General features: G+C 42.7%; 1 protein-coding gene across 1 annotated transcript; it reads left to right on the top strand.

The window, feature by feature from the left end:
* Nucleotides 1-35,464: 35,464 nt before the first annotated feature.
* LOC144890979 (uncharacterized) lies at nucleotides 35,465-139,287 on the top strand. Its single transcript, XM_078772873.1, has 9 exons — nucleotides 35,465-37,726; nucleotides 37,854-37,991; nucleotides 38,083-38,214; nucleotides 46,587-46,764; nucleotides 62,738-62,960; nucleotides 68,454-68,737; nucleotides 110,163-110,385; nucleotides 115,880-116,197; nucleotides 139,231-139,287. Exons 1-9 carry the CDS (start codon nucleotides 35,647-35,649, stop codon nucleotides 139,285-139,287), a joined length of 3,633 nt encoding a protein of 1,210 aa, XP_078628999.1. The 5' UTR covers nucleotides 35,465-35,646.
* The last annotated feature ends 4,892 nt before the right edge of the window (nucleotides 139,288-144,179 follow it).

The following is a 144,179-nucleotide window of genomic DNA, read 5'->3' as shown; positions in this document are numbered from 1 at the left end:
CCGCCGTGTCGGAGTTCACCACGGACATCCAGCACGTCGCCGGCAAAGACAACGCCGTGGCCGACTGCCTTTCGCGGGCCAGCGCGAACGCGGTCCACCTCGGCGTGGACTTCACGCTCATGGCGGCCGACCAGACCACCGACGCCTCGGTGCAGGCACTCCGCGTGGCGGACACGGGCCTCCGCCTGGCCGACATCCCCTTCGCGGGCACCGTCCTGCTCTGCGACGTCTCCCAGGGCCAGCCTCGCCCCATCATGCCCGTTTCCTGGCAGCGCCGCATCTTCGCCTCCATCCACGGCCTTTCTCACCCGGGCCGGAAAGCTTCTCAGAAGCTGGTGTCGGCGCGTTTCGTCTGGCACGGCCTTCGACGAAACATCCGCGACTGGGCCAACGCCTGCACGGCCTGCCAGCGAGCCAAGGTCCACCGCCACACCCAGGCCCCGCTGGCACCTTTCGCCGTGCCTGAACGGCGTTTCGACCACGTCCACGTGGACCTGGTGGGTCCCCTGCCCCCCTCGCGGGGGTTCACCCACCTGCTCACCATGGTGGACAGGACCACCAGGTGGCCGGAGGCCGTGCCCCTCACCTCCACCACCACCGCCGACGTGGCGCAGGCGTTCATCGCCACCTGGGTCGCGCGCTTCGGCGCACCAGCGGACATCTCGTCTGACCGCGGCCCACAGTTCACGTCTGAGCTTTGGGGCGCGGTCGCCCGTTCGTTGGGGCTCACGCTGCACCGCACCACGGCCTACCACCCCCAAGCCAATGGGTTGTGCGAGCGGTTTCACCGCTCCATGAAGGCCGCACTCATGGCCGGCCTTCAGGACGACGGTTGGGCCGACCGGCTGCCGTGGGTCCTTTTGGGCCTTCGCACGGCCCCCAAGGAAGACCTCCAGGCGTCCGCCGCCGAGCTCGTCTACGGCCAGCCACTCCGCGTCCCGGGCGAATTCGTGTCTGACGCTACCAGTCCCTGGTCCACCGCTCGCCAGCGCTCGGACCTCCAGGAGGCCGCCCGACGATTTGCCCCCGTGCCGACGTCTCGCCACGGTGGCCCCCAGTCCTACGTCCCCCCGGCGCTTCGCACAGCGGAGTACGTCTTTGTGCGTCATGACGCGCACCGGGGGCCACTCCGGCCGCCGTACGACGGGCCCTTCCGGGTCCTGCGACGGGGCGACAAGTCTTTCATCGTCGACTTCGGCGGGCGGCCGGACCGGATTTCTGTGGACCGCCTCAAACCGGCGCACATGGACGTCGACCAACACCACGGTTGGCCCTTCCTCCGCGGCGAGGCCGCCCCCCGTCCACAGTTCCCCCCGCTCGACCACCCACCACCACGTCAGACCCCTCCCCACGACCCTCCAGGGGTCGCTTCGGCCGGGTCATCTGGACCCCCCTTAAATTGACCCTGCCGGTGCAGGTCGATTCTGGAGGGGCGTGTGTAGCGGTTACCGCTGGATGTACATAATCGCCTTGCACCGGCCAGAACACGGCCAGACGCGCCTCTCCCGGGCATGCCCGGACTCACTGTTCCCGGGCACGCCCGAACCTCCCGGGCACGCCCGGTCTCGTCTTTCCCGGGCATGCCCGCTCTCGCCTTTCCAGGGCTTGCCCAGAGCGTCCGGGCATGCCCGCTATCGCCTTTCCAGGGCTCGCCCAGAGCGTCCGGGCATGCCCGCTATCGCCTTTCCAGGGCTCGCCCAGAGCGTCCGGGCATGCCCGCTATCGCCTTTCCAGGGCTCGCCCAGAGCGTCCGGGCATGCCCGCTATCGCCTTTCCAGTGCTCGCCCAGAGCGCCCGGGCACGCCCAGCCTCGACTTGCCAGGCCACAGCCAAACACGCCCGGGCAGGTTCAGACTCGCCTTTCCAAGGCTCGCCCTTGATACCCGGGCATGCCCGGTATAGCTTTTGCCGGGCAAACTTCCCGACATAAATGTGTATATATATTGTTGCCCGAAAAACGGGCTTGTCAGAATACCTGAGCTGTTTTGTTTCAATAAAGCAACTCGGACGAATTCCGTCTTTGGTCGCGTCAATTCTTTCGACTCGCGTTGGAGCGCAGTTCCTTCAATAACATTATTTTCATATAATTACTGATTATAGCTGTCATACTCGTCAATTTCACTGACACTTTATTTTAGAACACAAATTTGAATATTAAATTTGATAGAACGTTTATGTTATTGTTTTTTTGTATCCAGGTCACATGTTGCCAACAAAGATGGCCATGGCAAGGCATCTGGAGAAAGACGTATCTTCAGCTGAGGGAATTCGTCGGCCGTCCACCTGTATCATAGACGGCCTGAGCTTGGTACCGAAAGCACGTGGCGAGAACGTCACTTTTGGACAGCTGTCGAGCACATGACCCCCAATATATATATATATATATATTACTATATGTACATGTATATAGATTACTATATGTAGATGTATGTAGATTGCTATATGTAGCTGTATGTAGATTACTGTATGTAGATGTATGTAGATTACTGTATGTAGTTGTATGTAGATTACTGTATGTACTTATATATACAGATTACTATATGTAAATGTATGTAGATGACGATATGTAGATATATGTAGATTGCTATATGTAGATGTATGTAGATTACTATATGTAGCTGTATGTAGATTACTATATGTAGCTGTATGTAGATTACTGTATGTAGTTGTATCTAGATTACTGTATGTACTTATATACAGATTACTATATGTAAATGTATGTAGATGACGATATGTAGATATATGTAGATTGCTATATGTAGATGTTTGAAGATTACTCTATGTAGATGTTTGTAGATTACTATATGTAGATGTAGGTAGATTACTGTATTTGATGTATGTTGATTGAAGAACAAAATGTTTTGATGTATTGGTGTATTGATGTATTGAACAAATGTATTGATTGATGTATGTTGATTGAAGCTGAAGGGAAAGGTGTATGCTGCATGTGTGAGAAGTGTTATGATTTATGGGAGCGAGACATGGGTAATGAACGTAGAGCAGCAACGAAGGCTGGAAAGGGTGGAAATGCGAATGGTTCGATGGATGTGAGGAGTATCGTTGAGAGAGAGGAAGACAAATGATGAATTGCGAAAGATGATGGGAATAGAGCCTGTGACTGATGCTGTGAAGAGGAACAGGTTGAGATGGTTTGGTCATGTGTTGAGGAAGGATGAAAGTGACTGGTTGAGAAGAGAGATGGAAATGAATGTGGAAGGAAGTAGAGGACGGGGAAGACCGAGAAAGACTTGGCTAAAGATGGTGGAAGAAGAAATGCGGGCAAGGGGGTTAACAAGGAGAGATGCAGAAAATAGGGCAAAATTGAGAACATTGTCATGGGGACCGCAAGGCTAACCCCCGCTCTAGCAGGGAAAATGGCCTTAAAATGCATGTTGTTGTTGTTGTTGTTGTTGATGTATGTTGAATACTATATGTAGATATATATACAGATTACGATGTCGAGATGTACAAACATTGGAAAGCGATAGCAAGCCGCTTGGTAATGGAACACACTCCTGTTTATTTGTTTTTGTTCTGGGGTTATTTACAGATTTAATGGTTGAAAAACATCAGGAATGCAATTCGAATCAATGCACATCTGTTGCCATGGGGATGAACGGACGACGGAATGAATAATTAGCTCCATTCGTTCAATTGAAGGATATACTTTGAAAATTAAAATATTTAAATGACCGTTTATTATTAAAAGTGTTCATCTAGTAAATGTTAATTGTTTTAATTTTGAATTATCTTCTCTTAATGTTTAGTTATTTATCATTAAACTGTTCCGATTTCGTCATCCAATGACGTCATTGTCGCCGTCACAATGGTTCTCGGTGTTGTATAATTGACCCACAAACGCTGTTCCACTCATTGTTCGTGAGAAGAGAAGCATGAAGTGTGTATCTCTGATCATCGTGCTATTTTTGTTTGTACTGTCGACCATTACCATCTCTCACCCCATTTTCCACCATGGACGCGGTGACGTCATCAAAGAGGTAAGTTTTCAACTGAGTTTCTTTATGGAATTCTCCCGACATTTATCGACCGAGTTCTCTGTCTAATGTTGTAGATTAGATTAATATAGTGTTGATGTAACGTCGGCTTGCTGGGCCGAATGACTTCCTCCTCCTCCTGCGTCAAAGTTCCTGTCGTGTCCTTCATGTGTTCAAGTACCGAGAAGGTTCGCTCGTTCGACACGTTCGTGCCCCTTTTCCACAATAATGTCGACCCCGTGCGGTGGGCGTGGGCGTTGTGCGTTTCCGGGATGTTTTCTCTGTCCGCGTTTGCGACGTATCGACGTCATGCCGTACTTGGCGCCCTTCTGCGGAGGTTCGAACGGACGGTTCGTCTCCTGTTGTGGAACCTTCGAGCAGCTCGCAGTCGGACATCCCGCGTTTTCGTGTTGTGGGGACGTCGTGAGGTGAAGAACAGGTTTATTTATTTCAGTGGATCAGTTGTTCACTGACGGAGTAAACTTATAATAAAATGTTCTTTGAAAGGTTAAATTTAGTGATCCGATCTGACGTAAATTTAAATCCCTTGGTGATTATGTTTTTAATGTTTCCGCCGACAAAGTCTCCGGAGGCATTACGTGTTCGGGTTGTCCGTCCATTCGGGATAAACCGCGTTTTTCTCAGCAACCATATGTCCGATTGAGACAACTTTCAGGGTGGGAGTGACACCCATGCACAATGTCTTCATGATTGTGACGTCATAGGTTACGTTGTATGGCAACCATCTTGGATTAAAAGCAAATAATTTAAAAATTATTTATCGGAAACTGCTGAATGGAAAAATTTGAAACGGCACATTGTCACGTACTCCCAATGGAGAACAAAAGCATGACAATGATGACATCATCGGTGAAGTGGTATACCAGCCAAAAATGTTTCAATCGAATTCCTTGTCCTAAAAATCTGAAATTGCATGCCTATGATCTATGACCCATTTGTATTGAAATATTAAATTTATGACATCATAGGTCACATGGTTTGACAGCCATATTGGATTGAAGGAAAATATTAAATAATTATATCTCCGAAACCGCTCACCCTATCAATGCGGGATTTTACAAATATCACATAACAGCACTGTTGCATATAGTTTGAAAATGATGATGTTGTAGGTCACGTGCTTGGGCAGCCATCTTGGATAGAAAAACGAACCTTATCCGATCAACACGAATCCTCACAAACGTGATGGTGTGGCAGCCATATTAGCTTTAAAGCCGATATTTAAACAAAATCCCTTCTCTGAAACTGCTTCACCGATCAATGTGAAACCTGTCATGTGATACTTGAGAACAGCTGAAGGGATTGAAATCAAACCTCTATTTTTTGGACAGTGAACCAGGGCATCTACCCCTTGTGGGACTATTGGCGACAGTCGCATTCTTCGAGTTTTTTTTATGGGATATGGCCCACCACAAAGCCTATAGGGCCACTCGAGGTGGGGGCTACACAAAGAAAACAAAAGCAGAACAACCAGCCCCTTGGATTGAAACAAGACAAATGAAGAAAGTTGTCTATGCACAGAACAAAAAGGGCTGGGACGGGTAAACTAGTCTTCTTTGAGACAACAGTGCCTCTACCCCCATTTTTGGAAGACTGCCAACCAAGGCTAACGAGCTCAACCCACCCGGGTTTGGGATCAGAGTTGTCCTTCTTCTAGGCAGATTGCCGGCCAAGGCTAACGAGTTCCACCTACCCGGAGCAAGCTTGGTTTTAAGATGCCAAACACCCGCCTTTCACACCTCCACATTTAGTTAAAACAGGGGTCGGCACGAGAAGCCATGCGGTAGGAGTTTGATCAGGAGAGGCTATTTGAGACGCAGACAATATGGGATATTTTATGGATGAGGAGTTGCTCAGTTCTCCACCACCATATTCAGTGAAATATCTTTCATTAATAATCAATTATTATTTTCTTAATAACTGAAATATCGTTCCGACCTGCTGTCTGAAGGTATGATCGCACACACATCACTCCACAAACACACACACTTTGATCCCAGAGGATATAAATGATACCAGGACAGACATGCACACCCACCTGAACATATACATACTTCATAACAAGCCAGATCAACCACCTACACAACAACATAGCAATCCACAAAACCACATATGTAACCACACTCCCACCAGAACAAATCTATGACTGTTGAGGAAACGCTGATCATTTGTGGCCACTTTGGTGAAATATCTTTCGTTAATTCTCAATTTTTGTTTTCCTGTGTCCATCACACAGAAGGTTGTGTCTGTGGAGCCCCAAGACATTCCCTGGTCTTTGTGTAAAACCATCCGTAAGATCCTTCTACCCTCTTTTCTGAAGGTATGATCGCACACACACATCACTCCAGAAACACACACATGATAATCCTGGAGGACGTAAATGATACCAAGGCAGACATGCACGAGCAACAAAGTGTGTCCACACTTTCAACAGACAAGAGCAACCACATATGTGACCACACTTCCACCTGCATAAATCTATGACTGTTGAGGAAATGAAACGCTTTCAGGCTCTCCAATTCAAAGGAATCGGAGGGGTCCGTTTGAACCATTACTTCTTGACTGCACCACCAATGGCCACTTCGGTTCATTGCACGCTTCCTAAAAGTTTTCAGTGTGCGCATTTGTGACCTGTGGACGTCACGGCGTTATGATGTAACGCACTCAAACTTGGCATTCTATAAATCTCATGGTGGTTCAACAGTCAATTCATCTCCTGCGCTTTGCGTGTTGTGAGGACTCAATCTCCATCCCGAGTTTGGGTGTTGTGAGGACGTTATTTAGGCTAAGAACATATTTATATATCTCACAGGATGAGTTGTTCATTGATGAAGTAAATTTACATCCTGCCAGTCCTCACATGTGGATTATTCCAAAAGAATACCACTCGTCCAATCCTACCCAGAACACCAGGAATCTCATACCAAACGATTATCGACAAAATGCTCCTCTGAGTGCCCCCATTACCCTCAACATTTATCACCATTTCAGTGAAATATCTTTGAGTAATTATCAATTCTTCTTCTCTTGTGTCCATCACACAGGAAACTGTTCCATCTGTACCTCAACAGAATAAAGGAGTTTTCAGCTATTTGTACAATGGCATTTATAATATCGTTCCGACCTCCTTTCTGAAGGTATGATCACACACACATCACTCCAGAAACGCACACACACTTTAATCCCAGAAGATATAAATGATACCAGGGCAGACACGCACAGCCACCTGAACATGTACACACTTCATAGCAGGCCAGGACAACCACATACACAACAACGTAGCAATCCACAAAACCTCATATGCAACCACACTCCCACCAGAACAAATCTTTGACTGTTGAGGAAACAAAACACTTTCCAGGGTCTCCAGTTTAAAGGAATCGGAGGGGTCCGTTTGATCTGTCACTTCTTGACTGCACCAACAACGGCCACATTTGGCCTGTACAGTGGTCGTTGCACGCTTTCTGGAAGTTTTCATTGTGTGCTTTTGTGACCTGTGGATGTCATTGTGATATGACGTAATACACTCAAACTTGGCACCCTATGTCATGGTGGTTCAACAGTCAATTCATCTCCTGCGGTAGAACCTTCGAGCAGCTCAAGATCTGACATCCCGCGTTTGGTAGTTGTGAGGACGTTTTTAGGCTAAGAACAGGATTATTACCCTGCGCTCGTGAAGCAAAATGCGGGGTTAAGCATTCACACGCGTACGTGTGTCGTGTGCCGTGTGCTGTACGTGTGTGTGTGCCGTTTGCCATACGTGTGTGTGCCGTGTGCCGTATGTGTGTGCCGTATGTGTGTGCCGTACGTGTGCCGTATGTGTGTGTGCCGTACGTGTCTGCATTAAAAAAAATTCATTTTCTCGGCAACTGTTCCGATTGACACGAAATTTTATCACAGAAGCTCCCCCGCCTGTATAATTTTTTTATTCATGATTATGACGTCATAGGTCACGTGGTACGGACGCCATCTTCGAAAAAGGTTACACTTCGAAACCTCCCAAACCGCTCAATGGAAAAAATTTAAACATGGCTCATTGTCAAGTACTCACCATGGGGAATAAGATATGTTGATGGTGATGTCATCGGTGCCTTAATTATGACGTCGTAATTCGACAAGTACGACGCTTGATCTGATCAAGATGAATAAAACAAAAATTCCTCTGCAACTGTTAGTCCGATGGACACGAAATTTTCAGAATATGTGCGGCGGCTCCTGTAGAATTTTTAAAATGATAATTGTAACGTCATAGGTCACGTGGTACAGACGCCATCTTGGAAAAAATCGAAAAAAGTTACACCTCTATCTCCGAAACCGCTCCATGGGAAAAATTGAAACATGGCTCATTGTCAAGCACTGCCCTTGGGGAATAAGATGTGTTAATGATGATGTCATCAGTGCCTTCGATATGATGTCATAATTCGACAAGTACAACACTTATCCAATCATTGTGAATTTTTTTTCTCAGCAACTGTTGGTCTGATGGGCACCAAATTTTCACCACAGCAGCACCTCCTCCTGTAGAATATTATAATGATAATCATGACATCATAGGTCATGTGGTACAGGCGCCATCTTGGAAAAACCGAAAAATGTTGCACCTCTATATCTCCAAAACCACTGCATGGAAAAAATGGAAACATGGCTCATTGTAAAGAACTCCATATGGGAAATAGGTGTTAACGATGACGTCATTGGTACCATAATTATGACATCATAATTCGACAGGGACAACGCTTAGTCTGATCAGTTTGAAATGTATTGAGCGTGATCTATGCAACAATTATATTGGAGAATATAAACTTATGATTTAATCGCTCACATGGTCTGGCAGCCCTATTGGATCAAACCAAAAAAAATGTTCAAAAACAGAAGAGTTGGCTCGCAACAAGTTGACTGCGCAGGGTAAGTATTCTATGAATACCATCTAGTTTATTTCAGAGGATGAGTTGTTAATTTGTGAAGTAAATTTATAATAAACTGTCCCACAAAAGGATAAATTTCGTGAACTGTTGTGCCAGAAAGTAAGAGTTCATCAATGGAGATCTTGGTGAAATTCTTTTGATCCAAGACCCTACTCCTCCCTGAACCGAATTGTGATCAGCACTTGTACTCTTTTGGGTCGGACCTGCATTCTCAACCTGACAAATGCATCACAGAAGGGATGATGAGTTTACCTTTCCCGGTGTTGCTGATACATCCTGCAGTGCTCGCGTGTGGGTTATTCCAAAAGAATACCACTCGTCCAATCCTACCCAGAACACCGGGAATCTCAAACCAAACGATTATTGACAAAATGCTCCTCTGAGTGCCTCCTTACCCTAAACATTTATCACCATTTCAGTGAAATATCTTTCATGAATCAATTCTTGTTCTCTTGTGTCCATCACACAGGAAACTGTTCCATCTGTTCCTCAGAAGAATAAAGGAGTTTTCAGCTATTTGTACAATGGCATTTATAACATCGTTCCGACCTCCTTTCTGAAGGTATGATCGCACACACATCACTCCAGAAACACACACACTTTAATCCCAGAGGATAAAAATGATACCAGGGCAGACACCCACAGCCACCTGAACATGTACACACTTCATACCAGGCTAGGACAACCACATACGCATCAACATAGCAATCCAGAAAACCTCATATGCAACCACACTCCCACCAGAACAAATCTATGACTGTTGAGGAAACAAACACTTTCCAGGGTCTCCAGTTTAAAGGAATCGGAGGGGTCCGTTTGATCTGTTTCTTCTTGACTGCACCAACAACGGCCACATTTGGCCTGTACAGTGGTCGTTGCACGCTTTCTGGAAGTTTTCATTGTGCGCTTTTGTGACCTGTGGATGTCACGGTGATATGACGTAACACACTCAAACTTGGTGTGCTATGTCATGGTGTTTCAACAGACAATTCAACTCCTGCAGTAGAACCTTCGAGCAGCTCAAGGTCTGACTCAAGGTCCCCTTGACATTTGTACACAGTCTGACATCCCGCGTTTGGATGTTGTGAGGATGTTTTTCGGCAAAGAACAGATAGATTGTCATTTTCCCCAGATAGATTGTCAAATGTCAACTCGTTATTTTATCGTCCATGCGTTATTGTTTTGATTATAGTTACTTTTGGTTTGAATTTCCTGTAACTTGTAATTATTTAATCGTGTTCTGCTCCTCGTGTGCGGCCTTGTAGTTGTACCCCCGTCGGTGTTTGTTATCTTAATCGTGTTTTGCTTGGCTCTTAGTTTTTTTCCCTTCTACCCCGAACATAATACTCTGTCTAACGTTCTAAATCCCCACCTCCCCCCCCCCCCCACCCCCAAAAACCAAACAAAAAAAAAAAAAAAAAAAAACATTTATTTTCCTTTCTCCACGTGTACTGTTGACTCATCCTGTATTTTCTGTCCAGGTGTGCTGTTCGCCCCGCCCCCATTAACTCCTTGCCATCCACCGTTTGCCCTTCACGTGACTCGTGGTGGTCCCTCTCGGCTCTCCCCCCGTTGGTATTTTTGTGCACATAAGATTGTTCACGGTTCTGTTTAAATATTATTTAAATATGTATAACCTTTCCCCTTCAGTGTTTTACTCAGTGGTATTTTACAACACGCTGTTTTTCTTCCTATTTAAAAGGCTTTTCTCAATTTCCTCTCCAACTCATTCCACCTCAAAAAAAAGAAATTCAATATCTTATACGTCTCCCTCACTACATGGTCTAAATTCACATTCATTCCATCCCTCCTCCATCATTCTGAACCGGATTGCTAACTTGAAAATCACAACAAACCCAATTTGTTTTCAATGTTCGTCTTTCATTAATCATCCACTTTCTAAACTCCCCTCTTGCCCCTCCCATCCAAATCCCTCCCCTTGCACCTACACTCCTAAACTCCCCCCTTGCCCCGCCACTCTTAAACTCCCCCCCTACCCCTCCACTCCTGAACTGCCCCCTTGCCCTTCCACTCCTGAACTCCCCCCTTGCCCTTCCCCTCCTAAACTCCCCCCTCACTCCTCCCCTTCAAAACTCCCCCCCAACCCCTCCCATTCAAATCTCCCCCCATACCATTCCTCTCCAATTCTCCCTCCTCCCCCCTCCTCCTCAAAGCTGCCTCCTCCCCACTTCGTCTCCCTTCTATCTCATACCTCCACCCCCCCAACCTTCTTCTTTCCTCTGCCCCCCCTCAAACAACCCCTCACTGTGCCTCATCCCTTCACCTTCAAACCTTTCATCCTCCTCATCCTTCCCTTTCTTGGAACTCTTCTGCAATCGCTGACACACTAACAACTGCTCTCCCTACCTCCCCCTCTCATCCTTCATCTTACCCTACTCCTCCCCTCCCCTGTCCTGTACCCGATGCTCCCCCTCTCTCTTCATTAACGGTATGGACCTCAAACATCCGGGGCCTTCGCTCAAACCTGACTGATCTCTCCATACAGGTTGCTTCTGACAATCCAGACTTGATCTGCTTAACAGAGACTTTCCTCCTTCAAGATGTCTCTGATTCCTTAATATCTCTTCCTGGTTACTCCCTCCTCCGGTATGATAGACCTGAGCCTCGGCCTGGTGGTGGGGTGGCTATCTTTATCAAAAACTCTCTTCCTCACTCTCCTTGCACTGCCCTCTCTCCTCCTCACCCCCAGGAGTACCTCTGGCTACGGCTTCCTCTCCGCTCCCACCTTTTGTTCATATGTGTTCTGTACCGTCCCCCAAACAGTGATGACTCCATCTACATTTCACTGTCTGACAACATGGACCAACTTCTATCCACTCATCCCAACTCTCTCTTCCTCATATGTGGTGACTTCAATTGTCATCATGCCACCTGGTTGGGTGTGGGTTCCTCTCTCACCAGTCTAGGCCCCTCAGCAAAGGACTTCTGTGACTCACTGGGATTGACACAATCTGTCAATTTCCCGACCCGGATCTCAGCCAATGGAGTATCTTCTCTTCTAGACTTGGTTATGACTAACTTCCCTGCTAATGTCTGCTGCTCTTCTTCTGCTCCAATCGGTTCTTCTGATCATGTGCTTGTCAAAGTGGACATCTCTCTGGCCATTCTCAGAGAGCCTCCTCAGCGTCGACGAGTCTGGCATTTCACTCAGGCCGACTGGGACGGTCTTCAAGCAGCCATCAATCGTCTGGATTGGTCTCCCATCTCCACTGCCTCTGACATCAATTCTTCCTGGGAATTCTTCCAGGGCAAACTGATCTCTCTCATGCACAGATTTATCCCATCTCGCCTTCAGTTGTCTTACCCTTCCTCCCGTCCATGGTACACTGAATCTTGTGGTGAGGCAGTTGCCCTGAAACAACTTGCCTTTGCCTCTTGGAAGGCTAATCCAACTGAAGGAAATCTCAGTTCCTTCCACCAAGCTCGGAACAAGTGTGTGTCTACCCTCAGGAGTGCCAGGAAGCACTATCTCTCCTCACTCAAGAATGAACTCTCAAACCTGTCTCCTTCCTCCAAATCCTGGTGGCGTCTGGTCAAATCCGTTTCTGGTGTTTGTTCCCCCTCCATCCCCTCCCTTACCTCAAATGGCCACACAGTTGACATCGCACGTGACAAAGCCGAATGCCTCAACTCTGTGTTTGCCTCAAAATCCTTAGTCCCAAACCCATCTCTCTCTGTTCCCACCTTTCCCAGTCGAACCAAACTGCTCCTGGACTCTGTGACCTTCTCTCCTGACAAGGTGGAGGAGTTTTTGTCAAACCTCGACTCTGATTCTGCAACTGGACCAGATGGCATCAGCCCACGGGTCCTAAAATCCTGCTCTGCCGCTCTATCTCACCCTCTCTCTGTTCTTTTCACCCTATCTTTTGCTCAAGGTCATCTGCCAGCATCCTGGAAATCAGCAAACATTACCGCTTTACACAAAAAAGGTGCAAAAACAGATCCTTGCAACTACAGACCAATCAGCCTGCTCCCAATTATCAGCAAAGTCATGGAATCCATCATTGCTTCGGATATGAAATCTTTCCTCTTCTCCAATGGCTTGATCTCTGATCATCAATTTGGTTTCAGACCAGGTCACTCTACTCTGGACATGCTGCTTCTGCTGTCTCAACAATGGATGGAGGTCCTCAATGCCAAACAGGAAATCAGAGCTGTCTCCCTTGACATATCACGTGCCTTCGATACGGTCTGGCACCCAGCTCTGCTCACCAAACTCTCCTCCTATGGTATCCATGGAAATCTCCATGCATGGCTTGCGGACTTCCTCTCTGGTCGTAGTCAACGTGTGGCCCTGAATGGATTTCTCTCATCTCCCCTTCCCGTTCAGGCTGGAGTTCCCCAAGGCAGTGTGCTGGGCCCTGTGCTTTTTCTGGTCTTTGTCAATGATCTCTCCGACTCTCTGGAAAATCCTCTGTATCTCTTTGCTGATGACTCCACTCTCTGCCGCTCCATTCCTCTTCCCTCAGATCGGCAGTCTGCAGCCTCCTCACTCTCTGAAGACCTGGACAAAATCACAGACTGGTCAAACATGTGGAACATGTCTTTCAATCCTGACAAATCTCACACTCTTACTATGTCTCTCCGAAAAGATCGACTGGACAACCCTCCCATCTACTTTCTCAACAATCCTCTCCAAGAAGTTCTGTCGCTCAAGCTTTTGGGTCTCACCATCTGCCATGATCTTTCTTGGGAAAACCACATTTCCAAGCTGGCCTCCAAAGCCAGTCGCCGACTGGGCATCCTCCGTCGTGCGAAGTCCTTCCTAGGCACACCTGAGCTCCTCACCACACACAAGGCTTTCATCCGCAGCTCAATGGAATACTGTTCTCCCCTATGGGCCGGTGCTCCTGCCTCACACCTGGCTCGGCTTCACGCTGTTGAATCCAAAGCTTTCAGAATCATTGGAATCTCCCGCGATGAAGCTATCTCTGAGGGCCTTTCACTCACTCACCGCAGGCAGGTAGGTGGTCTTTCTGTCTTCTACCGACTCCTCTCCGGCCTTGCTCCCCCAGCTCTCTCTGTGCTCTGTCCCCCAAATATTCCTACAGGTCGCACAAGATCTGCCAGCCACCCTCTGATGGTTAAACTGCCGAAATCTCGGCTCTCTGCTCACCTTCACTCTTTCATTCCTCTTTTCTCCCGCCTCTGGAACAAACTCCCACACTCACTTCAATCACACTCCTCCCTCCAGGTCTTCAAAACAGCTGTTCACCACCATCTCTTATCTTCCCCCATCCAAAACCTTGATCTTTTCTACCCCCACTAATTCACCCCAGATCCACCTTGTTTGAAATTCCAACTTCTTTCCTGGAAGTCTTGGCAGGGTCCATATGTTTTATACCTCTCCCACCCCCCCCTCCCCTTCCCATGCCTTCCCCCCAAAGCCCTCTCCCTCCCACAGTTCTCTCGATGTCTCCATGTCTCTCAGTCCCTGCTCTCAAATGTTGTGTTTGTGTCCTTCCCCCTCTCTCCCCATCTTGTCTACCGCTCCCGATGTTACTTGTTTTGTGTGTCTGTTTGTCTTTCTGTGTGATTAATGTTCGCTCTTTCACGAGCCTCGATCTTGTATACAAAAAAAATAAAAATAATAATAATAATAATAATAATAATAATAACAGAATTATTTATTTCAAAGGATGAGTTGTTCATTTGTGAAGTAAATGTATCATGAAGTATTCCACGAAAGGATAAATTTCACGAACTGTTCTGCCAGAAAGTTGAAGTTCATCACTGGAGATCTTGGTGATAATCTTTCGATCCGAGACCCTACTCCTCCCTGAACCGGACTGTGATCAGCACTTGTACTCTTTTGGGTCGGACCTGCATTCTCAACCTGACAAATACATCACAGAAGGGATTATGAGTTTACCTTTCCTGGTGTTGTTGATACATCCTGCCAGTGCTCACGTGTGGACGATTCCAAAAGAATCCAACCACTCGTCCAATCCTACCAACAACACCAGGAATCTCATACCAAACGATTATCGATAAAATGTTCCTCTGAGTGACCCTTACCCTCAAATTTATCACCATTTCAGTGAAATATCTTTCACGAATCATCACTTCTTCTTCTCTTGCATCCATCACACAGGAAGCTGTTCCATCTGTTCCTCAGAAGAATGAAGGAGTTTTCAGCTATTTGTACAAAGGAATTCAGAACATCGTTTCAACCTCCTTTCTGAAGGTATGATCGCACACGCACATCACTCCACAAACACACACACGATAATCCTGGAGGACATAAATGATACCACGACCAGTTGGTCATGCATGTCTGTCCATGATACCAGGGCAGACATGCACGACCAACAAAGGGGTCCACACTTTCCAACAGACGAGGGCAACCACATATGTAACCATGCTTCCACCCGCACAAATCTATGACTGTTGAGGAAACGAAACACTTTTCAGGCTCTCCAGTTTAAAGGAACCGGTGGGGTGCATTTGATCCGTTACTTCCTTGTTGCACCACCAATGGCCACTTAGATCCTGTGCGGTGGTCGTTGCATACTTGCTGAAAGTTTTCATTGTGCGCATTTGCGACCTGTGGATGTCACTGCGTTATGACGTAACACACTCAAACTTGGCGCCCGATCTCATGGTGGTGCAACAAACAATTAATCTCCTGCAGTAGAACCTTTGAGCAGCTCAATGTCTGACATTCCGCGTATGGGTGTTATGAGGACGTTTTTAGGCTAAGAACAGGATTATTTATTTCAGAGGATGAGTTGTTCATTTGTGAAGTAAATTTAAAATAAAGTGTTCCAGGAAAGGATAAATTTAGCGAACTGATCTGCCAGAAAGTTAAAGTTCATCAATGGAGATCTTGGTGATATTCTTTCGATCCAACACCCTACTCCTCCCTGAATCAGACTGTGATCAGCACTTGCACCCTTTTGCGTCACACCTGCATTCTCAACCTGACAAATGCATCACAGAAGGGATTATGAGTTCACCTTTCCTGGTGTAGTTGATACATCCTGCCAGTCCTCATGTGTGGATGATTCCACTTGAATACCACTCGTCCGATCCTACCCAGAACACCAGGAATCTCATACCAAACGGTTATTGATAAAATGCTCCTCTGAGTGCCCCCTCACCCTCAACAACATTTATCACCATTTCAGTAAAATATCTTTCATTAATTCTCAATTCTTGTTCTCTTGTGTCCATCACACAGGAAACTGTTCCAGCTGTTCCTCAGAAGATTATATGGGATTTCAGGTATTTGTACAATGGAATTCATCACATCGTTCCAACCTCCTTTCTGAAGGTATGATCACACACACACATCATTCCAGAAACATGCACACTTTAATGCTACAGGATATAATTTATACCAGGACAGACACGCACACCCACCTGAGCATGTAGACACTTCATAAAAGGCCAGGACAACCACATACGCAACAACATAGCAACTCGCAGAATCACATATGTACTGTTGTGGCCAAAAATATTGGCACCCGTGCACTTCTTTCAAACAATGCACCATTTCTTTCAGAAAATTGTTGAAATTCCAAAAAAATTGGTTTCTACAAATGTACGTCTTTGGTTTACAATGGAACAAAACAAAAAAAAGCTGAAGATATTCCTAAATCTTAGCTTATTCCACACAAAAATCCTAAAATGGCCTGGACAATATTATTGGCACGTTTTAGAAGTTGTTAGAAATATTTGGATTTCGAGCAGGTGATTCTCCTTTACTTTGGAATTGAACTCACCTTTGGTGAGTTGCAGGTGCCTGCAATGTAAGAATCATGCATTCAACCAGTTTGAATGGAGAAAAGAAAGAAAACCAGAGAATTGTCTGAGGAGGTCAGACACAATATTGTAGCCAAGCATGGACAATCTCAAGGCTACAAGTCCATCTCCAGAGACCTTGATGTTCCTGTGTCCACCGTACGCAATGTTATCAGGAAGTTTGAGGCCCATGGCACTGCAGCCAACCTCTCTGGACGTGGCCACAAGAGAAAACTTGATCGAAGATTACAGCGAACGATTGATCGAATTATGGAGAAAGCATCTCAATCAACTGCCAAACAGATTCAAGCTGACCTTCAGACACAGAGGATATAAATTTCAACACAGTGAGTCAATTAAATCACAACACAGTATGACAATTTCAACTCGCACCATCCGTCGCCAACTTAATGAAATGGGGTTCTATGGTCGGAGACCCTTGAGGACTTCACTGCTGAGAGAGAGACAGAAGAAAGCATGACTGGAGTTTGGCAAAACACACCTGAACAAGCCAAAATCCTTCTGGGTGAATGTCCTATGGACAGATGAGACCAAATAAGAGCTTTTTGGTAAAGCACGTCATCTCTATGTTTACAGAAAACAAAATGAAGCATTCAAATAAAGGAACACCTTCCCTACAGTCAAACATGGAGGAGGTTCAGTGATGTTTTGGGGTTGCTGTGCTGCCTCTGGCACTGGGTGACTTGAATGTGTGCATGGCATCATGAAATCAAGAGATTACCAAGGCATTTTGGAGCGCAATGTTCAACCCAGTGTCAGAAATCTGGGTCTCCGTCGAAGGTCATTGGTCTTCCAGCAGGACAATGACCCCAAACACACTTCAAAAAGCACCCTGGAATGGTTCAAGACAAAATGCTGGACAGTTCTGAAGTGGCCAGCAATGAGTCCAGATCTAAATCCCATTGAACACCTGTGGGGAGATCTGAAAACAGCAGTTGGGAGAAGGCACCTTTCAAATCTGGCAAAACCGGAGCAGTTTGCACAAGAAGAGTGGGTCAAACTGCCAGTAGCGAGGTGTAGAAACTCATTAATGGCTATAGGAAGCGCTTGACTGCAGTTATTTTGTCCAAAGGCTGTGCTACCAAATATTAAGGATAGGGTGTCAATAATTTTATCAACAGCATTTCTTTTTATTTTATGACTTCAAAGGATATATTAAGTTCTGAATGAAAAACAATGGTTCTGTAAAATTAACAGTGAAATAGAGAATTGTGGAGGCCAAATACTTTTGTCCATTTGAACTTCGTTTTTGAGAAAATTGTGAGTTATTTGAAAAAGGTGCGAGGGTGCCAAAATTTTTGGCTTCGGCTGTAACCTCACACCATCCAGAACATATCCCTGATTGTTGAGGGATCACTGATCATTTGTGGCCACTTTGGTGAAATATCTTTCGTTAATTCTCATTTCTTCTTCTCTTGTGTCCATCACACAGGAAACTGTTCCATCTGTTCCTCAGAAGATTATAGGGGTTTTCAGGTATTTGTACAATGGAATTCATAACATCGTTCCAACCTCCTTTCTGAAGGTATGATCACACACACATCATTCCAGAAACATGCACACTTTAATGCCACAGGATATAATTTATACCAGGACAGACATGCACACCCACCTGAGCATGTAGACACTTCATAAAAGGCCAGGACAACCACATACGCAACAACATAGCAACTCGCAGAATCACATATGTATTGTTGTGGCCAAAAATAATTGGCACCCTTGCACTGCTTTCAAACAATGCACCATTTCTTTCAGAAAATTGTTGAAATTAAAAAAAAATTGGTTTCCACAAATGTATGTCTTTGGTTTGCAGTGGAACAAAACAAAAAAAAGCTGAAGATATTCCGAAATCTTAGCTTATTCCACACAAAAATCCTAAAATGGCCTGGACAATATTTTTGGCACGTTTTAGAAGTTGTTACAAATAATTGGATTTCAAGCAGGTGATTCTCCTTTACTTTGGAATTGAACTCACCTTTGGTGAGTTGCAGGTGCCTGCAATGTAAGAATCACGCATTCAACCAGTTTGAATGGAGAAAAGAAAGAAAACCAGAGAATTGTCTGAGGAGGTCAGACACAATATTGTAGCCAAGCATGGACAATCTCAAGGCTACAAGTCCATCTCCAGAGACCTTGATGTTCCTGTGTCCACCGTACGCAATGTTATCAGGAAGTTTGAGGCCCATGGCACTGCAGCCAACCTCTCTGGACGTGGCCACAAGAGAAAACTTGATCGAAGATTACAGCGAACGATTGATCGAATTATGGAGAAAGCATCTCAATCAACTGCCAAACAGATTCAAGCTGACCTTCAGACACAGAGGATATAAATTTCAACACAGTGAGTCAATTAAATCACAACACAGTATGACAATTTCAACTCGCACCATCCGTCGCCAACTTAATGAAATGGGGTTCTATGGTCGAAGACCCTTGAGGACTTCACTGCTGAGAGAGAGACAGAAGAAAGCATGACTGGAGTTTGGCAAAACACACCTGAACAAGCCAAAATCCTTCTGGGTGAATGTCCTATGGACAGATGAGACCAAATAAGAGCTTTTTGGTAAAGCACGTCATCTCTATGTTTACAGAAAACAAAATGAAGCATTCAAATAAAGGAACACCTTCCCTACAGTCAAACATGGAGGAGGTTCAGTGATGTTTTGGGGTTGCTGTGCTGCCTCTGGCACTGGGTGACTTGAATGTGTGCATGGCATCATGAAATCAAGAGATTACCAAGGCATTTTGGAGCGCAATGTTCAACCCAGTGTCAGAAATCTGGGTCTCCGTCGAAGGTCATTGGTCTTCCAGCAGGACAATGACCCCAAACACACTTCAAAAAGCACCCTGGAATGGTTCAAGACAAAATGCTGGACAGTTCTGAAGTGGCCAGCAATGAGTCCAGATCTAAATCCCATTGAACACCTGTGGGGAGATCTGAAAACAGCAGTTGGGAGAAGGCACCTTTCAAATCTGGCAAAACCGGAGCAGTTTGCACAAGAAGAGTGGGTCAAACTGCCAGTAGCGAGGTGTAGAAACTCATTAATGGCTATAGGAAGCGCTTGACTGCAGTTATTTTGTCCAAAGGCTGTGCTACCAAATATTAAGGATAGGGTGTCAATAATTTTATCAACAGCATTTCTTTTTATTTTATGACTTCAAAGGATATATTAAGTTCTGAATGAAAAACAATGGTTCTGTAAAATTAACAGTGAAATAGAGAATTGTGGAGGCCAAATACTTTTGTCCATTTGAACTTCGTTTTTGAGAAAATTGTGAGTTATTTGAAAAAGGTGCGAGGGTGCCAAAATTTTTGGCTTCGGCTGTAACCTCACACCATCCAGAACATATCCCTGATTGTTGAGGGATCACTGATCATTTGTGGCCACTTTGGTGAAATATCTTTCGTTAATTCTCATTTCTTCTTCTCTTGTGTCCATCACACAGGAAACTGTTCCATCTGTTCCTCAGAAGATTATAGGGGTTTTCAGGTATTTGTACAATGGAATTCATAACATCGTTCCAACCTCCTTTCTGAAGGTATGATCACACACACATCATTCCAGAAACATGCACACTTTAATGCCACAGGATATAATTTATACCAGGACAGACATGCACACCCACCTGAGCATGTAGACACTTCATAAAAGGCCAGGACAACCACATACGCAACAACATAGCAACTCGCAGAATCACATATGTACTGTTGTGGCCAAAAATAATTGGCACCCTTGCACTGCTTTCAAACAATGCACCATTTCTTTCAGAAAATTGTTGAAATTAAAAAAAAATTGGTTTCCACAAATGTATGTCTTTGGTTTGCAGTGGAACAAAACAAAAAAAAGCTGAAGATATTCGGAAATCTTAGCTTATTCCACACAAAAATCCTAAAATGGCCTGGACAATATTTTTGGCACGTTTTAGAAGTTGTTAGAAATAATTGGATTTCAAGCAGGTGATTCTCCTTTACTTTGGAATTGAACTCACCTTTGGTGAGTTGCAGGTGCCTGCAATGTAAGAATCACGCATTCAACCAGTTTGAATGGAGAAAAGAAAGAAAACCAGAGAATTGTCTGAGGAGGTCAGACACAATATTGTAGCCAAGCATGGACAATCTCAAGGCTACAAGTCCATCTCCAGAGACCTTGATGTTCCTGTGTCCACCGTACGCAATGTTATCAGGAAGTTTGAGGCCCATGGCACTGCAGCCAACCTCTCTGGACGTGGCCACAAGAGAAAACTTGATCGAAGATTACAGCGAACGATTGATCGAATTATGGAGAAAGCATCTCAATCAACTGCCAAACAGATTCAAGCTGACCTTCAGACACAGAGGATATAAATTTCAACACAGTGAGTCAATTAAATCACAACACAGTATGACAATTTCAACTCGCACCATCCGTCGCCAACTTAATGAAATGGGGTTCTATGGTCGAAGACCCTTGAGGACTTCACTGCTGAGAGAGAGACAGAAGAAAGCATGACTGGAGTTTGGCAAAACACACCTGAACAAGCCAAAATCCTTCTGGGTGAATGTCCTATGGACAGATGAGACCAAATAAGAGCTTTTTGGTAAAGCACGTCATCTCTATGTTTACAGAAAACAAAATGAAGCATTCAAATAAAGGAACACCTTCCCTACAGTCAAACATGGAGGAGGTTCAGTGATGTTTTGGGGTTGCTGTGCTGCCTCTGGCACTGGGTGACTTGAATGTGTGCATGGCATCATGAAATCAAGAGATTACCAAGGCATTTTGGAGCGCAATGTTCAACCCAGTGTCAGAAATCTGGGTCTCCGTCGAAGGTCATTGGTCTTCCAGCAGGACAATGACCCCAAACACACTTCAAAAAGCACCCTGGAATGGTTCAAGACAAAATGCTGGACTGTTCTGAAGTGGCCAGCAATGAGTCCAGATCTAAATCCCATTGAACACTTGTGGGGAGATCTGAAAACAGCAGTTGGGAGAAGGCACCTTTCAAATCTGGCAAAAGAGGAGCAGTTTGCACAAGAAGAGTGGGCCAAACTACCAGTAGAGAGGTGTAGGAAGCTCATTCAGGGATATAGGAAGTGCTTGACTGCAGTTATTTTGTCCAAAGGCTGTGCTACCAAATATTAAGTAGAGGGTGTCAATAATTTTATCAACAGCATTTCTTTTTATTTTATGATTTCAAAGGATATATTAAGTTCTGAATGAAAAACAATGGTTTTGTAAAATTAACAGTGAAATAGAGAATTGTGGAGGCCAAATACTTTTGTCCATTTGAACTTAGTTTTCGAGAAAATTGTGAGTTCTTTGAAAAAAAGTGCAAGGGTGCCAATATTTTTGGCTTCGGCTGTAACCTCACACCATCCAGAACCTATTTAAATTACCAAACTGTATTCCAAAATACTCGTTAATAATGTGTGTGAAGTTTCACATCATTCTTTTAAGCCGTACTGGAGTGTGAAAATAATTATTCTTCTTCATCATAAAGGTTTCTTCTTCTTCACATATATATAATATTCTGGCTGCCAGACCATGTGATCTATCACATTTAAATTTTGTAAAGTTTGACTTCAACAGCATAAGCCGTTTCATGGAAAGTTATTTATTTATTTTACTTTGATCCAATATGGCTGCCCAACCACATGGCCTTTGAGATAAATAAAAATGTCCGCCACCTAGCATTGGGAAGGAGTTCATGTGTGTGATGTTTTGTGTTGATCGGATAAGGTTCGTTTTTTTTATCCAATATGGCTGACAAACAATGTGACCTATGACTTGATCGTTTTCAACATATATTTCCCAAGGCTGTTAGATCATATGTGTGGCGTTTCACATCGATCTAGTGAGCCGTTTTGGAGAAAGTTTGTATTTTCAAGCCAATATGGCTGCCGAATCATGCGACCAATGACATCATCAATACGAGAACGGCACTCAGTGGAGAGCATACCTCCGCCTGGTTGGCCATATCAATCAATGGTGAAGAATCCCTTAAAAAATTCTGCAAGCTGGATCGGATCTGGATCTTCACCAAAATTGAATCGATTCTTCTTTGTCTCACACAAACAACCTGTTCAACAAGTTTCGTCCAAATCCATCCATAAACTTTTGAGATATCCTGCTATGCATCGTTTTTGGCCCTATCTCCCAATGGTGAAGAATCACTTGAAAAAAATAAATAATTATCATATCCGAATCCATATTCAGATCTTCACCAAAATCCAATTGAATCGATCTTGTCAGACACCCAACCAATCCACAAAGTTTCGTCCAAATCCGTCCATAACTTTTTGAGATATCCAACTAAGGAATTGTTTAGGGCCCTATCTCCCAAAGGTGAAGAATCACTTAAAAATTGTAATAGCCGGATCCAAATCCGGATCTTCACCAAAATCTAATCATTTCGTCCTTGTCACATACGCTACATCTCTGACATATTTCGTCCGAATCCGTCCACAACTTTTCGAGATATTTTGTTCACAGACAAAAGGACAGACAAACAGACAGGGGTGAAAACATAACCTCCATCCACCTTTGGTGGCGGGGGTAATAATTCTCCCATACAATTTTTGCCTAGATTACGCTCAATACATTTCAAACTGATTGGATTAAGCATTGTACTTATGACCGGATTAAGTGTTGTATATGAAGGCACCGATGTCATGATCAACATATATTTTACTCCTCATGGGGAGTTCTTGACGATGTGTCAATTTTCAATTTTTTTCATGGAGCGTTTTCAGAGATACAGAGGTGCAAAGTTATTTTTTTATTTTTTTTTTCCAAAATGGCACCCGCACCTCGTGACCTATTATATCATTCTTATCATTTAAAAAAAATCTACTGCATTAGGTGCTCCTTTGGTGAAAATTCCGTGGCAATCGCTCAAGCGGGTTGCAGAGAAAATGAATTTAAAAGAAAATAAACGTGCAAAAACGGGAGAATAAAAAATATTAATAAACTTAACAAAAACAATTAGGTTCCAGTGTTCTGTCATTGTGTTAATTGAAACTGTCATTCTGGTGTTTCACAGGCAGGTTGTTTCATCAATGTATGTGTCGTCCTTCGGATGTCGGTAAACCTGGTCATCCCGTTTGTCGGCATTAATTAATGGACATTAAATATCCTATGGTGTCATTCGCGAAGAGTTGGCAACCTATCACTGGCACCATGAACAAATTACAAATTTCTTATACAACTATTGCTGGGAAGGTAATGGCAAACCACCCAGTATAACCTTTACAAAAAAACTGCTTACATTTTTATTTTTATTTATATATATATTTATATATATATATATATATATATATATATATATATATATATATATATATATATATATATATATATATATATATACAGATATATATATAGATATATACAGATATATATATAGATATATATATAGATATATACAGATATATATATAGATATATACAGATATATATATATAGATATATACAGATATATATATAGATATATACAGATATATATATATATAGATATATACAGATATATATATAGATATATACAGATATATATATAGATATATACAGATATATATATAGATATATATAGATATATACAGATATATATAGATATATAGATATATAGATGTGTGTAAATGTGCATGTATTTGTATCATGTATAAGGGTAAGTGGGATCCATAGCTATAATGTATGAAGGATTTAATAATGCTTTGTCTAAATGCGTTGTGGGACTAAAACATTTTTCCTAAACTCAGTTTTCTGACTTCTTTTTTTTGTAGATCGAACCTGACACCTGCCCATGGGAGCCCTCCATATGGAGCTCCCCAAAGTGCGCTCCAACACATTGGTTGACCCCAGCAACTGAGATCCCTGGAAATGAAACCACATGTCTGGATGATATGGATGTTCACCGTAAGTTGATTTTGATGCTGAATGTAAAATATGTTGAGAGAACAAGAAAATAGTAGTGATTCGTAAGTTGGGTGGACTGTTTCATTGCATTACCTTTTGTAATAATTTCTTCATTGCAGATATAACAACAGGTTGAGAATTACTTGTATAACTGTGATTTTTGTGATTTTAAATGATATTTGGCCTCGTTTTATTTTCACACTGAAATGTTGGAATCATAATTGATTATGATTTATTGATTAGGAACGGCTGATCTGCGTTTGTTTTGCTTAATTTGATTTCAAAGTCATCCAAGTAAAATTTTCTCTTTCTTTTGCTCATTGCAAACCCAAACCCTTCAGAATGTCTGGACTTCATTTCAAGGGAAGATCAGGAAGAAGAGATGGTGGAGATGAACATCTACGAAATCATCTTTCAAGTTGTGTACAATTCTTTGGCAATTCGCTGGATTCTTTTCTGTTTTACAAAGTGGATAAAGAGGCTGAAAAAGATGTACACCAATAAAATGCACCACAAAAAGAGGAAGAGGCGATGCACTTGCAAGCTTGAAAGCAAAGGACCAACCCTATGGCCAAGTTCCTGGGGTAAGGTGCTGCAGGATATGTGGGCAAGAAGCTGACCCAATCATGGAGCGTTACCATGATGCTCCCCTACAACGAGCAATCCTATAACGACAACGACACCCACACCCTACAACAATGACATGATGCTCCCCTACAACGAGCTGACCCAGTCATGGTGCTTTACCTCAATCTTGAGAGGGGTTGGATGACGTGATGCTTCCCTACAACGAGCTGCACAGAAACTTGCGGCAATGTTCCAGGCAGCCATGGTAGCCAATCCGCAAATGTAATAATACAAATGTAACTAATACATACAAATGTAACTAATACATACAAATGTAACTAATATATACAAATGTGATGAATACATACAAATGTAACTAATACACACAAATGTAACAGTAATATATAAATATCATCGCAGTAATTTGTGTGGTTATTATGACGTTAATACATACAAATGTAACAGTAATACATACAAATGTAACTAATACATACAAATGTAACAGTAATACATACAAATGTAACTGTAATACATACAAATGTCACAGTCATTAAATTTGGCCCACATACCAAGTATGACCCGGGGATTGTCCGAAGGGTATTTTAAGTGCTCCAATTGAACGGTTGATAAGGAACAGCTGGCTTCGCAAGTGACAAGTAATTCGGACTTGTGAAGATCAGGCATTCGAAGATGAGCACTTGGAGTTCACTCGTCCTGTCGTTGCTTTAATCATTGTAATCCTCCACAATCGTAATCCACAATCATTGAAATTGTAATCTATTGTAAATAACCCTGTATGTTTAAGGACTTTTAATAAACTGTAATCACTGTCCTTCAATAAACATTGTAAACAGTACCTGGTGTCATCGTTTTTTAATATTATTTAAGCATATTTTATGAAACTGTAACCATGTGCATTCATGGTCGCAGACATTTTTTTTAACTTTAAAAATTTTCCCCTATGCATCAGGAAATGCCGGGAACAAATCCCTCTCTTACTCATTGAAACAATGTGCCCTGACATTCACGGTGTTAACATTTTTGGGTATTTCCCCTATGAATCAGGAAATGCCGGGAACAAATCCCTCTCTTCCTCATTGAAGCAATGCCCTGACATTTGCGGTGTCGACATTCGTGGGATTTTCCCCTATGAATCAGGAAATGCCGGGAACAAATCCCTCTCTTCCTCATTGAAACAATGCCCTGACATTTGCAGTGTCGACATTCGTGGGATTTTCCCCTATGAATCGGGAACCGCAGTTACCTATCCCTCGTTCCCCCCATTAAAACAATGCCCCGACATTTGCGGTGTCGACATTCATGGGATTTTCCGCGAATCAGGATCTGCAGAGAACCTGTGACCCACGCCCCTTTTCCCACTGAAACAATGCCCCCACATTTGTGAATTCGACATTTGCAGCATTTTCCAGGAACGTATCCACCACTAATGTCGGGGCCTGACTTTATATAAACTACAACGGCACTTGGAAGAGCACATACCTCTACCAGGCGGAACAGTTTATACTTTGTATGCCATTGACAGGCCGCATCTGGATCCCGATCTGAACCAAAATCCAATCACCTTTTTCTTGTCACCTAACCAACTCATCCAATAAGTTATCATAATCTGTCCATATATTTTTGAAAAATCATGCTGTATATCGTTTTTGGCCCCATCTCTCAATGGTGAATAATCAAATAAAAATGAAAAAGCTCTTGTGGCCGGATTCGGATCTTTATGGGAGATAGGGCCAAAAACGATACATAGCAGGATATCTCAAAAAGTTATGGACGGATTTGGAGGAAACGTGGTTAACAGGTTGGGTGTGTGACAAAGACCGAAGGAGAAATCAAAAGGATCTGAATCAAATTCAAATTCAAATGGAGAATTCAAAGGATCTGAATTTAGATTCGGATACGAGAATTATTTAAAACTAGCCGAAACCCGTGGAACATCCACGGAAGGGAGGATGTGGTGTATGGATAGAGTGTACCACTATGGATGGCATAGGGGATTTGCTTGTCCGAGTAAGAGTTAGGAAGAAAGATGAGAATGAAGAGTGCGTATATGAACAACGTATTTATTGCAATCTACTTAAATGACAACGCTACGATATACTTTTGAAAAATGAATGGATTCATAATAGGAATCCGCATAGCACTGGCGCAGTGGTATGTGTCAATGGAAAGGAACAGCAGTAGAACCATAGACTTTTAAAAAATGAACGGATTAGTAAATCGACGAACAGATTTTTCGAGTATGGCTGTACGTGATAAACAAAGAGCGCGGTTGGAAGAAATTATGGTAAACCCACCTGATGAGGTTAGCGTACACCACGATCGATGACACCGGCACAAATGCATGCTCAGGATTGTCCACTCAGTGGACGGCTTGCTGTCGCCTTCGACTGTGCAATCAGCGGACGGCTTGCTTCACCTTTACCCAGCAGACGCCAATAAGATGGCGTCGTATCGGCAGTTAATCGGATGCTTTTGGGCCCCAACGTCGGCTAATTCAGATTTTTCGAGTATGGCTGTACGTGATAAACAAAGAGCGCGGTTCGTAGATCGTAAATCCATTAGTGCCGTGGGCATCGGGTCACTGGGTGCGGCGTAAAAGGGATTACAAAGTCGAGTCCTTACGCTATTATTATATAGATTGTAAGTGATTCTTCACCATTGAGAGATCGGGTGAAAAGCGACAAACAACGTGATATTTGAAAAAGTTATGGACGAGTTATGACTAAACTTGGGATGAGTTGATTCGGTGACAAAAAAGCCGATTCGATTTTGGTTCAGGTCCGAATCCAAATCCGGCCTTTCAGTGGGATACAAAACGTACCTGGCCGAGGAATGCTCTCTACTGAGTGCCGTTCTAGTTATTACTTTTCTTGATGGTGCATCACAAACTTGGAAATGTCTTCTGAATTATCTTTGTGTCATGATCGTAGAATATCTAAGGAGAAATACTGCTCAACCACAAATGTCCAATTTGCCATTCCTGTGGATTCATTGGTTGTTTGTTTTTAATCTGCAGTTCATCTGATACAACCTGAAAGAAAACAATAATTACCTTGCATTATCATGGAATTATTCCACCCTGAAATCTGTCCCATATTTTTTTTACCACACCCTGTATAAGGAAAAGGTCATCAACTGCATCATGCACGTATTACTTGATTGGACCAATACCCTTGATGACCACAAGTACTAAAACGAAGAATAGACAAAAGAGTAGGGACACAAATCTAAAAAGACTACTACATGTCATGCCGCAAAGAGGTTTTAAAAAGGGAAACGTATGACCAGGTGTATATATGGATGAGGTGGAATTGGGATAAAAAGGACACATTTGTATCACCAGCAGCAGCTTCATAGACTGGATTATCTACACAGGATATATGGACCACTGTACAAAATGGGGGTTCAATACAATGATCACGTGATGCAAATGGCGTTCAGTGCTTGATGTGATCTTTAACACAACTGAATCCTTCCATCATTTGCTAACAGTCAGCATTTAAAAAAGGGCAGAGCCTGGACAAGCATAAAAAAACCATTGCGCAGCCTTGATGAAGGAATATTTTTTTGTATACAAAGTCAAGGCTCATAGAAAAGATAATGCACTGAACAGACCAGGACGTAACCGGACGAAAGTACAGTAGAGAGAGGGGGAAAGCGGGGGACGACACCAACTGCGGAGTTGAAGGACAAGATAGAGGGAGACTTGGACAAACAATCGGTGTGGGAAGGAATGGGGGACAGGAAAGGATGCATGGGGTGGACAAGATGAACACAGAAGGAAACTCTCAGGAAGGAATGGATCCATGGGTGGACAAGATGAATACAGAAACTGTAAGTTTGTAAGAAAGAAGGCTTGGGGGTGAGGGGAGAGGATAGAGGAGTTAATGAGGATAGAAAAGATCATGGTTTTGGATTGGGGATGATCAGACATTGGTGAACAGCTGTTTTGAAGACCTGGAGGGAGGAGTGGGATAGAAAAAAGTTTGGGAGTTTGTTCCAGAGACGGGAGAAAAGAGGAATGAAAGAGTGAAGGTGAGCAGAGAGCCTAGATTTTGGTCGTTTCAACAGAAGAGGGTTGCTGGCAGATCTTGTGTGTCCTGCAGGAATATTTGGGGGACAGAGCACAGAGAGAGCTGGGGGAGCAAAGCCAGAGAGGAGCAAGGTCGGTAGAAGACAGTGAGAATGCCAATTTAGGTGAGAAATGATCCTGGATTTAGGGAGTTTCACCAGAAAGGGGTTGATGGTGGACCGTGTGTGCCCTGCAGAAACCTGAGGGGGAAGGACAAAGCACAGAAAGAGCAGAGGGTGCAAGACCAGAAAGAAGATGGTAGAAGACAGAGAGACCACAGATCTGTCTGTGAAGGTGAAACGCTCATCTCTTCGACTCAGCTTCATCGTGTGAGATTCCATTGATCTTGAAGGTATTAGTTTCCACTGTGTCAAGCTGAACAAAGTGTGAGGCAAGGGACCAGCCCATAGCGAAGAGCAGTACTCCATCAAGCTGTGGATGAAGGCCTTGTTGGTGGATAGGAATTCAGGTGTACCAAAGAAGGACTTTGTACGACGGAGGATGCCCAGTCCGGCGACGAGCTTTAGAGGCCAACTTTTAAATGTGGTTTGCCTAAGAAAAATTGTGGCTGATAGTGAGAACAAAGGAGGTTGAATGACTGAACTTCCTCAAGAGGATTGTTAAGAAAGTAGATAGGAGGGTTTCACTCACGGTCCTTTTAGAGCGAGAGAATGAGAGTGGCATTTGTCTGGATTGAAAGACATATTCCATGTGTGATCAGCTTGTGAATTTGTCATGGCTGCTGCCTGCCTATTTGAAGGATGTGGAGTGGCAGATGGTGGAGTTATCGACAAATAGATAAAAGGGATTTTCCAGAAAGTGAGAGAGATCATTAATGAAGATTTGTAATAAGACTGTGCCCAGAACACTCCCCTGGGGCACTCCAGCCTTGACAGGGAGAGAAGATGAAAGGATTCTGTTGAGAGCTACATATTGGTTATGAGTAGAGGAAGTCAGTAAGCCCTGATTGTGTGGAGTTGGCCTTGGATGCCATTGTTTGAGAGTTTGGAGAGGAAGGCAGGATACCAGACTGTATCAAGAGATATGTCTTGACAGAAAGCCCAGATCTCATGTTTCACATTGAGGGCCTCCATCCATTATTGGGTGAGGGTGAATAGCCACAGAATGTCCAAGGTAGACCTGGTCTGAATACAAATTGGTGATCTGAGATGAGGCCGTCAGAGAAAAGGAAGGATTTCATATCAACTGCCATGATGGATTTCATGACTTTGCTGATGATTGGAAGTACGCTGATAGGGCTGCCATAAAGGGGGTCCGTTTTGCACCCTGTTATCCAGTGCATGTGAATCGAAAAGGGGGGTTAAGCAATTGTTTCACTTCTGTCTGTCTGTCTACAAACATCAGTTTATGATTGAGGAACTTGATTTCAAATGAATGTTATATTTTGTCATAGAATGTTCAGGTGATGAGGTGGAGGAGCCGGGGTGAAGAAAATGGGCGATTGAAAGGTGTTTCGCTGAGTGCTGCAGGTTTCTATACAGCAAAACATCATCCAACCCCCTCTTGAACGGGAGGTACTGCTCCATCACTGGGTCGGCATCTTGCAACTTGTCAGCGACTGACTTCATATCCTGCAACACCTCAGCTAGGAACTTGATGGTCAAGTTGGGCCTTGCAACCTCTTCTCCCTCTTCACTGCCCTCCTCCTCATCGTCCACCTCCTCAGAAGCCTTGGTGATGGCCTCCAACTCCTCCTTATTCAGCTCCTCACCATGCGAGGCTATGCACTCCTCCAATTCCTCAGGCTCCATGTTGTCGAAACCTTCCTCTCCCACTTGTCGTGCCAACCCGGCAATTTGCCACCTGTCTTCCATGCTGTCTGGAAAGCCACTAAAGTATTTCACTGCCTGTGGCCATAGATTTTGCCAGCAAGCATTGATGGTGGAGGCATTGACTTCGTCGATAGAGTCCTTGATGGCACTGATACAGTGCGCTATGTCGAAGTTCTTCCAACATTTCCCGACGGTAAGTTCAGGGGCAAACACAACAGCATCCAATATGTGATGGAAGGTGTGGCAGGTGTAATGTTTTAAACATTGAAATCACCCCTTGGTCTCGTGGTTAGATCAGGGAGGTGGTGTTGGGTGGCAGGACGATGGCCTTGACATTGGCATGGGCCACCCTCGGTGACTCAGGAGAATCTTGAAGGAGAGGTTCTTGTCTGCCATGTGCCTATCCACTTGAAGGACAAAACAGTTGTGGAACCAATCCACAAAAATGGTAGCTATTACCCACACCTTTCTGTTGGCCATCCAAAATATGGGCAGAGTTTGCTTGTTTTTTTCCCTTGAAAACACGTGGGTTGGGTTCAAGGTACGGTACACCATCAATGGCTTAATCATGCAGTCCCCTTTGACATTGGGGCATAGGAGAAGAGATACCCAATCATTAGCATCCTTGAAGCCTGATGCTGTCCTCTGTCACTTCGAGATGAAAGTCGTCGTGGGCATTTTCTAGCAGAACAGGCTCGTCTCATCTGCAATGAAGACCTGCTCCAGTACATACCCCTTCTCCTCGATTAGCTGTGCAAGTTGAGCAGGGAAAGTTGCAGCTACGTCGTGGTCATATTTTGCACATACCTGCAGGCTCAATCTGTCAGTATGTTCTTCCAACCAAATTGTTGATAGCTCACGGCTTACCGAGCGTCCACTTCCCAAGCGTGCCATAAAGATTGTTGTACCATCTTCAGAGAGTGTAAGTGAGGTCTAGAAGGCCTCAATGATCCACTATAGATCTTAGTTTTGCATTGATTTATTTTACATCAGTCTGTTGATATCAATGTTATCATATCAGATTTGTTAGTCAGCTAACATGGAGCATTGCCTTGCAGATATGTCCATATGTAGAATTGAAGAAGGCAAACGTTAATGTCATATGAGGGTGAAATAGTCAAACAGATTGTTGTACTAAATAGTCTCCAGCAGACAGTCTGGAACTTATCTGAACCAGAACAAATCCAAGGTAAAACCAAAGTCTGTGTCCCCAATAGCAAGGGGCAAAGCTTAATGCTCATCATTATTCTATCAAAATAGTGTCCCAATTCCAACCCAACTCTGAACCTGAGCCGAAACACTGAAGCTGAACCAGGTCAAGCGAGATGATGAGGCTACCCAGACCAGCTTGGTTCACATTTAAGTAGTAGACAGGTCCATGCCAGGCAGAAATGGCGCCGTTTTCCAGTCAAGGTTTTCTCAGTGGATTTATATACTTTTGATCATACTCTGTCGAATAAGCTTGTGGGCCACCCTGAAATTTGCCTCAAATCCAAGATGGCGGCCAAAAATCCAAAATGGCCACCAGAATAGCTAAAATAGTATTTCTGAGAGTTGCTTTTACCCATAGATGATTTTTTTTCAACTGATTGTGGCCTATTATGATAAAGAAAGATAACTCAGTCATAACTCAGCCATAAAAATTAACAATCGGTACTTTATTAACAAAATGGCCGCCGGGCAACTTCCGTATTACGGAAACTGCTATAACTTCAGTTCCGAGTGTGATATGATTATAATTTTGGTGTCCAGTCATATGTTTTTGGGGTCAAGGAATCCATATTTGTACTTTTTATTTCAGTGAAATCATTGGTTCATAAAGAAATCTAAGATGGCTGCCAATAAGATGGCTTCTCAGTTGTCTTACCCTTCCTCCCGTCCATGGTACACGGAATCTTGTGGTGAGGCTGTTGCCCAGAAACAACTTGCCTTCGTCTCCTGGAAAGCAAATCCAACGGAAGGAAATCTCATTTCCTTTCACAAAGCCCGAAACAAGTGTGTGTCCACCCTCAGGAGAGCCAGGAAACAATATCTCTCCGTTCTCAAGACCGAACTCTCTTATCTGTCTCCCTCTTCCAAATCCTGGTGGCGTCTGGTCAAATCCGTTTCTGGTGTTTGTTCCCCCTCCATCCCCTCCCTTACCTCAAACGGCTACACAGCTGACTCCGCACGTGAAAAAGCTGAATGCCTCAACTCTGTGTTTGCCTCTAAAGCTTGTGTCCCAAACCCATCCCTCTCTGTACCCACCATACCCAGTCGTACCCTGCTGCTCCTGGACTCCGTGTCCTTTCCTCCTGACAAGGTGGAAAAGTTTCTGTCAACCCTCGACTCTGATTCTGCAACTGGACCCGACGGCATCAGCCCACGGGTCCTAAAATCCTGCTCTGCTGCTCTATCTCACCCTCTCTCTGTTCTCTTCACCCTCTCTTTTGCTCAAGGTCAACTGCCATCTGCTTGGAAATCAGCCAACATCAGCGCTTTGCACAAAAAAGGTGCAAAAACAGATCCTAGCAACTACAGACCAATCAGCCTTCTCCCAATTATCAGCAAAGTCATGGAATCCATCATTGCTTCGGATATGAAATCTTTCCTCTTCTCCAATGGCTTGATCTCTGATCATCAATTTGGTTTCAGACCAGGTCACTCTACTCTGGACATGCTGCTTCTGCTGTCTCAACAATGGATGGAGGTCCTCAATGCCAAGCAGGAAATTAGAGCTGTCTCCCTCGACATATCACGTGCCTTCGACACGGTCTGGCACCCCGCTCTGCTCACCAAACTCTCCTCCTTTGGTATCCATGGAAATCTCCACGCATGGCTGGCGGACTTCCTCTCTAGTCGTCGTCAACGTGTGGCCCTGAATGGGTTTCTCTCATCTCCTCTTCCTGTTCAGGCTGGAGTTCCCCAAGGCAGTGTTCTGGGCCCCGTGCTTTTTCTGGTCTTCATCAATGATCTCTCTGACTCTCTCGAAAATCCTCTCTATCTCTTTGCTGATGACTCCACTCTCTGCCGCTCCATTCCTCTTCCCTCAGATCGGCAGTCTGCTGCCTCCTCACTCTCTGAAGACCTGGACAAAATCACAGACTGGTCAAACAAGTGGAACATGTCTTTCAATCCTGACAAATCTCACACTCTTACTATGTCTCTCCGAAAAGATCGACTGGACAACCCTCCCATCTACTTTCTCAACAATCCTCTCCAAGAAGTTCTGTCGCTCAAGATTTTGGGTCTCACTATCTGCCATGATCTTTCTTGGGAAAACCACATTTCCAAGCTGGCCTCCAAAGCCAGTCGCCGACTGGGCATCCTCCGTCGTGCGAAGTCCTTCCTCGGCACACCTGAGCTCCTCACCACATACAAGGCTTTCATCCGCAGCTCAATGGAATACTGTTCTCCCCTATGGGCCGGTGCTCCTGCCTCACACCTAGCTCGGCTTCACGCTGTTGAAACCAAAGCTTTCAGAATTATTGGAATCTCCCGCGATGAAGCTATCTCTGAGGGCCTTTCACTCACTCACCGCAGGCAGGTAGGTGGTCTTTCTGTCTTCTACCGACTCCTCTCCGGCCTTGCACCCCCAGCTCTCTCTGTGCTCTGTCCCCCAAATATTCCTACAGGTCGCACAAGATCTGCCAGCAACCCTCTGATGGTTAAACTGCCGAAATCTCGGCTCTCTGCCCACCTTCACTCTTTCATTCCTCTTTTCTCCCGCCTCTGGAACAAACTCCCTCACTCCCTTCAATCCCACTCCTCCCTCCAGGTCTTTAAAACAGCTGTTCACCACCATCTCTTATCTTCCCCCATCCAAAACCTTGATCTTTTCTACCCCCGCTAATTCACCCCAGATCCACATTGTTTGAAATTCCAACTTCTTTCCTGGAAGTCCTGGCAGTGTCCATATGTTTTATACCTCTCCCACCGCCCCCTTCCCACGCCCCCCCCCCCCCCTAAAGCCCTCGCCCTCTCTCAGATCTCTCGATGTCTCCATGTCTCTCGGTCCCTGCTCTCAAATGTTGTGTTTGTGTCCTTCCCCCTCTCTCCCCATCTTGTCTACCGCTCCCTATGTTATATGTTTTATGTGTCGGTTTGTCTTTCGGTGTGATTAATGTTCGCTCTTTCACGAGCCTCGACCTTGTATACAAAAAAAACAAAAAAAACAAAAAAAAAAAATACTGGCCACCGATGTGGCAGATTCAGTCATGTCTTGTGCTCCATAATATATATTACAATACATTTTGATTCAATTTCTTGGTTTCCAAAGTCTGGTTATCCATTTAGTTGGTTTATCATGACACTAGCTCAATAGATCATCCCCTAAATCATGGATGAACAATAAATCCAAGATGGCTGCCGCTGAACGGCTCCTAGTCAGTTTTGCTTCGTCTACCAAACTACACAGGTTTATAAAATGTATCTGAATTCCCATTCAATATGATCCCCGGCTTTGGTTATGCTTTGGGAAAAATATGTTGTTCAAAAGGCACATAATCCTCAGTTACTAAGATCAAGATCAAGATCACTCTCTTCACTCTGAAAGTCTGAATAAAGTCCACAGGTATCCGAAGAAAGTTGTTCCATGGTGCTCTCCGAATTAAGGCTTAAGGACGTATCAGCAATGTTGTGCCTCATAGCAGCTGTAAGGGAGAAGAGCATTGAAACACACCTGGCAGCAGAGAGAACGCTTCTTCCAAAGTGCTTTGCTTTCGGGCACATCAACTATGCTAGGTACCTGACATTCCAACACGTCAATCTCCAAAATCTGAAGGTGAATCACAAAGATGCCTGGGATGATCTGTTGCAAAATGGATTCGGAGGGTCGATGACTGGCGAGCCCTTTTCTACGATCCATGGGGACTTGATCACTGAGACCACAATCAACAGAGAGGTTAAAGTCCGGGGTGGTCCAATGCAAGGCGGTTACAGTACCAGCAAGCAGACAACAGATGCGTTCATAAAAACGAGTCACTTAATGGCAAAGCTCAGAGGAAGATTGAAGGAAAGGTTGCATATCCTGACCTCTTCAACTCACAAGGAAACAACAATAGGGGCACGGAGGCAGCATGACAACATGGTTCGCAACCTAGTCATCCAATTGGATAAGTACTTTGACCCTTTTCTGATTGGTTCTGCGCGTCACATGAAAACTGGAGTGGAAATTAACCAAGGTATTGTCAGTGGATTGTTGTCATCAACCGAAGCAGGAGAGAAACAATTCCAAGACTTTGTTAACCTTAGACTCAAGGCTACTGGAGAAGGCAGAATGAACATTTTTGACAGGATTGTGAATCTCAAGATCAAAACGGGCATGGAGAAGGTCAAGAAAAATCCAAAGGCAGTGAACGTTCTCAAGGAGGATCGACAAGCATTTGGTGTGTTGGTAGGAAAGGCAACTACCCCTGAAGAGGCACATTCACACCCCCTGACAACTATTCCACTTGCCCTTGCCACACCAGAACGAGACATTCGACAAGGTTCTAAAGCAGCGCTGAGGAACTACCTTATTGAGGAATCTTCATCAACTACAGAGGAACCGCCAAATAGAAGCAACTGGCTGATTGACGGAATGGCAGCTGTAAAGTCAATCCCGGCTCAACAGACTTGGGGAGAATACACTGATGCCCTATTGAAATTCTGCATGCCACCAAGCCAGTCAAACCCAAAACAGCTTGGGATCATATTTGATTCCTACTGTACGTCCACTACAAAGGAGTTAACCCAACGACGCCGAGGGATCTCTGGTAGAAGAACCCACATCACAAGCCCCGAGCAGAGTATGCCCAGAGGCAAAGATTGGGACGCATTTCTGCATAATGCTGAAAACAAGACTGAGCTGATTAAATTTATGGTCACTTACTTCAAAAGTGATTCAGTCAGATCGAAACTCAGAATTCCACTCACCGTGACAGAGGAACAGAATACATGGTTGATCACGCAAACTAAGTTTGAACAACTTGAATCCTGCAACCATCATGAGGCTGACACCAGGCTTGTTCTTCATGCAAGCAAGTGCGAAGGTCCGGTTGTGATTAAGGCTTCAGATACAGATGTACTGATCCTCTTGAGCTATGCCTATTCTGTCTGCAAACCACCACAAGACTGGTTCATGAAGATTGACCATCGGTACGTCAGTGTCAAGAAACTAACGACTCATTTTGGAGATGAAGTGTGTCAAACTCTCCCAGCATATCATAGCATTACTGGATGTGACACGACATCATTCCCATTTCGCATCGGCAAAATCAAGCCATTGAAGAAGATGTTGAAACAAGAGAAATCCCATCTACTCTCTCAGCTGGGCAGATCAAATCAATCTTTTCAAGATGCTACCAGTGCTAAATGCTTCTTCAGAACCTGCATGTATTCTGGAAGTGAACAAGAAAGCTTTGTTGAAACAAGGATCCGAACGTACAACACTCAAAAGGTGAAATCTAGTTCCAGCATCCTTCCAGACGAGAGTAGCACCAATGAACACCTCAAGAGGAGTGACCTTCAGGCATGGGTGTGGTACCAGTGTCTCAAGCAAAACATTGAGTATCCTTCTATCACTGACAGAGGATGGGAAAATACAGATGATGGTATCAGGCCAATATGGTTTACCTGCCCGCAACTCCCTCCAAGCCTCTCCAAGAAAAAGAGCAAGAAAAGACAAATTCAAAGTAAGTATACTAAAAATATATCATTACTTTGATCATTGCTTTTCGTTCCTGTCATAAAGTTCCTCCAATGTATTCCCACTGGCAGTGCATTCATCCAGATTAAATATGTGTAACCTTCCACTTACAGGTCTCGCGGAGTATGATGCAGATTTAGAAGATGCAGTAGAAGAGAGAAGCCAGCCTTCAAGGAAGAAGCGACACAGGAATACAAGCAGAAAACATGTACAAGACAGTGAAGTTCACTGTAGAGAAAGAGAAAAGCAAGGTAGATAAGTCCAAAATGCAATCGTAATTTTGTTATTTTTATATGATTTACTGTTTTGAATCCCGACTATATCCATTCACATTTTTTATAGGTATCGGTGGGGCAGAAGAAAGAGCAGAAGAATCTGAAGTTGATGAAGAGTACCAAGGAGATGGGGAAAATTCGGAGAGCACCATGGAACAACTTTCTTCGGATACCTGTGGACTTTATTCAGACTTTCAGAGTGAAGAGAGTGATCTTGATCTTGATCTTAGTAACTGAGGATTATGTGCCTTTTGAACAACATATTTTTCCCAAAGCATAACCAAAGCCGGGGATCATATTGAATGGGAATTCAGATACATTTTATAAACCTGTGTAGTTTGGTAGACGAAGCAAAACTGACTAGGAGCCGTTCAGCGGCAGCCATCTTGGATTTATTGTTCATCCATGATTTAGGGGATGATCTATTGAGCTAGTGTCATGATAAACCAACTAAATGGATAACCAGACTTTGGAAACCAAGAAATTGAATCAAAATGTATTGTAATATATATTATGGAGCACAAGACATGACTGAATCTGCCACATCGGTGGCCAGTATTGGCAGCCATCTTAGATTTCTTTATGAACCAATGATTTCACTGAAATAAAAAGTACAAATATGGATTCCTTGACCCCAAAAACATATGACTGGACACCAAAATTATAATCATATCACACTCGGAACTGAAGTTATAGCAGTTTCCGTAATACGGAAGTTGCCCGGCGGCCATTTTGTTAATAAAGTACCGATTGTTAATTTTTATGGCTGAGTTATGACTGAGTTATCTTTCTTTATCATAATAGGCCACAATCAGTTGAAAAAAAATCATCTATGGGTAAAAGCAACTCTCAGAAATACTATTTTAGCTATTCTGGTGGCCATTTTGGATTTTTGGCCGCCATCTTGGATTTGAGGCAAATTTCAGGGTGGCCCACAAGCTTATTCGACAGAGTATGATCAAAAGTATATAAATCCACTGAGAAAACCTTGACTGGAAAACGGCGCCATTTCTGCCTGGCATGGACCTGTCTATAGTGAGTGCCTGTCCTTGCTGTCTTCGCACTGATGATGGCAAATGGCCAGAAACGTGTACCTGTAAATGGTGCTCCCTTCCGCTGTACTGGTATAAAATTGAGGATTTAAAATCCTCAGTTAGTGCGGTAGATCACCCAGCGAGAGAAGTTAATTTTGTTCCTGGCTGTGGATCGGAAGCTTTTCTCTGCCAGTATCATCAACACTTCATCGGCAAAGGAGTGTAAATGAACACTCAAACACATACACACAACACAGGACTTGCAGGATGGCCTAGGCCCTAGAGGTATGCACACTCCTCTGTGAGCTGTCTCGCCTGTGTTTGAATCCAGACCCAACTATAAACTGTCATCCTGGTGTTTCACATGTCGGGAGATTCATCAGGGTGTGTGCCGCCGCTCGGATGGGATGGATGTTAAACTCGACATCCTAACTGCCAGCATTAGTTGTGGATGTTAAATATCCCACGGTGTCCTTCACGAAGAGTAGGCGAGTTATCCTGAACAGACGGCACCTGAATAAGTAACAAATTCCTGCTCTAACCTACAGGGGGAACTGCAGCAGCAGCACAGGAATCTTCACCACTCCCCCAGAAAATGATGTTATACGCAGGCATGAGCTGTATAAGAAAGAAGGCAAACACTCATGATCAACCAAAAAGTTCTGATACCCTACTACAACTTTTAAAATTAAAAAAACTTCACAATCACAATACAGATTACATTTAGTCTCATTATTTCCTGATAATTGTGGGAGGTACCAAGTTTCTCGCACTATTTGTTTGGGTTCATGATTTAATTGCATCGAGGACATAAAGGATGTGGCTGTGGCAGTAAGTTTCATGAAAGAATATACCTGAGCTCTTGAAGTTGTTATATAAACCCATGGTGATGTGGAAGAAACACACAAGATGAAAAACACTGAGAAATGTTTGCAATTCTTCCCAAAATTTCTCCACTCAACGGAACCGTTTACCTATGAAACAGGCCTTCCACCAGACGATGTGAGGACAATGTCTCTTTTATTGACGAACTCTTGCTTCAAGATCAGCATATCATGATTCACAACTTAAAGGCAGACTCGGGAATACCATGTCAACAGTGCATCACGTTGTCACTGAAGATCGAGGAGAGAGAAAGGTGATGGCAAAATGACTGCCACATGTTCGCACGGATGAACAGAAACTCAGCAGGCTTGCTCTCCATGTCTTTAGCATTTTCCTTGGGATATATGAAACTTTCTTGGAACAAATCATTACTGGAAACAAAAAGTGGTGTCGCAACTGTGGGCCAAAACCAACGTCTTGTTCGTCAGAGTAAGGGCTGACCTCTATGCGTCCAAAAACATACCAAACATGCACCAACCAGGGAGAATAGAGGTGCTTCACATCTTTTACAACGACATTGGAATTTTGCTAACTTGAATGGTGGATCAGGACTACTCCACCTTGGATTTTTAATGAATGAAATAATCATCCCAGGTTTTAAGTTGACACTGAAAGTCATTATTGGCTAACTTACTGAGAATGTCAACAAGCTCTCAGAACGAGGTATAATAGTCTATGAAACGCCACAAAGGATTTTCATATTTAAATACTGTATATCACTATTAAGGAAGTTGTTCTCTTGTAACTTATCAGGAAGTTGATATAGACTTCCTATGTAAGGATGGCATGGACACTCCATTGGTTCAATGCAATACAAATCCTCAAAAAAAAAAATCTACCAATATACTTTAGTGAGGACACTTCATTTGAGTGCGTAATATGTTTTATTAACACTCCAAGTAAGCAAATCAAGAAAAAAACACTGCGAGAGCATCCTTCATGTCTGACCATGCACAAAACCTCTCGAGAGTCTCAGTCCCTTTCTCCCCCTCCTATTGGTTAGAGGGTAACCCCTGGCCTGTGATAATATGGCCTGCTTATTGAAGCTTTCAGGCACCGACCTTGAGCAAAAGCAGAGTGGACGAGAAGACGCGGCTTGATAGCTCTCCCCTGACAAAAACAACCCCAATGTTATTCTTTACATCCTGTCTTTGAAGTTAGTTTCATTATTTCCTGTCGAGTAAAAAGACCCTCGCCTGATGTGTTTGACGAGAAGCTGTCATTACTTTGAAAATGGCAGCTTTCCCATGTACATGTTGAGACCCTAATAAATTCTCCTGTAACTGTCTAAGATGTCTCAGATTCATCCCTTGCGGGGTTGGGGGGGGGGGGGGATAAATCCCTAACAAACTTGGCGTTCGTTCGATTCGTCCTAAATCATTCGACTCAAATTGCTGCCCCCTACCTGTGATGATGGCAGGTGGTGTGCCATGCTTTGAAATCCAATGATGTACCAATACTCCAACGACTATGTCTACTATAATGTCATGTGGAGGAATGGCATCAGACCACTGGTATAGCAATCAATACAGGTGAGCATGTAACTGTACCCACTTGATGGAGGTAGTGGTTCTCTGAGATCGATATGGATGTGCTCAAATCTCGCATCTGACGTAGTAATGGTACTTAAAGGGGATTTGACATGGCGATGGACATTAGTTTTCTGACATGGAATGCAATTCATTGCCCACTCACGAGTTATCGTTGTTAACATCTGGCCAAAGGAAACGTGCTGATGTCAACTTCTGAGTGGATCTGATGCCAGGGTGTGACAAACAGTGGAGTGCATTGAAGATTCCATGACAGTGTTTTTTTAGGCCAAAAAGGTCATTCGTGGCTTGTTGAGACATCACATCAGATGTGATTGCCTTTCCCGGGCCGTCGCCCACGCAGTCCACCTCGGCATCGACTATGCCCGGATGGCAGCGGACCAGGCCGCTGACCCCGACGTCCAGGCCTTGCGGACCGCCGTCACGGGCCTCCGCGTCACCGAGGTGCCGTTCGATGGCGCGGGCGCGGCCCTCTTGTGCGACGTCTCCCTCGGGCGTCCTCGCCCCATCGTGCCCGCGGGCTGGTAGCGCCAGGTGTTTGACGCCATCCACGGCCTGTCCCACCCGGGCGCGAGGGTCTCCCAAAGGTTGATCGCCGACAAGTTCGTCTGGCATGGCCTCCGGAAGGCCGTCCGCGGCTGGGCTAGGACGTGCCTCTCGTGCCAGCGCGCCAAGGTGCACCGGCACACCCAGGCCCCGTTGGCCCCGTTCACGGTGCCGGAACGCCGGTTTGACCACGTCCACGTGGACCTGGTGGGACCTCTGCCCCCCTCGCGGGGTTTCACCCACGTCGTCACCATGGTGGACCGCACCACCCGGTGGCCGGAGGCCGTGCCCTTGGCGTCGACGACGGCGGCGGATGTCGCGCAGGCTTTCATCGCCACCTGGGTCGCCCGGTTCGGCGCCCCCTCAGACATCTCGTCTGACCGCGGCCCCCAGTTCACCTCGGAGCTCTGGGGGCCAGTCGCGCAGGGGCTCGGGGTCCGGCTGCACCGAACCACGGCCTACCACCCCCAGGCTAACGGCCTGTGTGAGCGATTTCACCGCTCATTGAAGGCCGCGCTCCGGGCCACCCTCCGCGACGGCGGCTGGGTCGACAGGCTCCCCTGGGTCCTGCTGGGCCTCCGGACGGCGCCCAAGGAGGACCTGCGCGCCGCCGCGGCGGAGTTGGTCTTCGGGCAACCGCTGCGGGTGCCGGGCGAGTTCCTCCCCGACTCCACGGCACCATGGTCCGCGGCACAGCAGCGCTCCGCTCTGCAAGAGACCGCCCAGAGGTTCGCCCCGGTGCCACCGGCATGCCACGGGCACCCACCGATGCACGTCGCCCCGGAGCTTCGCACGGCGGAGTACGTCTTCGTCCGCCACGATGCCCACCGGACACCACTGCGGCCCCCGTACGACGGGCCTTTCCGCGTGCTGGAGACCGGGGCGAAGCACTTCACCCTGGACATCGGCGGTACTCCTGACCGCGTTTCTGTAGACCCCCTCAAGCCGGCCCACCTCGACGTGGACCATCCACCGCCAGTGGCCCGACCCCCGCGTCGGGGCCGCCCCCCTGCGGGCGGACCCCCGGCACCGCCCAGCCCCGCCGCCACGCCGCCCCCCGGTCCTGCAGCCGGAGGCATCCCAGATGGCATCCCTGCATCCCAGACGCCGCCAGTCGCCAGGGGGCGCTTCGGCCGGGTCATCCGTTTGCCCCGCAAACTGACCCTTCAGGTGCGCGGGGATTCTGGGGGGGCGCGTGTGGCGGACACGAAAGCACTGACGTGGTGACATCACCCCGCACACCAAGTGGGGATGGGCCACGCCAGGGAGAGAGGCGTGGCCTCACGATATACACGGGGCGCGCAGCCCTGAGCAGCTTAGTGCTGCAGTTTGAGTACTTTCAATAAAGACTCTTTTATGAACCGCGTTGTCCGCTTGCTCCTTGCGTAAGCATTAGCGCGCGCAGCATCGCGCTTTATTATACTGCCGTAGAATAATAAATGTTTCCGTTCAAACTGCTGTGTGAATAAACCATGCATTAGCGCTTCTTCCTCTTCTTTAAACCCGCAAAGAGGCTTTCAAAACTGGCAAATTCGTGATTAAACAAACGATTATTTCGTCCGGCGCAGATGTTTGTTTCCTGTGTTTACAGCGTTTGTCTCTGTACAGGGATAGAATATCTCCCTCACATATTCATCCTACATATTGGGTGAGTTTAATTTCCAAATAGATAGGGGTGAAAACATCACCTCCATCCATGTTTGGTGGCGCAGGTAAACAAATGGTCGGCAAGCTTCCGTGAAACAGTATACGAGGAGATGCTGCAAAAAACGATCATAATTTGCACACTGGTTTCAGCAACTTCAATGTGACGCACATGTTAGATGCCTCCTCGTGTCAGATGAAGCATATTTACACTTAAATGGAAATGTTAACGAGTAAAAGCGTCGTCAATCCGTGCAATATTCCGGAAGGCGCTTTGTGCAGTGCAAAGCAAATGCTGTATGGATATGTTATTCCAAAGTTTAACGAACTTTACATGCAGGACTTTTGGTTTCAACAACACGTGTGCCACAAGGCAAGGCTCCTCCTGATTATTTCCTGTGGGGATATGTAAAAGACAGAGTGTACAGCAACAGGCCACACACACTCACCGAACTGAAATAAACCTTTACAAGTGAAATTCAGGCCATTCTGATAGACTTTATTCTAGTCAGGTTCACTATGTCAATAAATTATATTTCGTTCAAAATCATGGTAGATTAGCAAACCTATACATTTTTGGAAAGGTTATAGCATAAGGAAACTAAAAATCAATGTTTACATTTGGAGAGATACCTGTATGGCGGCCATTTTGGATTTTCAAAATGGCCACTGTAAAATACATATTTTGTTCTATTTCTGCCTCTAATTACCCTAAAAACTTTAAAATACACTAAACCTATATTTTCAGGGACAATGAATCCAATGAAAGTATCAAATTAGTGCTATGGGGAATGGTAAGACACGAATCAAAGGTTATGAATTGCAAAATACTGTCTTTATATTCGCGATAAGTTGCATAATCAAATACATGTTATCATTTTGTACAGGCAGTTAATAACATCAAAATGTGTCACAATAATTCATATCACCAAACATACACAGGCAGTCAGCAAAATCATATATACACATGCAGTCAGTATAACTTCACATCGACACAGGCAGTCAATGACAAAATATACACAGGCAGTCAATGGCATCAAACATACACGACTGGGCATCCTCCGTCGTGTGAAGTCCTTCCTTGGCACACCTGAGCTCCTCACCACATACAAGGCTTTCATCCGCAGCTCTATGGAATACTGCTCTCCCCTCTGGTCTGGTGCTCCTGCCTCACACCTAGCTCGTCTTCACGCTGTTGAAACCAAAGCGTTCAGAATCATTTGAATCTCCCGCGATGAAGCTAACTCCCAGGGCCTTTCACTCACTCACCGCAGGCAGGTTGGTGGTCTTTCCGTCTTCGACCGACTCCTCTCGGGCCTTGCCCCCCCCCCCCCCAGCGCTCTCTGGGCTCTGTCCCCCAAATATTCCTACAGGTTGCACAAGATCTGCCTGCAACCCTCTTATGGTTAAACTGCCAAAATCAAGACTTTCTGCTCACCTTCACTCCTTCATTCCTCTTTTCTCCCGCCTCTGGAACAAACTCCCTCACTCTCTTCAATCCCACTCCACCCTCCAGGTCTTTAAAACAGCTGTTCACCACCATCTCTTATCCTCCCCCATCCAAAACCTTGATCTTTTCTACCCCCGCTAATTTCGGTCCCCTTGTGTTTTATACCTCCCCCCCCCCCCCCCTTCCCACGCCTCCTGCCCCCAAGCCCTCTCCCTCCCACACTTCTCCCTGCTCTCAAATGTTGTGGTTGTGTGCTTCCCCTTCTCTCCCCATCTTGTCTTCCGCTCCCTCTTTTTGTGTGTTTTGTTTGTCTGGTTGATTTGTTTGTGAAATAAATGTTAGCTCTTTCACGAGCCTCGATTCAGTATACAAAAAAAAACAAAAAAGCAAAACCAAAAAAAACGAGAATATGCCATTTAGAGTTCGTCATCGCTGTCCTTTGTGTCGTATCCGACAATATAGTCCACATCGTTTTCACAGTCCGTTCCACACAAGCAAAGGTCGGTCAAATTGATTGGCAAATCGAATCGGTCGAATGGTCGATCGAATCGAATTCGATGAATCGAATCGAATCGAATCGATCGAATTGGTCGAATGGTCGATCGAAGCGATTGGTCGAATGGTCGAATGGTCGAATTGGTCGAATGGAATTGGTCGATTGGTCGAATTGGTCGAATCGAATTGGTCGAATGGTCGATCGAATCGAATTCGATGAATCGAATCGATCGAATTGGTCGAATGGTCGATCGAAGCGATTGGTCGAATGGTCGCATGGTCGAATTGGTCGAATGGAATTGGTCGATTGGTCGAATTGGTCGAATTGGTCGAATCGAATTGGTCGGAATTGGCAAATGTAAACATTGATTTTCAGATTTTCCATGTAATCACGTTTCCAAAAATGTATAGGTTTGCTAATCTACCATGATTTTGAACGAAAAAACATAGTGAACCTGACTATTCCCTCCGCCACCAAAGGTGGATGGAGGTTATGTTTTCAACCCTGTCTGTTGGCCTGTCCGTTTGTCTGTGAACAAAATATCTCAAAAGGTTGTGGATGGATTCGGACGAAATTTGGTAGAGATGTAGCGTATGTGATGAGGACGAAATGATTCGATTTTGGTGAAGATCCGGATCCGGCTACTAGAAATTTTAAAGTCATTCTTCACCATTAGTACATGAGCTCGGACGCTAACTGCTACCATCCGGAGGGACAAAGCGCCGTAGTGTTTTTTTTATTCCTTAATATTTCTAGATAGTAAAAAATTATGATGGCCATGCCAGATTGGTAGCTTAGTGGCAGAATGTAGGTCAATCCAAGATGGCGGATCATGATAACATTATTTTCATATAATTACTGATTATAGCTGTCATACTCGTCAATTTCACTGACACTTTATTTTAGAACACAAATTTGAATATTAAATTTGATAGAACGTTTATGTTATTGTTTTTTTGTATCCAGGTCACATGTTGCCAACAAAGATGGCCATGGCAAGGCATCTGGAGAAAGACGTATCTTCAGCTGTGGAAATTCGTCGGCCGTCCACCTGTATCATAGACGGCCTGAGCTTGGTACCGAAAGCACGTGGCGAGAACGTCGCCTTTGTTCGTGACACTTTGTTCTTTGTTCGTTTGAGAACGTGACATTGACACGGTGCCCCAGAAAATCGATTACGGCGGCGCCGAACCGGCACTTTGCGGGGTTCACAATCAGGCCATGCTGGCCCAGGCGTTCGAAGAGCGTGCGGAGGTGGCGTAGGTGCTCTTCGCGGGACGCGCTGGCGACGAGGATATCGTCCAGGTAGACGTAGACAAAATCCAAGTTGCGCAGGACGCTGTCCATCAGTCGCTGGAACGCCTGAGCCGCATTCTACAGACTGAAGGGCATCCGCAGGAACTCGAAGAGTCCGAATGGCGTGATGACCGCCGTCTTCGGGACGTCCTCCGGCCTGACGGGGACCTGATGGCAGCCGCGTATGAGGTCCACCTTCGAGAAGAAGGACATGCCCGCCAAACGGGCGGAAAAGTCCTGAATGTGGGGGACGGAGTAGCGGTCGGGAGTGGTGGCGTCATTGAGACGGCGATAGTCCCCGCACGGTCGCCATCCCCCGCCGGGCTTCGGCACGATGTGCAGCGGCGACGCCCATGCGCTCTCTGAGTGCCGAACGATGCCGAGTCGCTCCAGGGTAGCGAACGCCGCTTTTGCCACTGCCAGCTTCGTCGGCTCGAGGCGGCGTGCCCGGGCGTAGACCGGTGGCCCGACGGTGGGGATGTGATGGGTCACCCCGTGCTTGACGGCCCCCGCAGAGAATGTGGGCCACGTGAGGGCCGGGAAGCCGGCGAGGAGGCGGGTGAATGCGTCTGCTGCCGGAAGCGTACAGATCAACGTGGCCGGAACCGAACCATTCGGCAAGCCGCTTGGCAAGCCGCTCGACGAGCTGGGCAGCGCACAAGCGAGCGAGCTGAACGTCTCGGCCTGGACAAGACGTCTGCGCTTTACGTCGACCAGGAGCCCAATAGTGCACAGGAAGTCCGCGCCAAGCAGTGCCATGGGCACGTCGGCGGTGACGAACGTCCATCGGAAAACCTGCCTCCGAACCGCAGAGAGAGGCAGCATTTTCCGTACGTATGGATGGGCGTCCCGTTCGCGGCAAGCAGTGCGGGGCCCCCGCCCGCGGCGTGCTTGTCTGACGTACCGGTGGGAACGACACTCACCTGCGCTCCCGTGTCGCACAGGTAACGGTGCCCGGATAAGGTGTCCGTTATGAACAGCAGGCTGCTCGAACGGCCGGCGCTCATCGCCACTATTGAGCGCCGGCCCGGGCGTTTCCCGACCTGTTGAAGGAGCATGGCGGATGACATTGCCGAGCCTCGTGGCCAAACTTGGCGTGGAACCAGCACCAGGTGGTGGAGCTGGAGGAGTGTGGCTGGCTCCGCCAGGCTGGTGGAGTTGGCGGTTTTCCCCGCGGTGGCGGTTTTCGCCGCGGCGGTGGGCGGGGCGTGGCGGCGGTCATGAGGGGCGTATCAGCATGCTGCGTATGCTGTGTAAGCTGATGCTGTGGATCAGCATCATCAGCAGCATCAGCAGCATCAGCCTCGAGGTCCGTGACGGCCGCACCGACTCTCGCCCGCGTATCCGAAGCCGCGAAGTACCTGTCCGCCTCGGCTGCCAATGCTCGGGGTTCCGTTAGCCCGGTCCCGGCCAACGCGAGGCGAACCTGCGCTGGAAGTTGGCGACGGAAAAGCGCCCGGAATAGAGAACCGGGGGCTTCATCGCCCAACAGTGACAGCATATGGTCCATTCGGACCGACGGGCGCGTGTCGCCGAGCTCGGGGAGATCCAGGAGGCGGTCGGCCCGTGCGTCATCCGTGAGGCCGAACGTGGCTAGGAGTAGCCGCTTGAGCGTGTGGAAGTGTAACTCAGTGTAACTTATTAATTGGCACTGGTAACTTATTAATTAACCTGGTAACAAAGCAGATACATTTTACATGCAAACTCTGTGAAAGACGAGTTTGTAAATGAGTCAGGAATGCGCCCGAACATGATAATCTCTTGTCCACCTGGTCACAGCCCCTGGCTGAAGCACCCCCCTATCGTTTGGTAAACGGAACTCACAACAGGAGGGGAGCGAGCTGATACCAGGACTTGGTACATGCATGACCTCGGGGCATTAGCGGAGAGGGGATTAAGTCCAGTTTGTCCATATAAACGAGAGCAAACGTGGAGTCGACAGAACCTGCTACCAGAAGCTCTGACCAACGGGAGTGGCAGAGGAACATCAGCCGAACGAGAAGGACCATGCGAAAAGAGTTAACCTGATCCATTATATTATGCGGTATTATTTGGTAAATGGAATGAAGTGAATAACCAGTTAATAAACCAGACCTTTTGTAAACCTGTGTCCGGTCATTGGAGTCCTGTGAGTCTCTCAGCTACAAATTCCCCTACAATTTGGAGGCACCGCTGACATCAATTGTACGAACAAGTCTTTAAAAAAAGGTGAGTGTGTCTTGTTTTGTCCAATATGATGACGAACTTGGAAATAGTTTTGTACATACATGGGGAAGGAGGTGGTTCTGGGGGGTTCCGTGTGCACCGATGCCGCGATAGGTGGCGTGAGCCATCACGAATGGTACTTCGATAAACGACTGTAGCAATTTATTCGTGTTTTTTTTTTCTAAATGATTTCTGTAAATACGTATTTTTGCGCTGGTCATTAAGGGTCTTACTGTGACCTGGGAGCAAACGGAGCAAGCGTGCACCTTGCGACCATTTGCTTCCAGGACGTGTAAGGCCGGTACACTCGTTTACCCACCCGTACACGTATAAAGTACTTCTTTTTTTTGCACTTGTTCAAAGCACTCGACTTGCTCGTCGAGCGAGCAACTTACTCGGCGCTCGGCGAGCGACAGGGAACCGGGAAAGGGAATTATATTTATATATATATATTTTTACCTCATTCCAATTTATGGTATTGCGACAAAAAGGCTTATATCTTTGGAACGACTGGTCGGATTTAGACAAATTAAAACTCGTTCGATCAACAAATAAATTCATGACAGACAATCCCACCTCATGCCGGTCCAGAATTACTGTGAAAGATGGCGATTGGATAAAAATTGCATACCAACACTCCCTCACTGTCCCTCATTGTCCCTCATGTCCATTCCGGCACCCTGTCTCTTGCTCCCGCTCTTTTTCCCTCCCTTTACTTCCCATTGGCAGACGTTTTGCAAGAAGCAAAGCGTTTTGCAAGACGCTTCCAGGAAACGGAACCAGTGCTGTTGTTTTTTTTTTTGACGAAATTTGCCAGATAAATAGCATGGGTGACACGGAACCAGTGCTGTTGTTTTTTTAACGAAAAATAATTCTGTATTATTTAGTTAACCAGTTTGTGTGAAACCTCAACCTAAATATAAAAATTGATCTGCTTGGTGTTAGTTTAAGGGCTGTTCCAAATTTATCCTGATTATGAGAGATAATTACAGGAAATGTGTACTGTTCTTGTTTGGTGATTATGAGACAAAAACAGCAGAGTGGGAATCGGCAGACAATGGAACAGCTAGCGACGAGTGTTTGTGAGTAACAACCACCCTCTGGTCGAGGCTCATAGAAGGGGTGATGCTTACTGATTCGGCACGCTTACAATAGGTGTTAATGGTGGGATGTCAGAGGTTTTGGTGTGGTTTAATGTTCACACTGTTTTGGAAAATAATGCTCGAAGCAACATGATCCTAAAAAAAGAACCCAGCCCTACATCGAAAGATCAGGAAGGGAAGGAATGGAAAATTTGTCAAGGTTTGAAATTAATCGGACAAGTGGGTCCCAAGGTATGGTCACCGTACTCGCAAGCCGTTCGCTTTGGCTCTGCGAATGGACCAAACCATTTCATGTAAATAGAGGGGGGGGTTCTGTGGTCGTTCGTTTTGGCTTTGCGAATGGACCAAACCATTGCATGTAAATAGAAGGGGGGTTCTGTGGTCGTTACTGCCATGTGGTTTCAAAGTTTTTTTGTTGTTGTTGTTTGCACGCATGTTTTTTTTGCAAGCACGTACGGGCAAGCACGTACGTGCGGGCACGCCCTAGTATATATAAATTGAGGTAATATTAAGTTATGGAATTAATTGCTTTCAACAATGCAAAGGGTGACAAGATATGGGATTTTAATGGGATTTTAAAGGAAAATATTGATTTATTGATTAATTACAACGTTTTACTTTCGTTGTTGCAACGTTTTGCTCCAACGTTTTGCGAACATTTAAATGTTGGGTTTTGCTGACGTTTCCACAACGTTTCACTTTCGTTGTTGCAACGTTTTGCTCCAACGTTTTGTGAACATTTAAATGTTGGGTTTTGTTAACGTTTCCACAACGTCGCTACAACGTTTTACTTTCGTTGTTGCAACGTTTTGCTCCAACGTTTTGGGAACATTCAAATGTTGGGTTTTGCTGACGTTTCCACAACGTCACCACAACGTTTCACTTTCGTTGTTGCAACGTTTTGCTCCAACGTTTTGTGAACATTTAAATGTTGGGTTTTGTTAACGTTTCCACAACGTCGCTACAACGTTTTACTTTCGTTGTTGCAACGTTTTGCTCCAATGTTTTGGGAACATTCAAATGTTGGGTTGTGCTAACGTTTCCACAACGTCGCCACAACGTTTCACTTTCGTTGTTGCAACGTTTTGCTCCAACGTTTTGGGAACATTCAAATGTTGGGTTTTGCTGACGTTTCCACAACGTCGCTACAACGTTTTACTTTCGTTGTTGCAACGTTTTGCTCCAACGTTTTGGGAACATTCAAATGTTGGGTTGTGCTAACGTTTCCACAACGTTGCCACAACGTTTTACTTTCGTTGTTGCAACGTTTTGCTCCAACGTTTTGGGAACATTCAAATGTTGGGTTGTGCTAACGTTTCCACAACGTCGCCACAACGTTTCACTTTCGTTGTTGCAACGTTTTGCTCTAACGTTTTGGGAACATTCAAATGTTGGGTTTTGCTGACGTTTCCACAACGTCGCTACAACGTTTTACTTTCGTTGTTGCAACGTTTTGCTCCAACGTTTTGGGAACATTCAAATGTTGGGTTGTGCTAACGTTTCCACAACGTCGCCACAACGTTTCACTTTCGTTGTTGCAACGTTTTGCTCCAACGTTTTGGGAACATTCAAATGTTGGGTTTTGCTGACGTTTCCACAACGTCGCTACAACGTTTTACTTTCGTTGTTGCAACGTTTTGCTCCAACGTTTTGGGGACACTCAAATGTTAAATAAACCGGATAAGAATTCACGAGTTATTTAATTATGAGCGATTATAGAAGTACTTATTTAATTAATTACATTTCTTATTAAATTACAGTAATTACATTACAGTAATTACCTGAGGTAATTACAGTAATTACAGTTCCGGTAATTACAGTAATTACAGTAATCATTACAGTAATTGCAGTAATCTTATTACAGTAATTACATTACATTAACTCAGGCACCTTTTGAGTAAGGAAGCTGATATTTGGACATGACACTGACCAAGTGATGTGGCTGTCAAGGAAAATATTGATTTATTGATTAATCATTTAATAAATTAACTCGTTGATTTATAAATGACTTATTTAATTAAAAGTCCTCAGAGATACATCTTCGGATGAAATACTTACAGATTGGTTATGCTATGAGCCAATTGATTAAGGAAAATATTTTGTGATGGCCATATTGGCAATTTCGTGGCCATATTCGTGGCAACTCAGTTAGTGCCACTGCACCTTTAAAATGCATCCCTGCGTTCATTTTTTCGATCGATTGAGTTGAAATTTTGAACACTCGGATCTGGACTGTCGTTGTTAACGACTCTAGCACGCACTCGTCCAATCAGGATGGAGCGGTATGGTCCCCGGATTATCACTGCCCGCAGTTTTAATTAGTTTTACTTTTTATCTTGGTCATATAATTTTGAAGACATGCATGTCATGATAGAGGAAATGTTTGTTCTGTTAAACGGAATAAATGTTGTTTATTTGTGTGGGTGTGTATTTTTGTGTATTTTGGACATATTTTCACGACTAATTCCAGTTATCGTCCTGCAAAATGTCTGCTCGTTCTTTTTCCTTTGAGTCGTAAATTCCTGTTGAACTCTCATTAAAATGCGGAATTAAGTACGCTGTGTGATGATGGAGATCCTTGATGACGAATCAGGAATAGTGAATGAGCAAACAAATATCACGGATGGTACACCGGATAGGGAAAATGTAGATGAAACCCCTTTTGCTCAGGTGCTGTGTAGCGCTGCACAAAGATCCATATGAGCGGGGCCTGGGTGCTGTGTAATTAGTACACAAAGAGCCAATTACTAGGGTGCTGAATAAACACAAAGATCCATTTTTGGAGCTGGTTCTCCCGGTGCTGTGATTTATTCAAAGAACCAAAATCTTGTAAGAATTAAGATATGATTTATCGACATTATAAATACTTTAATATATGTAACGATTTTTGTAACGATCATCCTGCAAAAGGTCTGCTCGTTCTTTTTCCTTTGAGTCGTAAATTCCTGTTGAATTCTCATTAAAATGCGGAATTAAGTACGCTGTGTGATGATGGAGATCCTTGATGACGAATCAGGAATAGTGAATGAGCAAACAAAATAACGAATGCTGCGGCTAGAGCAGTGGAAGCGATTTTTGAATTGTTCAATGATTATTCGATATTGTTATGACTTATTGTCAATAGGTATACTAAGTGGCCATGAGGTAGCCTGTTGCTATGTACAGTTTTATTCTATTGTTGATTATACCACATAGCTGTGGTGATAAAGGAAATGTTCGTTTAAATAGATGATTATGATAGGACCATGACTATAAAATCATGATGATTATTATGAATGATATCATAGGGTTCAAATGCAGAATGCTGCATGAACTTGGGAAAGAACTTTCAAGCCCTATGGGATAAATTGGGTATTACAAGCGATGGAGTTTCAAAATTTAGCATGATTGAAGGAATTTGACAGTCCCATTTCAGGAGTTTTACGAAATTTATATTGCCAAGAGATTTTGGGTACTATTAAAAGAAAAATGATGAGATATTTTTCCCAAAGAACTTTAATATCTGCCATCCATTTTGGCTGTCTCACGAATGAAGGATGAGTTGCCTTTAGTGGTTGCAAAGAAAATTTGTGGAGACCAGGCAAAATGGGGAAATATGTCAGATATGACCCTAGGACAGGACGGTGATTCATCAATTAACATGAGGTACAAACCAGAGGTGACGTCAATGGATGGACCTGTCCTGACATCATTGGGGAAAGGGCTTATGCAAGGAGTCATCCAAAATGATTAATTTGATTTAATTTGGCGATTCATCAATTTAACGGCGATTTAACGGCGATTCATCAATTAACATGAGGTACGAACCAGAGGTGACGTCAATGGATGGACCTGTCCTGACATCATTGGGGAAAGGGCTTATGCAAGGAGTCATCCAAAATGATTAATTTGATTTATTGATGAATATTGATGAATTAATTGAAATTGAATAATTGATTGAATTGTTAATTGATTGAATCTAATTGATTGAATTTAATTGAATAAATTTAACTGAATAAATTGAATTGAATATATTGATTGTTTGATTGATGAAAATGCGGTCTCAAGAAAGAAGCTTTGATATCTTTGCGAGATATTAACAATGTGGAGACAACCTGGGAAAATTGAGCAAGGTGGTGAGTTTATATACAGATATATATGTGCGGTTACCATTGTGTGATTTCCCCGTCAACAGAGCGGACACCTGAGGATTCACCCATTTCATACTGACCCTCCGGCTCATCTGCAAATACTGATCTGTGAGATTGGATTGTGCAAAAGCCACGGCTGAGGGAGATTCTCTGGAAATCACCGTGTGAACAGGTGGAGAGACCCTTCCTGGAGGTACGAGTGAAGCTTTAGAGGAACAAACTACAACACATCCAACGCTACTTTGATAAAAGGCAGAATGGGAAATGGAGCCTGCAAGAATACACAAGGACAACCAGAGATTCCACAAAAAGGTACTTGTACACATCATATGTACGACCGTTATGGTGCAGAAGCTATAAGGCAGGTCGAGAATTGGTATTTGTGGACAAAGGGACATGATGAGGAGTTTCCAAGAGATGGTACATTTGAGCGAAGTCGATTGGAAAGATTGGAACAAAGATTGAAAGCCAGGAAGAGACAGAATCTAACGGTAGACTGGCTTGCATTCCATCTTTGGGATGGTGAATCCAGACAACGGGAACAGCAAGAACGGATAACGGATCTAGAACTAAAAATAAAAAGGATACAGGATACAGTGGAGGAGACAAATGCACAACTGCCCTCGAAATTAGGAATGAAAGTGACGGTTGTCCCATCTGATTTCCAGTTGTCTCCCCAAAAAGGACGGTACAGAGAATTTTTTCGTGTTTCAGGAGACAACGAGAGATTGCAGTGGCAACTCAGGGATGTAGAGATGCAGCCCAGCAATACAAATGCACAGGTGGACAGAGCAGGTAACGACAGAAGCCGGTGCTTCAACTGTGGAGAGATGGGACACTGGATAAGGAGATGCCCATATCTGAGCAGAAGACAATTTCGACAGGGAAACCAAGGACAAAGAAACCAAGGACAAAGAAACCAAGATCAAGGGTACCAGTGCTGACCGATACCTCAGACAATGATTAGGCCTTCATTGCGACAAATCCCAAATGACGATTGGCCTCAACAAATTAGATTACTGGACAAACATGAATAACTGTCGATGATTCTTGGGTCTGAAAAGTTTTCGGAGCAAGAATTATTCATTTTTTCTTTTGCTTGTAAGCAAATTGATAATTAATTGATCAAATGCCGAAATTGGATCTTTTATGTTGGGCACACAATTTTAAATTTACAAAGTTGGAACAATTGCTTTGCAAATTTTAAACCAAGGGACAAGGGTCACGTGATGATCAGGTGGGAATTTCGGACTATTGTTCCACACGATTGATAAGTCAGTGGTCGACTGACATGTAAATGGGTGTGTAGTCAAATTTGGATAAATTATTGTGGGAACTGAAAGGGTAATTTCAATGTGACATCATAGGGGTTTTCTAAGAATAAGCTTTTGGTCCATTTGTGTATTAGCATTTCTAAAATTGAAGGACAAATTTTATGAAATTGAAATAAAATTGACACCCATCTTGATCTGTAAATAATAGTTCCAACGCAAACAAATACGCATAATGCATGTGTGTGTGTATTTTTTGTGTGTCAATGTTAGTGTTTTTTATTGTTTTGTGTATCAATCTTACAAGATTGTTGACACCGACAGTGTGCCTGTCTGGAAATGGATAGTTTTATGTGGATGGGATTGAATATGCAGAGAATCCGTAAAATAAAATAGAAATAAAATTTGATTATGAACATTATCTCTTTTGTCAAGGGAGATGGAATATAAAGATTTGATGTGCTGGGTTATGAGCAGCCATTAATTAAATAGTAAAATTGTGAGTAATTTGGGGATTCCATTTTTGATAGAATTTATATGAGAATAATAGCTATTTATGGATATGAGCTTCATAAAAAGAAATGAGGGAGTACAAAATTATCCAAATTTGGGAGAGGTCTTACACTGACTTCCCAGAATACTCTGCTCATGGATTTATATATATATATATAAACTTGAATTTTATCAGCATATAAATTGTGCTGCATGTATGGATGTGTATTAGGCATAGATGATATGGGAAAATAGTAAAGAAAATCTTGCTGATTTGAACAATTGTGAGTTTTAAAACGGAATGCATTGTGCATCTTAAACCAAGGGGCAGACATGAACGCGCTGTTACGTTATTTATACTCAGAACGCGCTGTTACGTGTACCTGCAACATATTTGTTAATCTCGCACACCTATATTGGCATACTGGTGTCAGTAGTACTCACTGGGTGCATAGAAATGGATGAGCAACAGTTAAGGGGGTGTAAAAAAACACTTACTTGGATATTTTCTACAAAAGTAGGGGTTTCAATAAGTGGTACCATACACATGGGATTCATCAAATTAAGTTTTGGAGTTCAAACAAAGTCACTGGTTAACAGATGGGAATGGAGAGTAAATAAATTCTTCGATGCTGGGTAAATGAAGTGAGATATTACAAAGACTTATTAGAGCTATTGTTCTTCCTTGCAGCAGTGGGAGAAAATTTAGATCCAACATAATGAATCTATAAATGAATGTGATAGGGATAATATCCTCAATTTGTACTAATTATTTGATTGTGGGTAAAGGAATTAATTAATCGTAGTGGATTGTTAACAAGCAGCCTGAAATGTCCTGAGAGTGTGCATCCATGTAATCAGAAATCCCAGATTTGTTTTTACAAACAACATTTTGGTAGAGATCTTATGTGGACGAATACTTGCTTGGTAGATAAAAACGGTACTGCATGTTGGCAGCCACTTCAGTGGCCATTTAGGCCGAACAAATAGGGAAAAACTGTAATTGAATATGTAATTTACAGATGAGTATTTGGGAAGTAAAAAGGGAATTTATTGATTTGGGAGACATTTTTCGAAGGTTTATTAAAGTGTTGCAATATGACATTTGGCAAGGAAAATTATTGGATGGGAAAATTAGATCTGTTTATAAAATGAGTTTTGTTGACCCATTGAAGTTAATTCTTTGAATTGTTGTTTAATTAGCATGTTGAGTTCAAATTGGAAATAGTTTGGTAGAGCTTTGGTTAAAACCTTTGGTTGCAGTGTTTTGGAACAAATTGATAAACCGTAGGAGGTTGATAAGAATAGAAACAAATATGGACCTAAAATAGAAAGATTGTTATGATGATATGAATAAATACTGAGATTAAAAGATTAAATCAAGTGATGTTGCAAATGAAACAGTAGAATTAAGATAATGGCATAACGACAATGTTATGAGTTGTGTCAATTACAATATCAGTGAACTCATATCACCACGAGTGACACACTGTTAGGAAAAAGAGGGAAAAGAAAAAGTGGAGAGGAATTATGGTAATAATACATTATGTTTAATTTGTTGGTTTGAAAAAATTGTTGTTGGGAATTAGGTATTCCCGTTTGTGATTGTAATCATATACAATGCTATTCTTAGTTTAGTAATAAAATACATACCTGATTGAATATTATTTGTGTGACGCATATAAATGAATATAACTTTTTGTGTTAAGGAAAAACAACAAATTGTTGAATGTGAAACTGTCGGAAGATATACATGATTATGCTGATTTCATGGTAAGATGCACCCTATCTGATTCAGTGTGTGCGGAAAGCAGATTCAGATGTGACTGAGCATAAGGATAAGACGAGATCACATTTTGGAGGGATTGCTAACGGAATTGGGAAGAAGTTCGAGAAAGAAAATTTGTGGCTAAAAAATGAAGTTAATCGTGGCATACACCCTCTTTCTCAAAGAATGATGAAGACATTCTCCCGTGTAACTTGGAGATGAATGCTTACCTTCACCAAGGAAATTTATGTGACCATTTGCCTGGATCACACTGCAACATATGAAAGAAAGGCGATCACTTACTCTTGTTCGAAGGCTTCGAACATTCACCACATCAGAAGTTGCAGGACAACGACATTTTACCGGCAACCTCTGTGAAATGCGGGGACATATGTTATTACTTCACCAACGTCCGGGGAACCAGCATGGAGCTGCAAAAAACGGCTGTGCCCTTGTCACAACAGCTGTGCACGATTCTGCTGGTTGCTCCTGGTAAGGACCATGAATGACCTGAACACCATGGTCCCAACATCATTGTGGATGCATCCGGCATCCCTGTTCCACATCTTGCTGGCCAATCAACGTCACACCAATACTTGCTGCCCACTCACAATGAGGGTGGAGGCAAGTCGACTACAACTGGGTGAAGGCCGTGTTCAGGAATTACTATGGTTTACAGCAAAAAGTGGCAAGAATGCTACAAGGAGAGCAGGGTCAGTCTATGACTCCGCAATGTTACCACAACAGCGAAATCCTACACGAAGTAGTGCAGGAGCTATGAAGACATTAGGAGAAAATGTTTCATACCAGGATTCAAACACAAGTGATCAGCCCTTCCTTTCAAACAAAGTCAACATTTGTGTGGAGGCAAACGTTTTTTACCAGATGGTGCAGATGCTTTACAAAACTTGAAAATGAAGTGAAATTGTTGTATCTTGGTGATGGTGAAGTGTTGTTTTGAAAATATATTTGTGATGCAAATGCAATAGATTGAACGATATGGAAGGAGTCAATGACCAACGAAATGTTTTGTGATTCTTGCAGGATGACGGTGTATGCCCAAGGGAATTTGATTACCAAAATGATTGATTATTTACTTATACTTGTAATGATGTTTACTTGTAGTGATTGATTATTTACTTATACTTGTAATGATGTTTACTTGTAGTGATTGATTGTTTACTTATATTGATGTTTAGATTAATGGTTAATATAAACAAAAAAACAAAAAGATGAGGGAATTGTGGAAGTGTAACTCAGTGTAACTTATTAATTGGCACTGGTAACTTATTAATTAACCTGGTAACAAAGCAGATACATTTTACATGCAAACTCTGTGAAAGGCGAGTTTGTAAATGAGTCAGGAATGCGCCCGAACATGATAATCTCTTGTCCACCTGGTCACAGCCCCTGGCTGAAGCACCCCCCTATCGTTTGGTAAACGGAACTCACAACAGGAGGGGAGCGAGCTGATACCAGGACTTGGTACATGCATGACCTCGGGGCATTAGCGGAGAGGGGATTAAGTCCAGTTTGTCCATATAAACGAGAGCAAACGTGGAGTCGACAGAACCTGCTACCAGAAGCTCTGACCAACGGGAGTGGCAGAGGAACATCAGCCGAACGAGAAGGACCATGCGAAAAGAGTTAACCTGATCCATTATATTATGCGGTATTATTTGGTAAATGGAATGAAGTGAATAACCAGTTAATAAACCAGACCTTTTGTAAACCTGTGTCCGGTCATTGGAGTCCTGTGAGTCTCTCAGCTACAAATTCCCCTACAAGCGCCTCATACTTGTGGCCGTCCGGTGGCTGGCGAAGGATGGACACAACTCGAGCGGCCGTGCCGGGCCCGAGGGAGGCGACGACATGGCAGTAGCGCGTGTCGTCGCCGGTGAGGCGCCGAAGCTGAAATTGGGCTTCGGCTTGAACGAACCAGACTTCGGCCTGGGCCTCCCAAAATTCGGGAAGTTTAATCGCCATTGCCTTGTCGTTTGCCATTGCAATGGCGTCGTGTTCGGAAGGATCGCTACGGCAGATCCAACGTCGAGGTCACCATATAAAGCGCGATGCTGCGCGCGCTAATGCTTACGCAAGGAGCAAGCGGACAACGCGGTTCATAAAAGAGTCTTTATTGAAAGTACTCAAACTGCAGCACTAAGCTGCTCAGGGCTGTGCGCCCCGTGTATATCGTGAGGCCACGCCTCTCTCCCTGGCGTGGCCCATCCCCACTTGGTGTGCGGGGTGATATCACCACGTCAGTGCTTTCGTGTCCGCCACAATAACCCCTTTAGAAGGACATGGAACAATCATACAAAATAATATCTGCAGTAATGATATTTACTACGATAACAATCGATTGTTATAAAAGATCCTTATTTTCACGTGTTTTACTTCATGTGTTTCACATGTTTGTTTGTGTTTCACACTGAATGAAAAACGTAAGGTATAGCATGCAGATTGTGATACATGACAGGTTCAACGATATGTCCGGCCTGAACGGCATCGGAATCAAAATGGCGGTGTGTGGAGTCAGCCATCGTACCGCTGTAATGACGTCACATCACTCCTGTCATGGAACCAGATCCTCAGCTCTGATTGGTGTACGTTTGCGGGGACATATATACATATATACATACATACATACATACATACATACATACATACGGACAGACAAACACTGTTCGAGACGGCTTTGCCCAATGGGCCGTAAAAATTATGTTTGTGAAGCAAGGAATCATTCAATTCCAGTATTTATTTCACAGAACGGTGGAATTTTCAGCACCACTCCCCTCCATTGTTTGGATTTGTCGAGACATGCTAGTTTCGTGGGAAGAAAGGGGTATCGTGCAACCCCCGGAAATCAACTTCTAATCGACGTCCCTAGATCAGAAAAAAATGCGTAGAAAACGATGAGCTATGGTAACAAATTGTAAAAATGGGTCACGTATCATTTTTATGCAAATTAGGCCGCCATTACCTATATCTCAGCCATTACTGCAGATAACTGAACAAATAAGGTGTCTAGACCCATGTTTTGAGGGTCAAAGATTATAATAAAACTATTCTTGAAGTGACCACATGTGTCCGTGGCATACCAGTAGGCAAATTAGTGCCACCATTACCGAAAAATCATTTTTTTGCCATGTTGTTATGGATTCATCACTTCCGTTGTTGTGGTTCTCGTCACGAAGTCTCAATGATCTGAATGAATTGCAGAAACGGCACCGAATGATGCGCCACCCACGGTAAGCGCAGGCTTTCCTCTCTGAACACTCTTTTGTAATTTTAGTGCTGTTTGAAAGTTTTCTTTGCGGAATAATAATAAAGTAAAGGCTTTGCAGTTTACAACATGTGATGGCTCTTAAAAGAGCTGTTATATTCTTTATACTTTAAAAATATCAGATTGAAGGGGAAGGAGATCAGACAAGGAAATAGGTTTGAGTTTCTGAGGGGAACAGTGTCCAAGGATGATAAGTCAGAATTAGAGGTGCGGAAGAGGATTAATGTGTGTGCGAATGTGTGGAGGAGCGTGGAGTGAGTAATGGTAGACAGAAATATTTAAAGGAGATTGAAAGGAAAGGTTCTGGTGTGTGTAACGCAAAAGCCAACCTTTACAGTCTGGATGTGGTGGCACTGACATAGAGACAACAACAGAGGCTGCAGGTTTGCAAAAACAGCTGGTCAGGAGCATTGTGGGAGTAATGAGGGTGGATAGAAGGAGAATGGATGAGCTGAGGTAAGAGATTGATGTACAGATGAGCTTGACGGGGAGATTGGTGAAATGCCAGCTGAGATGGGCTGGATACTTGGTGTGGATGGGGGGAAGAGAGAATGGCAAAGAGCGGATAGGTTGTGGGAACAAGGTAGGAAGAAAATATGTAGACCATGGGTGAGATGGGAGGATTGTGTGAAGAGGGATATCAGTAAGGTGTGGGTGGTTGGATAGTGGAGAGAGTTAGCTATGGACAAACCGGAGTGAGGAAGATCGTGGTCAAGGCAGGGCAGGAGATTGGTACCATTGGACATTGGTACAATGGGAGGTGAAGAAGAAGAAGAATTTTAAAATAACTCTAAAGAAAAATAAGAAAAGTGGGCCTCGACGTTTTGCGCAGCATGCTCCACCCATCGACAGGAGGAAGTAAATGGAACGAATGGGATGCAGAATTTATAAGAACTCCACAACTCCCATTGGCTGGTTATTGTGGGTTTCTGATTGGCTGGTCATTGAGTATTGCCGTTTGGCCAGTGTGGTCTTTCTCATCATGGTGCATTGTCCTCGGTGTATTTATAGTTGTGATTCTAGGTGTCTGGTTGTTAATGGCGGAGAGCCAGATATGGCTAATGGGTGGCCCCTTTTCTTGGGGGACCATGTGATGTAGATGTTACATTGTAGCCACCAGCTAATGCTTGCGATGGTCCTGAAATTGAAGGCTTAACATCCATACTTGGGATGGTCTCCTTGTTGATGCATCAATGTGTCTGCAAAACAATAGGTTGACAGTTTATAGGCCACCCCAGAATGCAGCCTAAACGAGACAACCCAAAGGTGAATATGCTACCTCTCAAGTCTCATGCCGACCCCGTTCCGTAATCAAAGACGTACCACTGAAGGTTGTGCAAGATGGTTAGACATAACTGTCTTCATTAATTGTGAAGATCCTGTCATGGCGGTCAAGGCAATTACACCTTGGAAGCATAAATTCAAAGTTTACTTCATTTCTCCACCCGCTCCCACAATGTTAGCTTGTATGATCTTGAATGAATCGTGCCTCTCATATTATAACGAGGATGCTGCATGTCTGCTTGTGTCCATCTGCCCCTGCTTTACCACCGTGGCACGATACAGGCAGCACTTTACAAGTGAATGCAGCGCAGAGAGTAAAAGTAATGAATCTTCTGAGGATGATGTCGAGATGTCTGTGCGCCTCCTGTGGCTCTCTATGTGGAGGATGCCGCCGGCGCTCTTCCGCCTCTGCCTGTGCCACTTGTGCACTTGGGTTTCCCTTATCACCATGGTGGTCTTCTACACTGACTTTATGGGTCAGGCGGTCTTCAATGGTGATCCAACTGTGAGAGTTTGTAAACTTACATTTGTCACACATTATGGTGAATCTGAACATGTATCCAATTGTATAAGAGCATTGCAATTGTAAAATAATAATAGACACAAAGCAAGAACCATTTGTGTACTGTGTATTTGTTCATTGATGATTGTTATTCACCGTTTCGATTATTCATTGTTCAATAATACATCAATTAGACACAAATGCTTTTTGACCAGATGCCATTTTATAGTTCTTCCAGTTATATATCTCAGGACCATTTTGTCACCATGGCAAAAGGTAGTCCTATGTGAACGGTTGGTGTCTCTTAAAGGGCCACAATCATCATTTTTTTGAAGATATATGTTTTAGAGGATCATATTCCTGACCCGTTAGGATAAAAAAAAATTGGGAGAAAAATGGGCCGGATAGTCGTCCTTTAAAATCGGACTATTATCACTTCTACAATGCAAATGAGCTACTTCTCACAGGTGCACAACTCATTGATGGACGCATACTTTTGCTTTTCCTCCCAAGTTATTCTAGCATTATGAGGCTGATGTGCCAAACTTTAAACTGTTCGAATCGTCGATAAATCTGCCCACAGAACACACAAGTCGTTTTTTTGCATCCCTGACCCATGAAATTCAACCACAAAGCACACGATCGTTGAAGATCTTTTGTGGGTGTCAGGGATGCAAAAAAAACAACAACAACTACAGGTTGCTTGGCTATACAGCCAAGACAACGCAGGAGCGGCTTAGGGACAACTCTGTGAAGGTCCTTGAGTGGCCCAGCCAGAGCCCTGACTTGAACCCAATCGAACATCTCTGAAGAGACCTGAAAATGGCTGTCCACCAACGGTCCCCATCCAACCTGACAGAGCTTGAGAGGATCTGCAGAGAAGAATGGCAGAAAATTCCCAAATCCAGGTGTGCAAAGCGTGTCGCGTCATAACCAAGAAGACTCGAGGCTGTAATCGCTGCCAAAGGTGCTTCAACTAAGTACTGAGTTAAGGGTCTGAATACTTATGTCAATGTAATATTTCAGTTTTTTCTTTTTAATAAATTTGCAAAACTTTCTAAAATCCTGTTTTCTCTTTGTCATTATGGGGTATTGAGTGTAGATTGATGAGGGAAAAAAATGAATTTAAAAATGAAGATATCTATTGGAAGGAAGCACTTTCATCATCTACACCAACCACAAACCTTTGGTGTAGGCCTTAGACTCAAAGCCTGATCGTCACTCCCCAAGGGAGATCTCGACTACATATCCCAGTCCACACCAGACATCAGACATGTTAAGGAACTCGATAATGTGCTAGCGGATGCACACTCACATTCGCACATTGCTGCACTTTCGCTCTTCCTCCATCGATTACAGCCAGATAGCAGCTAATCAGGAGAATGATGAGCTCTGCGAGCTACAAGATTCATCTTCCTCACTGTCGTTTCGGAAAGTACCACTCCCTGCTTCAGGTGGATACATCTGATGTGATGTCTCAACAAGCCACGAATGACCTTTTTGGCCTAAAAAAACACTGTCATGGAATCTTCAATGCACTCCACTGTTTGTCACACCCTGGCATCAGATCCACTCAGAAGTTGACATCAGCACGTTTCCTTTGGCCAGATGTTAACAAGGATAACTCATGAGTGGGCAATGAATTGCATTCCATGTCAGAAAACTAAGGTCCATCGCCATGTCAAATCCCCTTTAAGTACCATTACTACGTCAGATGCGAGATTTGAGCACATCCATATCGATCTCAGAGAACCACTACCTCCATCAAGTGGGTACAGTTACATGCTCACCTGTATTGATTGCTATACCAGTGGTCTGATGCCATTCCTCCACATGACATTATAGTAGACATAGTCGTTGGAGTATTGGTACATCATTGGATTTCAAAGCATGGCACACCACCTGCCATCATCACAGGTAGGGGGCAGCAATTTGAATCGAATGATTTAGGACGAATCGAACGAACGCCAAGTTTGTTAGGGATTTATCCCCCCCCCCCCCAACCCCGCAAGGGATGAATCTGAGACATCTTAGACAGTTACAGGAGAATTTATTAGGGTCTCAACATGTACATGGGAAAGCTGCCATTTTCAAAGTAATGACAGCTTCTCGTCAAACACATCAGGCGAGGGTCTTTTTACTCGACAGGAAATAATGAAACTAACTTCAAAGACAGGATGTAAAGAATAACATTGGGGTTGTTTTTGTCAGGGGAGAGCTATCAAGCCGCGTCTTCTCGTCCACTCTGCTTTTGCTCAAGGTCGGTGCCTGAAAGCTTCAATAAGCAGGCCATATTATCACAGGCCAGGGGTTACCCTCTAACCAATAGGAGGGGGAGAAAGGGACTGAGACTCTCGAGAGGTTTTGTGCATGGTCAGACATGAAGGATGCTCTCGCAGTGTTTTTTTCTTGATTTGCTTACTTGGAGTGTTAATAAAACATATTACGCACTCAAATGAAGTGTCCTCACTAAAGTATATTGGTAGATTTTTTTTTTTGAGGATTTGTATTGCATTGAACCAATGGAGTGTCCATGCCATCCTTACATAGGAAGTCTATATCAACTTCCTGATAAGTTACAAGAGAACAACTTCCTTAATAGTGATATACAGTATTTAAATATGAAAATCCTTTGTGGCGTTTCATAGACTATTATACCTCGTTCTGAGAGCTTGTTGACATTCTCAGTAAGTTAGCCAATAATGACTTTCAGTGTCAACTTAAAACCTGGGATGATTATTTCATTCATTAAAAATCCAAGGTGGAGTAGTCCTGATCCACCATTCAAGTTAGCAAAATTCCAATGTCGTTGTAAAAGATGTGAAGCACCTCTATTCTCCCTGGTTGGTGCATGTTTGGTATGTTTTTGGACGCATAGAGGTCAGCCCTTACTCTGACGAACAAGACGTTGGTTTTGGCCCACAGTTGCGACACCACTTTTTGTTTCCAGTAATGATTTGTTCCAAGAAAGTTTCATATATCCCAAGGAAAATGCTAAAGACATGGAGAGCAAGCCTGCTGAGTTTCTGTTCATCCGTGCGAACATGTGGCAGTCATTTTGCCATCACCTTTCTCTCTCCTCGATCTTCAGTGACAACGTGATGCACTGTTGACATGGTATTCCCGAGTCTGCCTTTAAGTTGTGAATCATGATATGCTGATCTTGAAGCAAGAGTTCGTCAATAAAAGAGACATTGTCCTCACATCGTCTGGTGGAAGGCCTGTTTCATAGGTAAACGGTTCCGTTGAGTGGAGAAATTTTGGGAAGAATTGCAAACATTTCTCAGTGTTTTTCATCTTGTGTGTTTCTTCCACATCACCATGGGTTTATAGAACAACTTCAAGAGCTCAGGTATATTCTTTCATGAAACTTACTGCCACAGCCACATCCTTTATGTCCTCGATGCAATTAAATCATGAACCCAAACAAATAGTGCGAGAAACTTGGTACCTCCCACAATTATCAGGAAATAATGAGACTAAATGTAATCTGTATTGTGATTGTGAAGTTTTTTTAATTTTAAAAGTTGTAGTAGGGTATCAGAACTTTTTGGTTGATCATGAGTGTTTGCCTTCTTTCTTATACAGCTCATGCCTGCGTATAACATCATTTTCTGGGGGAGTGGTGAAGATTCCTGTGCTGCTGCTGCAGTTCCCCCTGTAGGTTAGAGCAGGAATTTGTTACTTATTCAGGTGCCGTCTGTTCAGGATAACTCGCCTACTCTTCGTGAAGGACACCGTGGGATATTTAACATCCACAACTAATGCTGGCAGTTAGGATGTCGAGTTTAACATCCATCCCATCCGAGCGGCGGCACACACCCTGATGAATCTCCCGACATGTGAAACACCAGGATGACAGTTTATAGTTGGGTCTGGATTCAAACACAGGCGAGACAGCTCACAGGGGAGTGTGCATACCTCTAGGGCCTAGGCCATCCTGCAAGTCCTGTGTTGTGTGTATGTGTTTGAGTGTTCATTTACACTCCTTTGCCGATGAAGTGTTGATGATACTGGCAGAGAAAAGCTTCCGATCCACAGCCAGGAACAAAATTAACTTCTCTCGCTGGGTGATCTACCGCACTAACTGAGGATTTTAAATCCTCAATTTTATACCAGTACAGCGGAAGGGAGCACCATTTACAGATACACGTTTCTGGCCATTTGCCATCATCAGTGCGAAGACAGCAAGGACAGGCACTCACTACTTAAATGTGAACCAAGCTGGTCTGGGTAGCCTCATCATCTCGCTTGACCTGGTTCAGCTTCAGTGTTTCGGCTCAGGTTCAGAGTTGGGTTGGAATTGGGACACTATTTTGATAGAATAATGATGAGCATTAAGCTTTGCCCCTTGCTATTGGGGACACAGACTTTGGTTTTACCTTGGATTTGTTCTGGTTCAGATAAGTTCCAGACTGTCTGCTGGAGACTATTTAGTACAACAATCTGTTTGACTATTTCACCCTCATATGACATTAACGTTTGCCTTCTTCAATTCTACATATGGACATATCTGCAAGGCAATGCTCCATGTTAGCTGACTAACAAATCTGATATGATAACATTGATATCAACAGACTGATGTAAAATAAATCAATGCAAAACTAAGATCTATAGTGGATCATTGAGGCCTTCTAGACCTCACTTACACTCTCTGAATATGGTACAACAATCTTTATGGCACGCTTGGGAAGTGGACGCTCGGTAAGCCGTGAGCTATCAACAATTTGGTTGGAAGAACATACTGACAGATTGAGCCTGCAGGTATGTGCAAAATATGACCAGGACGTAGCTGCAACTTTCCCTGCTCAACTTGCACAGCTAATCGAGGAGAAGGGGTATGTACTGGAGCAGGTCTTCATTGCAGATGAGACGAGCCTGTTCTGCTAGAAAATGCCCACGACGACTTTCATCTCGAAGTGACAGAGGACAGCATCAGGCTTCAAGGATGCTAATGATTGGGTATCTCTTCTCCTATGCCCCAATGTCAAAGGGGACTGCATGATTAAGCCATTGATGGTGTACCGTACCTTGAACCCAACCCACGTGTTTTCAAGGGAAAAAAACAAGCAAACTCTGCCCATATTTTGGATGGCCAACAGAAAGGTGTGGGTAATAGCTACCATTTTTGTGGATTGGTTCCACAACTGTTTTGTCCTTCAAGTGGATAGGCACATGGCAGACAAGAACCTCTCCTTCAAGATTCTCCTGAGTCACCGAGGGTGGCCCATGCCAATGTCAAGGCCATCGTCCTGCCACCCAACACCACCTCCCTGATCTAACCACGAGACCAAGGGGTGATTTCAATGTTTAAAACATTACACCTGCCACACCTTCCATCACATATTGGATGCTGTTGTGTTTGCCCCTGAACTTACCGTCGGGAAATGTTGGAAGAACTTCGACATAGCGCACTGTATCAGTGCCATCAAGGACTCTATCGACGAAGTCAATGCCTCCACCATCAATGCTTGCTGGCAAAATCTATGGCCACAGGCAGTGAAATACTTTAGTGGCTTTCCAGACAGCATGGAAGACAGGTGGCAAATTGCCGGGTTGGCACGACAAGTGGGAGAGGAAGGTTTCGACAACATGGAGCCTGAGGAATTGGAGGAGTGCATAGCCTCGCATGGTGAGGAGCTGAATAAGGAGGAGTTGGAGGCCATCACCAAGGCTTCCAAGGAGGTGGACGATGAGGAGGAGGGCAGTGAAGAGGGAGAAGAGGTTGCAAGGCCCAACTTGACCATCAAGTTCCTAGCTGAGGTGTTGCAGGATATGAAGTCAGTCGCTGACAAGTTGCAAGATGCCGACCCAGTGATGGAGCAGTACCTCCCGTTCAAGAGGGAGTTGGATGATGTTTTGCTGCATAGAAACCTGCAGCACTCAGCGAAACACCTTTCAATCGCCCATTTTCTTCACCCCGGCTCCTCCACCTCATCACCTGAACATTCTATGACAAAATATAACATTCATTTGAAATCAAGTTCCTCAATCATAAACTGATGTTTGTAGACAGACAGACAGAAGTGAAACAATTGCTTAACCCCCCTTTTCGATTCACATGCACTGGATAACAGGGTGCAAAACGGACCCCCTTTATGGCAGCCCTATCAGCGTACTTCCAATCATCAGCAAAGTCATGAAATCCATCATGGCAGTTGATATGAAATCCTTCCTTTTCTCTGACGGCCTCATCTCAGATCACCAATTTGTATTCAGACCAGGTCTACCTTGGACATTCTGTGGCTATTCACCCTCACCCAATAATGGATGGAGGCCCTCAATGTGAAACATGAGATCTGGGCTTTCTGTCAAGACATATCTCTTGATACAGTCTGGTATCCTGCCTTCCTCTCCAAACTCTCAAACAATGGCATCCAAGGCCAACTCCACACAATCAGGGCTTACTGACTTCCTCTACTCATAACCAATATGTAGCTCTCAACAGAATCCTTTCATCTTCTCTCCCTGTCAAGGCTGGAGTGCCCCAGGGGAGTGTTCTGGGCACAGTCTTATTACAAATCTTCATTAATGATCTCTCTCACTTTCTGGAAAATCCCTTTTATCTATTTGTCGATAACTCCACCATCTGCCACTCCACATCCTTCAAATAGGCAGGCAGCAGCCATGACAAATTCACAAGCTGATCACACATGGAATATGTCTTTCAATCCAGACAAATGCCACTCTCATTCTCTCGCTCTAAAAGGACCTTGAGTGAAACCCTCCTATCTACTTTCTTAACAATCCTCTTGAGGAAGTTCAGTCATTCAACCTCCTTTGTTCTCACTATCAGCCACAATTTTTCTTAGGCAAACCACATTTAAAAGTTGGCCTCTAAAGCTCGTCGCCGGACTGGGCATCCTCCGTCGTACAAAGTCCTTCTTTGGTACACCTGAATTCCTATCCACCAACAAGGCCTTCATCCACAGCTTGATGGAGTACTGCTCTTCGCTATGGGCTGGTCCCTTGCCTCACACTTTGTTCAGCTTGACACAGTGGAAACTAATACCTTCAAGATCAATGGAATCTCACACGATGAAGCTGAGTCGAAGAGATGAGCGTTTCACCTTCACAGACAGATCTGTGGTCTCTCTGTCTTCTACCATCTTCTTTCTGGTCTTGCACCCTCTGCTCTTTCTGTGCTTTGTCCTTCCCCCTCAGGTTTCTGCAGGGCACACACGGTCCACCATCAACCCCTTTCTGGTGAAACTCCCTAAATCCAGGATCATTTCTCACCTAAATTGGCGTTCTCACTGTCTTCTACCGACCTTGCTCCTCTCTGGCTTTGCTCCCCCAGCTCTCTCTGTGCTCTGTCCCCCAAATATTCCTGCAGGACACACAAGATCTGCCAGCAACCCTCTTCTGTTGAAACGACCAAAATCTAGGCTCTCTGCTCACCTTCACTCTTTCATTCCTCTTTTCTCCCGTCTCTGGAACAAACTCCCAAACTTTTTTCTATCCCACTCCTCCCTCCAGGTCTTCAAAACAGCTGTTCACCAATGTCTGATCATCCCCAATCCAAAACCATGATCTTTTCTATCCTCATTAACTCCTCTATCCTCTCCCCTCACCCCCAAGCCTTCTTTCTTACAAACTTACAGTTTCTGTATTCATCTTGTCCACCCATGGATCCATTCCTTCCTGAGAGTTTCCTTCTGTGTTCATCTTGTCCACCCCATGCATCCTTTCCTGTCCCCCATTCCTTCCCACACCGATTGTTTGTCCAAGTCTCCCTCTATCTTGTCCTTCAACTCCGCAGTTGGTGTCGTCCCCCGCTTTCCCCCTCTCTCTACTGTACTTTCGTCCGGTTACGTCCTGGTCTGTTCAGTGCATTATCTTTTCTATGAGCCTTGACTTTGTATACAAAAACATATATTCCTTCATCAAGGCTGCGCAATGGTTTTTTTATGCTTGTCCAGGCTCTGCCCTTTTTTAAATGCTGACTGTTAGCAAATGATGGAAGGATTCAGTTGTGTTAAAGATCACATCAAGCACTGAACGCCATTTGCATCACGTGATCATTGTATTGAACCCCCATTTTGTACAGTGGTCCATATATCCTGTGTAGATAATCCAGTCTATGAAGCTGCTGCTGGTGATACAAATGTGTCCTTTTTATCCCAATGCCACCTCATCCATATATACACCTGGTCATACGTTTCCCTTTTTAAAACCTCTTTGCGGCATGACATGTAGTAGTCTTTTTAGATTTGTGTCCCTACTCTTTTGTCTATTCTTCGTTTTAGTACTTGTGGTCATCAAGGGTATTGGTCCAATCAAGTAATACGTGCATGATGCAGTTGATGACCTTTTCCTTATACAGGGTGTGGTAAAAAAAATATGGGACAGATTTCAGGGTGGAATAATTCCATGATAATGCAAGGTAATTATTGTTTTCTTTCAGGTTGTATCAGATGAACTGCAGATTAAAAACAAACAACCAATGAATCCACAGGAATGGCAAATTGGACATTTGTGGTTGAGCAGTATTTCTCCTTAGATATTCTACGATCATGACACAAAGATAATTCAGAAGACATTTCCAAGTTTGTGATGCACCATCAAGAAAAGTAATAACTAGAACGGCACTCAGTAGAGAGCATTCCTCCGCCAGGTACGTTTTGTATCCCACTGAAAGGCCGGATTTGGATTCGGACCTGAACCAAAATCGAATCGGCTTTTTTGTCACCGAATCAACTCATCCCAAGTTTAGTCATAACTCGTCCATAACTTTTTCAAATATCACGTTGTTTGTCGCTTTTCACCCGATCTCTCAATGGTGAAGAATCACTTACAATCTATATAATAATAGCGTAAGGACTCGACTTTGTAATCCCTTTTACGCCGCACCCAGTGACCCGATGCCCACGGCACTAATGGATTTACGATCTACGAACCGCGCTCTTTGTTTATCACGTACAGCCATACTCGAAAAATCTGAATTAGCCGACGTTGGGGCCCAAAAGCATCCGATTAACTGCCGATACGACGCCATCTTATTGGCGTCTGCTGGGTAAAGGCGAAGCAAGCCGTCCGCTGATTGCACAGTCGAAGGCGACAGCAAGCCGTCCACTGAGTGGACAATCCTGAGCATGCATTTGTGCCGGTGTCATCGATCGTGGTGTACGCTAACCTCATCAGGTGGGTTTACCATAATTTCTTCCAACCGCGCTCTTTGTTTATCACGTACAGCCATACTCGAAAAATCTGTTCCAGTCGATTTACTAATCCGTTCATTTTTTAAAAGTCTATGGTTCTACTGCTGTTCCTTTCCATTGACACATACCACTGCGCCAGTGCTATGCGGATTCCTATTATGAATCCATTCATTTTTCAAAAGTATATCGTAGCGTTGTCATTTAAGTAGATTGCAATAAATACGTTGTTCATATACGCACTCTTCATTCTCATCTTTCTTCCTAACTCTTACTCGGACAAGCAAATCCCCTATGCCATCCATAGTGGTACACTCTATCCATACACCACATCCTCCCTTCCGTGGATGTTCCACGGGTTTCGGCTAGTTTTAAATAATTCTCGTATCCGAATCTAAATTCAGATCCTTTGAATTCTCCATTTGAATTTGAATTTGATTCAGATCCTTTTGATTTCTCCTTCGGTCTTTGTCACACACCCAACCTGTTAACCACGTTTCGTCCAAATCCGTCCATAACTTTTTGAGATATCCTGCTATGTATCGTTTTTGGCCCTATCTCCCATAAAGATCCGAATCCGGCCACAAGAGCTTTTTCGTTTTTATTTGATTATTCACCATTGAGAGATGGGGCCAAAAACGATATACAGCATGATTTTTCAAAAATATATGGACAGATTATGATAACTTATTGGATGAGTTGGTTAGGTGACAAGAAAAAGGTGATTGGATTTTGGTTCAGATCGGGATCCAGATGCGGCCTGTCAATGGCATACAAAGTATAAACTGTTCCGCCTGGTAGAGGTATGTGCTCTTCCAAGTGCCGTTGTAGTTTATATAAAGTCAGGCCCCGACATTAGTGGTGGATACGTTCCTGGAAAATGCTGCAAATGTCGAATTCACAAATGTGGGGGCATTGTTTCAGTGGGAAAAGGGGCGTGGATCACAGGTTCTCTGCAGATCCTGATTCGCGGAAAATCCCATGAATGTCGACACCGCAAATGTCGGGGCATTGTTTTAATGGGGGGAACGAGGGATAGGTAACTGCGGTTCCCGATTCATAGGGGAAAATCCCACGAATGTCGACACCGCAAATGTCAGGGCATTGTTTCAATGAGGAAGAGAGGGATTTGTTCCCGGCATTTCCTGATTCATAGGGGAAAATCCCACGAATGTCGACACCGCAAATGTCAGGGCATTGCTTCAATGAGGAAGAGAGGGATTTGTTCCCGGCATTTCCTGATTCATAGGGGAAATACCCAAAAATGTTAACACCGTGAATGTCAGGGCACATTGTTTCAATGAGTAAGAGAGGGATTTGTTCCCGGCATTTCCTGATGCATAGGGGAAAATTTTTAAAGTTAAAAAAAATGGCTGCGACCATGAATGCACATGGTTACAGTTTCATAAAATATGCTTAAATAATATTAAAAAACGATGACACCAGGTACTGTTTACAATGTTTATTGAAGGACAGTGATTACAGTTTATTAAAAGTCCTTAAACATACAGGGTTATTTACAATAGATTACAATTTCAATGATTGTGGATTACGATTGTGGAGGATTACAATGATTAAAGCAACGACAGGACGAGTGAACTCCAAGTGCTCATCTTCGAATGCCTGATCTTCACAAGTCCGAATTACTTGTCACTTGCGAAGCCAGCTGTTCCTTATCAACCGTTCCATTGGAGCACTTAAAATACCCTTCGGACAATCCCCGGGTCATACTTGGTATGTGGGCCAAATTTAATGACTGTGACATTTGTATGTATTACAGTTACATTTGTATGTATTACTGTTACATTTGTATGTATTAGTTACATTTGTATGTATTACTGTTACATTTGTATGTATTAACGTCATAATAACCACACAAATTACTGCGATGATATTTATATATTACTGTTACATTTGTGTGTATTAGTTACATTTGTATGTATTCATCACATTTGTATGTATTAGTTACATTTGTATGTATTAGTTACATTTGTATGTATTAGTTACATTTGTATTATTACATTTGCGGATTGGCTACCATGGCTGCCTGGAACATTGCCGCAAGTTTCTGTGCAGCTCGTTGTAGGGAAGCATCACGTCATCCAACCCCTCTCAAGATTGAGGTAAAGCACCATGACTGGGTCAGCTCGTTGTAGGGGAGCATCATGTCATTGTTGTAGGGTGTGGGTGTCGTTGTCGTTGTAGGATTGCTCGTTGTAGGGGAGCATCATGGTAACGCTCCATGATTGGGTCAGCTTCTTGCCCACATATCCTGCAGCACCTTACCCCAGGAACTTGGCCATAGGGTTGGTCCTTTGCTTTCAAGCTTGCAAGTGCATCGCCTCTTCCTCTTTTTGTGGTGCATTTTATTGGTGTACATCTTTTTCAGCCTCTTTATCCACTTTGTAAAACAGAAAAGAATCCAGCGAATTGCCAAAGAATTGTACACAACTTGAAAGATGATTTCGTAGATGTTCATCTCCACCATCTCTTCTTCCTGATCTTCCCTTGAAATGAAGTCCAGACATTCTGAAGGGTTTGGGTTTGCAATGAGCAAAAGAAAGAGAAAATTTTACTTGGATGACTTTGAAATCAAATTAAGCAAAACAAACGCAGATCAGCCGTTCCTAATCAATAAATCATAATCAATTATGATTCCAACATTTCAGTGTGAAAATAAAACGAGGCCAAATATCATTTAAAATCACAAAAATCACAGTTATACAAGTAATTCTCAACCTGTTGTTATATCTGCAATGAAGAAATTATTACAAAAGGTAATGCAATGAAACAGTCCACCCAACTTACGAATCACTACTATTTTCTTGTTCTCTCAACATATTTTACATTCAGCATCAAAATCAACTTACGGTGAACATCCATATCATCCAGACATGTGGTTTCATTTCCAGGGATCTCAGTTGCTGGGGTCAACCAATGTGTTGGAGCGCACTTTGGGGAGCTCCATATGGAGGGCTCCCATGGGCAGGTGTCAGGTTCGATCTACAAAAAAAAGAAGTCAGAAAACTGAGTTTAGGAAAAATGTTTTAGTCCCACAACGCATTTAGACAAAGCATTATTAAATCCTTCATACATTATAGCTATGGATCCCACTTACCCTTATACATGATACAAATACATGCACATTTACACACATCTATATATCTATATATCTATATATATCTGTATATATCTATATATATCTATATATATATCTGTATATATCTATATATATATCTGTATATATCTATATATATATCTGTATATATCTATATATATATATCTGTATATATCTATATATATATCTGTATATATCTATATATATATCTATATATATATCTGTATATATATATATATATATATCTGTATATATATATATATATATATATATATATATATATATATATATATATATATATATATATATATATATATATATATATATATATATATATATATATATATATATAAAATAAAAATGTAAGCAGTTTTTTTGTAAAGGTTATACTGGGTGGTTTGCCATTACCTTCCCAGCAATAGTTGTATAAGAAATTTGTAATTTGTTCATGGTGCCAGTGATAGGTTGCCAACTCTTCGCGAATGACACCATGGGATATTTAATGTCCATTAACTAATGCCGACAAACGGGATGACCAGGTTTACCGACATCCGAAGGACGACACATACATTGATGAAACAACCTGCCTGTGAAACACCAGAATGACAGTTTCAATTAACACAATGACAGAACACTGGAACCTAATTGTTTTTGTTAAGTTTATTAATATTTTTTATTCTCCCGTTTTTGCACGTTTATTTTCTTTTAAATTCATTTTCTCTGCAACCCGCTTGAGCGATTGCCACGGAATTTTCACCAAAGGAGCACCTAATGCAGTAGATTTTTTTTAAATGATAAGAATGATATAATAGGTCACGAGGTGCGGGTGACATTTTGGAAAAAAAAAAAAAATAAATAACTTTGCACCTCTGTATCTCTGAAAACGCTCCATGAAAAAAATTGAAAATTGACACATCGTCAAGAACTCCCCATGAGGAGTAAAATATATGTTGATCATGACATCGGTGCCTTCATATACAACACTTAATCCGGTCATAAGTACAATGCTTAATCCAATCAGTTTGAAATGTATTGAGCGTAATCTAGGCAAAAATTGTATGGGAGAATTATTACCCCCGCCACCAAAGGTGGATGGAGGTTATGTTTTCACCCCTGTCTGTTTGTCTGTCCTTTTGTCTGTGAACAAAATATCTCGAAAAGTTGTGGACGGATTCGGACGAAATATGTCAGAGATGTAGCGTATGTGACAAGGACGAAATGATTAGATTTTGGTGAAGATCCGGATTTGGATCCGGCTATTAGAATTTTTAAGTGATTCTTCACCTTTGGGAGATAGGGCCCTAAACAATTCCTTAGTTGGATATCTCAAAAAGTTATGGACGGATTTGGACGAAACTTTGTGGATTGGTTGGGTGTCTGACAAGATCGATTCAATTGGATTTTGGTGAAGATCTGAATATGGATTCGGATATGATAATTATTTATTTTTTTCAAGTGATTCTTCACCATTGGGAGATAGGGCCAAAAACGATGCATAGCAGGATATCTCAAAAGTTTATGGATGGATTTGGACGAAACTTGTTGAACAGGTTGTTTGTGTGAGACAAAGAAGAATCGATTCAATTTTGGTGAAGATCCAGATCCGATCCAGCTTGCAGAATTTTTTTAAGGGATTCTTCACCATTGATTGATATGGCCAACCAGGCGGAGGTATGCTCTCCACTGAGTGCCGTTCTCGTATTGATGATGTCATTGGTCGCATGATTCGGCAGCCATATTGGCTTGAAAATACAAACTTTCTCCAAAACGGCTCACTAGATCGATGTGAAACGCCACACATATGATCTAACAGCCTTGGGAAATATATGTTGAAAACGATCAAGTCATAGGTCACATTGTTTGTCAGCCATATTGGATAAAAAAACCGAACCTTATCCGATCAACACAAAACATCACACACATGAACTCCTTCCCAATGCTAGGCGGCGGACATTTTTTTATTATCTCAAAGGCCATGTGGTTGGGCAGCCATATTGGATCAAAGTAAAATAAATAAATAACTTTCCATAAAACGGCTTATGCTGTTGAAGTCAAACTTTACAAAATTTAAATGTGATAGATCACATGGTCTGGCAGCCAGAATATTATATATATGTGAAGAAGAAGAAACCTTTATGATGAAGAATAATAATTATTTTCACACTCCAGTACGGCTTAAAAGAATGATGTGAAACTTCACACACATTATTAACGAGTATTTTGGAATACAGTTTGGTAATTTAAACATCGGCGGTTGCATTTCTGGCAGCCATTATTAAAAATTATTTTGAATCTGAGTATTGTTTGAATTCCTTTAAATTTCATTTTTTAAATCAAATTCTGAATCGAGTTTTTTTTTTTTTTTAAGAGGATTTCATTGGTCACGTGTCTGATCAAAGTGGGACGTCTTTGCACCGGACCATCACTGCCAACAGTTACAAAGTGGCAGTTCTAGTTATTATAATTAATAACACCTGTCAAAGTGATTTTAACCCAAACTAACCAATACTCGTAATCGTCATTTCAACCCAAACTAACCCATACTCGTCAAAGTGATTGACACAAACTGTCCATTTCCGTTCACACGACTTCAACCCAAACGAAGCAACACTGGTAACACCGGGAAAACATTTATTTTTCTACATTCGCTCAAGCTCTTTTTGAGCGGTGATACTTTTCCGAATTTGCCTTTTGATGTCCATTAGCCATCTTCATCACATCACCTGTATCTTTTACATTGTCCTCTGCACTCACAACCTCTGCTGCTTTACTTCTGTTTCGTTATAAGAGGTTGAGAATGCAGGTTTGACTCTAAATGGTACAAGTGATGATGAGGGACCACCCCGGTGACGAGTCTGGTCTTGGATCTAATAATCATCACCAAGATCTCCATAAATTTCGGGCAGATCAGATCGCTAAATTTAACCTCTGGAGGAACATTTTAATTTTAATTTACTTCATAAATGAACAACTCATCCACTGAAATAAGTAAACCTGTTCTAGACATCACACAATCTCGCAAAACCCACACATGTAATTTCGGCCCATGAGTTGCTTGGTGGTTCTACTGCAGGAAACTAACCGTGCGTTCAACCCTCTTGAGCTAGGACGCCATGTTTGAGTGTGTTAAGTCAGGACCCCTCTGGGATTAAAGCGTGTGTTTGAGTGATGTGTTTGCGATCATACCTTCAGAAAGGAGGTCGGAAGGATGTTAACTTCGGACTTCTGAGAGACATGAAAAGGGACATGAAAAAATGTGTGATGGACAGAAGAAAACAATAATTGAGAATTAATGAAATATTTCAACAAAGTGGCCACAGATGATCAGTTATCTCTCAACAGTCAGGGATATATTCTGCATGGTGTGTGTGGTTACAGATGTGGTTTTGCGAGTGGCTATGTCACTGCGTATGTGGTTGTCCTGGCCTGTTATGAAGTGTGTACATGTTCAGTTGGCTCTGCATGTATGTCATGGTGGTATTTATATCCTCTGGGATTAAAGTGTGTGTGTTTCTGGAATGATGTGTGTGACCATACCTTCAGAAAGGAGGTCGGAACGATGTTATGAATTCCATTGTACAAATACTTGAAAACCCCTATAATCTTCCGAGGAACAGATGGAACAGTTTCCTGTGTGATGGACACAAGAGAAGAAGAATTGAGAATTAATCAAAGATATTTCACTGAAATCGTGATCAGTGTTGAGGGTGAGGGGGCACTCAGAGGAGCATTTTGTCGATATTCGTTTGGTATGAGATTAGTGGTGTTCTGGGTCGGATTGGACGAGTGATATGCTTATTGGAATCATCCACACGTGAGCACTGACAGGATGTATCAACAACACCAGGAAAGGTAAATTCATAATCCCTTCTGTGATGCATTTGTCAGGTTGAGAATGCAGGTCCGACCCAAAAGGCTACAAGTGCTGATAAGTCTGGTTCAGGGAGTGGGGTTTTGGATCGAAAAATCATCACCAAAATCTCAATTCGTGAAAATTAAGTTCCTGGCAGATCGGATCACTAAATGTAACCTTTATTTGAACATTTTATTGTAAATTTACTTCATAAATGAACAACTCATCCTCTGAGATATATAAATATGTTCTTAGCCGAGTAACGTCTTCACAACACCCAAACTCGGGATGGAGATGGAGTCCTCGCAACACCCAAATCGCAGGAGATTAATTATTGACTATTGAACCACCTTGAGATAAATAGAATGCCAAATTTAAGTGTGTTACATCAAAACGCCGTGATGTCCACAGGTAACAAATGCGCACAGTGAAAACTTTTAGGAAGTGTGCAATGAACACCGCACAAGATCGAAGTGGCCATTGGTGGCGCAGTCAAGAAGTAACGGATCAAACGGCCCCTCCGATTCCTTTAAACTGAAAAGCCTGAAAGTGTTTCATTTCCTCAACAGTCATAGATTTGTGCGGGTGGAAGCGTGGTTACATATGTGGCTGCCCTCGTCTTTTGGAAAGCGTGGAAACACTTTGTTGGACGAGCATGTCTGCCCTGGTATAAGTTATATTCCCCGGCATTAAAACGTGTGTTTCTGGAGTGACATATATGCGAACATACCTTCAGAAAGGAGGACGGAACGATGTTACAGATTGTTTCACACAAAGACCTGGAAATGTCTTGGGGCTCCACAGACACAACCTTCTGTGTGATGGACAGAAGAAAACAATAATTGAGAATTAACGAAAGATATTTCACCAAAGTGGCCACAAATGATCAGTGATCCCTCAACAGTCAGGGATAGGTTCTGGATGGTGTGAGGTTACAGCCGAAGCCAAAAATATTGGCACCCTTGCACTTTTTTTCAAAGAACTCACAATTTTCTCGAAAACTAAGTTCAAATGGACAAAAGTATTTGGCCTCCACAATTCTCTATTTCACTGTTAATTTTACAAAACCATTGTTTTTCATTCAGAACTTAATATATCCTTTGAAATCATAAAATAAAAAGAAATGCTGTTGATAAAATTATTGACACCCTCTACTTAATATTTGGTAGCACAGCCTTTGGACAAAATAACTGCAGTCAAGCACTTCCTATATCCATGAATGAGCTTCCTACACCTCTCTACTGGTAGTTTGGCCCACTCTTCTTGTGCAAACTGCTCCTCTTTTGCCAGATTTGAAAGGTGCCTTCTCCCAACTGCTGTTTTCAGATCTCCCCACAAGTGTTCAATGGGATTTAGATCTGGACTCATTGCTGGCCACTTCAGAACAGTCCAGCATTTTGTCTTGAACCATTCCAGGGTGCTTTTTGAAGTGTGTTTGGGGTCATTGTCCTGCTGGAAGACCAATGACCTTCGACGGAGACCCAGATTTCTGACACTGGGTTGAACATTGCGCTCCAAAATGCCTTGGTAATCTCTTGATTTCATGATGCCATGCACACATTCAAGTCACCCAGTGCCAGAGGCAGCACAGCAACCACAAAACATCACTGAACCTCCTCCATGTTTGACTGTAGGGAAGGTGTTCCTTTATTTGAATGCTTCATTTTGTTTTCTGTAAACATAGAGATGACGTGCTTTACCAAAAAGCTCTTATTTGGTCTCATCTGTCCATAGGACATTCACCCAGAAGTATTTTGGCTTGTTCAGGTGTGTTTTGCCAAACTCCAGTCATGCTTTCTTCTGTCTCTCTCTCAGCAGTGAAGTCCTCAAGGGTCTCCGACCATAGAACCCCATTTCATTAAGTTGGCGACGGATGGTGCGAGTTGAAATTGTCATACTGTGTTGTGATTTAATTGACTCACTGTGTTGAAATTTATATCCTCTGTGTCTGAAGGTCAGCTTGAATCTGTTTGGCAGTTGATTGAGATGCTTTCTCCATAATTCGATCAATCGTTCGCTGTAATCTTCGATCAAGTTTTCTCTTGTGGCCACGTCCAGAGAGGTTGGCTGCAGTGCCATGGGCCTCAAACTTCCTGATAACATTGCGTACGGTGGACACAGGAACATCAAGATCTCTGGAGATGGACTTGTAGCCTTGAGATTGTCCATGCTTGGCTACAATATTGTGTCTGACCTCCTCAGACAATTCTCTGGTTTTCTTTCTTTTCTCCATTCAAACTGGTTGAATGCGTGATTCTTACATTGCAGGCACCTGCAACTCACCAAAGGTGAGTTCAATTCCAAAGTAAAGGAGAATCACCTGCTTGAAATCCAATTATTTCTAACAACTTCTAAAACGTGCCAAAAATATTGTCCAGGCCATTTTAGGATTTTTGTGTGGAATAAGCTAAGATTTCGGAATATCTTCAGCTTTTTTTTGTTTTGTTCCACTGCAAACCAAAGACATACATTTGTGGAAACCAATTTTTTTTTAATTTCAACAATTTTCTGAAAGAAATGGTGCATTGTTTGAAAGCAGTGCAAGGGTACCAATATTTTTGGCCACAACAGTACATATGTGATTCTGCGAGTTGCTATGTTGTTGCGTATGTGGTTGTCCTGGCCTTTTATGAAGTGTCTACATGCTCAGGTGGGTGTGCATGTCTGTCCTGGTATAAATTATATCCTGTGGCATTAAAGTGTGCATGTTTCTGGAATGATGTGTGTGTGATCATACCTTCAGAAAGGAGGTTGGAACGATGTTATGAATTCCATTGTACAAATACCTGAAAACCCCTATAATCTTCTGAGGAACAGATGGAACAGTTTCCTGTGTGATGGACACAAGAGAAGAAGAAATGAGAATTAACGAAAGATATTTCACCAAAGTGGCCACAAATGATCAGTGATCCCTCAACAATCAGGGATATGTTCTGGATGGTGTGAGGTTACAGCCGAAGCCATAAATTGGCACCCTCGCACCTTTTTCAAATAACTTACAATTTTCTCAAAAACTAAGTTCAAATGGACAAAAGTATTTGGCCTCCACAATTTGGCCTCCACAATATTTTAACTCTATTTCACTGTTAATTTTACAGAACCATTGTTTTTCATTCAGAACTTAATATATCCTTTGAAGTCATAAAATAAAAAGAAATGCTGTTGATAAAATTATTGACACCCTATCCTTAATATTTGGTAGCACAGCCTTTGGACAAAATAACTGCAGTCAAGCGCTTCCTATAGCCATTAATGAGTTTCTACACCTCGCTACTGGCAGTTTGACCCACTCTTCTTGTGCAAACTGCTCCGGTTTTGCCAGATTTGAAAGGTGCCTTCTCCCAACTGCTGTTTTCAGATCTCCCCACAGGTGTTCAATGGGATTTAGATCTGGACTCATTGCTGGCCACTTCAGAACTGTCCAGCATTTTGTCTTGAACCATTCCAGGGTGCTTTTTGAAGTGTGTTTGGGGTCATTGTCCTGCTGGAAGACCAATGACCTTCGACGGAGACCCAGATTTCTGACACTGGGTTGAACATTGCGCTCCAAAATGCCTAGGTAATCTCTTGATTTCATGATGCCATGCACACATTCAAGTCACCCAGTGCCAGAGGCAGCACAGCAACCCCAAAACATCACTGAACCTCCTCCATGTTTGACTGTAGGGAAGGTGTTCCTTTATTTGAATGCTTCATTTTGTTTTCTGTAAACATAGAGATGACGTGCTTTACCAAAAAGCTCTTATTTGGTCTCATCTGTCCATAGGACATTCACCCAGAAGGATTTTGGCTTGTTCAGGTGTGTTTTGCCAAACTCCAGTCATGCTTTCTTCTGTCTCTCTCTCAGCAGTGAAGTCCTCAAGGGTCTCCGACCATAGAACCCCATTTCATTAAGTTGGCGACGGATGGTGCGAGTTGAAATTGTCATACTGTGTTGTGATTTAATTGACTCACTGTGTTGAAATTTATATCCTCTGTGTCTGAAGGTCAGCTTGAATCTGTTTGGCAGTTGATTGAGATGCTTTCTCCATAATTCGATCAATCGTTCGCTGTAATCTTCGATCAAGTTTTCTCTTGTGGCCACGTCCAGAGAGGTTGGCTGCAGTGCCATGGGCCTCAAACTTCCTGATAACATTGCGTACGGTGGACACAGGAACATCAAGGTCTCTGGAGATGGACTTGTAGCCTTGAGATTGTCCATGCTTGGCTACAATATTGTGTCTGACCTCCTCAGACAATTCTCTGGTTTTCTTTCTTTTCTCCATTCAAACTGGTTGAATGCATGATTCTTACATTGCAGGCACCTGCAACTCACCAAAGGTGAGTTCAATTCCAAAGTAAAGGAGAATCACCTGCTTGAAATCCAATTATTTCTAACAACTTCTAAAACGTGCCAAAAATATTGTCCAGGCCATTTTAGGATTTTCGTGTGGAATAAGCTAAGATTTCGGAATATCTTCAGCTTTTTTTTGTTTTGTTCCACTGCAAACCAAAGACATACATTTGTGGAAACCAATTTTTTTTTAATTTCAACAATTTTCTGAAAGAAATGGTGCATTGTTTGAAAGCAGTGCAAGGGTGCCAATATTTTTGGCCACAACAGTACATATGTGATTCTGCGAGTTGCTATGTTGTTGCGTATGTGGTTGTCCTGGCCTTTTATGAAGTGTCTACATGCTCAGGTGGGTGTGCATGTCTGTCCTGGTATAAATTATATCCTGTGGCATTAAAGTGTGCATGTTTCTGGAATGATGTGTGTGTGATCATACCTTCAGAAAGGAGGTTGGAACGATGTTATGAATTCCATTGTACAAATACCTGAAAACCCCTATAATCTTCTGAGGAACAGATGGAACAGTTTCCTGTGTGATGGACACAAGAGAAGAAGAAATGAGAATTAACGAAAGATATTTCACCAAAGTGGCCACAAATGATCAGTGATCCCTCAACAATCAGGGATATGTTCTGGATGGTGTGAGGTTACAGCCGAAGCCAAAAATTTTGGCACCCTCGCACCTTTTTCAAATAACTCACAATTTTCTCAAAAACCAAGTTCAAATGGACAAAAGTATTTGGCCTCCACAATTCTCTATTTCACTGTTAATTTTACAGAACCATTGTTTTTCATTCAGAACTTAATATATCCTTTGAAGTCATAAAATAAAAAGAAATGCTGTTGATAAAATTATTGACACCCTATCCTTAATATTTGGTAGCACAGCCTTTGGACAAAATAACTGCAGTCAAGCGCTTCCTATAGCCATTAATGAGTTTCTACACCTCGCTACTGGCAGTTTGACCCACTCTTCTTGTGCAAACTGCTCCGGTTTTGCCAGATTTGAAAGGTGCCTTCTCCCAACTGCTGTTTTCAGATCTCCCCACAGGTGTTCAATGGGATTTAGATCTGGACTCATTGCTGGCCACTTCAGAACTGTCCAGCATTTTGTCTTGAACCATTCCAGGGTGCTTTTTGAAGTGTGTTTGGGGTCATTGTCCTGCTGGAAGACCAATGACCTTCGACGGAGACCCAGATTTCTGACACTGGGTTGAACATTGCGCTCCAAAATGCCTTGGTAATCTCTTGATTTCATGATGCCATGCACACATTCAAGTCACCCAGTGCCAGAGGCAGCACAGCAACCCCAAAACATCACTGAACCTCCTCCATGTTTGACTGTAGGGAAGGTGTTCCTTTATTTGAATGCTTCATTTTGTTTTCTGTAAACATGGAGATGACGTGCTTTACCAAAAAGCTCTTATTTGGTCTCATCTGTCCATAGGACATTCACCCAGAAGGATTTTGGCTTGTTCAGGTGTGTTTTGCCAAACTCCAGTCATGCTTTCTTCTGTCTCTCTCTCAGCAGTGAAGTCCTCAAGGGTCTCCGACCATAGAACCCCATTTCATTAAGTTGGCGACGGATGGTGCGAGTTGAAATTGTCATACTGTGTTGTGATTTAATTGACTCACTGTGTTGAAATTTATATCCTCTGTGTCTGAAGGTCAGCTTGAATCTGTTTGGCAGTTGATTGAGATGCTTTCTCCATAATTCGATCAATCGTTCGCTGTAATCTTCGATCAAGTTTTCTCTTGTGGCCACGTCCAGAGAGGTTGGCTGCAGTGCCATGGGCCTCAAACTTCCTGATAACATTGCGTACGGTGGACACAGGAACATCAAGGTCTCTGGAGATGGACTTGTAGCCTTGAGATTGTCCATGCTTGGCTACAATATTGTGTCTGACCTCCTCAGACAATTCTCTGGTTTTCTTTCTTTTCTCCATTCAAACTGGTTGAATGCATGATTCTTACATTGCAGGCACCTGCAACTCACCAAAGGTGAGTTCAATTCCAAAGTAAAGGAGAATCACCTGCTCGAAATCCAAATATTTCTAACAACTTCTAAAACGTGCCAATAATATTGTCCAGGCCATTTTAAGATTTTTGTGTGGAATAAGCTAAGATTTAGGAATATCTTCAGCTTTTTTTTGTTTTGTTCCATTGCAAACCAAAGACATACATTTGTGGAAACCAATTTTTTTTGAATTTCAACAATTTTCTGAAAGAAATGGTGCATTGTTTGAAAGAAGTGCACGGGTGCCAATATTTTTGGCCACAACAGTACATATGTGATTCTGCGAGTTGCTATGTTGTTGCGTATGTGGTTGTCCTGGCCTTTTATGAAGTGTCTACATGCTCAGGTGGGTGTGCGTGTCTGTCCTGGTATAAATTATATCCTGTGGCATTAAAGTGTGCATGTTTCTGGAATGATGTGTGTGTGTGATCATACCTTCAGAAAGGAGGTTGGAACGATGTGATGAATTCCATTGTACAAATACCTGAAATCCCATATAATCTTCTGAGGAACAGCTGGAACAGTTTCCTGTGTGATGGACACAAGAGAACAAGAATTTTGAGAATTAATGAAAGATATTTTACTGAAATGGTGATAAATGTTGTTGAGGGTGAGGGGGCACTCAGAGGAGCATTTTATCAATAACCGTTTGGTATGAGATTCCTGGTGTTCTGGGTAGGATCGGACGAGTGGTATTCAAGTGGAATCATCCACACATGAGGACTGGCAGGATGTATCAACTACACCAGGAAAGGTGAACTCATAATCCCTTCTGTGATGCATTTGTCAGGTTGAGAATGCAGGTGTGACGCAAAAGGGTGCAAGTGCTGATCACAGTCTGATTCAGGGAGGAGTAGGGTGTTGGATCGAAAGAATATCACCAAGATCTCCATTGATGAACTTTAACTTTCTGGCAGATCAGTTCGCTAAATTTATCCTTTCCTGGAACACTTTATTTTAAATTTACTTCACAAATGAACAACTCATCCTCTGAAATAAATAATCCTGTTCTTAGCCTAAAAACGTCCTCATAACACCCATACGCGGAATGTCAGACATTGAGCTGCTCAAAGGTTCTACTGCAGGAGATTAATTGTTTGTTGCACCACCATGAGATCGGGCGCCAAGTTTGAGTGTGTTACGTCATAACGCAGTGACATCCACAGGTCGCAAATGCGCACAATGAAAACTTTCAGCAAGTATGCAACGACCACCGCACAGGATCTAAGTGGCCATTGGTGGTGCAACAAGGAAGTAACGGATCAAATGCACCCCACCGGTTCCTTTAAACTGGAGAGCCTGAAAAGTGTTTCGTTTCCTCAACAGTCATAGATTTGTGCGGGTGGAAGCATGGTTACATATGTGGTTGCCCTCGTCTGTTGGAAAGTGTGGACCCCTTTGTTGGTCGTGCATGTCTGCCCTGGTATCATGGACAGACATGCATGACCAACTGGTCGTGGTATCATTTATGTCCTCCAGGATTATCGTGTGTGTGTTTGTGGAGTGATGTGCGTGTGCGATCATACCTTCAGAAAGGAGGTTGAAACGATGTTCTGAATTCCTTTGTACAAATAGCTGAAAACTCCTTCATTCTTCTGAGGAACAGATGGAACAGCTTCCTGTGTGATGGATGCAAGAGAAGAAGAAGTGATGATTCGTGAAAGATATTTCACTGAAATGGTGATAAATTTGAGGGTAAGGGTCACTCAGAGGAACATTTTATCGATTATAATCGTTTGGTATGAGATTCCTGGTGTTGTTGGTAGGATTGGACGAGTGGTTGGATTCTTTTGGAATCGTCCACACGTGAGCACTGGCAGGATGTATCAACAACACCAGGAAAGGTAAACTCATAATCCCTTCTGTGATGTATTTGTCAGGTTGAGAATGCAGGTCCGACCCAAAAGAGTACAAGTGCTGATCACAGTCCGGTTCAGGGAGGAGTAGGGTCTCGGATCGAAAGATTATCACCAAGATCTCCAGTGATGAACTTCAACTTTCTGGCAGAACAGTTCGTGAAATTTATCCTTTCGTGGAATACTTCATGATACATTTACTTCACAAATGAACAACTCATCCTTTGAAATAAATAATTCTGTTATTATTATTATTATTATTATTATTTTTTTTTTTTTTTTTTTTTTTTTTTTTTGTATACAAGATCGAGGCTCGTGAAAGAGCGAACATTAATCACACAGAAAGACAAACAGACACACAAAACAAGTAACATCGGGAGCGGTAGACAAGATGGGGAGAGAGGGGGAAGGACACAAACACAACATTTGAGAGCAGGGACTGAGAGACATGGAGACATCGAGAGAACTGTGGGAGGGAGAGGGCTTTGGGGGGAAGGCATGGGAAGGGGGGGGGGGGGGTGGGAGAGGTATAAAACATATGGACCCTGCCAAGACTTCCAGGAAAGAAGTTGGAATTTCAAACAAGGTGGATCTGGGGTGAATTAGTGGGGGTAGAAAAGATCAAGGTTTTGGATGGGGGAAGATAAGAGATGGTGGTGAACAGCTGTTTTGAAGACCTGGAGGGAGGAGTGTGATTGAAGTGAGTGTGGGAGTTTGTTCCAGAGGCGGGAGAAAAGAGGAATGAAAGAGTGAAGGTGAGCAGAGAGCTGAGATTTCGGCAGTTTAACCATCAGAGGGTGGCTGGCAGATCTTGTGCGACCTGTAGGAATATTTGGGGGACAGAGCACAGAGAGAGCTGGGGGAGCAAGGCCGGAGAGGAGTCGGTAGAAGACAGAAAGACCACCTACCTGCCTGCGGTGAGTGAGTGAAAGGCCCTCAGAGATAGCTTCATCGCGGGAGATTCCAATGATTCTGAAAGCTTTGGATTCAACAGCGTGAAGCCGAGCCAGGTGTGAGGCAGGAGCACCGGCCCATAGGGGAGAACAGTATTCCATTGAGCTGCGGATGAAAGCCTTGTGTGTGGTGAGGAGCTCAGGTGTGCCTAGGAAGGACTTCGCACGACGGAGGATGCCCAGTCGGCGACTGGCTTTGGAGGCCAGCTTGGAAATGTGGTTTTCCCAAGAAAGATCATGGCAGATGGTGAGACCCAAAAGCTTGAGCGACAGAACTTCTTGGAGAGGATTGTTGAGAAAGTAGATGGGAGGGTTGTCCAGTCGATCTTTTCGGAGAGACATAGTAAGAGTGTGAGATTTGTCAGGATTGAAAGACATGTTCCACATGTTTGACCAGTCTGTGATTTTGTCCAGGTCTTCAGAGAGTGAGGAGGCTGCAGACTGCCGATCTGAGGGAAGAGGAATGGAGCGGCAGAGAGTGGAGTCATCAGCAAAGAGATACAGAGGATTTTCCAGAGAGTCGGAGAGATCATTGACAAAGACCAGAAAAAGCACAGGGCCCAGCACACTGCCTTGGGGAACTCCAGCCTGAACGGGAAGGGGAGATGAGAGAAATCCATTCAGGGCCACACGTTGACTACGACCAGAGAGGAAGTCCGCAAGCCATGCATGGAGATTTCCATGGATACCATAGGAGGAGAGTTTGGTGAGCAGAGCTGGGTGCCAGACCGTATCGAAGGCACGTGATATGTCAAGGGAGACAGCTCTGATTTCCTGTTTGGCATTGAGGACCTCCATCCATTGTTGAGACAGCAGAAGCAGCATGTCCAGAGTAGAGTGACCTGGTCTGAAACCAAATTGATGATCAGAGATCAAGCCATTGGAGAAGAGGAAAGATTTCATATCCGAAGCAATGATGGATTCCATGACTTTGCTGATAATTGGGAGCAGGCTGATTGGTCTGTAGTTGCAAGGATCTGTTTTTGCACCTTTTTTGTGTAAAGCGGTAATGTTTGCTGATTTCCAGGATGCTGGCAGATGACCTTGAGCAAAAGATAGGGTGAAAAGAACAGAGAGAGGGTGAGATAGAGCGGCAGAGCAGGATTTTAGGACCCGTGGGCTGATGCCATCTGGTCCAGTTGCAGAATCAGAGTCGAGGTTTGACAAAAACTCCTCCACCTTGTCAGGAGAGAAGGTCACAGAGTCCAGGAGCAGTTTGGTTCGACTGGGAAAGGTGGGAACAGAGAGAGATGGGTTTGGGACTAAGGATTTTGAGGCAAACACAGAGTTGAGGCATTCGGCTTTGTCACGTGCGATGTCAACTGTGTGGCCATTTGAGGTAAGGGAGGGGATGGAGGGGGAACAAACACCAGAAACTGATTTGACCAGACGCCACCAGGATTTGGAGGAAGGAGACAGGTTTGAGAGTTCATTCTTGAGTGAGGAGAGATAGTGCTTCCTGGCACTCCTGAGGGTAGACACACACTTGTTCCGAGCTTGGTGGAAGGAACTGAGATTTCCTTCAGTTGGATTAGCCTTCCAAGAGGCAAAGGCAAGTTGTTTCAGGGCAACTGCCTCACCACAAGATTCAGTGTACCATGGACGGGAGGAAGGGTAAGACAACTGAAGGCGAGATGGGATAAATCTGTGCATGAGAGAGATCAGTTTGCCCTGGAAGAATTCCCAGGAAGAATTGATGTCAGAGGCAGTGGAGATGGGAGACCAATCCAGACGATTGATGGCTGCTTGAAGACCGTCCCAGTCGGCCTGAGTGAAATGCCAGACTCGTCGACGCTGAGGAGGCTCTCTGAGAATGGCCAGAGAGATGTCCACTTTGACAAGCACATGATCAGAAGAACCGATTGGAGCAGAAGAAGAGCAGCAGACATTAGCAGGGAAGTTAGTCATAACCAAGTCTAGAAGAGAAGATACTCCATTGGCTGAGATCCGGGTCGGGAAATTGACAGATTGTGTCAATCCCAGTGAGTCACAGAAGTCCTTTGCTGAGGGGCCTAGACTGGTGAGAGAGGAACCCACACCCAACCAGGTGGCATGATGACAATTGAAGTCACCACATATGAGGAAGAGAGAGTTGGGATGAGTGGATAGAAGTTGGTCCATGTTGTCAGACAGTGAAATGTAGATGGAGTCATCACTGTTTGGGGGACGGTACAGAACACATATGAACAAAAGGTGGGAGCGGAGAGGAAGCCGTAGCCAGAGGTACTCCTGGGGGTGAGGAGGAGAGAGGGCAGTGCAAGGAGAGTGAGGAAGAGAGTTTTTGATAAAGATAGCCACCCCACCACCAGGCCGAGGCTCAGGTCTATCATACCGGAGGAGGGAGTAACCAGGAAGAGATATTAAGGAATCAGAGACATCTTGAAGGAGGAAAGTCTCTGTTAAGCAGATCAAGTCTGGATTGTCAGAAGCAACCTGTATGGAGAGATCAGTCAGGTTTGAGCGAAGGCCCCGGATGTTTGAGGTCCATACCGTTAATGAAGAGAGAGGGGGAGCATCGGGTACAGGACAGGGGAGGGGAGGAGTAGGGTAAGATGAAGGATGAGAGGGGGAGGTAGGGAGAGCAGTTGTTAGTGTGTCAGCGATTGCAGAAGAGTTCCAAGAAAGGGAAGGATGAGGAGGATGAAAGGTTTGAAGGTGAAGGGATGAGGCACAGTGAGGGGTTGTTTGAGGGGGGGCAGAGGAAAGAAGAAGGTTGGGGGGGGTGGAGGTATGAGATAGAAGGGAGACGAAGTGGGGAGGAGGCAGCTTTGAGGAGGAGGGGGGAGGAGGGAGAATTGGAGAGGAATGGTATGGGGGGAGATTTGAATGGGAGGGGTTGGGGGGGAGTTTTGAAGGGGAGGAGTGAGGGGGGAGTTTAGGAGGGGAAGGGCAAGGGGGGAGTTCAGGAGTGGAAGGGCAAGGGGGGAGTTCAGGAGTGGAGGGGTAGGGGGGGAGTTTAAGAGTGGCGGGGCAAGGGGGGAGTTTAGGAGTGTAGGTGCAAGGGGAGGGATTTGGATGGGAGGGGCAAGAGGGGAGTTTAGAAAGTGGATGATTAATGAAAGACGAACATTGAAAACAAATTGGGTTTGTTGTGATTTTCAAGTTAGCAATCCGGTTCAGAATGATGGAGGAGGGATGGAATGAATGTGAATTTAGACCATGTAGTGAGGGAGACGTATAAGATATTGAATTTCTTTTTTTTGAGGTGGAATGAGTTGGAGAGGAAATTGAGAAAAGCCTTTTAAATAGGAAGAAAAACAGCGTGTTGTAAAATACCACTGAGTAAAACACTGAAGGGGAAAGGTTATACATATTTAAATAATATTTAAACAGAACCGTGAACAATCTTATGTGCACAAAAATACCAACGGGGGGAGAGCCGAGAGGGACCACCACGAGTCACGTGAAGGGCAAACGGTGGATGGCAAGGAGTTAATGGGGGCGGGGCGAACAGCACACCTGGACAGAAAATACAGGATGAGTCAACAGTACACGTGGAGAAAGGAAAATAAATGTTTTTGGTTTTTTTTTTGTTTGTTTGGTTTTTGGGGGTGGGGGGGGGGGAGGTGGGGATTTAGAACGTTAGACAGAGTATTATGTTCGGGGTAGAAGGGAAAAAAACTAAGAGCCAAGCAAAACACGATTAAGATAACAAACACCGACGGGGGTACAACTACAAGGCCGCACACGAGGAGCAGAACACGATTAAATAATTACAAGTTACAGGAAATTCAAACCAAAAGTAACTATAATCAAAACAATAACGCATGGACGATAAAATAACGAGTTGAAATTTGACAATCTATCTGGGGAAAATGACAATCTATCTGTTCTTTGCCGAAAAACATCCTCACAACATCCAAACGCGGGATGTCAGACTGTGTACAAATGTCAAGGGGACCTTGAGTCAGACCTTGAGCTGCTCGAAGGTTCTACTGCAGGAGTTGAATTGTCTGTTGAAACACCGTGACATAGCACACCAAGTTTGAGTGTGTTACGTCATATCACCGTGACATCCACAGGTCACAAAAGCGCACAATGAAAACTTCCAGAAAGCGTGCAACGAGCCAACGACCACTGTACAGGCCAAATGTGGCCGTTGTTGGTGCAGTCAAGAAGAAACAGATCAAACGGACCCCTCCGATTCCTTTAAACTGGAGACCCTGGAAAGTGTTTGTTTCCTCAACAGTCATAGATTTGTTCTGGTGGGAGTGTGGTTGCATATGAGGTTTTCTGGATTGCTATGTTGATGCGTATGTGGTTGTCCTAGCCTGGTATGAAGTGTGTACATGTTCAGGTGGCTGTGGGTGTCTGCCCTGGTATCATTTTTATCCTCTGGGATTAAAGTGTGTGTGTTTCTGGAGTGATGTGTGTGCGATCATACCTTCAGAAAGGAGGTCGGAACGATGTTATAAATGCCATTGTACAAATAGCTGAAAACTCCTTTATTCTTCTGAGGAACAGATGGAACAGTTTCCTGTGTGATGGACACAAGAGAACAAGAATTGATTCATGAAAGATATTTCACTGAAATGGTGATAAATGTTTAGGGTAAGGAGGCACTCAGAGGAGCATTTTGTCAATAATCGTTTGGTTTGAGATTCCCGGTGTTCTGGGTAGGATTGGACGAGTGGTATTCTTTTGGAATAACCCACACGCGAGCACTGCAGGATGTATCAACAACACCAGGAAAGGTAAACTCATCATCCCTTCTGTGATGCATTTGTCAGGTTGAGAATGCAGGTCCGACCCAAAAGAGTACAAGTGCTGATCACAATTCGGTTCAGGGAGGAGTAGGGTCTTGGATCAAAAGAATTTCACCAAGATCTCCATTGATGAACTCTTACTTTCTGGCACAACAGTTCACGAAATTTATCCTTTTGTGGGACACTTTATTATAAATTTACTTCACAAATTAACAACTCATCCTCTGAAATAAACTAGATGGTATTCATAGAATACTTACCCTGCGCAGTCAACTTGTTGCGAGCCAACTCTTCTGTTTTTGAACATTTTTTTTTGTTTGATCCAATAGGGCTGCCAGACCATGTGAGCGATTAAATCATAAGTTTATATTCTCCAATATAATTGTTGCATAGATCACGCTCAATACATTTCAAACTGATCAGACTAAGCGTTGTCCCTGTCGAATTATGATGTCATAATTATGGTACCAATGACGTCATCGTTAACACCTATTTCCCATATGGAGTTCTTTACAATGAGCCATGTTTCCATTTTTTCCATGCAGTGGTTTTGGAGATATAGAGGTGCAACATTTTTCGGTTTTTCCAAGATGGCGCCTGTACCACATGACCTATGATGTCATGATTATCATTATAATATTCTACAGGAGGAGGTGCTGCTGTGGTGAAAATTTGGTGCCCATCAGACCAACAGTTGCTGAGAAATAAAATTCACAATGATTGGATAAGTGTTGTACTTGTCGAATTATGACATCATATCGAAGGCACTGATGACATCATCATTAACACATCTTATTCCCCAAGGGCAGTGCTTGACAATGAGCCATGTTTCAATTTTTCCCATGGAGCGGTTTCGGAGATAGAGGTGTAACTTTTTTCGATTTTTTCCAAGATGGCGTCTGTACCACGTGACCTATGACGTTACAATTATCATTTTAAAAATTCTACAGGAGCCGCCGCACATATTCTGAAAATTTCGTGTCCATCGGACTAACAGTTGCAGAGGAATTTTTGTTTTATTCATCTTGATCAGATCAAGCGTCGTACTTGTCGAATTACGACGTCATAATTAAGGCACCGATGACATCACCATCAACATATCTTATTCCCCATGGTGAGTACTTGACAATGAGCCATGTTTAAATTTTTTCCATTGAGCGGTTTGGGAGGTTTCGAAGTGTAACCTTTTTCGAAGATGGCGTCCGTACCACGTGACCTATGACGTCATAATCATGAATAAAAAAATTATACAGGCGGGGGAGCTTCTGTGATAAAATTTCGTGTCAATCGGAACAGTTGCCGAGAAAATGAATTTTTTTTAATGCAGACACGTACGGCACACACACATACGGCACACGTACGGCACACACATACGGCACACACATACGGCACACGGCACACACACGTATGGCAAACGGCACACACACACGTACAGCACACGGCACACGACACACGTACGCGTGTGAATGCTTAACCCCGCATTTTGCTTCACGAGCGCAGGGTAATAATCCTGTTCTTAGCCTAAAAACGTCCTCACAACTACCAAACGCGGGATGTCAGATCTTGAGCTGCTCGAAGGTTCTACCGCAGGAGATGAATTGACTGTTGAACCACCATGACATAGGGTGCCAAGTTTGAGTGTATTACGTCATATCACAATGACATCCACAGGTCACAAAAGCACACAATGAAAACTTCCAGAAAGCGTGCAACGACCACTGTACAGGCCAAATGTGGCCGTTGTTGGTGCAGTCAAGAAGTGACAGATCAAACGGACCCCTCCGATTCCTTTAAACTGGAGACCCTGGAAAGTGTTTTGTTTCCTCAACAGTCAAAGATTTGTTCTGGTGGGAGTGTGGTTGCATATGAGGTTTTGTGGATTGCTACGTTGTTGTGTATGTGGTTGTCCTGGCCTGCTATGAAGTGTGTACATGGTCAGGTGGCTGTGCGTGTCTGCCCTGGTATCATTTATATCTTCTGGGATTAAAGTGTGTGTGCGTTTCTGGAGTGATGCGTGTGTGATCATACCTTCAGAAAGGAGGTCGGAACGATATTATAAATGCCATTGTACAAATAGCTGAAAACTCCTTTATTCTGTTGAGGTACAGATGGAACAGTTTCCTGTGTGATGGACACAAGAGAAGAAGAATTGATAATTACTCAAAGATATTTCACTGAAATGGTGATAAATGTTGAGGGTAATGGGGCACTCAGAGGAGCATTTTGTCGATAATCGTTTGGTATGAGATTCCTGGTGTTCTGGGTAGGATTGGACGAGTGGTATTCTTTTGGAATAATCCACATGTGAGGACTGGCAGGATGTAAATTTACTTCATCAATGAACAACTCATCCTGTGAGATATATAAATATGTTCTTAGTCTAAATAACGTCCTCACAACACCCAAACTCGGGATGGAGATTGAGTCCTCACAACACGCAAAGCGCAGGAGATGAATTGACTGTTGAACCACCATGAGATTTATAGAATGCCAAGTTTGAGTGCGTTACATCATAACGCCGTGACGTCCACAGGTCACAAATGCGCACACTGAAAACTTTTAGGAAGCGTGCAATGAACCGAAGTGGCCATTGGTGGTGCAGTCAAGAAGTAATGGTTCAAACGGACCCCTCCGATTCCTTTGAATTGGAGAGCCTGAAAGCGTTTCATTTCCTCAACAGTCATAGATTTATGCAGGTGGAAGTGTGGTCACATATGTGGTTGCTCTTGTCTGTTGAAAGTGTGGACACACTTTGTTGCTCGTGCATGTCTGCCTTGGTATCATTTACGTCCTCCAGGATTATCATGTGTGTGTTTCTGGAGTGATGTGTGTGTGCGATCATACCTTCAGAAAAGAGGGTAGAAGGATCTTACGGATGGTTTTACACAAAGACCAGGGAATGTCTTGGGGCTCCACAGACACAACCTTCTGTGTGATGGACACAGGAAAACAAAAATTGAGAATTAACGAAAGATATTTCACCAAAGTGGCCACAAATGATCAGCGTTTCCTCAACAGTCATAGATTTGTTCTGGTGGGAGTGTGGTTACATATGTGGTTTTGTGGATTGCTATGTTGTTGTGTAGGTGGTTGATCTGGCTTGTTATGAAGTATGTATATGTTCAGGTGGGTGTGCATGTCTGTCCTGGTATCATTTATATCCTCTGGGATCAAAGTGTGTGTGTTTGTGGAGTGATGTGTGTGCGATCATACCTTCAGACAGCAGGTCGGAACGATATTTCAGTTATTAAGAAAATAATAATTGATTATTAATGAAAGATATTTCACTGAATATGGTGGTGGAGAACTGAGCAACTCCTCATCCATAAAATATCCCATATTGTCTGCGTCTCAAATAGCCTCTCCTGATCAAACTCCTACCGCATGGCTTCTCGTGCCGACCCCTGTTTTAACTAAATGTGGAGGTGTGAAAGGCGGGTGGGTGTTTGGCATCTTAAAACCAAGCTTGCTCCGGGTAGGTGGAACTCGTTAGCCTTGGTTGGCAGTCTTCCAAAAATGGGGGTGGAGGCACTGTTGTCTCAAAGAAGACTAGTTTACCCGTCCCAGCCCTTTTTGTTCTGTGCATAGACAACTTTCTTCATTTGTATTGTTTCAATCCAAGGGGCTGGTTGTTCTGCTTTTGTTTTCTTTGTGTAGCCCCCACCTCGAGTGGCCCTATAGGCTTTGTGGTGGGCCATATCCCATAAAAAAAACTCGAAGAATGCGACTGTCGCCAATAGTCCCACAAGGGGTAGATGCCCTGGTTCACTGTCCAAAAAATAGAGGTTTGATTTCAATCCCTTCAGCTGTTCTCAAGTATCACATGACAGGTTTCACATTGATCGGTGAAGCAGTTTCAGAGAAGGGATTTTGTTTAAATATCGGCTTTAAAGCTAATATGGCTGCCACACCATCACGTTTGTGAGGATTCGTGTTGATCGGATAAGGTTCGTTTTTCTATCCAAGATGGCTGCCCAAGCACGTGACCTACAACATCATCATTTTCAAACTATATGCAACAGTGCTGTTATGTGATATTTGTAAAATCCCGCATTGATAGGGTGAGCGGTTTCGGAGATATAATTATTTAATATTTTCCTTCAATCCAATATGGCTGTCAAACCATGTGACCTATGATGTCATAAATTTAATATTTCAATACAAATGGGTCATAGATCATAGGCATGCAATTTCAGATTTTTAGGACAAGGAATTCGATTGAAACATTTTTGGCTGGTATACCACTTCACCGATGATGTCATCATTGTCATGCTTTTGTTCTCCATTGGGAGTACGTGACAATGTGCCGTTTCAAATTTTTCCATTCAGCAGTTTCCGATAAATAATTTTTAAATTATTTGCTTTTAATCCAAGATGGTTGCCATACAACGTAACCTATGACGTCACAATTATCATGAAGACATTGTGCATGGGTGTCACTCCCACCCTGAAAGTTGTCTCAATCGGACATATGGTTGCTGAGAAAAACGCGGTTTATCCCGAATGGACGGACAACCCGAACACGTAATGCCTCCGGAGACTTTGTCGGCGGAAACATTAAAAACATAATCACCAAGGGATTTAAATTTACGTCAGATCGGATCACTAAATTTAACCTTTCAAAGAACATTTTATTATAAGTTTACTCCGTCAGTGAACAACTGATCCACTGAAATAAATAAACCTGTTCTTCACCTCACGACGTCCCCACAACACGAAAACGCGGGATGTCCGACTGCGAGCTGCTCGAAGGTTCCACAACAGGAGACGAACCGTCCGTTCGAACCTCCGCAGAAGGGCGCCAAGTACGGCATGACGTCGATACGTCGCAAACGCGGACAGAGAAAACATCCGGAAACGCACAACGCCCACGCCCACCGCACGGGGACGGGGTCGACAATCGACATTATTGTGGAAAAGGGGCACGAACGTGTCGAACGAGCGAACCTTCTCGGTACTTGAACACATGAAGGACACGACAGGAACTTTGACGCAGGAGGAGGAGGAGGTCATTCGGCCCAGCAAGCCGACGTTACATCAACACTATATTAATCTAATCTACAACATTGGACAGAGAACTCGGTCGATAAATGTCGGGAGAATTCCATAAAGAAACTCAGTTGAAAACTTACCTCTTTGATGACGTCACCGCGTCCATGGTGGAAAATGGGGTGAGAGATGGTAATGATCGACAGTACAAACAAAAATAGCACGATGATCAGAGATACACACTTCATGCTTCTCTTCTCACGAACAATGAGTGGAACAGCGTTTGTGGGTCAATTATACAACACCGAGAACCATTGTGACGGCGACAATGACGTCATTGGATGACGAAATCGGAACAGTTTAATGATAAATAACTAAACATTAAGAGAAGATAATTCAAAATTAAAACAATTAACATTTACTAGATGAACACTTTTAATAATAAACGGTCATTTAAATATTTTAATTTTCAAAGTATATCCTTCAATTGAACGAATGGAGCTAATTATTCATTCCGTCGTCCGTTCATCCCCATGGCAACAGATGTGCATTGATTCGAATTGCATTCCTGATGTTTTTCAACCATTAAATCTGTAAATAACCCCAGAACAAAAACAAATAAACAGGAGTGTGTTCCATTACCAAGCGGCTTGCTATCGCTTTCCAATGTTTGTACATCTCGACATCGTAATCTGTATATATATCTACATATAGTATTCAACATACATCAACAACAACAACAACAACAACATGCATTTTAAGGCCATTTTCCCTGCTAGAGCGGGGGTTACCCTTGCGGTCCCCATGACAATGTTCTCAATTTTGCCCTATTTTCTGCATCTCTCCTTGTTAACCCCCTTGCCCGCATTTCTTCTTCCACCATCTTTAGCCAAGTCTTTCTCGGTCTTCCCCGTCCTCTACTTCCTTCCACATTCATTTCCATCTCTCTTCTCAACCAGTCACTTTCATCCTTCCTCAACACATGACCAAACCATCTCAACCTGTTCCTCTTCACAGCATCAGTCACAGGCTCTATTCCCATCATCTTTCGCAATTCATCATTTGTCTTCCTCTCTCTCAACGATACTCCTCACATCCATCGAACCATTCGCATTTCCACCCTTTCCAGCCTTCGTTGCTGCTCTACGTTCATTACCCATGTCTCGCTCCCATAAATCATAACACTTCTCACACATGCAGCATACACCTTTCCCTTCAGCTTCAATCAACATACATCAATCAATACATTTGTTCAATACATCAATACACCAATACATCAAAACATTTTGTTCTTCAATCAACATACATCAAATACAGTAATCTACCTACATCTACATATAGTAATCTACAAACATCTACATAGAGTAATCTTCAAACATCTACATATAGCAATCTACATATATCTACATATCGTCATCTACATACATTTACATATAGTAATCTGTATATAAGTACATACAGTAATCTAGATACAACTACATACAGTAATCTACATACAGCTACATATAGTAATCTACATACAGCTACATATAGTAATCTACATACATCTACATATAGCAATCTACATATATCTACATATCGTCATCTACATACATTTACATATAGTAATCTGTATATAAGTACATACAGTAATCTACATACAACTACATACAGTAATCTACATACATCTACATACAGTAATCTACATACAGCTACATACAGTAATCTACATACATCTACATATAGCAATCTACATACATCTACATATAGTAATCTATATACATGTACATATAGTAATATATATATTGGGGGTCATGTGCTCGACAGCTGTCCAAAAGTGACGTTCTCGCCACGTGCTTTCGGTACCAAGCTCAGGCCGTCTATGATACAGGTGGACGGCCGACGAATTCCCTCAGCTGAAGATACGTCTTTCTCCAGATGCCTTGCCATGGCCATCTTTGTTGGCAACATGTGACCTGGATACAAAAAAACAATAACATAAACGTTCTATCAAATTTAATATTCAAATTTGTGTTCTAAAATAAAGTGTCAGTGAAATTGACGAGTATGACAGCTATAATCAGTAATTATATGAAAATAATGTTATCATGATCCGCCATCTTGGATTGACCTACATTCTGCCACGAAGCTACCAATCTGGCATGGCCATCATAATTTTTTACTATCTAGAAATATCAAGGAACAAAAAAAACACTACGGCGCTTTGTCCCTCCGGATGGTAGCAGTTAGCGTCCGAGCTCATGTACTAATGGTGAAGAATGACTTTAAAATTTCTAGTAGCCGGATCCGGATCTTCACCAAAATCGAATCATTTCGTCCTCATCACATACGCTACATCTCTACCAAATTTCGTCCGAATCCATCCACAACCTTTTGAGATATTTTGTTCACAGACAAACGGACAGGCCAACAGACAGGGTTGAAAACATAACCTCCATCCACCTTTGGTGGCGGAGGGAATAGTCAGGTTCACTATGTTTTTTCGTTCAAAATCATGGTAGATTAGCAAACCTATACATTTTTGGAAACGTGATTACATGGAAAATCTGAAAATCAATGTTTACATTTGCCAATTCCGACCAATTCGATTCGACCAATTCGACCAATTCGACCAATCGACCAATTCCATTCGACCAATTCGACCATGCGACCATTCGACCAATCGCTTCGATCGACCATTCGACCAATTCGATCGATTCGATTCATCGAATTCGATTCGATCGACCATTCGACCAATTCGATTCGACCAATTCGACCAATCGACCAATTCCATTCGACCAATTCGACCATTCGACCATTCGACCAATCGCTTCGATCGACCATTCGACCAATTCGATCGATTCGATTCGATTCGATTCATCGAATTCGATCGATTCGATTCGATTCGATTCATCGAATTCGATTCGATCGACCATTCGACCGATTCGATTTGCCAATCAATTTGACCGACCTTTGCTTGTGTGGAACGGACTGTGAAAACGATGCGGACTATATTGTCGGATACGACACAAAGGACAGCGATGACGAACTCTAAATGGCATATTCTGGTTTTTTTTGGTTTTGCTTTTTTGTTTTTTTTTGTATACTGAATCGAGGCTCGTGAAAGAGCTAACATTTATTTCACAAACAAATCAACCAGACAAACAAAACACACAAAAAGAGGGAGCGGAAGACAAGATGGGGAGAGAAGGGGAAGCACACAACCACAACATTTGAGAGCAGGGAGAAGTGTGGGAGGGAGAGGACTTGGGGGCAGGAGGCGTGGGAAGGGGGGGGGGGGGGGGAGGTATAAAACACAAGGGGACCGAAATTAGCGGGGGTAGAAAAGATCAAGGTTTTGGATGGGGGAGGATAAGAGATGGTGGTGAACAGCTGTTTTAAAGACCTGGAGGGTGGAGTGGGATTGAAGAGAGTGAGGGAGTTTGTTCCAGAGGCGGGAGAAAAGAGGAATGAAGGAGTGAAGGTGAGCAGAAAGTCTTGATTTTGGCAGTTTAACCATAAGAGGGTTGCAGGCAGATCTTGTGCAACCTGTAGGAATATTTGGGGGACAGAGCCCAGAGAGCGCTGGGGGGGGCAAGGCCCGAGAGGAGTCGGTCGAAGACGGAAAGACCACCAACCTGCCTGCGGTGAGTGAGTGAAAGGCCCTGGGAGTTAGCTTCATCGCGGGAGATTCAAATGATTCTGAACGCTTTGGTTTCAACAGCGTGAAGACGAGCTAGGTGTGAGGCAGGAGCACCAGACCAGAGGGGAGAGCAGTATTCCATAGAGCTGCGGATGAAAGCCTTGTATGTGGTGAGGAGCTCAGGTGTGCCAAGGAAGGACTTCACACGACGGAGGATGCCCAGTCGTGTATGTTTGATGCCATTGACTGCCTGTGTATATTTTGTCATTGACTGCCTGTGTCGATGTGAAGTTATACTGACTGCATGTGTATATATGATTTTGCTGACTGCCTGTGTATGTTTGGTGATATGAATTATTGTGACACATTTTGATGTTATTAACTGCCTGTACAAAATGATAACATGTATTTGATTATGCAACTTATCGCGAATATAAAGACAGTATTTTGCAATTCATAACCTTTGATTCGTGTCTTACCATTCCCCATAGCACTAATTTGATACTTTCATTGGATTCATTGTCCCTGAAAATATAGGTTTAGTGTATTTTAAAGTTTTTAGGGTAATTAGAGGCAGAAATAGAACAAAATATGTATTTTACAGTGGCCATTTTGAAAATCCAAAATGGCCGCCATACAGGTATCTCTCCAAATGTAAACATTGATTTTTAGTTTCCTTATGCTATAACCTTTCCAAAAATGTATAGGTTTGCTAATCTACCATGATTTTGAACGAAATATAATTTATTGACATAGTGAACCTGACTAGAATAAAGTCTATCAGAATGGCCTGAATTTCACTTGTAAAGGTTTATTTCAGTTCGGTGAGTGTGTGTGGCCTGTTGCTGTACACTCTGTCTTTTACATATCCCCACAGGAAATAATCAGGAGGAGCCTTGCCTTGTGGCACACGTGTTGTTGAAACCAAAAGTCCTGCATGTAAAGTTCGTTAAACTTTGGAATAACATATCCATACAGCATTTGCTTTGCACTGCACAAAGCGCCTTCCGGAATATTGCACGGATTGACGACGCTTTTACTCGTTAACATTTCCATTTAAGTGTAAATATGCTTCATCTGACACGAGGAGGCATGTAACATGTGCGTCACATTGAAGTTGCTGAAACCAGTGTGCAAATTATGATCGTTTTTTGCAGCATCTCCTCGTATACTGTTTCACGGAAGCTTGCCGACCATTTGTTTACCTGCGCCACCAAACATGGATGGAGGTGATGTTTTCACCCCTATCTATTTGGAAATTAAACTCACCCAATATGTAGGATGAATATGTGAGGGAGATATTCTATCCCTGTACAGAGACAAACGCTGTAAACACAGGAAACAAACATCTGCGCCGGACGAAATAATCGTTTGTTTAATCACGAATTTGCCAGTTTTGAAAGCCTCTTTGCGGGTTTAAAGAAGAGGAAGAAGCGCTAATGCATGGTTTATTCACACAGCAGTTTGAACGGAAACATTTATTATTCTACGGCAGTATAATAAAGCGCGATGCTGCGCGCGCTAATGCTTACGCAAGGAGCAAGCGGACAACGCGGTTCATAAAAGAGTCTTTATTGAAAGTACTCAAACTGCAGCACTAAGCTGCTCAGGGCTGCGCGCCCCGTGTATATCGTGAGGCCACGCCTCTCTCCCTGGCGTGGCCCATCCCCACTTGGTGTGCGGGGTGATGTCACCACGTCAGTGCTTTCGTGTCCGCCACACGCGCCCCCCCAGAATCCCCGCGCACCTGAAGGGTCAGTTTGCGGGGCAAACGGATGACCCGGCCGAAGCGCCCCCTGGCGACTGGCGGCGTCTGGGATGCAGGGATGCCATCTGGGATGCCTCCGGCTGCAGGACCGGGGGGCGGCGTGGCGGCGGGGCTGGGCGGTGCCGGGGGTCCGCCCGCAGGGGGGCGGCCCCGACGCGGGGGTCGGGCCACTGGCGGTGGATGGTCCACGTCGAGGTGGGCCGGCTTGAGGGGGTCTACAGAAACGCGGTCAGGAGTACCGCCGATGTCCAGGGTGAAGTGCTTCGCCCCGGTCTCCAGCACGCGGAAAGGCCCGTCGTACGGGGGCCGCAGTGGTGTCCGGTGGGCATCGTGGCGGACGAAGACGTACTCCGCCGTGCGAAGCTCCGGGGCGACGTGCATCGGTGGGTGCCCGTGGCATGCCGGTGGCACCGGGGCGAACCTCTGGGCGGTCTCTTGCAGAGCGGAGCGCTGCTGTGCCGCGGACCATGGTGCCGTGGAGTCGGGGAGGAACTCGCCCGGCACCCGCAGCGGTTGCCCGAAGACCAACTCCGCCGCGGCGGCGCGCAGGTCCTCCTTGGGCGCCGTCCGGAGGCCCAGCAGGACCCAGGGGAGCCTGTCGACCCAGCCGCCGTCGCGGAGGGTGGCCCGGAGCGCGGCCTTCAATGAGCGGTGAAATCGCTCACACAGGCCGTTAGCCTGGGGGTGGTAGGCCGTGGTTCGGTGCAGCCGGACCCCGAGCCCCTGCGCGACTGGCCCCCAGAGCTCCGAGGTGAACTGGGGGCCGCGGTCAGACGAGATGTCTGAGGGGGCGCCGAACCGGGCGACCCAGGTGGCGATGAAAGCCTGCGCGACATCCGCCGCCGTCGTCGACGCCAAGGGCACGGCCTCCGGCCACCGGGTGGTGCGGTCCACCATGGTGAGGACGTGGGTGAAACCCCGCGAGGGGGGGCAGAGGTCCCACCAGGTCCACGTGGACGTGGTCAAACCGGCGTTCCGGCACCGTGTACGGGGCCAACGGGGCCTGGGTGTGCCGGTGCACCTTGGCGCGCTGGCACGAGAGGCACGTCCTAGCCCAGCCGCGGACGGCCTTCCGGAGGCCATGCCAGACGAACTTGTCGGCGATCAACCTTTGGGAGACCCTCGCGCCCGGGTGGGACAGGCCGTGGATGGCGTCAAACACCTGGCGCTGCCAGCCCGCGGGCACGATGGGGCGAGGACGCCCGAGGGAGACGTCGCACAAGAGGGCCGCGCCCGCGCCATCGAACGGCACCTCGGTGACGCCGAGGCCCGTGACGGCGGTCCGCAAGGCCTGGACGTCGGGGTCAGCGGCCTGGTCCGCTGCCATCCGGGCATAGTCGTTGCCGAGGTGGACTGCGTGGGCGACGGCCCGGGAAAGGCAATCCGCCACCGGGTTGTCCTTCCCCGCGACGTGCCGGATGTCCGTCGTGTACTCGGACACGGCCGAGAGGTGACGCTGCTGCCGGGCCGACCACGGCTCGGTGACCTTGCCCATCGCGAAGATCAGCGGCTTGTGGTCGACGAAGGCCGTGAACGCACGGCCCTCGAGCAGATGGTGGAATTGCCTGACCACCAAGTGAAGCCCGAGCAACTCGCGGTCGAAGGTACTGTAACGGCGTTCGGGCTGGCGAAGCTGCCGGCTAAAGAACGCCAGCGGTTGCCAAGCTCCACGCACCCATTGCTCGTGCACCGCTCCCACCGCGTAGTCCGAGGCGTCGGTGGTGAGGGCGATCAGTGCATCGGGCGCCGGGTGCGCAAGCATGGTGGCGTTAGCCAAGGCGAGCTTCGCGTCCGTGAACGCCGTGTCCATCTGCTCGGTCCAGGTAACGTCGCCTTTGCCCGGCTTACCTCGGAGAGCTTCGTGCAGGGGGCGCAGGAGCTGGGCGATACGGGGCAGGAACCGATGGTAAAAGTTCACCATGCCCAGGAACTCCTGCAGCCCTCTGATCGTGCGGGGGCGCGGAAACCACTTCACCGCCTCACCTTGGCCGGCAGGGGGACGGCTCCGTGCCTGGTGACACGGTGCCCCAGAAAATCGATTATGGCGGCGCCGAACCGGCACTTTGCGGGGTTCACAATCAGGCCATGCTGGCCCAGGCGTTCGAAGAGCGTGCGGAGGTGGCGTAGGTGCTCTTCGCGGGACGCGCTGGCGACGAGGATATCGTCCAGGTAGACGTAGACAAAATCCAAGTTGCGCAGGACGCTGTCCATCAGTCGCTGGAACGCCTGAGCCGCATTCTTCAGACCGAAGGGCATCCGCAGGAACTCGAAGAGTCCGAATGGCGTGATGACCGCCGTCTTCGGGACGTCCTCCGGCCTGACGGGGACCTGATGGCAGCCGCGTATGAGGTCCACCTTCGAGAAGAAGGACATGCCCGCCAAACGGGCGGAAAAGTCCTGAATGTGGGGGACGGGGTAGCGGTCGGGAGTGGTGGCGTCATTGAGACGGCGATAGTCCCCGCACGGTCGCCATCCCCCGCCGGGCTTCGGCACGATGTGCAGCGGCGACGCCCATGCGCTCTCTGAGTGCCGAACGATGCCGAGTCGCTCCAGGGTAGCGAACGCCGCTTTTGCCACCGCCAGCTTCGTCGGCTCGAGGCGGCGTGCCCGGGCATAGACCGGTGGCCCGACGGTGGGGATGTGATGGGCCACCCCGTGCTTGACGGCCCCCGCAGAGAAGGTGGGCCGCGTGAGGGCCGGGAAGCCGGCGAGGAGGCGGGTGAATGCGTCTGCTGCCGGAAGCGTACAGATCAACGTGGCCGGAACCGAACCATTCGGCAAGCCGCTTGGCAAGCCGCTCGACGAGCTGGGCAGCGCACAAGCGAGCGAGCTGAACGTCTCGGCCTGGACAAGACGTCTGCGCTTTACGTCGACCAGGAGCCCAATAGTGCACAGGAAGTCCGCGCCAAGCAGTGCCATGGGCACGTCGGCGGTGACGAACGTCCATCGGAAAACCTGCCTCCGAACCGCAGAGAGAGGCAGCATTTTCCGTACGTATGGATGGGCGTCCCGTTCGCGGCAAGCAGCGCGGGGCCCCCGCCCGCGGCGTGCTTGTCTGACGTACCGGCGGGAACGACACTCACCTGCGCTCCCGTGTCGCACAGGTAACGGCACCCGGATAAGGTGTCCGTTATGAACAGCAGGCTGCTCGAACGGCCGGCGCTCATCGCCACTATTGAGCGCCGGCCCGGGCGTTTCCCTACCTGTTGAAGGAGCATGGCGGATGACATTGCCGAGCCTCGTGGCCAAACTTGGCGTGGAACCAGCACCAGGTGGTGGAGCTGGAGGAGTGTGGCTGGCTCCGCCAGGCCGGTGGAGTTGGCGGTTTTCCCCGTGGTGGCGGTTTTCGCCGCGGCGGTGGGCGGGGCGTGGCGGCGGTCACGAGGGGCGTATCAGCATGCTGCGTATGCTGTGTAAGCTGATGCTGTGGATCAGCATCATCAGCAGCATCAGCAGCATCAGCCTCGAGGTCCGTGACGGCCGCACCGACTCTCGCCCGCGTATCCGAAGCCGCGAAGTACCTGTCCGCCTCGGCTGCCAATGCTCGGGGTTCCGTTAGCCCGGTCCCGGCCAACGCGAGGCGAACCTGCGCTGGAAGTTGGCGACGGAAAAGCGCCCGGAATAGAGAACCGGGGGCTTCGTCGCCCAACAGTGACAGCATATGGTCCATTCGGACCGACGGGCGCGTGTCGCCGAGCTCGGGGAGATCCAGGAGGCGGTCGGCCCGTGCGTCGTCCGTGAGGCCGAACGTGGCTAGGAGTAGCCGCTTGAGCGCCTCATACTTGTGGCCGTCCGGTGGGTGGCGAAGGATGGACACAACTCGAGCGGCCGTGCCGGGCCCGAGGGAGGCGACGACGTGGCAGTAGCGCGTGTCGTCGCCGGTGAGGCGCCGAAGCTGAAATTGGGCTTCGGCTTGAACGAACCAGACTTCGGCCTGGGCCTCCCAAAATTCGGGAAGTTTAATCGCCATTGCCTTGTCGTTTGCCATTGCAATGGCGTCGTGTTCGGAAGGATCGCTACGGCAGATCCAACGTCGAGGTCACCATATAAAGCGCGATGCTGCGCGCGCTAATGCTTACGCAAGGAGCAAGCGGACAACGCGGTTCATAAAAGAGTCTTTATTGAAAGTACTCAAACTGCAGCACTAAGCTGCTCAGGGCTGTGCGCCCCGTGTATATCGTGAGGCCACGCCTCTCTCCCTGGCGTGGCCCATCCCCACTTGGTGTGCGGGGTGATATCACCACGTCAGTGCTTTCGTGTCCGCCACAATAACCCCTTTAGAAGGACATGGAACAATCATACAAAATAATATCTGCAGTAATGATATTTACTACGATAACAATCGATTGTTATAAAAGATCCTTATTTTCACGTGTTTTACTTCATGTGTTTCACATGTTTGTTTGTGTTTCACACTGAATGAAAAACGTAAGGTATAGCATGCAGATTGTGATACATGACAGGTTCAACGATATGTCCGGCCTGAACGGCATCGGAATCAAAATGGCGGTGTGTGGAGTCAGCCGTCGTACCGCTGTAATGACGTCACATCACTCCTGTCATGGAACCAGATCCTCAGCTCTGATTGGTGTACGTTTGCGGGGACATATATACATATATACATACATACATACATACATACATACATACGGACAGACAAACACTGTTCGAGACGGCTTTGCCCAATGGGCCGTAAAAATTATGTTTGTGAAGCAAGGAATCATTCAATTCCAGTATTTATTTCACAGAACGGTGGAATTTTCAGCACCACTCCCCTCCATTGTTTGGATTTGTCGAGACATGCTAGTTTCGTGGGAAGAAAGGGGTATCGTGCAACCCCCGGAAATCAACTTCTAATCGACGTCCCTAGATCAGAAAAAAATGCGTAGAAAACGATGAGCTATGGTAACAAATTGTAAAAATGGGCCACGTATCATTTTTATGCAAATTAGGCCGCCATTACATATATCTCAGCCATTACTGCAGATAACTGAACAAATAAGGTGTCTAGACCCATGTTTTGAGGGTCAAAGATTATAATAAAACTATTCTTGAAGTGACCACATGTGTCCGTGGCATACCAGTAGGCAAATTAGTGCCACCATTACCGAAAAATCATTTTTTTGCCATGTTGTTATGGATTCATCACTTCCGTTGTTGTGGTTCTCGTCACGAAGTCTCAATGATCTGAATGAATTGCAGAAACGGCACCGAATGATGCGCCACCCACGGTAAGCGCAGGCTTTCCTCTCTGAACACTCTTTTGTAATTTTAGTGCTGTTTGAAAGTTTTCTTTGCGGAATAATAATAAAGTAAAGGCTTTGCAGTTTACAACATGTGATGGCTCTTAAAAGAGCTGTTATATTCTTTATACTTTAAAAATATCAGATTGAAGGGGAAGGAGATCAGACAAGGAAATAGGTTTGAGTATCTGAGGGGAACAGTGTCCAAGGATGATAAGTCAGAAGTAGAGGTGCGGAAGAGGATTAATGTGTGTGCGAATGTGTGGAGGAGCGTGGAGTGAGTAATGGTAGACAGAAATATTTAAAGGAGATTGAAAGGAAAGGTTCTGGTGTGTGTAACGCAAAAGCCAACCTTTACAGTCTGGATGTGGTGGCACTGACATAGAGACAACAACAGAGCCTGCAGGTTTGCAAAAACAGCTGGTCAGGAGCATTGTGGGAGTAATGAGGGTGGATAGAAGGAGAATGGATGAGCTGAGGTAAGAGATTGATGTACAGATGAGCTTGACGGGGAGATTGGTGAAATGCCAGCTGAGATGGGCTGGATACTTGGTGTGGATGGGGGGAAGAGAGAATGGCAAAGAGCGGATAGGTTGTGGGAACAAGGTAGGAAGAAAATATGTAGATCATGGGTGAGATGGGAGGATTGTGTGAAGAGGGATATCAGTAAGGTGTGGGTGGTTGGATAGTGGAGAGAGTTAGCTATGGACAAACCGGAGTGAGGAAGATCGTGGTCAAGGCAGGGCAGGAGATTGGTACCATTGGACATTGGTACAATGGGTGGTGAAGAAGAAGAAGAATTTTAAAATAACTCTAAAGAAAAATAAGAAAAGTGGGCCTCGACGTTTTGAGCAGCATGCTCCACCCATCGACAGGAGGAAGTAAATGGAACGAATGGGATGCAGAATTTATAAGAACTCCACAACTCCCATTGGCTGGTTATTGTGGGTTTCTGATTGGCTGGTCATTGAGTATTGCCGTTTGGCCAGTGTGGTCTTTCTCATCATGGTGCATTGTCCTCGGTGTATTTATAGTTGTGATTCTAGGTGTCTGGTTATTAATGGCCGAGAGCCAGATATGGCTAATGGGTGGCCCTTTTTCTTGGGGGACCATGTGATGTAGATGTTACATTGTAGCCACCAGCTAATGCTTGCGATGGTCCTGAAATTGAAGGCTTAACATCCATACTTGGGATGGTCTCCTTGTTGATGCATCAATGTGTCTGCAAAACAATAGGTTGACAGTTTATAGGCCACCCCAGAATGCAGCCTAAACGAGACAACCCAAAGGTGAATATGCTACCTCTCAAGTCTCATGCCGACCCCGTTCCGTAATCAAAGACGTACCACTGAAGGTTGTGCAAGATGGTTAGACATAACTGTCTTCATTAATTGTGAAGATCCTGTCATGGCGGTCAAGGCAATTACACCTTGGAAGCATAAATTCAAAGTTTACTTCATTTCTCCACCCGCTCCCACAATGTTAGCTTGTATGATCTTGAATGAATCGTGCCTCTCATATTATAACGAGGATGCTGCATGTCTGCTTGTGTCCATCTGCCCCTGCTTTACCACCGTGGCACGATACAGGCAGCACTTTACAAGTGAATGCAGCGCAGAGAGTAAAAGAAATGAATCTTCTGAGGATGATGTCGAGATGTCTGTGCGCCTCCTGTGGCTCTCTATGTGGAGGATGCCGCCGGCGCTCTTCCGCCTCTGCCTGTGCCACTTGTGCACTTGGGTTTCCCTTATCACCATGGTGGTCTTCTACACTGACTTTATGGGTCAGGCGGTCTTCAATGGTGATCCAACTGTGAGAGTTTGTAAACTTACATTTGTCACACATTATGGTGAATCTGAACATGTATCCAATTGTATAAGAGCATTGCAATTGTAAAATAATAATAGACACAAAGCAAGAACCATTTGTGTACTGTGTATTTGTTCATTGATGATTGTTATTCACCGTTTCGATTATTCATTGTTCAATAATACATCAATTAGACACAAATGCTTTTTGACCAGATGCCATTTTATAGTTCTTCCAGTTATATATCTCAGGACCATTTTGTCACCATGGCAAAAGGTAGTCCTATGTGAACGGTTGGTGTCTCTTAAAGGGCCACAATCATCATTTTTTTGAAGATATATGTTTTAGAGGATCATATTCCTGACCCGTTAGGATAAAAAAAAATTGGGAGAAAAATGGGCCGGATAGTCGTCCTTTAAAATCGGACTATTATCACTTCTACAATGCAAATGAGCTACTTCTCACAGGTGCACAACTCATTGATGGACGCATACTTTTGCTTTTCCTCCCAAGTTATTCTAGCATTATGAGGCTGATGTGCCAAACTTTTAACTGTTCGAATCGTCGATAAATCTGCCCACAGAACACACAAGTCGTTTTTTTGCATCCCTGACCCATGAAATTCAACCACAAAGCACACGATCGTTGAAGATCTTTTGTGGGTGTCAGGGATGCAAAAAAAAAAACAACAACTACAGGTTGCTTGGCTATACAGCCAAGACAACGCAGGAGCGGCTTAGGGACAACTCTGTGAAGGTCCTTGAGTGGCCCAGCCAGAGCCCTGACTTGAACCCAATCGAACATCTCTGAAGAGACCTGAAAATGGCTGTCCACCAACGGTCCCCATCCAACCTGACAGAGCTTGAGAGGATCTGCAGAGAAGAATGGCAGAAAATTCCCAAATCCAGGTGTGCAAAGCGTGTCGCGTCATAACCAAGAAGACTCGAGGCTGTAATCGCTGCCAAAGGTGCTTCAACTAAGTACTGAGTTAAGGGTCTGAATACTTATGTCAATGTAATATTTCAGTTTTTTCTTTTTAATAAATTTGCAAAACTTTCTAAAATCCTGTTTTCTCTTTGTCATTATGGGGTATTGAGTGTAGATTGATGAGGGAAAAAAAAGAATTTAAAAATGAAGATATCTATTGGAAGGAAGCACTTTCATCATCTACACCAACCACAAACCTTTGGTGTAGGCCTTAGACTCAAAGCCTGATCGTCACTCCCCAAGGGAGATCTCGACTACATATCCCAGTCCACACCAGACATCAGACATGTTAAGGAACTCGATAATGTGCTAGCGGATGCACACTCACATTCGCACATTGCTGCGCTTTCGCTCTTCCTCCATCGATTACAGCCAGATAGCAGCTAATCAGGAGAATGATGAGCTCTGCGAGCTACAAGATTCATCTTCCTCACTGTCGTTTCGGAAAGTACCACTCCCTGCTTCAGGTGGATACATCTGATGTGATGTCTCAACAAGCCACGAATGACCTTTTTGGCCTAAAAAAACACTGTCATGGAATCTTCAATGCACTCCACTGTTTGTCACACCCTGGCATCAGATCCACTCAGAAGTTGACATCAGCACGTTTCCTTTGGCCAGATGTTAACAAGGATAACTCATGAGTGGGCAATGAATTGCATTCCATGTCAGAAAACTAAGGTCCATCGCCATGTCAAATCCCCTTTAAGTACCATTACTACGTCAGATGCGAGATTTGAGCACATCCATATCGATCTCAGAGAACCACTACCTCCATCAAGTGGGTACAGTTACATGCTCACCTGTATTGATTGCTATACCAGTGGTCTGATGCCATTCCTCCACATGACATTATAGTAGACATAGTCGTTGGAGTATTGGTACATCATTGGATTTCAAAGCATGGCACACCACCTGCCATCATCACAGGTAGGGGGCAGCAATTTGAATCGAATGATTTAGGACGAATCGAACGAACGCCAAGTTTGTTAGGGATTTATCCCCCCCCCCCCCAACCCCGCAAGGGATGAATCTGAGACATCTTAGACAGTTACAGGAGAATTTATTAGGGTCTCAACATGTACATGGGAAAGCTGCCATTTTCAAAGTAATGACAGCTTCTCGTCAAACACATCAGGCGAGGGTCTTTTTACTCGACAGGAAATAATGAAACTAACTTCAAAGACAGGATGTAAAGAATAACATTGGGGTTGTTTTTGTCAGGGGAGAGCTATCAAGCCGCGTCTTCTCGTCCACTCTGCTTTTGCTCAAGGTCGGTGCCTGAAAGCTTCAATAAGCAGGCCATATTATCACAGGCCAGGGGTTACCCTCTAACCAATAGGAGGGGGAGAAAGGGACTGAGACTCTCGAGAGGTTTTGTGCATGGTCAGACATGAAGGATGCTCTCGCAGTGTTTTTTTCTTGATTTGCTTACTTGGAGTGTTAATAAAACATATTACGCACTCAAATGAAGTGTCCTCACTAAAGTATATTGGTAGATTTTTTTTTTTTGAGGATTTGTATTGCATTGAACCAATGGAGTGTCCATGCCATCCTTACATAGGAAGTCTATATCAACTTCCTGATAAGTTACAAGAGAACAACTTCCTTAATAGTGATATACAGTATTTAAATATGAAAATCCTTTGTGGCGTTTCATAGACTATTATACCTCGTTCTGAGAGCTTGTTGACATTCTCAGTAAGTTAGCCAATAATGACTTTCAGTGTCAACTTAAAACCTGGGATGATTATTTCATTCATTAAAAATCCAAGGTGGAGTAGTCCTGATCCACCATTCAAGTTAGCAAAATTCCAATGTCGTTGTAAAAGATGTGAAGCACCTCTATTCTCCCTGGTTGGTGCATGTTTGGTATGTTTTTGGACGCATAGAGGTCAGCCCTTACTCTGACGAACAAGACGTTGGTTTTGGCCCACAGTTGCGACACCACTTTTTGTTTCCAGTAATGATTTGTTCCAAGAAAGTTTCATATATCCCAAGGAAAATGCTAAAGACATGGAGAGCAAGCCTGCTGAGTTTCTGTTCATCCGTGCGAACATGTGGCAGTCATTTTGCCATCACCTTTCTCTCTCCTCGATCTTCAGTGACAACGTGATGCACTGTTGACATGGTATTCCCGAGTCTGCCTTTAAGTTGTGAATCATGATATGCTGATCTTGAAGCAAGAGTTCGTCAATAAAAGAGACATTGTCCTCACATCGTCTGGTGGAAGGCCTGTTTCATAGGTAAACGGTTCCGTTGAGTGGAGAAATTTTGGGAAGAATTGCAAACATTTCTCAGTGTTTTTCATCTTGTGTGTTTCTTCCACATCACCATGGGTTTATATAACAACTTCAAGAGCTCAGGTATATTCTTTCATGAAACTTACTGCCACAGCCACATCCTTTATGTCCTCGATGCAATTAAATCATGAACCCAAACAAATAGTGCGAGAAACTTGGTACCTCCCACAATTATCAGGAAATAATGAGACTAAATGTAATCTGTATTGTGATTGTGAAGTTTTTTTAATTTTAAAAGTTGTAGTAGGGTATCAGAACTTTTTGGTTGATCATGAGTGTTTGCCTTCTTTCTTATACAGCTCATGCCTGCGTATAACATCATTTTCTGGGGGAGTGGTGAAGATTCCTGTGCTGCTGCTGCAGTTCCCCCTGTAGGTTAGAGCAGGAATTTGTTACTTATTCAGGTGCCGTCTGTTCAGGATAACTCGCCTACTCTTCGTGAAGGACACCGCGGGATATTTAACATCCACAACTAATGCTGGCAGTTAGGATGTCGAGTTTAACATCCATCCCATCCGAGCGGCGGCACACACCCTGATGAATCTCCCGACATGTGAAACACCAGGATGACAGTTTATAGTTGGGTCTGGATTCAAACACAGGCGAGACAGCTCACAGGGGAGTGTGCATACCTCTAGGGCCTAGGCCATCCTGCAAGTCCTGTGTTGTGTGTATGTGTTTGAGTGTTCATTTACACTCCTTTGCCGATGAAGTGTTGATGATACTGGCAGAGAAAAGCTTCCGATCCACAGCCAGGAACAAAATTAACTTCTCTCGCTGGGTGATCTACCGCACTAACTGAGGATTTTAAATCCTCAATTTTATACCAGTACAGCGGAAGGGAGCACCATTTACAGATACACGTTTCTGGCCATTTGCCATCATCAGTGCGAAGACAGCAAGGACAGGCACTCACTACTTAAATGTGAACCAAGCTGGTCTGGGTAGCCTCATCATCTCGCTTGACCTGGTTCAGCTTCAGTGTTTCGGCTCAGGTTCAGAGTTGGGTTGGAATTGGGACACTATTTTGATAGAATAATGATGAGCATTAAGCTTTGCCCCTTGCTATTGGGGACACAGACTTTGGTTTTACCTTGGATTTGTTCTGGTTCAGATAAGTTCCAGACTGTCTGCTGGAGACTATTTAGTACAACAATCTGTTTGACTATTTCACCCTCATATGACATTAACGTTTGCCTTCTTCAATTCTACATATGGACATATCTGCAAGGCAATGCTCCATGTTAGCTGACTAACAAATCTGATATGATAACATTGATATCAACAGACTGATGTAAAATAAATCAATGCAAAACTAAGATCTATAGTGGATCATTGAGGCCTTCTAGACCTCACTTACACTCTCTGAAGATGGTACAACAATCTTTATGGCACGCTTGGGAAGTGGACGCTCGGTAAGCCGTGAGCTATCAACAATTTGGTTGGAAGAACATACTGACAGATTGAGCCTGCAGGTATGTGCAAAATATGACCACGACGTAGCTGCAACTTTCCCTGCTCAACTTGCACAGCTAATCGAGGAGAAGGGGTATGTACTGGAGCAGGTCTTCATTGCAGATGAGACGAGCCTGTTCTGCTAGAAAATGCCCACGACGACTTTCATCTCGAAGTGACAGAGGACAGCATCAGGCTTCAAGGATGCTAATGATTGGGTATCTCTTCTCCTATGCCCCAATATCAAAGGGGACTGCATGATTAAGCCATTGATGGTGTACCGTACCTTGAACCCAACCCACGTGTTTTCAAGGGAAAAAAACAAGCAAACTCTGCCCATATTTTGGATGGCCAACAGAAAGGTGTGGGTAATAGCTACCATTTTTGTGGATTGGTTCCACAACTGTTTTGTCCTTCAAGTGGATAGGCACATGGCAGACAAGAACCTCTCCTTCAAGATTCTCCTGAGTCACCGAGGGTGGCCCATGCCAATGTCAAGGCCATCGTCCTGCCACCCAACACCACCTCCCTGATCTAACCACGAGACCAAGGGGTGATTTCAATGTTTAAAACATTACACCTGCCACACCTTCCATCACATATTGGATGCTGTTGTGTTTGCCCCTGAACTTACCGTCGGGAAATGTTGGAAGAACTTCGACATAGCGCACTGTATCAGTGCCATCAAGGACTCTATCGACGAAGTCAATGCCTCCACCATCAATGCTTGCTGGCAAAATCTATGGCCACAGGCAGTGAAATACTTTAGTGGCTTTCCAGACAGCATGGAAGACAGGTGGCAAATTGCCGGGTTGGCACGACAAGTGGGAGAGGAAGGTTTCGACAACATGGAGCCTGAGGAATTGGAGGAGTGCATAGCCTCGCATGGTGAGGAGCTGAATAAGGAGGAGTTGGAGGCCATCACCAAGGCTTCCGAGGAGGTGGACGATGAGGAGGAGGGCAGTGAAGAGGGAGAAGAGGTTGCAAGGCCCAACTTGACCATCAAGTTCCTAGCTGAGGTGTTGCAGGATATGAAGTCAGTCGCTGACAAGTTGCAAGATGCCGACCCAGTGATGGAGCAGTACCTCCCGTTCAAGAGGGGGTTGGATGATGTTTTGCTGTATAGAAACCTGCAGCACTCAGCGAAACACCTTTCAATCGCCCATTTTCTTCACCCCGGCTCCTCCACCTCATCACCTGAACATTCTATGACAAAATATAACATTCATTTGAAATCAAGTTCCTCAATCATAAACTGATGTTTGTAGACAGACAGACAGAAGTGAAACAATTGCTTAACCCCCCTTTTCGATTCACATGCACTGGATAACAGGGTGCAAAACGGACCCCCTTTATGGCAGCCCTATCAGCGTACTTCCAATCATCAGCAAAGTCATGAAATCCATCATGGCAGTTGATATGAAATCCTTCCTTTTCTCTGACGGCCTCATCTCAGATCACCAATTTGTATTCAGACCAGGTCTACCTTGGACATTCTGTGGCTATTCACCCTCACCCAATAATGGATGGAGGCCCTCAATGTGAAACATGAGATCTGGGCTTTCTGTCAAGACATATCTCTTGATACAGTCTGGTATCCTGCCTTCCTCTCCAAACTCTCAAACAATGGCATCCAAGGCCAACTCCACACAATCAGGGCTTACTGACTTCCTCTACTCATAACCAATATGTAGCTCTCAACAGAATCCTTTCATCTTCTCTCCCTGTCAAGGCTGGAGTGCCCCAGGGGAGTGTTCTGGGCACAGTCTTATTACAAATCTTCATTAATGATCTCTCTCACTTTCTGGAAAATCCCTTTTATCTATTTGTCGATAACTCCACCATCTGCCACTCCACATCCCTCAAATAGGCAGGCAGCAGCCATGACAAATTCACAAGCTGATCACACATGGAATATGTCTTTCAATCCAGACAAATGCCACTCTCATTCTCTCGCTCTAAAAGGACCGTGAGTGAAACCCTCCTATCTACTTTCTTAACAATCCTCTTGAGGAAGTTCAGTCATTCAACCTCCTTTGTTCTCACTATCAGCCACAATTTTTCTTAGGCAAACCACATTTAAAAGTTGGCCTCTAAAGCTCGTCGCCGGACTGGGCATCCTCCGTCGTACAAAGTCCTTCTTTGGTACACCTGAATTCCTATCCACCAACAAGGCCTTCATCCACAGCTTGATGGAGTACTGCTCTTCGCTATGGGCTGGTCCCTTGCCTCACACTTTGTTCAGCTTGACACAGTGGAAACTAATACCTTCAAGATCAATGGAATCGTAGTAGTGTATATATGTTGCTTCTGGGACACTCTCATTTTCCCATTGACTTACATGTTAATTTTTCCCCTCCCTCATTGCCCCTAAACACCTCTATTTCTCTCACCCTGTTCTTTACGAACCTTCTAACCTTTTGACATGTTATCCTTATTCATTAGACCACTTAAACAATGGTCCTTCTGTGTGAACCTGTGATCCTTCTGACCTTATGAACCTTTTAACCTTTTACTCTTAATATCATCTGGTGAATATAACCCACTCAAACAACGACCCTACAAATATTTGTTTATGTGTGGGAAATAATTTAATTCTCCTACAACTCTCCTCACCGTCTAATACATTAACAAAAAATATGTTTGAGTTTGGTTCTTTATTAAGATATTTTAACTGAGCTAAGATAAAATGGTAAACCTCCCTCAATGTTCTTGTTTGAGCGCCTCCAGTGCCACATACCATTTTTAAATTAAAGTATATATTTTCCTGACAACCATCAAAGTTTTCCGTCCACTCAAAAATATTTCCATCTTTTTTACCCAATTCACCGGTATTTAAATTAATTCTCTTATTTGTTTTGTAAATTTTTTTACCAGTTGTCTTTTCAATTATACCTATTTGATATTTTTCACATTCGTTATGTTTACCATTTATATACCAAGGTTGATTACACCTCCACTCTTTAGTCTGGTTGGTACTTGGTTCTATCATTTATATAATAGTAAAAAGGCGGCGGTAGCCCGTTAAAATCCCTAACCCCCTTTTTAACTTATCACTTATATACTTATATAACCATAAGGGAGACTATCAATTCCATTTTCTAAAATAAACCTCTTATCATCAAAAGCCCCCAATGCTTTCTTATTCATCTCTTCTGAATATAATTTATGTTTATAACTTCTTATTCCATTAATCTTTCTAAACTCTTCTTTCTTTGTTGTTAAACAGTTATAATAATCCTTAAAGTTTATTGTTTCTTTAATAACATTTTTCTTTACACCTTTTAACTTCTTATCAGTCTTTTCGACGTTATTCACAATGTATTTATAAGCATAAGCCTTAGACCTCAATCCCACAAATTCACTCATAACATTTCCTCCTAATTCATCCTTGAACTTTCCAATCACCTTTTTATTTTTAGAAGAGAACAACTCACTCTCTGGACTGTAATTACTCGTGTCATAGATATTAATGTCTCTTTTCATGTCTGAATAAACATCGTTGGTATTAATTTTCAAAATAAAACTATCTGTATCCATATAAAGTAGATTAACATCATTTTGATATTTCTTCCTCAAGTTATTATAAAAGTAATCATACATTAATGACTTTGATAAATCAAGAATTGTTGTTCCAATATAAATAGGTTTGTTCATTTCAATACTCTCTTTAATCAAATGGATCGCACAAAAGTTCTCAGTAAAGACCTCAGCTCGAGTAAAACTCGGTCTATTAATTAATTTTGATGCTTGTTCCCAAGATGTTGATAGTCTGATATTTTGTCTTTTCCTCACATTCTCCATAGTCTTACCAAAGACCGCATTATTCATCAATTTATAAAAGTCTTTCTCAAAATCTGTTTTTGACTCTGTTCTTCTTTGTGTATTAAAATCAATGTACCCCTTTAACCAATGACTTTGATTGAACTTTAGAACCCTATGGATCTTCTCTACTCTTAGACCTTTTGATAAATATTGTCGCAAATTTCTTTGGTGTAGAACATAATTTTTCTTGTTATATAATGTAGTAAGTAATTTTTCTGTTGATTCACCTATATCAAACGATCGTTGATAATCACTCAACCATTCTTTCTTTGGACTTTCTTTCTCACAAGCAAATGGGAGATCTTTGTGTAGGTTATGGAGTTCCTCTGGATATTTTAAATCAATTTCAAAATAATAACCAACTTTTTCTTCATCCAATTCTTTTTGTGTAGAGATACATACATCTTGTAAAACGTTTTTGTAGTCTTTTTCCTTTACCCATCTAAGTTTTCCATAAGGAAGAGCCTGAGACATTGCCCAGCCATACAGGTTGTTCGCGTCATAGTACATCAAGTAAGAACTCTCTTTCGTTGGATCATAATTTGGAAGATATTTGTTATTTGCTTTTGCGTATCTACTCGAGCAGACTTGTGAAATTCCACCTCTTTTTGCCTTTTCAATCATCAAAAGCATATCAACATCGGTTATCAAATCCAAATCTTGTTTTGTCATTTTCAACATCGCACTCCAGGCCAATCCAGGTGCTGTGTAGTAGTGAGCAGGATCCAATCCATATCCAGTGCGACAAACAGATCTAAAGGCTTCAAATACATCGGCCAACAAAAGCACATCAGTTTTGAGGTACAAATCGTGATACTCACCAAGATTCTTAATGTTATATTTTTTCCAAACATTTTGTGCGTGTACATAATCTTTATCAGATATATGACTATTATTTAATTTGTTATAGAAATTTTCTTTTAAAGGAAGTTGTGTTTCATTGAATCTCTCAAATGAGTCCATATAGTCATAGGGGTAAATTCCCTTTTGTGTTAGAAAATCTTTATCTAAAAAATACTCTGAAAGACATGGAAACTCTTTTAGATTTTGAACCAAGTTAGCCAATGGACTTGCCATGAATTTAAATGTATCAAGAAATCTGATATGAGTAATAGGAGATGTGTGAATTGTTTTTGTGAATGAAATGTATTTCTGATCCGTGTTTGGAATTGCTGAGATACTTCCAGAAGTCTTTGAGAGTTCCTTGATAAATAGATGTGTATCATAATGAGCGTTGTTATGAAGAAAGACAGGAATGAAAGAGGGGAGTTGATAATTAATATTACAACTTTGATGAGCCGGACCTCTATATTTACCAGTGAGATGACAATGGTCTCTAACCTTTAGACCTTTACCAATTTTCTCCTCACAAATATGACAGACATTGTTTTTTATAAATTCCCTTTTTTCTTTACTTGTTAAGGACATTGGTTTATTGGTTTCTCTCATTATCTTGGTTAATCGAACACAGTCTTTTTCTAGTCGTTTCACAAACTCCTCTGGGGTATTTGAGCCTCTATACATCTCTAACTTGTTATATTTATCACCAACGGATGATTTGATATAATAACAAAAACCACAAGGAGTATGTTTTTGATATTTATTTGTGTATGATTCTTTTGGATCTGGAGAAGCAGTATCAATTTTTTCTAAAATACTTTCAAAATCAGCATATATAACAAATGGATGTTTTATTGTTTTCTTTTCATCTTTGAATGTGATCTTTGAGTCTTTTTTAGGCATGTTGATTACCGTTGATTTATGTTCACCACAATAATTTGAATGTTTATCTAATCTTTCTTGTGTATGGAAGAAGTTAAGACAACGCATACAAATATATATTTTATTTGTTCTTTTACATACTTGTGGTTTTATTAATTTTGTAATATCTTTGATGTATGTATAATGTGAATTTTCGTCTGAATTAAAATATAGAAGATTAATATGAGTTTGTTTACAACTGTCAGAAAGCTTTAAAACCTGAATGTTGTTTGTTTCGGTTAGACCATAAACATTAACTGATAAATTATTCAACTTTTCAAATTTAGGAATATCATTTAAAGTCATCGGAAACTTTAGATCTTTCGTATTTAATGTATTCTCATATTTTTTATAATGAGATACTCTTTCATCATGAAAATGTGGAGGATGTAAGTGTGCTAGAATAGACCAGAGAAAACATTTATTGTCTTTATTTTTGATATTGATAACTGCTTTTCTATTTTTGATAACACTGGGTAAATCAATGTAAGAAGAAGCTTTTAGAGGATCTGATTTAAGAATATGAATGTCTATGTAAATAATTTTTCCTATATTGAATCCACTTCCTACGATTGAATTATCCACATCTTGCTCTTGTTTAATAAGTTCATCATAGACTCCTGATGTTTTAAAATCTTGATATGAAGATATAAAGTGTGGCTCAGTTCTCATGTATGGTGTATCTATAACTCCTTCGTCCTTTGTCATTTCTAATTTTACTCCCATATAAAATTTAAGTGGTTTCATTTCTTTTAGTGTTTTTTCAATCAACGTTTGAACAGCAGGTTTAACTATTTCTACAGCATCAACTATAGACTCTGGTTCAGGAGGTTTGAAGTTAAAGACTCTTATTTTAATATGTCCTTTGAATGCACCATCAGAGTTTTTAATAGTAAACAATTTTGACAAGTGTTTGTTAGTTTTAAGATGGGCTTTAAACCCCTTCTTGAGGATGGTTGTTTTACAGACCTTACAATGTTTTGTTTTAGGTGGAAGAGGGGAAAGTTTGTTAAGAATGTTGTATGTATGTTTTGCGGTGAGAATATGTTGTTTATAATATTTTACTTCCTTCTCGCAAGTATCACAATAAACCATATTTATAGCGTGAGAAAACGTGGTGTTTTATATATATCACTGTGCTTAAAATAAAACACTTTTGAGCTTTACAGCTCCGTTTTATATATATCACTGTGCTTAAACTAAAACACTTTTTCACTCAGAATCATCTAAGTCATAACTATCACATGAATACTCAGAATCATACTCAGAGTCATCAATAAAGCTACTCTCATAACTATCATTTGAGCACAAACTATTAGTATCATAACTATCATCTGTGTTCAATGAAATACTATCATCACCATCGTCCGAGTTCAATGAAATACTATCATCACTATCGTCCGAGTTCAATGAAATAGTAAAATCTTCACTGCTGTAATGACTCATATTTAATTAGCAGAAAAAACCTTTCCATCTATACCAATATACTTTCTTTCATTAACGGATTCAATCTCTACATTTTTAATATCAAAAGTTATCTTTAAATAATCTCTAACTATCATAGAACGAAATGACATTTCACCAGAAATATTAACATCATTCATTTTACTTAGATCTACACCCTTTGGATTATTAAAGTAAATACAAATTTCTCCACGAGTATTGTTGATGGTCTTATCATTCTTTTTCAAAGTATCGTGGTCAATCACTTTTTCAAGCTTTGAATAAATTGCCAGGAGTAGAGGAGAAACTTTTGTTAGATTTACTTTAATGGATGTCTTTCCAGGTATAGTTAGAGCTCTTCCTTTAAATGAAATAGAGGGGCTCATGTTATTTTCCATAACTGGTTTTACCCAAAAATTTCCATATTTATCTTTGTTCAATTTAACATCTTTGACATATTTTTCTATATCTTTCACTGAAGTAGAGATTGAGTGAAATTTGTCTTTTGTGCTTTGAAACATTGTATTTATTAATGAATAAACTTGCGTTTAGTTTAAGTAAAAATTTACCATATAAATATGATAAGTTCTGAAGGATATTTAGAATTTCCAGACTCTCCATATGATAAATTAGAGAATTGTCCGGCTTGTGATAGAATAGGGCTTAATAATGAGGGTTCATATAAACAATGTATTTTCTGTGATTTAATTTTAATTAATGATAATAAAAAATATAAAAATATATATAACTCTTTTAAATTAGAACCAAAAATGAATTACTTTACAAGATTAATAAGAGAGATGAATGTTAAGTATTGTGATGATAATACACCATTTCTTTCAAGGGAAGAGACTATTTGTATTGAGGAAATGTATAAGGGTTTAATGATATTTATTATTCAAAATAATTTTAATGGAAATGTTAATACAAGATACTATATAAATAAAATAATGAATTATTTTGAAATTAAACCCGAACTCAGGATAAAATATAGAGTTTCTAAAATAGCTCAAAAAAAGTTAGATGACTTGTTTTCCAAATATATAAATGAATGATTTTTTACCCGTTTGGGAAAATAAGATAAAATTTAATAACCATAAAAACATTCCAAATTCATTGAGATGTCTAATAGTTGGTTCAAGCGGATGTGGAAAAACCTGTTTACTTTTAAAGATGCTCCTTGGTCCTAATTTTTTAGATTATGATAATTTAATAATTTTTACAAAGTCTAGTTTTCAACCCGAGTATCAACTACTCTCACAGGGTTTTAATGCAGGTCTTAAAAAGGAAGACATTATCGGTTTATTTAAACTTCAAAACAAACTAAATGATTATAATATTGAAGATATAATACAATTATTTTGTGATACACAGAAATCAAAATCGAAACCAAAACCCATAACTTGTATTCTCAGTGATAATACGGATGATATACCTTCACCTCAAGATTTAGATAAATCAAAAAAGAACCTCGTCATCTTTGATGATTGTGTTAATGAGAGAAACCAAACAGTAATGGACAGCTACTATACAAGAGGGAGACATTCTTCTTGTAATTGTATTTATCTTAGTCAGTCATATTTTCAACTCCCTCGACGCTCAATAAGAAACAATGCCAATACTTTTATTTTATTTAAGTTAAATTCAATAGATGTAAATAATTTTTGGAGAGATAATTGCTTTACGTTATGTAGTAAAAAAGAATTTGAAAATTATATGAAACACACGATTGGAAAATATAAATATATTGTTGTGAAACAAGATGAGATATTAAAGGATGTATTTTTATTTTAAACATAATTACATATATAAATGACAACAATTATTATTAACCTTGTGGGTAAATCTGCTTCTGGAAAGAACTTTCATAAATCTAAACTCTTGAATAGTAAAAATGAAAAGATTGTAAGTTTTTTTTAAAAACACCCTATGATTCGTTTTGTGAGTACTACAACCAGAGCAAAGCGACCAGGAGAAGTAGAAGGGAAAGATTATTACTACATTTCAATGGAGGAACATATGCGATTGAGGAACGAAGGTCAAATATTTGAGGAGGTCTCTCTTGGTTCTACAAAATATTCACATTGTAAGAGTGAGTTAAATAAAGTAAAATCTAATGGTCTTGGGATTTTAGAAACTAATCCTGAAGGAATGAGACAAATTATTAAACAATTGTGTGGTGATGGAGTTAAGATTTTATCATTCGGTTTTGATATCGATGAGGAGATTCAACGCAAACGTATGAAAAGCAGAGATACAAGTATTAGTGAAGAAGAAATAACAACTCGTATTAATACCAATAAAGAATTTGATGAAATATTTAAAGAAAAAGATTTATTTCAACACATTTACTATAATGATGAAGAAAAGGAAAATTTTCCCATTGACCTTTACAATTCATTAAATGATATTTTTCAATAAATAAATACAGAAAATGAATACCGAAGAAAGAGAAAGAAAGTTTAAGGAACATCAACAATTAGTTTCAAAAGTTGTTAAACAACAGGAAGAGATAAAGAAGAAACGGAGACAGAAACTAACTGGTGAAGAAGCCTTTGAAAGAAAACAAGAGAAATTCTTTAAACCACTTTTGAAAACTCAACAATCACCTACAGTTCCCACGGTAGAATTTACTCCGAAAAAACTTCAAATGCTCAAAGATTTTAGTCAGATAACAAAACAAGAACTTGGTGAATTAGAATATGATGACGAGGGATTATTTCGGAAACTTGAGCAGGTAAATCAACCCCCTAATTATGTTGTGGAAGCTCTTCAAAACAATGAATATTCGGCGGGTTCAAAAACCAGAGCAGGTCTCATTCCAACAGAAGAACCAGCAGTGTTTCATCTTGTGGAAGAAAAGGTATTGATATTTAATGATGAATTGATGTTCTTGAGTTCTACTCAACCAAATGTTAAATTAACTCCAAGATTAATGTTTCTTCTAACAAACCCCGGATTCAGCGGTTCAAAATATTTTGAGGAACCACTTGATATGGAAAGAGAGGAAGATAGGGTATATATTGAGTTGTTAAATGCACTTGATTATGGAGTTTCTGTTGCTGGTAAAAGTAAGAAGAATGAGAAGGAGAAACATATTATTGATGCTTTAAGTAAGCTTGGTTCGGGTGTTAGTTTTCTTCCAAATGACCCATCACAATTAGTTAATAGGCTATTATTGTTGTTAGGTAGTAAGAAGGCTGGAAACAACAATTGTTTTAATGAATCCTCAGCCATTTTAGATCAGTTGATGAATATGAAAATAATTAATAAATGTCAATACAAAGATATTTTATTAGATATTAAATAAGATGAGAAGCACAATTCTTAGTTTTAATTTCACAACGAGCGATTACACAGCTTCATTCCCTTACCCACTACAACTTGACCCCCTTACCTCATATGAGGCATCTTTATTGTCAATGGAAACTTATAATACCTTGTTTAATATCACAGAGAAAAACAACAAGTTTAGTTATAATCCAGGAAGTGGATATAAAACTATAACCGTTTCACCTGGAGCTTACGAGATTTCTCAAATATCTTCAGAAGTCTCTCGCCTTATGAAAGAAAAAGGTGATGAACCAAAAAATATTGTAATAGATATTCAAAAACACACTTCAAAATCAACTATTAAACTTAAAAATAATTATAAAGTTGATTTCACGATTGAAAATTCGTTTAGAGAGCTATTGGGTTTCTCTTCAAAAAAGATTGAAAATAACGGGACGTTTTACAGTGATAATGTTATCCAAATATCCTCCGGTATAAATTCAGTATTAATTCATTGTGATTTGATTGATGGTGCTTATAACGATGGAATAAGAACAAATACAATATTTTCATTCAGTGCATACTCAACCCCGATTGGTTATAAATTTAATATGGAACCAAAAAATCTTGTCTATTTACCTGTGTCAGGAAAAACCATATACAGAGTAAATTTTAGGATAACCGACCAAGATAATCGTATGATATCCTTTAATGATGAAATTATATCCATCAGAATTCACCTACGTGAAGTTTTTCAATAAATAAATAATGGTTATTGTGAGAAAACACGAGTTGGGAAAATATAAAATAATTACAGGGGAGGGCATGTTCCTTTCACCAGACTATACAAGGTATGTGGGTAGAGGATACTATAAACCTAAGAGACAACGAGGTGTAGGTCATCAATTTCGAAATAAAGGAGATGGGATAATTGATACTCTAATGGGTATTGGTTCAACCATCCTTAAACATAAAGACCTAATTGGTTCAACTGCTTCTGCCGTGGGCTCCGTTGCTGGTGCTATAAAGAGTATAAAAGATGCTCAAAAGGAGTCTCATAAATTACAAGCAATCAAAGAAATAAAAAAAGGTAAAACTCAACTATCTTCACAAGAACGACAAAAAATCATTAAAATACTTGGGTCAGGGTTTCAACAATTTTAATGCTATATAAATACAAGTATGGAAGCGATTGATAGTATCTATGATTTGGATGATACGATTATCATTTCAAACTCCACTAAAAAGGAAGACTATTTTAAGGTAAATGCTATAACAGGAACAGACTGGAATTCAAACGGAACAAAAAGTTTTGAAATAAATAATCAACAAACTTACTTGAATATAGCTGATAGTTTCTTGCTGTGTAAATTTAAATTCACTAAGGCTGCGAATAATACTAATGCTACACTCGTAAATGATTTCTTCTGGAAAATGTTTGACAGTGTCCGCCTGTATATTGGAACACAAGAGGTTGAAGCGGTTGATTATGTCTCTGCTACATCTGAAATGATGAAATTTACACTATATTCGTTTAGTGATAGAATGGGTAAGGGAGCTGTTGAAGGTTTTATTCCTGATATGTCAACGGGTACAAACGCAGACCCTGGTTATAGTCAAAGGAAGTCAATGTATAATGATGAAACAAAAGCAGTGAATAGTTTTACCGTAGCAGTACCTCTTAAAGGTATATTTGGATTTTGCGATTATGATAAAGTTTTGTATGGTCTTAAAATTAGATTTCAACTACAAAGGAATGATAATGTAAATAGGTTGCTTTTTGGGGATGAAAATGCTTTTGGAGACAACAATAAATTTGTTATTAATGATTTGTGTTGGTATATCAGTGAATATACTCCTAATCTTAAAACGGAAGAGATGTTAAATAGAAGACTTAACTCAAAGAAACCGCTAAATGTATCATACCTTAAAAGAAGATGTCAACATGTTAAACTGGAACACACTACCTACACTTGGAATTTGGGTGTTCTTCAAGGAAAGCCACGATACCTCTGGCTCATTTTTAAAAAACCAGATGGAGAGGACGGTACTAATAAGAATAATGCGCTGAGTGATAATGCTAAGGTGAAACAACTTCGGGTTTCTCTTGATGGCACATTTTATCCACGAGATAGATTGGAAATTGATTGGGAAAAAAATGATTATGCGGAAGCCTACAAGTCCTACCAAAAGGTGTGTGAAAGTAATGGTAATAATGATCCTATTTTGGATATGGTTGCGTTTCAAAAACTTTATACAATCTACGCAATTGACCTGAGTTCTCAAAAGGAAACTATAAAGTCTAATCGAGTGGATACTTCTCTATACATTGAAAGAGGGGAGAGTGAAGAGGTTAATGCATATTGTTTGCTTTTGGAGGAAACAGAATTACAGATTAATACAGATAATGGTGTTATGATTAATATCACATAGGTTTTTTCTCATAAATAAATGGTTGGGGTATATGTTAATCAAATCAATCTTAATAAATTAACATCTTGTATTCAAAATCAAAAGCCTTGTATTATTAATGTTAATACAATTCAAAGAAAAGGAGCTGTAAGAATTGATGTTTTACTCACACACACACAAGTAAAAACACTAAATGATGTTGGATCACTTAAAATTAAAATGACGAAACCTATGTTAAAGAAATATTCAATAGATGAGTCAAGAGGAGGATTTCTCCCGTTTCTAATTCCTTTATTTGCTGGTTTAAGTGCGGCGGGAGCATTGACTGGTGGTATTTCAGCAGCGGTAAAAACTGCTAACGAAAGGAAGGCACAACTAAAAGCTCAAAAAGAATTGGAAAGACATAACAAGGAGTTGGAGAAACAAATTAGTGGAAGTGGTGTAATTGTAGATTTTGCTCAAAAACTTGAAAGTCTACCTGATAAAGCTAGATTGTTGGTTGGAGATATGCTTTCCTCTATCGCTCAAGCGGGTGTTAAACTAACTAAACGGGGTAATGGATTGTATCTTTCTCATAAATAAATGGATAAATGGTTTAAACAATTTGGAAAGAATACAACGTCAAATATAGAACTAGCTAAGTATTGTAAAACACTAAAAATTGATAATGTGGTTATTTGTATGAGAGATGAATTAATACATATAAATAAGAATACAAAGAATATTATTATGAATTTAGACACACAGAATGGTTCTCATTGGGTTTGTATTCATAATAGTCAGGATAAATATTATTTTGATAGTTATGGTATGCCACCACCTGTTGAAGTAATACAATTCTTACAGAATGGTGTTTATCAAACATTCCAAGTTCAAGAAATTAATTCTAAATGTTGTGGCCAATTATGTTTATATGTATTATTTCAACTCAACAATAATGAAAATTTTTATGATATCATTTTTTATCTAATATAAATGACCTATGTTGGAAAAGATGGTTCTATCTTTGGAAAATCCTCTCAGGATATTGATTTATCAAATTATTATACAAAGGCACAGGCTGAACGACAAAAATATAGTGTAAGTAAAAATATTAATATGAAGAATACTTATAAATTAATCAATTATCCAAACCCTACAGATGCGAATGACTTGATTAGATTCAGTGATTTATCACAATATATATCTTTAAAGAAAACAGCACGTTTTGTGAAACAAGTAAAATTTACAACCACAACACCTGGTTATACTGACCATACACCTTTCCTCATTGAATTTAACTACCTGCTTACAATTAAATTTTATAAAGAAGGACATTTAGTTAATATGCGAATTAATAAATGGGGGTATGATATGCCTGATTTAGGGTATAATTGGTCTTTTTCAATAAACATAGAAGACCTACATGATTTAAATCAGTCTCGTAAAGAAGAATATTATCCACTTGGTGAAGATAAGGATTTATGTGGAAGTACAATTAGTAAACAACAAATACGTGATTTTAAGAAAATAAAAATATATGATAGTATAGCGATGGTTCGCATGACAAAGAAGGAAGGTAATGAGATAAGGATAGAAAGCCGAGGAATACAAACCGATTTGGTAGTGGGAAGATGGGGTGGTATTACCTGTCATAATATTAATCTCACATATATTTCTGATACATAAATGGCAGGAAGAAGACTACAAGAGAATTATAATTTTTGTATTCAAGGATACCTACAAGAAAAGGGTGCTCGGTATTACATACCTTATGATTTGGAGCATATACATGGGAATTTTGTCATAAAAAACTGGCCTTATACTGATATTGTTAAACCCACAAATAGAGACTTGTTTAAAATATTAAATAAAAATGAACTTCTCAAAGTTATGAAATATAAAACTCTTTTAGAAATCGTCAACAAATCTTATTGGTATCCTATTATGAGAAAAATAATTATAGATACAAGAATATCTCAAAATCCAGATGAGTATATGTATAATATTCTTTGGGGTTCAAACTCAAGGGTAGCAAGGGATGAGGAAGGAGTTGAAGAAGAGAAGGAGGAAAGAGAGAAAAAGGAGAAGGAGGAAAGGGAGAGGGAGGAGAAGGAGGAGAGCGAGAAAAAGGAGGAGGAGAGGGAGAAAAAGGAGAAGGAGGAAGGAGAGAAAAGGGAGAAGGAGGAAAGAGAGAAAAAGAAGAAGGAGGAGAGGGAGAAAAAGGAGAAGGAGGAGAGGGAGGAAAGGGAGCAAAGAGAGAGGGAGGAAAAATATAAAAAGATGGAAATCAGTGAGATTCGTAAAAGATTGAGTGTATTACAGCAAATAAATCAATCTCAACGCACCGAAGAGGAAATTAAAGAATTAACAACTCTTATGAAGATAATGGTTTCAAAAATAACAACGTCAATGTCTTCAATTTCAGGGAGGAGATTTAAACGAGAAAGTGGTGAAGAAGAAGAAGAAGAAGAAGGAAAAGATTATGTGATTGATGATGTTGGTGTCATTGACTTTAGTTAGTTTTTATTTGTAAATAAATGGAGGAGAGAGTGAAGGCATTCCTTAGGATTCTTTATGTTTTAAAAATAAAGATTGAAATGTATATGTTGAAAACCAAAAAGGTTTTGATACTCTGTCGGAATTTTTCTGATAAATAAATATGAGTTATTGTCTCAAATGTAAAAAGAAAACTAAATCTAAAAATATCTCTTATGTTAAAGCTAAAAATAATAGAGTTTATCAAAAAGGAATATGTCAAGTATGTGGCTCTAAAAAGTGCCAATTCATCTCTCCTAAAAGAGGAGGAGACATACAAAAGTTTCTGTCAGGAAGTAAATTTACAACAACTGGAATTCCAGGGGAATTACACCTTCCAGGGTATTCTTTCTGTGGTCCAGGAACAAACTTGGATAAAAGATTAGATGAGGCTGACAATCCTAAACCTTGGTCTAAACCTACAAATAGGGTTGATGAAGTGTGTATGAAGCATGATATTGCTTATGGGAAAACCACTACGTTGACTGAAAAACATAAAGCCGACAGCGAAATGTTGTATAATTTGTCTTTGATACAAAATCCAACGTTGAGAGAGAAAGTTGATAGGTTTATTGTGAGAAATTTGATAAATGCTAAATTGAAACTTGGTCTTGGTTATTCCTCAAAAAACTATTAGGCTCTAATGATGTCATCAAGACTGAGGAGCTTTTGGCTGAAGAATTACACAAACCTATAATCACAAAGTTTAAAAGAAGGAAGGTTTATTCTAAATACACCGACCACATATGGTCCGCTGATTTAATTGAATTGAATAATGACAGGGGATACAGGTATGCTTTAACCGTTATTGATTTGAGGAGTAGATTTGCCTGGGTTGTCCCTTTAAAAAATAAAAGGGGTGATACTTTAATGTTAGCCTTTAAGCTAATATTTGATCGGGATAAAAGGAAACCAAAGAAGTTATGGACTGATGAGGGAACAGAGTTCTATAACAAAATATTCATGAAATTTCTTAAGGGGAAGGGTATTAAATTATACAGCACCTTTAATGAAGGAAAGGCAGTTGTTATTGAGCGTTTTAATCGTACTTTAAAAGAGAAATTATATAAAAAATTCACACAACTCGGTTCTCAAAAATGGGTGTATTTAATTCAGGATATTGTAGATAATTACAATAATACAGTTCATTCATCAACAAAATCAAAACCATCAGAAACATTTACAAAATTAGAATATGAAAAGGAGATTAATTTGAGAAAGCCCAAGTTTAAAGTTGGTGATATTGTAAGAATATACAAATGGAAAAGTCATTTTGAGAAAGGTTATACACAAAAATGGACTCGTGAATTATTTAAAATCATTGATGTAATGGATACAGTCCCTTGGACCTACAAATTATATGATTTAAATGGAGAAGAAATCTTGGGTTCATTTTACTCGCAAGAATTACAAAAAACACAAGTAAGCAGATAATACCCTTGAAAATAATAAATAAATAAATAAAATGTAATGGGGATACGTTTTTAAATCTGTGAACCCCAAACACAGAATCACACAACTTTTTAGTTGGGGCTTAACTTTTGTGTGTGCATAATGGGGATACGTTTTTAAATCTGTGAACCCCAAACACAGAATCCCACAACTTTTCAGTTGGGGCTTAACTTTTGTGTGTGTATAATGGGGATACGTTTTTAAATCTGTGAACCCCAAACACAGAATCCCACAACTTTTTAGTTGGGGCTTAACTTTTGTGTGTGTATAATGGGGATACGTTTTTAAATCTGTGAACCCCAAACACAGAATCCCACAACTTTTTAGTTGGGGCTTAACTTTTGTGTGTGTATAATGGGGATACGTTTTTAAATCTGTGAACCCCAAACACAGAATCCCACAACTTTTCAGTTGGGGCTTAACTTTTGTGTGTGTATAATGGGGATACGTTTTTAAATCTGTGAACCCCAAACACAGAATCCCTCAACTTTCCAGTTGGGGCTTAACTTTTGTGTATGTGTGAGTGAGTCATAATAATATACAAACCCTAACCCAACCCCATCCCTAACCCAAACCCATCCCTAACCCAAACCCATCCCTAACCCAAACCCATCCCTAACCCAACCCCATCCCTAACCCAACCCATTCCTAACCCAACCCCATCCCTAACCCAACCCAATCCCTAACCCAACCCCATCCCTAACCCAACCCCATCCCTAACCCAACCCCATCCCTAACCCAACCCCATCCCTAACCCTCACATTCAAAATCCCAACCCTAACCCAACCCCATCCCTAACCCAACCCCAACCCATCCCTAACCCTCACATTCAAAATCCCAACCCTAACCCAATCCCATCCCTAACCCAACCCCAACCCTCACATTCAAAATCCCAACCCGAACCCAACCCCATCCCTAACCCAACCCCAACCCTAACCCTCACATTCAAAATCCCAACCCTAACCCAACCCCATCCCTAACCCAACCCCATCCCTAACCCTCACATTCAAAATCCCACCCAAACCCTAACATAATCTTTTTTTTCTTCTTTTTTAAAAATATGTATTTCATTTTTATTTTTTTTCCTCTTCTTCCAATTCTGTCTTTCAAGGCTTTCAAGTTTGAAGAAGTAGAAATGGGAAGAAAGAATTTTCCAGCATTTTCTTCCTCGAACTTTCTTGATATTGCTTAAATCAAGCGTCATTAAACAAAGAACATTGTTCATTGCTTTAGAATCCAAAGAGTCTCCAAGATGGACCCCACAGGTAGAGTCTCCAAAATAAAACCAACTTTCCAAGTTCCCAAGGTATAACCACATTCCTGTTGAGCCTCCAAGATAGGTATCACATTCCGAGTCATCAAAACAAAACCCCCATTCCGAGTCTCCAAAAATATAACCATCTTTCCAAGTCCCCAAGGTAGAACCACAATTTTCAGAAATATTTGGGGTTTCCGTGATAAGTCTCACATAGTATAACTGCGGACCATCAGGGAAAACTTCCCTTTCCCAATTTTTTAGGGTTTCTATGATGTGTCTCACATAGTATAACTGCGGACCATCAGGGAGAACTCTCCTTGCCCAATTTTTTAGGGTTTCTATGATGTGTCTCACATAGTATAACTGCGGACCATCAGGGAGAATTCCCATTTCACAATTTTTTAGGGTTTCTATGATGTGTCTCACATAGTATAACTGCGGACCATCAGGGAGAACTCTCCTTGCCCAATTTTTTAGGGTTTCTATGATGTGTCTCACATAGTATAACTGCGGACCATCAGGGAGAATTCCCATTTCACAATTTTTTAGGGTTTCTATGATGTGTCTCACATAGTATAACTGCGGACCATCAGGGAGAACTCTCCTTGCCCAATTTTTTAGGGTTTCTATGATGTGTCTCACATAGTATAACTGCGGACCATCAGGGAGAACTCCCCTTTCCCAATTTTCAGAAATTTGTGGGTCTCCAATGTATGACTTGTATTCTGGCTCATCAAGGTAGAACTTGTTCAGTGGGTTTTGTTTTGATAACTCACAACAAGTATCATCATGGTAAAACTCTTTTTCAGGATTTTGTGGATCTCCAAGGTATAACTCTTTGGCTGGGTCATCAAGGTAGAACTCGTTCTGGGGGTCTTGGTTGTTCAAAATGTCTTCAAACAAAAAAATAACTTCATCCCAAGTTGTGTTAAAAGCAGAATTTTCATTTCGTATCTCAGATACAATTTCCTGTGAAAGAAAATAACAATGTATTAATTTAATACAATATTTTTTATTTGTATAAATCAAGCTCTATGAATATTAAAATTAACTTTGTTAACTCTTACACGAGTCTCATCTAAAAAAAAATATTAAAATAAATAATTAAATAAATAATTAATTAAATAAATAAATAAATAAATAAACAAACTTACCTCCATTGATAAGAGGTTCGAGTCCAGTTCATCAATCTGAAGGTTGAGTTCTACACAGGTAGTAGGACTCCAAGGAATAGCAAAGTTATCCCATTCCATTTCGGCATAGGAGTCCAATCTCAAGTGAAGCAGAAAGCGTGTTTGAAAAAGCCTGTGTGGTCGGTGCCTTTTATAAGAAGGGCTGGGTGTGTGTCATTTCCTGTGGAAATTCCCTAGGCGTGTCTTAACTGGAAATGATGTGATGGAAATTCCCTGAAAATGATGTAATGTTTTACCTGGAAATGATACAATGCTGAAGAGTTTATAAAGTGGGTGGGACTTAGCAAAAGTGGGCGGAGCTTAGCAAAAGGGGCGGGACATAGCAAAAAGTGGGCGCGGCTTAACAAAAAGTGGGCGGGGCTTAGTAAAAGGTGGGCGTGGCTTACCAAAAAGTGGGCGGGGTTTTTCCAAAAAGTGGACGGAGCTTAACAAAAGGTGGGCAGAGCCTACCAAAAAGTGTGTGGCACTGGAGGCGCTCAAATAAGAACATTGAGGGAGGTTTACCATTTTATCTTAGCTCAGTTAAAATATCTTAATAAAGAACCAAACTCAAACATATTTTTTGTTAATGTATTAGACGGTGAGGAGAGTTGTAGGAGAATTAAATTATTTCCCACACATAAACAAATATTTGTAGGGTCGTTGTTTGAGTGGGTTATATTCACCAGATGATATTAAGAGTAAAAGGTTAAAAGGTTCATAAGGTCAGAAGGATCACAGGTTCACACAGAAGGACCATTGTTTAAGTGGTCTAATGAATAAGGATAACATGTCAAAAGGTTAGAAGGTTCGTAAAGAACAGGGTGAGAGAAATAGAGGTGTTTAGGGGCAATGAGGGAGGGGAAAAATTAACATGTAAGTCAATGGGAAAATGAGAGTGTCCCAGAAGCAACATATATACACTACTAATCTCACACGATGAAGCTGAGTCGAAGAGATGAGCGTTTCACCTTCACAGACAGATCTGTGGTCTCTCTGTCTTCTACCATCTTCTTTCTGGTCTTGCACCCTCTGCTCTTTCTGTGCTTTGTCCTTCCCCCTCAGGTTTCTGCAGGGCACACACGGTCCACCATCAACCCCTTTCTGGTGAAACTCCCTAAATCCAGGATCATTTCTCACCTAAATTGGCGTTCTCACTGTCTTCTACCGACCTTGCTCCTCTCTGGCTTTGCTCCCCCAGCTCTCTCTGTGCTCTGTCCCCCAAATATTCCTGCAGGACACACAAGATCTGCCAGCAACCCTCTTCTGTTGAAACGACCAAAATCTAGGCTCTCTGCTCACCTTCACTCTTTCATTCCTCTTTTCTCCCGTCTCTGGAACAAACTCCCAAACTTTTTTCTATCCCACTCCTCCCTCCAGGTCTTCAAAACAGCTGTTCACCAATGTCTGGTCATCCCCAATCCAAAACCATGATCTTTTCTATCCTCATTAACTCCTCTATCCTCTCCCCTCACCCCCAAGCCTTCTTTCTTACAAACTTACAGTTTCTGTATTCATCTTGTCCACCCATGGATCCATTCCTTCCTGAGAGTTTCCTTCTGTGTTCATCTTGTCCACCCCATGCATCCTTTCCTGTCCCCCATTCCTTCCCACACCGATTGTTTGTCCAAGTCTCCCTCTATCTTGTCCTTCAACTCCGCAGTTGGTGTCGTCCCCCGCTTTCCCCCTCTCTCTACTGTACTTTCGTCCGGTTACGTCCTGGTCTGTTCAGTGCATTATCTTTTCTATGAGCCTTGACTTTGTATACAAAAAAATATTCCTTCATCAAGGCTGCGCAATGGTTTTTTTATGCTTGTCCAGGCTCTGCCCTTTTTTAAATGCTGACTGTTAGCAAATGATGGAAGGATTCAGTTGTGTTAAAGATCACATCAAGCACTGAACGCCATTTGCATCACGTGATCATTGTATTGAACCCCCATTTTGTACAGTGGTCCATATATCCTGTGTAGATAATCCAGTCTATGAAGCTGCTGCTGGTGATACAAATGTGTCCTTTTTATCCCAATTCCACCTCATCCATATATACACCTGGTCATACGTTTCCCTTTTTAAAACCTCTTTGCGGCATGACATGTAGTAGTCTTTTTAGATTTGTGTCCCTACTCTTTTGTCTATTCTTCGTTTTAGTACTTGTGGTCATCAAGGGTATTGGTCCAATCAAGTAATACGTGCATGATGCAGTTGATGACCTTTTCCTTATACAGGGTGTGGTAAAAAAATATGGGACAGATTTCAGGGTGGAATAATTCCATGATAATGCAAGGTAATTATTGTTTTCTTTCAGGTTGTATCAGATGAACTGCAGATTAAAAACAAACAACCAATGAATCCACAGGAATGGCAAATTGGACATTTGTGGTTGAGCAGTATTTCTCCTTAGATATTCTACGATCATGACACAAAGATAATTCAGAAGACATTTCCAAGTTTGTGATGCACCATCAAGAAAAGTAATAACTAGAACGGCACTCAGTAGAGAGCATTCCTCCGCCAGGTACGTTTTGTATCCCACTGAAAGGCCGGATTTGGATTCGGACCTGAACCAAAATCGAATCGGCTTTTTTGTCACCGAATCAACTCATCCCAAGTTTAGTCATAACTCGTCCATAACTTTTTCAAATATCACGTTGTTTGTCGCTTTTCACCCGATCTCTCAATGGTGAAGAATCACTTACAATCTATATAATAATAGCGTAAGGACTCGACTTTGTAATCCCTTTTACGCCGCACCCAGTGACCCGATGCCCACGGCACTAATGGATTTACGATCTACGAACCGCGCTCTTTGTTTATCACGTACAGCCATACTCGAAAAATCTGAATTAGCCGACGTTGGGGCCCAAAAGCATCCGATTAACTGCCGATACGACGCCATCTTATTGGCGTCTGCTGGGTAAAGGCGAAGCAAGCCGTCCGCTGATTGCACAGTCGAAGGCGACAGCAAGCCGTCCACTGAGTGGACAATCCTGAGCATGCATTTGTGCCGGTGTCATCGATCGTGGTGTACGCTAACCTCATCAGGTGGGTTTACCATAATTTCTTCCAACCGCGCTCTTTGTTTATCACGTACAGCCATACTCGAAAAATCTGTTCCAGTCGATTTACTAATCCGTTCATTTTTTAAAAGTCTATGGTTCTACTGCTGTTCCTTTCCATTGACACATACCACTGCGCCAGTGCTATGCGGATTCCTGTTATGAATCCATTCATTTTTCAAAAGTATATCGTAGCGTTGTCATTTAAGTAGATTGCAATAAATACGTTGTTCATATACGCACTCTTCATTCTCATCTTTCTTCCTAACTCTTACTCGGACAAGCAAATCCCCTATGCCATCCATAGTGGTACACTCTATCCATACACCACATCCTCCCTTCCGTGGATGTTCCACGGGTTTCGGCTAGTTTTAAATAATTCTCGTATCCGAATCTAAATTCAGATCCTTTGAATTCTCCATTTGAATTTGAATTTGATTCAGATCCTTTTGATTTCTCCTTCGGTCTTTGTCACACACCCAACCTGTTAACCACGTTTCGTCCAAATCCGTCCATAACTTTTTGAGATATCCTGCTATGTATCGTTTTTGGCCCTATCTCCCATAAAGATCCGAATCCGGCCACAAGCGCTTTTTCATTTTTATTTGATTATTCACCATTGAGAGATGGGGCCAAAAACGATATACAGCATGATTTTTCAAAAATATATGGACAGATTATGATAACTTATTGGATGAGTTGGTTAGGTGACAAGAAAAAGGTGATTGGATTTTGGTTCAGATCGGGATCCAGATGCGGCCTGTCAATGGCATACAAAGTATAAACTGGTCTGCCTGGTAGAGGTATGTGCTCTTCCAAGTGCCGTTGTAGTTTATATAAAGTCAGGCCCTGACATTAGTGGTGGATACGTTCCTGGAAAATGCTGCAAATGTCGAATTCACAAATGTGGGGGCATTGTTTCAGTGGGAAAAGGGGGGTGGGTCACAGGTTCTCTGCAGATCCTGATTCGCGGAAAATCCCATGAATGTCGACACCGCAAATGTCGGGGCATTGTTTTAATGGGGGGAACGAGGGATAGGTAACTGCGGTTCCCGATTCATAGGGGAAAATCCCACGAATGTCGACACCGCAAATGTCAGGGCATTGTTTCAATGAGGAAGAGAGGGATTTGTTCCCGGCATTTCCTGATTCATAGGGGAAAATCCCACGAATGTCGACACCGCAAATGTCAGGGCATTGTTTCAATGAGGAAGAGAGGGATTTGTTCCCGGCATTTCCTGATGCATAGGGGAAAATTTTTAAAGTAAAAAAAAATGTCTGCGACCATGAATGCACATGGTTACAGTTTCATAAAATATGCTTAAATAATATTAAAAAACGATGACACCAGGTACTGTTTACAATGTTTATTGAAGGACAGTGATTACAGTTTATTAAAAGTCCTTAAACATACAGGGTTATTTACAATAGATTACAATTTCAATGATTGTGGATTACGATTGTGGAGGATTACAATGATTAAAGCAACGACAGGACGAGTGAACTCCAAGTGCTCATCTTCGAATGCCTGATCTTCACAAGTCCGAATTACTTGTCACTTGCGAAGCCAGCTGTTCCTTATCAACCGTTCCATTGGAGCACTTAAAATACCCTTCGGACAATCCCCGGGTCATACTTGGTATGTGGGCCAAATTTAATGACTGTGACATTTGTATGTATTACAGTTACATTTGTATGTATTACTGTTACATTTGTATGTATTAGTTACATTTGTATGTATTACTGTTACATTTGTATGTATTAATGTCATAATAACCACACAAATTACTGCGATGATATTTATATATTACTGTTACATTTGTGTGTATTAGTTACATTTGTATGTATTCATCACATTTGTATGTATTAGTTACATTTGTATGTATTAGTTACATTTGTATGTATTAGTTACATTTGTATTATTACATTTGCAGATTGGCTACCATGGCTGCCTGGAACATTGCCGCAAGTTTCTGTGCAGCTCGTTGTAGGGAAGCATCACGTCATCCAACCCCTCTCAAGATTGAGGTAAAGCACCATGACTGGGTCAGCTCGTTGTAGGGGAGCATCATGTCATTGTTGTAGGGTGTGGGTGTCGTTGTCGTTGTAGGATTGCTCGTTGTAGGGGAGCATCATGGTAACGCTCCATGATTGGGTCAGCTTCTTGCCCACATATCCTGCAGCACCTTACCCCAGGAACTTGGCCATAGGGTTGGTCCTTTGCTTTCAAGCTTGCAAGTGCATCGCCTCTTCCTCTTTTTGTGGTGCATTTTATTGGTGTACATCTTTTTCAGCCTCTTTATCCACTTTGTAAAACAGAAAAGAATCCAGCGAATTGCCAAAGAATTGTACACAACTTGAAAGATGATTTCGTAGATGTTCATCTCCACCATCTCTTCTTCCTGATCTTCCCTTGAAATGAAGTCCAGACATTCTGAAGGGTTTGGGTTTGCAATGAGCAAAAGAAAGAGAAAATTTTACTTGGATGACTTTGAAATCAAATTAAGCAAAACAAACACAGATCAGCCGTTCCTAATCAATAAATCATAATCAATTATGATTCCAACATTTCAGTGTGAAAATAAAACGAGGCCAAATATCATTTAAAATCACAAAAATCACAGTTATACAAGTAATTCTCAACCTGTTGTTATATCTGCAATGAAGAAATTATTACAAAAGGTAATGCAATGAAACAGTCCACCCAACTTACGAATCACTACTATTTTCTTGTTCTCTCAACATATTTTACATTCAGCATCAAAATCAACTTACGGTGAACATCCATATCATCCAGACATGTGGTTTCATTTCCAGGGATCTCAGTTGCTGGGGTCAACCAATGTGTTGGAGCGCACTTTGGGGAGCTCCATATGGAGGGCTCCCATGGGCAGGTGTCAGGTTCGATCTACAAAAAAAAGAAGTCAGAAAACTGAGTTTAGGAAAAATGTTTTAGTCCCACAACGCATTTAGACAAAGCATTATTAAATCCTTCATACATTATAGCTATGGATCCCACTTACCCTTATACATGATACAAATACATGCACATTTACACACATCTATATATCTATATATATCTATATATATATATCTGTATATATCTATATATATATCTGTATATATCTATATATATATCTGTATATATCTATATATATATATCTGTATATATCTATATATATATATCTGTATATATCTATATATATATATATCTGTATATATATATATATATATATATATATATATATATATATATATATATATACACAAAGAATTAAGTTAAGCACCCCCCCCGTTTTTTTACAACCTCGCACATTACAAGTTTGTTGTCGTCAAAACAGTGTAATATACCCATGATATTGCTATATTTTCTGGAGAAGTGATATTATGGTCACATAAAAACATAACAATCATGCCGTTTTCAATATTTTATTCTGAATAATTTAAGGTGAAATTTTTTGGGAATTTTAGGCATATTTTCACCTCAATTTAAGTATGGAGCTATAGGTCCATCACGGACAGTGTGGATGACGTTTATGTTTTCTAACGTACAGTCATTGTTCTGAGAAGACCTCTAGCGATCTTTGCGTCAATAACGTGTGTAGGACCCACGTGATCGGATCACTGACTCAACCCTACGTCTCATAGACCCTGTAAGCCGTCGTATGCGTTGCTGTGGCAGGTTGAACCCCCTCGAGCACGTTTGGGACATGTTGGGACGACAAATTGCGAAGATGGTCCCTCCAATAGCCAATCTGGATGAATTGGAACGTGCATTACATCGGGAATGGAACAACCTGCCACAGCAACGCATACGACGGCTTACAGGGTCTATGAGACATAGGGTTGAGTCAGTGATCCGATCACGTGGGTCCTACACACGTTATTGACGCAAAGATCGCTAGAGGTCTTCTCAGAACAATGACTGTACGTTAGAAAACATAAACGTCATCCACACTGTCCGTGATGGACCTATAGCTCCATACTTAAATTGAGGTGAAAATATGCCTAAAATTCCCAAAAAATTTCACCTTAAATTATTCAGAATAAAATATTGAAAACGGCATGATTGTTATGTTTTTATGTGACCATAATATCACTTCTCCAGAAAATATAGCAATATCATGGGTATATTACACTGTTTTGACGACAACAAACTTGTAATGTGCGAGGTTGTAAAAAAACGGGGGGGAGTGCTTAACTTAATTCTTTGTGTATATATATATATATATATATATATATATATATATATATATATATATATATATATATATATATATATATATATATATATATATAAAAATAAAAATAAAAATGTAAGCAGTTTTTTTGTAAAGGTTATACTGGGTGGTTTGCCATTACCTTCCCAGCAATAGTTGTATAAGAAATTTGTAATTTGTTCATGGTGCCAGTGATAGGTTGCCAACTCTTCGCGAATGACACCATAGGATATTTAATGTCCATTAATTAATGCCGACAAACGGGATGACCAGGTTTACCGACATCCGAAGGACGACACATACATTGATGAAACAACCTGCCTGTGAAACACCAGAATGACAGTTTCAATTAACACAATGACAGAACACTGGAACCTAATTGTTTTTGTTAAGTTTATTAATATTTTTTATTCTCCCGTTTTTGCACGTTTATTTTCTTTTAAATTCATTTTCTCTGCAACCCGCTTGAGCGATTGCCACGGAATTTTCACCAAAGGAGCACCTAATGCAGTAGATTTTTTTTAAATGATAAGAATGATATAATAGGTCACGAGGTGCGGGTGCCATTTTGGAAAAAAAAAATAAAAAAATAACTTTGCACCTCTGTATCTCTGAAAACGCTCCATGAAAAAAATTGAAAATTGACACATCGTCAAGAACTCCCCATGAGGAGTAAAATATATGTTGATCATGACATCGGTGCCTTCATATACAACACTTAATCCGGTCATAAGTACAATGCTTAATCCAATCAGTTTGAAATGTATTGAGCGTAATCTAGGCAAAAATTGTATGGGAGAATTATTACCCCCGCCACCAAAGGTGGATGGAGGTTATGTTTTCACCCCTGTCTGTTTGTCTGTCCTTTTGTCTGTGAACAAAATATCTCGAAAAGTTGTGGACGGATTCGGACGAAATATGTCAGAGATGTAGCGTATGTGACAAGGACGAAATGATTAGATTTTGGTGAAGATCCGGATTTGGATCCGGCTATTACAATTTTTAAGTGATTCTTCACCTTTGGGAGATAGGGCCCTAAACAATTCCTTAGTTGGATATCTCAAAAAGTTATGGACGGATTTGGACGAAACTTTGTGGATTGGTTGGGTGTCTGACAAGATCGATTCAATTGGATTTTGGTGAAGATCTGAATATGGATTCGGATATGATAATTATTTATTTTTTTCAAGTGATTCTTCACCATTGGGAGATAGGGCCAAAAACGATGCATAGCAGGATATCTCAAAAGTTTATGGATGGATTTGGACGAAACTTGTTGAACAGGTTGTTTGTGTGAGACAAAGAAGAATCGATTCAATTTTGGTGAAGATCCAGATCCGATCCAGCTTGCAGAATTTTTTAAGGGATTCTTCACCATTGATTGATATGGCCAACCAGGCGGAGGTATGCTCTCCACTGAGTGCCGTTCTCGTATTGATGATGTCATTGGTCGCATGATTCGGCAGCCATATTGGCTTGAAAATACAAACTTTCTCCAAAACGGCTCACTAGATCGATGTGAAACGCCACACATATGATCTAACAGCCTTGGGAAATATATGTTGAAAACGATCAAGTCATAGGTCACATTGTTTGTCAGCCATATTGGATAAAAAAAACGAACCTTATCCGATCAACACAAAACATCACACACATGAACTCCTTCCCAATGCTAGGCGGCGGACATTTTTTTTTATCTCAAAGGCCATGTGGTTGGGCAGCCATATTGGATCAAAGTAAAATAAATAAATAACTTTCCATGAAACGGCTTATGCTGTTGAAGTCAAACTTTACAAAATTTAAATGTGATAGATCACATGGTCTGGCAGCCAGAATATTATATATATATGTGAAGAAGAAGAAACCTTTATGATGAAGAATAATAATTATTTTCACACTCCAGTACGGCTTAAAAGAATGATGTGAAACTTCACACACATTATTAACGAGTATTTTGGAATACAGTTTGGTAATTTAAACATCGGCGGTTGCATTTCTGGCAGCCATTATTAAAAATTATTTTGAATCTGAGTATTGTTTGAATTCCTTTAAATTTCATTTTTTAAATCAAATTCTGAATCGAGTTTTTTTTTTTTTTTAAGAGGATTTCATTGGTCACGTGTCTGATCAAAGTGGGACGTCTTTGCACCGGACCATCACTGCCAACAGTTACAAAGTGGCAGTTCTAGTTATTATAATTAATAACACCTGTCAAAGTGATTTTAACCCAAACTAACCAATACTCGTAATCGTCATTTCAACCCAAACTAACCCATACTCGTCAAAGTGATTGACACAAACTGTCCATTTCCGTTCACACGACTTCAACCCAAACGAAGCAACACTGGTAACACCGGGAAAACATTTATTTTTCTACATTTGCTCAAGCTCTTTTTGAGCGGTGATACTTTTCCGAATTTGCCTTTTGATGTCCATTAGCCATCTTCATCACATCACCTGTATCTTTTACATTGTCCTCTGCACTCACAACCTCTGCTGCTTTACTTCTGTTTCGTTATAAGGGGTTGAGAATGCAGGTTTGACTCTAAATGGTACAAGTGATGATGAGGGACCACCCCGGTGACGAGTCTGGTCTTGGATCTAATAATCATCACCAAGATCTCCATAAATTTCGGGCAGATCAGATCGCTAAATTTAACCTC

Source organism: Myxine glutinosa, chromosome 1 (genome assembly GCF_964187855.1).
Source record: "Myxine glutinosa chromosome 1, kmMyxGlut1.1, whole genome shotgun sequence".
In the NCBI taxonomy this organism is placed as follows: Eukaryota; Metazoa; Chordata; class Myxini; order Myxiniformes; family Myxinidae; genus Myxine; species Myxine glutinosa.
Note: the sequence above shows the minus strand (reverse complement) of the source record. Positions and strands in the feature narration are given on the sequence as shown.

Excerpts from the sequence above, each read along its gene's own strand:
- LOC144890979 (XM_078772873.1), top strand. The coding sequence starts at position 35,647 with ATGGTGCTCTCCGAATTAAGGCTTAAGGACGTATCAGCAATGTTGTGC. Across the intron at positions 62,961-68,453 it reads TCTTCAATGGTGATCCAACT|GCAGTGAAATACTTTAGTGG; the intron begins GTGAGAGTTTGT and ends CTATGGCCACAG. Across the intron at positions 116,198-139,230 it reads AGTTGCAAGATGCCGACCCA|ATTGGCTACCATGGCTGCCT; the intron begins GTGATGGAGCAG and ends TTACATTTGCAG.